This window comes from Schistocerca nitens, chromosome 8 (genome assembly GCF_023898315.1).
Source record: "Schistocerca nitens isolate TAMUIC-IGC-003100 chromosome 8, iqSchNite1.1, whole genome shotgun sequence".
NCBI lineage: Eukaryota > Metazoa > Arthropoda > Insecta > Orthoptera > Acrididae > Schistocerca > Schistocerca nitens.
Window position 1 is genome coordinate 623,518,419 of NC_064621.1, and position 111,834 is coordinate 623,630,252.

A 111,834-nucleotide genomic window follows, 5' to 3' on the forward strand; every position below is an offset into this window, starting at 1 on the left:
GAGCAAAGGAAAAGAAGGCGCTGTACGCATTGGACTGAGGAGCGCAAGCACCCACAAAGAATGCGGGAAATCTGAGCTTCAAAGAAAGCAGAGTTCACTGTTAAATGTAAAAGGACTTCACTATGTCCTAGAAGGCCCCAATGAAATAATAATAATAATAATAATAATAATAATAATAATAATAATAATAATAATAATTCCCGTGGAGGCCCGGGAAAAGAATAGGCCTCCGGTATGTTCTGCCAGTCGTAAAAGGCGACGAAAAGAACAAACCACTAATAGGGCTAACCCCCCTTTAGTGTGATTTGTTGGTTCAGGACAGAACTAAAGAAGCCTCGGACAAGCGCCGTCATGGTCGGGGACGACGCTTGAACCCTATGCCCGCCCACAATGGTAACGACACTGCTAGCCAACTGGAAAATGATTTAAATCCAAATAGAGGTGTTTTGCAGGATATGCTTCCTGCAACCACCCTAGAAGGAAAACAAAGACAGAGGATGAGATGGTCAGATGAAGTTAATCGACACCTCATGTTCTGTTATTACCAAGCAACAAACCTAGGAACCAACACAACTGGATACAGATCACAAGTATACACAACATTTATTACCAGATACCCAGAATTAAAATTTTTAACAGAACAACGACTAGCTGATCAGATCCGTGTAATAATCAAAAATAACAGGATACCCCAGTCAGAATTAGAAAACATCAAACAACAAGTACAACAAATACTGGAACAAAATAATGTGCAATCAGAAGAAGAAGAAAATACAGTAATGGACTCAAACATCCCAGAGCAAACAAACAAAGAACAACACGCACCAATTAAACAATCAGAGGAAAACGAAATCTTAAGACAGCCACCAGAACAAGCACAAATAGAACACGAAGTGACACACATGTTAGATATAGAAGAAAAATTTCAGCTGACATATATAGAATACAAAGACACAAATACAGACATAAGACCATTCTTGCATAGACCACCAAATAACCCACAAGTCGAAACAACAATAAAAACTATCAACACAATCATACACAACAAAATAAATGAAAACACAACTATGGAAGAGTTACAACTACTGGTTTATATAGGAGCACTCACTACACTAAATATACACACTAGACAGAGATCAGAACCAACCAACACACAGAAGAAACCCACAAAACCAGCATGGCAACACAGGCTACAGATCAGAATAGAAAAACTGAGAAAAGACATCGGACAGCTAACACAATTTATAAGAAATGAAATCTCGGAAAAAAAACGAAAAAGGTTAGGTAAAATCTCACAACAAGAAGCGACAGAGCAATTAGACGAAAAGAAGCAGAAATTACAAGCATTAGCCAAACGACTCAGAAGATACAAAAAAAGTGAAAATAGAAGGAAACAAAACCAAACATTCAACACAAACCAAAAGAAATTTTACCAGACAATAGATAACACACACATTAAAATAAACAATCCACCAAACATAACAGACATGGAACACTTCTGGAGCAACATATGGTCTAACCCGGTACAACATAACAGGAATGCACGGTGGATACAAGCAGAAACAGACACATACAAGATGATACCACAAATGTCTGAAGTGATAATTTTGCAACATGAAGTCACCCAAGCAATTAATTCTACTCACAATTGGAAAGCCGCTGGAAATGATAAAATAGCAAATTTCTGGTTAAAGAAGTTCACCTCAACACATTCACATCTAACTAAATTATTTAGCAGTTACATTGCAGACCCATACACATTCCCTGATACACTTACACATGGAATAACTTATCTGAAACCTAAAGATCAAGCAGACACAGCGAACCCAGCTAAATATCGCCCCATAACATGCCTACCAACAATATACAAAATATTAACTTCAATCATTAAACAGAAATTAATGACACATACAACACAGAACAAAATTATAAATGAAGAACAAAAAGGCTGTTGCAAAGGAGCACGAGGATGTAAAGAGCAACTGATAATAGATGCAGAGGTGACATATCAAGCTAAAACTAAACAAAGGTCGCTACACTACGCATACATTGATTACCAAAAAGCTTTTGATAGTGTACCCCACTCATGGTTACTACAAATATTGGAAATATACAAAGTAGATCCTAAATTGATACAGTTCCTAAACATAGTAATGAAAAATTGGAAAACCACACTTAATATCCAAACAAATTCAAATAATATCACATCACAGCCAATACAGATTAAGCGTGGAATATACCAAGGAGACTCATGAAGTCCTTTCTGGTTCTGCCTTGCTCTGAACCCACTATCCAACATGCTAAATAATACAAATTATGGATACAATATTACTGGAACATACCCACACAAAATCACACATTTGCTATACATGGATGATCTAAAACTACTGGCAGCAACAAATCAACAACTCAACCAATTACTAAAGATAACAGAAGTATTCAGCAATGATATAAGTATGGCTTTTGGAACAGACAAATGTAAGAAAAATAGCATAGTCAAGGGAAAACACACTAAACAAGAAGATTACATATTGGATAACCACAGCGACTGCATAGAAGCGATGGAAAAAACGGATGCCTATAAATATCTAGGATACAGACAAAAAATAGGAATAGATAATACAAATATTAAAGAAGAACTAAAAGAAAAATATAGACAAAGACTAACAAAAATACTGAAAACAGAATTGACAGCAAGAAACAAGACCAAAGCTATAAATACTTATGCCATACCAATATTGACCTACTCATTTGGAGTAGTGAAATGGAGTAACACAGACCTAGAAGCACTCAATACACTTACACGATCACAATGCCATAAATATAGAATACATCACATACATTCAGCAACAGAAAGATTCACATTAAGCAGAAAGGAAGGAGGAAGGGGATTTATCGATATAAAAAACCTACATTATGGACAGGTAGACAATTTAAGAAAATTCTTTATAGAACGAGCAGAAACTAGCAAAATACACAAAGCAATCACTCATATAAATACATCGGCTACACCACTACAATTTCATAACCACCTCTACAACCCTTTAGACCACATAACATCAACAGATACGAAGAAAGTAAATTGGAAAAAGAAAACACTTCATGGCAAGCACCCGTATCATCTAACACAGCCACACATCGATCAAGACGCATCCAACACATGGCTAAGAAAAGGCAATATATACAGTGAGACAGAAGGATTCATGATTGCAATACAGGATCAAACAATAAACACCAGGTATTACAGCAAGCATATTATTAAAGATCCCAATACCACAACAGATAAATGCAGACTTTGTAAACAACAAATAGAAACAGTAGATCACATCACAAGCGGATGTACAATACTAGCAAATACAGAATACCCCAGAAGACATGACAATGTCGCAAAAATAATACATCAACAGCTTGCCTTACAACATAAACTTTTAAAACAACAAGTTCCTACATACAAGTATGCACCACAAAATGTACTGGAGAATGATGAATACAAATTATACTGGAACAGAACCATTATAACAGATAAAACAACGCCACATAACAAACCTGACATCATACTCACCAATAAAAAGAAGAAATTAACACAACTAATCGAAATATCCATACCCAATACAACAAATATACAAAAGAAAACAGGAGAAAAAATTGAAAAATACATCCAACTGGCTGAGGAAGTCAAAGACATGTGGCATCAGGATAAAGTTGACATCATACCAATTATACTATCAACTACAGGAGTCATACCACACAATATCCACCAGTACATCAATGCAATACAGCTACATCCAAACATATATATACAACTACAGAAATCCGTAATTATTGATACATGTTCAATTACCCGAAAGTTCCTAAATGCAATATAACACATACCGTACAGTTAATAGGAAGTGACGCTTGATCAAGGTCCGCGTCACTTTCCATTCTCAACCAGACTTAACGTCTGAGAAAGTAAAGAAATAATAATAATAACTAGGTGAATCCATTCGGGAAAATAGAATTGAAACAAAAGAAAGCTAAATTAGATAAGGTGTAAACTGCATACCGACTTACCCAAATATCTACAACAAGAAATACATCTCCAAACAGACAAATCTAAGCTATTACAATGCAAAAATTAAACCAGAATGCCTTTATCGATCAGAAACACTAATTCCAAACAGGAAAACAGGCATTGGTAACACTGGAAGAAACGAAAATCGTAAGAAAAATTTTAAACCGAAAACTAATCTGATACTGGCAGGAATTACTCCAGATGTCCAGAACGACGAAATCTTCTGGTCCAAAATTCACAAATGGCAACTCGACCAAGAAGGAAAACCAAAGAAGAGTGCAATAACATTGTTTGAAGAAAGTAACGAAGCTCACACAAAGACACTGACGAAATACACTGTGTTTGAAGAAAGTAACGAAGCTCACACAAAGACACTGACGAAATACACTGAAGCGCCAAAGAAACTGGTTGTTGTGTACATAGTTCCGCGTAGTCAGCGCGTACACAACTTTCCCACTAGAGCGCGCCCCGCTAAGCACAACAGCGCTGGCGCAGCGCTCGTCCGTCTCCGCACTACGAGATGGCGCTGCCTTAGAGACGGACCAAATTCTGCTTCCGCCGATCCGCGTATTAATATGTAACGCAGTCAATGAGATTGCTGCTAACGTAGAACCTTTTCTCCTCGCGGATCACACTCGCACAGTGATACCTGAACGCGCGAGGTATTATAACGAGTGTACAGACCTCCGATTAGTCAGTCTGCATTAGTCTGTAGTCAAGTTTCAGTCTGCGCCTAATAAGATTATCATATTCCTGTACATAGCCATGAAGATAAATGTATAGACACTATGTCAAGTATCAGAGATATGTGAGAATAAGACTAACGTACCAAGACCAAATGAACTCCAGATTGTCAATTGTAAATAGCATCCAGTGTCAATTGTAAATAGCATCCAGAATCAAGTTAAGTAAGGTTTATGATTGTTATTATTTTAATAAATGTGTGTGAAAATTAATCAAGTTCTGTTTAAAGTTGGTCACCGTCAATCTGCTACTCTAAGTGTGCAAGTAGCATTTCTATCGTCTGACCTAACGGCAGAAGATAAACACGCCACGATAAGACCACGAGACATATTGCTGACACTCGCCTACTTCGTTAGAGCGACAAGTCAAATAATCTGATAGTGTGTGTACCGAAGGTCTTACAGTACGCACACCACACTGGTATATCTGCCTAGTATCGTATAGGGCCCCCGCGAGCACGCAGAAGTGCCGCAACACGACGTGTCACGGACACTGTAGCAATTCTCGAAGTGTCGGGTGTCGCATTGTCCTGCTGGAATTGCCCAAGTCCGTCGGAATGCACAATGGACATGAATGGATGCAGGTCATCAGACAGGATGCTTACGTACGTGTCATCTGACAGAGTCGTATCTAGACATAGCAGGGGTCCCATATCACTCCAACTGCATACGCCCCGTACCATTAAAGAGCCTCCACCAGCTCGAACAGACCTCTGCTAACATGTAGGCTCCACAGATTCATGATGTTGTCTCCGTACCCGTACACGTCGATCCGCTCGATACAATTTGAAACGAGACTCGTCTGGCGAGACAACAGGTTTCCCGTCATCAACAGTCCAATGTCGGTGTTGACGATCCCAGGCGAGGCGTAAAGCTTTGTGTCGTGCAGTCATCAAGGACACACGAGTCGGCCTTCAGCTCTGAAAGCCCATATCAATTGTGTTTCGTTGAATGGTTCGCACGCTGACACTTGAAGGCCCAGCACTGAAATCTGCAGCAATCTGCGTAAGGGTTGCACTTCTGTCACAAACGATTCTCTTCAGTCGTCGTCGGTTCGGTTCTTACAGGATCTTTTTCCGGCAGCAGCGATGTCGTAGATTTGATGTTTTACCAGATTCCTGATATTCACGGTACACTCGTGAAATGGTCGTACGGGAAAATCCCCACTTCATCGGTATATCGGAGATGCTCTGTCCCATCGCTCGTGCGCCGACTGTAGCACCACGTTCAAACTCACTTAAGTCTTGATAACCTGCCATTTTAGCAACAGTAAACGATCTATTGGGCCAGACACTTGTTATATTGGTGTTGTCGACCGCAGCGCCGTATTCTGCCTGTTAATTTCTCCGTATTTGAATGTGCATCGCTTCAGTGTATTGTATGAACGCCTGGTGTCTATTCTTTCGGACATGCCCGAAAGAGCGGACACCATGCATTCGTATAACTGATTCCCCTCGATGGGCAATGAATCCACCACCTTCAGTGCAGAAGCACAGTAACTTTCGACCTCCTCAGGGAATCACAAAAGTAGTAAACATGGCGGACATGGACAGCGACCGCAGGTTGGCGGCGAGAGGTGGGAATGTGGGCCCGCCGAGAAGCGTGTCAAGATAACCCGCACGGCTGGAAAAAACACTGTGTCTGGCTGGCGTAGTGGTTAACGTATCTGCCTAGTAAGCAGGAAAGTCCCGATTCAGCTGACGTCAATAATGCCTTTCCTTTGTCTCCCTCCTCCTTCAGTTAACATGATATGAAAGGAATATTGTCACAAAGGAAAGCAAATCCCCCCCCCCCCCTACCTCTAAGTATTTTGTGTAGTCCTAATCGTAAAGAAGTTTTACCTTAGTTACCTGAACATATCACTGCCAGGCAGATACAACTGCTTCGCAGGTTTCCATACAATTTTACTAATTGTGTTTACTGATGTTGCATAGCCGGCCGCGGTGGTCTCGCGGTTCTAGGCGCGCAGTCCGGAACCGTGCGACTGCTACGGTCGCAGGTTCGAATCCTGCCTCCGGCATGGATGTGTGTGATGTCCGTAGGTTAGTTAGGTTTAAGTAGTTCTAAGTTCTAGGGGACTGATGACCACAGCAGTTGAGTCCCATAGTGCTCAGAGCCATTTTTTTTTTTTTTTTTTTTGATGTTGTATAACTAAACTTCTAGCACTCTAATGACCTGCCTGTCGCAAGAAATCTAAAGGTAGCTCCCAATCTGTCGTCGGCAGTGACTGATCCTTTATTAACGTACTCTTGTATCTATTTTATTACAGAGGCCTATAGACATTAATAATTTGTCGTACGATTCAGAATAGGTACAAAAATAGTTCATGAAATCTTTCGGAAAAGTGATTCTGATTTCAGTCAGTGAATTAACATGCGACAAATCGTTCCTCTTCTTCAGCCATTTTCTGACCAATTTCCTCTTTTTCGTTGTTTTATGTTGTTACAGCTAATGTAACTGCGGCAGTCGCTTTCTTTTAGCTGTTCAACATCTTAACAGTGTAAAATTTCGTTACCGACTTGAAAGTTATCCATTTAAATTTATTTTAGTGAAAGTGGATCTGTAATTGAATGAAATAACAAGTTTTACTGGTACCAGTCACTGTTTATTTATATCCACAACGCGTTTCGATGGTTTAAATCTCCTTCAGGTGGATTTACGTGTGTTAGTATGAAATGTGTGTGTTGTTTTACGATTTTGGGGTAACTTGAGGTACTGTCTAGCGGGTTACCCCAAAATCGTAACACAATACACAATTATGTCGTACTAACACATGTAAGTCCACCTGATGATGGAGGTTTAAGCCTTCAAAAAGCGTTGTGGATGTAAATAAACACTGACGTGTAACAGTAAAATTAGTTGTTTCATTTGATATCAGTAACAGTCATGGTAAGGTCCAATCTAAAATGTTCGCATTTAAAGTTGGATCTGTAACGTTGATTACTTTTTTAATGTTAAACTGTCTTTCGGCTTACTGTTTCGAACGGTGCTTTTACCAGACCTTAAAGCTGACAGCTTGCGAAACGCTGTTACTGCGAGAATACGTACAGAAATCTAACTGCGAGAATTCTAAGAAAATGATACCCTGTCTGAAACTTATGGCTATCACAAAATGTGAAGATGAACTTTGATGAAAAACTGTTTACTTTGAAACTAAAGTTGGTCCCTGTAAAACCTAATTTTAAAAAATCTGTTTTCTACACTATTTGGTTTACCTGGATCGCACTGGATGACGCCGCGCTAGCTGCTCTCATAGCTATAGAGCGTCCCGATAACAGAGCTGCAAAATCTAACTACCGAGATACGCAAGGATGTAAAGCGTCTCGATAAACATTGCTATCATTTTTGAATAGGGTTTTGAATAAATTGAAGATTAATTCAGCTTTGGGACGTGGACAATGACTCTGGGTTAAATGAACTCTTATCATATGGTTTAATAACATTAAAAGGAACTTCAATAATGATTGAGTTTTCTCTGAAATCACGCAATTGTAATCCAAGAATTACAAAAATTAAACTTAACGTGCATAATCTTTTCTTAAACAAAATTCCAAAATCTAATTCTTAAATCCGTTTCTCTGACAGTAATCGATAAATCCTAACGAAAGAAATGAAAAACAAAAAGATTCCTGCTCTGGATGTCTGACGAGCCAAGAATTGTCAAACACCTGCCGCAAATAAAAGAAACTTAATCGTTACATGTAAACCATTCTTCACAAAGGGTATAATCGTACCAATGTAAAAATTAATTCGTCTTCTCTCCACAATAAATCTTCCATTAATCCACAATATAATTCCCATAAATTTCCATTGTTTTCTGCTTATCGCTACTAACGCAAAACTCGACTGTTCACATCTGACTCCAAAGCTCAACTGTCTCCTTCCGCGATCAAAAGATAAATCTGGCGCGTATCTTCACAGAGCAAAGATAACCTCTGTGCAGCGCAGATTCTTTGCCGAGGCTGCGCGCGCATGTCTAAACAATCGAGACTTTACGAGCGTGATTCCTGACATCCAGAACAAGAAAAATGCCGACGGAAATTTACACAAAAGCCTTTCAAACTGACAATGTTGACAATAATATTGATGTGTGTGGGTTGCTTCAGCATACAGAAGGTTTGAAAAACTGGTGTTGTCAACAAATACTGAACGCGTGCAGGCCCCCTACGGAGCCGACGGGGCCTGTGTAGTGTAGGCCGTGACTCGCGACCACGCCAGGGCAGACAGCCAGCGGGCCGCGCGTCCTTGGGGCTGCGTTCCAGAGCCGTGGGACTCAGGTAGACGTAGACTCGTTAACGGTGGCACTCGGAGAGCGAGCTCTGTTAGCCTGGGTGGGCGGGCACAGCCTCCACACCCCAAGGCGCCGTCTGCCGTGGTGCTGCAGCCAAACGCCCATCCACACCACACAGACGTCACGTCAAAACATCCCACTATCACCACCTTTATAAGCCACACTACTCGTGAAAGCCGAACATCAACTAGCTGTTTTATTCGAACGGTGTGCCCTTTCCGTCAGCACAATGAAGTGGGGTGTCCCATTTACCTTGACCAAACGTAATACCGTGTTGCCCGGAAGAAAAATTAAAAATGTACCGAGCAAATATTATATATCTACCAGGGTGACATTAACTTTTAATTGTTGACATGCTGCCCGACAGATCCCCAGCACATTTAGTGTATCGTCACTTTTTTCTGTTTTCCGTCTTTCCTTAGTTGTTATAATTCGTGGAAGTATGTTCCGTCTATGCAACTTCAAAATGTTCAAATGTGTGTGAACTCTTATTGGACTTAACTGCTAAGGTCATCAGTCCCTAAGCTTACACACTACGTAACCTAAATTATCCTAAGGACAAACACACACACCCATGCCCGAGTGAGGACTCGAACCTCCGCCGGGATCAGCCGCACAGTCCATGACTGCATCGCCTCTAGACCGCTCGGCTAATCCCGTGCGGCGACTATGCAACTAATTGAAGGCAGTTTGTTTATTGCCATAAGCGTTTCGCTTCTTTTCTTTGTGAAGCATCTTCAGTGGCCTGTAATATATGTTTCTTTTTATACATACAATAAACGTATTATCTGGTAGATACAATATGTTATGTTACATTTTGTCGTGTTTTGCTCTTGTGTTTTAGGTTAGAATTAACTTTTGTAGCACAAATTTCGTAATGTGAAATTATCGTTCGGTGTTACTTAAGATTTCCAGCGCTGTTAACTCATGGAAACTAACGAATACATCTCCAGGACTACACACCTGAGTTAACATCACTGGAAATCGTAAGTAACACCGAACGATAATTTCACATTATGAAATTTGTGCTACAAAAGTTGAGTCTAACCTAAAAAAAAGCAAGAGCAAATCACGACAAAATGAAACATAACATATTGTATCTACGACATAATACGTTTATTATATGTATAAAAAGAAACATGTATTACGGGTCACTGAAGATGCTTCACAAATAAAAGAAGCGAAACGCGTATGGCAATAACAAACTGCCTTCAATTATTTGCATAGACGGAACATACCTCCACGACATTTGGTTTAGTTAAATTTATATTAACAAAGTTGGCAACACTCCCTGCGGTCTACCAATCGTCTCTCAAATTTATTTCCGGTCTCCAGTTTTTCATTCTTATGCTGCCCATACTTAGTAGCGTTTGACGGTTATGTAGAGGCTGGGACGCTCCTAGGCCCCCACATTAACACTTTCGATACAAGATAGTGCAGAAGGAGATGGTCTAAATTCTCATACTAATGCTTAAAGTGGCAAGGAAGGGTTTTCTTTGGGAAATTTGATTCCGCTCGGTGCAATACCAGCTAAAGAAGAGGGCAATATTGGATTGCTTATGCCTGAGAAATTCGCCAACGCGCAGCAAAATGAGTGGATCAACATCTGCTGTTAATGACAAACCAGCACAAGTAGAAGTGCCAGCTGCGGAAAGCAGGGGCACCATCTGGTCTAGAAATAAGGATGTGAAAACTCGATTTACTTGTCATCAGTGTGGAAAACGAACGTACATGAAACATTTCCTTACAGTCTGTGATCGGTGTCTAAATGGTAATTGTAATGAGTCATCAGAAGAAGACTGTTGAATCACTGAATATTCATTTTATATTGTGTAAACATAACTGTAGGTATTATCTTTTATCTAATGTAATAAAATGCATTTGTTCTTCAAATAACCATTAATTGATTCAATTTTACAATTTATATATTGGCCTCTACATTAATTTGTATTAAATAACCTTTTTATTAGTATTATACGTATGTAGCCACATTAACGTATCATGTGGATCCACTGGACCCCACCTTATCACTTGTGTAAAATAATGCCACGTTAACAATAGAAGGTTAAACAGCATGATTACCTTTCTTGTATCTTTGTTTACTACCAAGGTTCGAACAGCAGTACGCTTTTTTGTTGTTGTTATTATTAGGTTCGATTGAACCCTATCGGGTCCCGCAAAGCTATTATGTTTCAGTTTTCGGAGTTTCCAAACAGCTCATTTTTTCCTCTCATTTTCTTTCTTCAGTTCAGTTTGTCCCTGGTCTGGAGGTGACTTAATTCTATGGCATTAGCTCGCTTCTCATTCGCTAATCTTTTTTTTTCTCTTTCTCGTGAAAATGTATGAGGTTCTTATACGAGGCTTTTCTAGATCCTTTTCGATCTGTTCGATCCAGGGTATGGTTTTGAGCTGTACTGTGTATGTCGCAATTTTTTGAGCGAGCCTTGTTGTCGGGAGTGAATGGACATGCCCATAAAATTTCAATATTTTTTTGTGATGTCTGCCTTTGGATCGATAATTTTTCGAGATAGTGGTCACTATCCACCTTCTGTTCTTTTAGGAACGACTATCTATCTTAGAATTTTCTTTTTTTCTTCTACAATATTTTCCAGGTCACTTTTTATGTGGAGTGTAAGTGTTTCGCTAGCGTGCAAGACTTTAGGCTTGATAATGTGTTACTGTGCATGATTTTCGTGTGTAACGACATCCTTTTTTTTCCCTGTAGATGTTACAGATTTTACCGTAAGCTCTCCTAAGTTTTTGAAACTGTATTTTCTGTGCCATTTTCTCTCTCCCTGTAGGTTGAAGGATTTCGCCTAAATACGGGGTGTTTCAGGAAGAATATAAAAATTACAAATTATTATATTGTCGAAACTATCGATCGCTGCTCCACGGTTCGGTTACTGGAGAAACGAATACACTGTCTAGTTTATACTAATTACCGCTATATGTCGATTGACTTGTATTCGTTTGGTTACAGTCGCATGTTGCAAATTGGCTACGAGGCAGCAAAAATCTTTTTGCGTTCTCGAGCTTACGACGTGTAGTTCCGTGATTACATCGGAAAGACGTTACAAGCTGAGGTTCCAAAGTGATCCTCTGAACTGATGAACACTCACAGATAGCATCGACAGTCTGTAGCCACAGGGTGTGCATGTAAAAAGTCTTGGTCGCCCCAGTGTTTCCGAAGAAAAGTCTCGCGAATTCGAGCCGCTTTCCAACGTAGGCCTACAAAATTAACTCACCATGATGAGAGTTACAGCTTCCTACAGCAAGAAGTTGGCGTGTTTTGAGACATCGGCTGATTATGAAGCTGTAAAAGTTACAGCTGTTACAGGCTCTACGTCATGACAACAATCGCAAACATGTGCCATATTCTGGAGAGCTTCAGAATGCTATTTATAATGATAAGACTTTCGCACAAAGCACCGTGTTCAATGCTGAAGCGACTTTCCAACTTAGTGGGATAGAAAACAAACACAACGTTCGAATTTGGGCCTACAGATTCCACATGCACAAACTGAAATTGTACTAGATTCACCCATGGTGAATGTGTTTTGTGCGATTTCACATTCTTCTGTTTACGACCCCTCCTTCTTTGATGGAAACACGGTTAACGGTCAGCAGTACCTTGCTATGATACAAAACCGCCTGGTTCCGAGGCTGAACGGGGACAACTTCATTTTACAAGAAGGGGCACCCCCTCACTGGAGTCAACAAGTGCGTAAGTATCCTAATGAAACTCTACCGAACCGTTGGGTTGGTCGTCAAACAGCCGGCGACACAGCACATCTGAGCTGTCCTCCACGGTCACCAGATTTGACGCCTTGTGACTTCTTCCTGTGCGGTTTAATTGAGAACGACGTTTATGCACCAACACTACCATGGAACAAAAGAAGAGTTGAAGAACAGGATGCATACTGCCATAACATCAGAGACGATGAACATGCTTATCCGAGTATGGGAGGAATTCGACTATCGATGTGATACTGTTCGTGTCGCTGCCGGAATACCTGTTGCCTCGGGCATGGATGTGTGTGATGTCCTTAGGTTAGTTAGGTTTAAGTAGTTCTAAGTTCTAGGGGACTGATGACCACAGATGTTAAGTCCCATAGTGCTCAGAGCCATTTGCAACATTTTTTTTAACTTGAAGAATGCAACTCTCTCAAATTGTCGATATATTGTGGCCACTTTTTGAGCCAGATGTTTTCTGAAGAAGTACCTGGTTTTTTGGATGAATATTCCTTTTTGGAAGAACATTCCTTGAGACTTTCTGTCTGTGTTATTGCTATTGTCTCGTCGTCTGCGGGTATTGCCTGATCATCTGCGAAAGCTAGGCAAGAAAAGTGATTGACTTTTTTTTAAATAGAGATTTATATTTTTTAATTCGATATTCAATTTCTCCTGAAGGCCCGTTCAAAAGCGTATTAGTGCATACCACTCACGTAACCATGACGTTATTGACCGTAGATTACTAACCCCTCATAAAATTTGCGATTGCAGTAGGTTATAAAACGGCATTTTTGTACTTAATTTGATATGTAACATACCATTCGATATCTAATAATGGTAATTAACTAATGGATAACCTATGCATTATGACTACCTTTGAATAAAATGTTGAGTAATAGACTTTACAATGGTTTAGTGGCAATGTAACATTTCCCCACTTTAGTGTTCTAGGGCTAAAAACGCAACTCAAAATTGATTTTGACTGTCTCGCACATGTCTAAAGTATAGGTATCTGCGGTGACGTACCTCGCACGTTTGCTGGAGTTAACAGTACATAACCGGAAACACAATTACTATTCAGTTAATGTGTATTCTCGACTGATGAGTAGCATATCCACCATCTGCTTTTGGTGTGCACAGTACTCATACAGACCTTCAACTGAATAACCGGTGTGGATTTTCTTTGTGCATCCATTTGTTTAGTACGCACCACAGATACCTGCTCTGAGTGCCATTATAGGAAAGTCAGTTTTGTGCTAAGTTTTTCATAAGCGTCATTTCTACGTAAATGGTAAATTGTGAGAAGTTTTTTAACAACTCTTCAGGAGAGGATGTGGATTAACAAATAAATAAATATAGAATGCTATTTAAAAAATTAATACTGCTGTTCATATGTTCGTATGATTAGCTGTTATCAAAAGACAAGACGAAGAAAACAGTCAGCTCACCGTCGCAAAGCAAGGAAGTGGCATTTTTCATCGCTTTAGAGTAGAACCGAATAATATTTGTGTAAATTAAGTTGTGTGTGAACTTATATTAGTGACGGAAGGGTAGCTTCACTGACACCGTTTGTTTGACAACAATGGACCTCCAACTGTTGCTAGTAAAATGGCTCTAAGAGTGATGTTTTCAAGATTTGACGTATTTCCGACGCCGCATCCCAAGGTTGCTAAAAACGGTGTGTATGAGGGTGGTTTGAAAAGTTCTCGGAACGGAATAGAAAACATGTACTTACATCACTGAAACTTTTTTCATTTCTCAATGTAGTCGCCTTGTCGATTAATGTCCAACGATGTTGCAGTACTTTGATCCCATCTCGAAAAACTAGTTTCCTCCAGGCGTGCAAAACAGTTGTCAACTACGGCTATCAATTCTTCGTTTGAAGTGAATCTTCGGCCACCAAGAAAAATTTTCAGTTTTGGGAAGAGATGGAGGTCTGAAGGAGCCATATCATGTGAATATGGCGGGTGTGGCAACAATTCATACCTTCGTGTAATTTTGCCATGGCGTCGGCAAATGTGTGCGGGCGCGCATTGTCTTCATGGAAGATGACTTTCTTCCTTGCTAAACCTGGCGTTTTTTCACGCACCTTTTGTTGCAATTTGTCCAGGAGGTTAGCACAGTATTATCCAGTAATTGTTTGTGCAGTGAGGAAGTAATTTACAAACAGAATCCCCTTCGCTTCCCAGAACACTGATGCCATGATCTTTCCCACCGAAGGAATTGTTTTCGCTTTCTTTGGTGGCAGAGAATAGGCATATTTCCATCGCTTTGACTCTTGTTTTGTCTCTGGGGTATAGTAGTGTACCCAAGTTTCATCTGTGGTCGCAAACCGGCGCAAAAAATCTTGCCCGTTTCTCCTGAAACGGGCCAAACATTGTTCCGATATGTCCATTCTCTTGCGTTTTTGATCCAGCGTCAAGAGCCGCGTAACCCATCTTGCACACAATTTCTTTCATTTCTAATTATTTAGTTAAAATGTGATATACCCTTTCAGACACCTGACAAGCGTGAGTAGTTTGAAGCACATTCAATCGGCGATGCTCCATGACCATTTTGTGCACTTTTGCAGTGATTTCAGGAGTAGTGACGCGTCTTGGCCGACCTCTGCGCGGATCATCATCTAAGCTCTCCCGACCAAACTTAAATTCATTTGTCCACTTGGCAAGAGTTGAATACGAAGGAGCAGAGTCCCCCAGTGTATTCTGGAAATCGGCATGAATATCCTTTGCTTTCATACCGTTCTTTACGAAATACTTAATCAAGGCTCGAATCTCGATTTTTTCCATTTTCGCAAATCACTGCGCGGGAACAACAACAGAACCACGTCACCGCCACAGCTCTCTTCCAAGAGCACTGACGTGGCGCGTGTTTACAGGCAACAGTCCAATGAATGTCACGTGAGCAACTCATTGCGCTAGTGCTGACGTCTGGTGGTGATTCCGAGAACTTTTCAACCACCCTCGTACGCAAGTGAACTCGATTACGTTTCCCGTAAATAGCAAATTGCAACGTTCTTAAGTTCTTGTGATAATCTCTTTTATATGGGTGAATTTCAACAACTGGGATCAACATTCTTCACTCACTTTGATAAAATATTCAAAATGCATTGATGTGACCAAAAGTATGAAGGTGGTTGCGGCAGTTAGATTAGCTAATACAGATGCTTTCTAGAATGAAAGTACTGGAACCGACGGTGAATTTTAAACTTGTGGTGTTTACAAAATAAAAATTACGTTGTCTCCATTTTCTCATTAAAACGTTTTCGGAAGCAACTAACAAAACTGCTTGATCGTTTCCAACTTTAACACAAACCTGTAAAAACAGACTATATTTTGAAGTTTCTTAGCTCTGTACGTGCTTCGACGTGATAGTTACTTGCATTTTATTTGAGTCGCAGTGTCTGTTTAAAAGCTGAACAAGTTAGATAGCATAGCAGTGAAGTTCTAGTGGTAGCAGAATAGGAATTTATATCTCGTTATTTCTGGAGAAACTAAAGCATTCCACTAATGTATCGCGTAAATGCTGCGGTCCGCACGTTGCACCACTGGTCCCGCCACAGCATCAGCCAATAGCCGCGCAGAATGCTTGCAACCGAGCTTAACTTTTTCTCCGGAGCTTGGGTTTCCGCATCGCCACGGTCAGAATGCGTCACACACGGTCGAAGGCAGCGGGTACGGACTCCGCCGCAAGCGGGAACAGCAGGGGGTGGGCAGTTGCAGCCGAGTGCTGGCAGCCCGGGGTCGAGGTAACAGCCGGGGCCCCGAGACACGGCCGAGACACCTCGCAGCCGGCCACGGCCGTCCTGCTTTCGCTTGCGGTTACTCGGCGCCAGCCACCGTTCCGTCACTTATCATAGGCCGGTCGGTGAAGGGTTGCCAACTTATACAACAGTCCAGGGTAGTATCGTAGCCTGTTGATAGGGTGCAGCCGGCTATTCGTCTCATTTCAACTGTAAGCCGTATGTAATATTACACAAAACGTTAAAAAAAAGTCAATGTGATGCAATGTGGCAATTTAATTGCGAATTCATTCCAGTATACAAAAGGTGGAAATTCTTGTACAAGAGCAAAATACACTCCTGGAAATGGCAAAAAGACCACATTGACACCGGTGTGTCAGACCCACCATACTTGCTCCGGACACTGCGAGACGGCTGTACAAGCAATGATCACACGCACGGCACAGCGGACACACCAGGACCCGCGGTGTTGGCCGTCGAATGGCGCTAGCTGCGCAGCATTTGTGCACCGCCTCCGTCAGTGTCAGCCAGTTTGCCGTGGCATACGGAGCTCCATCGCAGTCATTAACACTGGTAGCATGCCGCTACAGCGTGGACGTGAACCGTATGTGCAGTTGACGGACTTTGAGCGAGGGCGTATAGTGGGCATGCGGGAGGCCGGGTGGACGTACCGCCGAATTGCTCAACACGTGGGGCGTGAGGTCTCCACAGTACTTCGATGTTGTCGCCAGTGGTCGGCGGAAGGCGCACGTGCCCGTCGACCTGGGACCGGACCGCAGCGACGCACGGATGCACGCCAAGACCGTAGGATCCTACGCAGTGCCGTAGGGGACCGCACCGCCACTTCCCAGCAAATTAGGGACACTGTTGCTCCTGGGGTATCGGCGAGGACCATTCGCAACCGTCTCCATGAAGCTGGGCTACGGTCCCGCACACCGTTAGGCCGTCTTCCGCTCACGCCCCAACATCGTGCAGCCCGCCTCCAGTGGTGTCGCGACAGGCGTGAATGGAGGGACGAATGGAGACGTGTCGTCTTCAGCGATGAGAGTCCCTTCTGCCTTGGTGCCAATGATGGTCGTATGCGTGTTTGGCGCCGTGCAGGTGAGCGCCACAATCAGGACTGCATACGACCGAGGCACACAGGGCCAACACCCGGCATCATGGTGTGGGGAGCGATCTCCTACACTGGCCGTACACCACTGGTGATCGTCGAGGGGATACTGAATAGTGCACGGTACATCCAAACCGTCATCGAACCCATCGTTCTACCATTCCTAGACCGGCAAGGGAACTTGCTGTTCCAACAGGACAATGCACGTCCGCATGTATCCCGTGCCACCCAACGTGCTCTAGAAGGTGTAAGTCAACTACCCTGGCCAGCAAGATCTCCGGATCTGTCCCCCATTGAGCATGTTTGGGACTGGATGAAGCGTCGTCTCACGCGGTCTGCACGTCCAGCACGAACGCTGGTCCAACTGAGGCGCCAGGTGGAAATGGCATGGCAAGCCGTTCCACAGGACTACATCCAGCATCTCTACGATCGTCTCCATGGGAGAATAGCAGCCTGCATTGCTGCGAAAGGTGGATATACACTGTACTAGTGCCGACATTGTGCATGCTCTGTTGCCTGTGTCTATGTGCCTGTGGTTCTGTCAGTGTGATCATGTGATGTATCTGACCCCAGGAATGTGTCAATAAAGTTTCCCCTTCCTGGGACAATGAATTCACGGTGTTCTTATTTCAATTTCCAGGAGTGTACTAAACAATCATATGAAGAAGGCAGGGATTACAATACATCAAAATGGTGGGGCTATTCCGCCCAGCATATTTCAGTGTCCAAATCACAAGCATTTACCGTAAAAATCATTTTTTGTCCCTTGGCACGTACCCACACACACTTCGTGAAACCATGTAGCACATTGCTGGCACTGTATCCAGTGTGCGTTTTTGACCTCTTCTAACGAGTAATGTTTCAGACAGCAAAAGCCACAATGGGTGTTCTCTTGATCGTCTTCAAGTGCAATTGGCTGTAAGTCATCATCCGACTCACTCAGTTGACGACGATGTTTCTTACGTGCATCACCGTTGCTTTTCTTCTTCATCTTTAGTCTGCGTTTAAGCCTTTGTCGCTTCATAGTTCGTGTCTGAAGTCAAATGCCTTGGTACTGTCCCTATCTTTTTTGACGTCCTGTGAGATATTCTTTTTGTTGGGCTAGAAATGATAGCATTGAAAGGAGAAGTCTTCTCATGATCGGATGAAGAGGGTCCCGGCAAAGGGGGCTCAAGTCGCATCTGGGAACATTGAGGAGTCTCCGGAAGGGGACATGATGGCTCACTGGAAAAGTCTACCTGTAAATGAATTGTGGGCAGAAATTTGTCTTCGGAAATAGCTAACGCATTCAAAGGGAACAATCTAGCACATTTAAATCTTTGAACACCATTTCCAGCGCTTTATTGCAAGCTCCGGAAAACAGTTCTCCGACGTTAAATCTGTTGATTGCACTTCCTGGTGTCGAGTGCTTGTTATTTTTGCAGCATGATGGTAGAAAACTTTCAGCCGTTTGAATATCGATCTGTCCAGAGGCTGAAGGAGATGTATTATGTGAAGTGGAAGGCAGAGCGTCTCTGTCATTCTGACAAGATTCATCCAGACACTGCAGAGAACAGGGAGAGCTATGGCCATCCAAAATTAGAAGACACTTTCCAGTTGAGCGGTACTTCTGACAGTATTCTAACCACTTTAGAAAACATCTTCGTTCACATACCCCGAATAAGACGTGGTGGCTTCTGAACCCACTGGTAGGGGATGTATGTACACCTCTCTAAATCGAACACCTTTGAAGACAGAAAAGGGAAGAATAAAAACTGCACTATCACTACAGCAAGGAATAATAGTGACATTTCCCCCCTCTCCAGGTTTATTATATTCACTACTTCCTTGGTACCTTTTGCTGTCACTAGTTTAGGTGGGGAATTATTAAGGGGCAAACCCGTCTCGTCAACATTGAAGATGAAATGAGGCTTACCACAAACTGCAGTCTGCTCAGACAAATTCGGACACACATCGAAAAATGCAGTCACGGTCTGCTTGTTCATCCACTTCGCTCTGGCTTTTGACAAGCCTTGTGGTTTTCGAATCCTGCCTCGGGCATGGATATGTGTGATGTCCTTAGGTTAGTTAGGTTTAAGTAGTTCTAAGTCTAGGGGACTGGTGACTTCAGACGTTAAGTCCCATAGTGCTCAGAGCCATTTGAACCATTTTTTTGTGGTTTTCGGAGCGATAAATCACTGTGCCTCTTCATAAACGCAGTAAACCAGTCTTTACTTGCAGTCATGTGTGTCATGTCCCAGGCATGGTTAATGTTATTCGTCGTTGCGTAAGTGAAGCTGCTCTTCGAATTTTTTCAGGAGTGCAGCCAAAATCCATTGCCCCTAAGTCGTTCAACCAAGAAATTAAATCATCGTCTTCTTCTGGGCTGAATACAGTCTGATGATCAACTGATCTATGCGGTTTGCTTTCTCCCATTTCCGAATCACGTTCTGAAATAGTTAACCGATCTTTAAGTGTCGAATAAGGCATTTTAAACAAGGCAGCAGCTCGCCTCATACTCACGTGCCACCAATAACACTCGTCACTGCGTGTTTCATTTCTACTTCGGACCATGAAGCGCTTAGTCTTTTCCTTTTGTGCATATGGACCATATGAAAAGAAACCAAGAAAACATATTCTCTGGAATTTCGCATTAAACGTCGATTAAACTAATAATTTGACCGAGCGGAAATAGCATCCAGGCGTAGAGGACGAAATAGCCCCATGTGCAGACTATTCGAGAGACGCGCCAAATCAAACCTTAGTGGAAAAACTCAGCAATGTTTGTCGTCTCTCTCTCTCTCTCTCTCTCTCTCTCTCTCACACACACACACACACACACACACACACACACACACACACACACACCTGTATCCCTATACAAATAACATAGAGAGTTTAAAATTACACGTCATTGTGCATGGTATATGGTATACCTTAATTTGTTAAACTGTATTCTTTAGCTATGGCAATAATCCATCAAATGCACTTACCTCTACCAAGTCTGGTCTTCTGTCCTGTCAAAAGTGTAACAGAAAACAGCCTTGCTAGAAGCACATGGCGAGCGGCGCTTTGAACTTTTCCACCAGGGAAGAATCTCCAGCTCGCAGACCAATGAGGACGGCCAAGACAGTGATATAAGCGGCGGGCAGCTGGCCACAGACTTCTAGTTCAAGGTTACTTCTAGTTGCTAGTTGGCGCCGAACGTTACCCCGAGTCGTCCACAGCTTGCTCTACCGGCAAACGTTCAGTGTTGATGGAGCACAGCGACTGTCTCTGTCCTCTCCTTCTAGTCAGCTGCGTTTGCCACCAGTTGTCAACAGTGTAGCAGTTGAAACTTCCTGGCAGATTAAAACTGTGTGCCCGACCGAGACTCGAACTCGGGACCTTTGCCTTTCGCGGGCAAGTGCTCTACCATCTGAACTACCCAAGCACGACTCACGCCCCGTCCTCACAGCTTTACTTCCGCCAGTACCTCGTCTCCTACTTTCCAAACTTCACAGAAGCTCTCCTGCGAACCTTGCATAACTAGCACTCCTGGGAGAAAGGATATTGCGGAGACATGGCTTAGCCACAGTCTGGGGGATGTTTCCAGAATGAGATTATCACTCTGCGGCGGAGTGTGCGCTGATATGAAACTTCCTGGCAGATTAAAACTGTGTGTAGGACCGATACTCTAACTCGGCACCTTTGCCTTTTTGTGAAGTTTGGAAATTAGGAGACGAGGTACTGGCAGAACTAAAGCTGTGAGGACAGGGCGTGAGTCGTGCTTGGGTAGCTCAGATGGTAGAGCACTTGCCCGCGTAAGGCAAAGGTCCCGAGCTCGATTCTCGGTCCGGCACACAGTTTTAATCTTCCAGGAAGTTTCATATCAGCGCACACCACTGCAGAGTGAAAATCTCATTCTAGTGTAGCAGTTCTTTCGCACAAGCTGAGTAAATTATGCAGCGTGTTCGGAAATTCCCTTAACAAATTTCTAGGACTTGTAGGAGGCATTGAGTACATAATATTTGGAATGGGAACTTATGCTACAGACGTTGGAAAACGTGTTTGCTAGGAAGGTGTGCAACCGGGTAGTTATATTGGCCGATGGCTACGTCGGATCAGCTGGTGTCATTTGATGTCCATCCTACCTCACTCACGTCTCTGTGAGTGTTAAAGCAACATAGTTGAGTACACACTTGCAGAATACACCGACATGATCCTTCTGTATCGCGAAGCTCACAGTAGAACTGCTCGTCGATTTTACAACGGTCGTTATCCACAACTCATGACGCCATCGCAACCCTTTTCGCCACAATTACGCAATGGCTTCGAGGAAGGGTACCTCCGCCGACAGCAGACGTGGCTGTGGAGCTCCAAAGAGACGCCGCACACCCGAACTGGAGGCGATCGTAATGCATCACTTTGAAGAGAACCCGTCAACGGGCACACGAGCAATTTCTTTGGCTATTAATGAATGGAACTGTTATAACAAATGATGTAGTGGGTCACGCCTAATTAGTTACTTGTAAACGTGGTCGGGTCACCAACATGTTTTCAAATGGTTGCTGCACAAAAACAGTACGTTTCCGGACATGCGCTCCAATTCAGAATATTATCTACTCACTCCCCCTTACAAGCGCTAGAAGTTGTTAGAAGTTTCTAACGGGAATTCCCGAACACCCTGTATTTATTTAAAGCGGACCTGTGTCGACTAAGTTTTTGCTTCCCTATCCAGGTTCCTACGGCGACAGATCCCTTTGCCACCTTCCACCCATTTACCTCGAAGAAAACGGACTATTGACACACAGTCAATACGGATTTATAAAACATCTTTCTTGTGAAACACAACTAGCTCTTTACTCGCATCAACTGTTAAGTGCTGTTGACAAGGAATTTCAAAGTGATTCCGTATTTCTCGATTTCCGGAAGGCTTTTGACACTGTACCATACAACCGGCTTGTAGTGAAGTTGCGTGCTTATGGAATATCGTCTCAGCTATGTGACTCGATTCGTGATTTCCTGTCGGAGAGGTCACAGTTCGTAGTAACTGACGGAAAGTCTTAAAGTGAGACAGAAGTGATTTCTGGCGTTCCCCGAGGTGGTGTTATAGACCCTTTGCTGTTCCTTATCTGTTGTTGTTTTTTGTGGTCTTCAGTCCTGAAACTGGTTTGATGCAGCTCTCCATGCTACTCTATCCTGTGCAAGCTTCTTCATCTCCCAGTACCTACTCCAACCTACATCCTTCTGAATCTGCTTAGTGTATTGATCTCTTGGTCTCCCTCTACGATTTTTACCCTCCACGCTGCCCTCCAATGCTAAATTTGTGATCCCTTGATGCCTCAAAACATGTCCTACCAACCGATCCCTTCTTCTAGTCAAGTTGTGCCACAAACTTCTCTTCTCCCCAATCCTATTCAATACCTCCTCATTAGTTACGTGATCTACCCACCTTATCTTCAGCATTCTTCTGTAGCACCACATTTCGAAAGCTTCTATTCTCTTCTTGTCCAAACTGGTTATCGTCCATGTTTCACTTCCATACATGGCTACACTCCATACAAATACTTTCAGAAACGACTTCCTGACACTTAAATCTATACCCGATGTTAACAAATTTCTCTTCTTCAGAAAAGATTTCCTTGCCATTGCCAGTCTACATTTTATATCCTCTCTACTTCGACCATCATCAGTTATTTTACTCCCTAAATAGCAAAACTCCTTTACTACTTTAAGTGTCTCATTTCCTAATCTAATCCCCTCAGCATCACCCGATTTAATTTGACTACATTCCATTATCCTTGTTTTGCTTTTGTTGATGTTCATCTTATATCCTCCTTTCAAGACACTGTCCATTCCGTTCAACAGCTCTTCCAAGTCCTTTGCTGTCTCTGACAGAATTACAATGTCATCGGCGAACCTCAAAGTTTTTACTTCTTCTCCATGAATTTTAATACCTCCTCCGAATTTTTCTTTTGTTTCCTTTACTGCTTGCTCAATATACAGATTGAATAACATCGGGGAGAGGCTACAACCCTGTCTCACTCCTTTCCCAACCACTGCTTCCCTTTCATGCCCCTCGACTCTTATAACTGCCATCTGGTTTCTGTACAAATTGTAAATAGCCTTTCGCTCCCTGTATTTTACCCCTGCCACCTTCAGAATTTGAAAGAGAGTATTCCAGTTAACGTTGTCAAAAGCTTTCTCTAAGTCTACAAATGCTAGAAACGTAGGTTTGCCTTTTCTTAATCTTTCTTCTAAGATAAGTCGTAATGTTAGTATTGCCTCACGTGTTCCAACATTTCTACGGAATCCAAACTGATCTTCCCCGAGGTCCGCTTCTACCAGTTTTTCCATTCGTCTGTAAAGAATTCGCGTTATTATTTTGCAGCTGTGGCTTATTAAACTGATAGTTCGGTAATTTTCACATCTGTCAACACCTGCTTTCTTTGGGATTGGAATTATTATATTCTTCTTGAAGTCTGTGGGTATTTCGCCTGTCTCATACATCTTGCTCACCAGATGGTAGAGTTTTGTCATGACTGGCTCTCCCAAGGCCATCAGTAGTTCTAACGGAATGTTGTCTACTCCCGGGGCCTTGTTTCGACTCAGGTCCTTCAGTGCTCTGTCAAACTCTTCACGCAGTATCTTATCTCCCATTTCATCTTCATCTACATCCTCTTCCATTTCCATAATATTGTCCTCAAGTACATCGCCCTTGTATAAACCCTCTATATACTCCTTCCACCTTTCTGCCTTCCCTTCTTTGCTTAGAACTGGGTTGCCATCTGAGCTCTTGATATTCATACAAGTGGTTCTCTTCTCTCCAAAGGTCTCTTTAATTTTCCTGTAAGCAGTATCTATCTTACCCCTAGTGAGACAAGCCTCTACATCCTTACATTTGTCCTCTAGCCATCCCTGCTTAGCCATTTTGCACTTCCTGTCGATCTCATTTTTGAGACGTTTGTATTCCTTTTTGCCTGCTTCATTTACTGCATTTTTATATTTTCTCCTTTCATCAATTAAATTCAATATTTCTTCTGTTACCCAAGGATTTCTATTAGCCCTCGTCTTTTTACCTACTTGATTCTCTGCTGCCTTCACTACTTCATCCCTCAGAGCTACCCATTCTTCTTCTACTGTATTTCTTTCCCCAATTCCTGTCAATTGTTCCCTTATGCTCTCCCTGAAACTCTCTACAACCTCTGGTTCTTTCAGTTTATCCAGGTCCCATCTCCTTAAAATCCCACCTTTTTGCAGTTTCTTCAGTTTCAATCTGCAGTTCATAACCAATAGATTGTGGTCAGAATCCACATCTGCCCCTGGAAATGTCTTACAATTTAAAACCTGGTTCCTAAATCTCTGTCTTACCATTATATAATCTATCTGATACCTTTTAGTATATCCAGGATTCTTCCAGGTATACAACCTTCTTTTATGATTCTTGAACCAAGTGTTAGCTATGATTAAGTTATGCTCTGTGCAAAATTCTACAAGGCGGCTTCCTCTTTCATTTCTTCCCCCCAATCCATATTCACCTACTATGTTTCCTTCTCTCCCTTTTCCTAGTGACGAATTCCAGTCACCCATGACTATTAAATTTTCGTCTCCCTTCACTACCTGAATAATTTCTTTTATCTCGTCATACATTTCATCAATTTCTTCATCATCTGCAGAGCTAGTTGGCATATAAACTTGTACTACTGTAGTAGGCATGGGCTTCGTGTCTATCTTGGCCACAATAATGCGTTCTCTATGCTGTTTGTAGTAGCTAACCCGCACTCCTATTATTTTATTCATTATTAAACCTACTCCGGCATTACCCCTATTTGATTTTGTATTTATAACCCTGTAATCACCTGACCAAAAGTCTTGTTCCTCCTGCCACCGAACTTCACTAATTCCCACTATATCTAACTTTAACCTATCCATTTCCCTTTTTAAATTTTCTAACCTTCCTGCCCGATTAAGGGATCTGACATTCCACGCTCCGATCCGTAGAATGCCAGTTTTCTTTCTCCTGATAGCGACATCCTCTTGAGTAGTCCCCGCCCGGAGATCCGAATGGGGGACTATTTTACCTCCGGAATATTTTACCCAAGAGGACGCCATCATCATTTAATCATACAGTAAAGCTGCATGTCCTCGGGAAAAATTACGGCTGTAGTTTTCCCTTGCTTTCAGCCGTTCGCAGTACCAGCACAGCAAGGCCGTTTTGGTTAATGCTACAAGGCCAGATCAGTCAATCATCCAGACTGTTGCCCCTGTAACTACTGAAAAGGCTGCTGCCCCTCTTCAGGAACCACATGTTTGTCTGGCCTCTCAACAGATACCCCTCCGTTGTGGTTGCACCTACGGTACGGCCATCTGTATCGCTGAGGCACGCAAGCCTCCCCACCAACGGCAAGGTCCACGGTTCATGGGGGGGGGGGGGGGGGGCGCGCCCGATTTGAGACACAATCTGAGCAGCCGTCTTAGGTTGTCTTCTGCAGATGACGCTGTCGTTTATAGACTAGTAAAGTTATAAGAAGACCAAAACAAACTGCAAAACGATTTAGAAAAGATGACTGAATAGTACGAAAATTGGCAGTTGACTCTAAATAACGAAAAGTGTGAGGTCATCCACATGAGTGCTAAAAGGAATCCGTTAAACTTCGGTTACACGATAAATCAGTCAAATCTAAAGGCCGTAAATTCAACTAAATACCTAGGAATTACAATTACGAACAACTTAAATTGTTAGGAACACACAGAAAATGTTGTGAGGAAGGCTAACCAAAGACTGCGTTTTGTTGGTAGGACACTTAGGAAATGTAACAGATCCACTAAGGATACTGCCTACACAACGCTTGTCCATCCTCTTTTAGAATACTACAACGCGGTGTGGGATCCTTACCAGATAGAACTGACGGAGTGCGTCGAAAAAGTTCAGAGTAGGGCAGCGCGTTTTGTATTATCGCAAAATAGGGGAGAGAGTGTCACTGAAATCATACAGGATCTGGGATGGACATCATTAAAAGAAAGGCGTTTTTCGTTGCGGCGGAATCTTCTCACGAAATTCCAATCACCAACTTTCTCCTACGAATACGAAAATATTTTGTTGACACCGACCTAGATAGGGAGGAACGATCACCACGATAAAATAAGGGAAATTAGAGCTTGTACGGAAAGATATAGGTGTTCATTCTTTCCGCGCGCTGTACGAGATTAGAATAATAGAGAATTGTGAAGGTGGTTCGATGAACCCTCTGCCAGGCACTTAAATGTGATTTGCAGAGTATCCATGTAGATGTAGGTGTAGAAGCAGCGAGGACGTAACATCCTCGAAACATAATGATTACCGACTCGAATCGTAAAATCTAGTACAGGCCACCAATTGTAATTTTGTTTACCTTACATTGTTTGCAGATGAGGGTGTTGTTTACCATCTTGCATGGACATCAGATGATCAAACCCAATTGCAAAATGATTTGGGCAAGACAGCTATATGGCGAGAAAAGTGGCAATTGAATCTAAATAATAATGAAAAGTGTGAGGTCATCCACGTGAATACTAAAAGAAATCCACTAAATTTCGGTTACAAGATAAATCACACAAATCTAAAGGCTGTGAGTTCAAATAAGTACTTAGGGAATACAATAACTTAAATTGGAACTTTACGATCCAATGGGGCCGCAACGTTGAAGATACCTATTAGAGACATTATGTATTAAAATCCTGATTGCTGCTATAGGAGTTACTGTTATGTTTCTACTGTGATGGATTCATTTCAACGAGACTGCGATCTTCCGGCCAATCTGCAAAATGTACGTAATATTTTTTCTTTTATTGTAGTGTCAGTTAACTGTATTTTCGTAGATACAAATTTGGTACCATTAAAATGAACAAACGGACATAAAACATAAGCATTTCATACAAAATTTTGTTCAATTGCTAGCCAAAGGTAACCGATAGACAAAAATCCATATACCGTTTACAAATATCATACATACAGCCAAAAATGATAACATCAACATACCCTAGCAGCCGGCCGCTGTGGATGAGAGGTTCTAGGCGCTTCAGTCCGGAACCGCGCTGCTGCTGCTGCTGCGGTCGCAGTTTCGAATCCTGCCTCGGGCATGGATGTGTGTGATGTCCTTAGGTTAGTTAGGTTTAAGTAGTTCTGAGTCTAGGGGAGTGATGAGCTCAGATGCTAAGTCCCATAGTGCTTAGAGCCATTAGAACTATATCATAGCAACTGTAACCACATTTGACAGGCTGCCATCTTAGGCAATTGCTACAAATGGCAGCCTGTCAGATCTGATGATAAAACGTGAAATTATAATAGTTACTAGAAAGGACGATTAACGACAAACCACAAAACAGCTAAAAGCATATGATTCCTAAGTCTACAGCGTGTCGTAGTACAATACAAAGTGACAGAGACTACATAAATTAAATTCGAACGAACACATAGAAAATCTTGTGGGGGATGCAAATGAAAAAACACTTAGAGAATGTAACAGCTCCTCTAAACGTTCTGCTTACACTACACTTGTCCACCGTCCGAATACTGCTGTGTGGCGTGGGATCTACACAAGATAGGATAAATGGATGAAATCAAAAAAGTTCAAAGAAGGGCAGCGCGTTTAGTATTATCGCAAAATAGGCGAGAGAGTGCCATGGATATGATACGCTAATTGGGCTTTTTTCATTGAGCAGGATCTCGTCATGAAATTTCAATCACCAACTTTCTCCTCAAAGTGCGAAAATATTTTGTTGACGCCGACCTACATTGGGAGAAATGATCATAAGAGAAATCAGAGCTTTCACGGAGAGATTTAAGCGTTCGTTTTTTCCCGCGCGCTTTTCGATAGTTTAACTGTAGAGAAATAGCTTGAAGCTGGTTCGATGAGCTCTCTGCCAGGCACTTAATTGTGAATTCCAGAGTAATCGCGCAGATGCAGCTAACTTCTACTATCTTTCTTGTAGGCGGGTGTGACCTGCGCTTTCTACCAACCATCGGGCTTGGTTTTTCGTTCGAGGGATCTACAGTATGTTGTGAAAGATTAAAAGGCGGGCTAACTCAGCTGCCAGTTCGATACAGAATATGACAGGCATTCTACCAAGCTGTGGACTTTATTTTTATCGAGATCTGCTGTTTCTCAACACCAACGGCATTAGCATCTATTTCACTCATCTTTCAAGTGGTGCAAGAATTGAATTCAGCATTATAACTGGATTTTTGTTTGTAAAGGAACGTTTGAAAACGGAGTTAAGCGTTTCTGCTTTTGCTTTGCTTCCCTCAGTTTCAGTTCCAGTCTCGTCCTTGAGTGTTTTGACACTTTGCCTGTGACGCTATTTGGATCTTTCGATAATATTCTGCTACAGCAGTATTTGAAGACTTCACGCATTGTCTGCTTAACCCTAGCACCATTAGGGGGGGGGGGGGGCAAAAATTGCCCGCAGTATTTGTTGGAGTGAAAAAGCAAGAATTTATGTAGTTGTAGAAAAACATCTAGAGTATGTACTGTCATGGTTTTATAACTTTTGTGAATTATTTTAATCAGCCTATTATATTTAAGTACGGGCAGTCCCTCCCGCCCCCCCCCCCTCCGCCCTCCTCTTTAGACATCGGTGAGACAACTTTTGTCATTAAAATATTTCTCAATATGGCAGAAAGAAATGCAGTTTCTGACTGTTGGTACCACTATGTTGAGTTGCCATTGTTGTTTTGAAATAAATCTCTTTTGTTGTTCGAACGAGCAGTTGTACATTAATCGCAGTTCTAATAAAATGTATCGTCAGTATCAGAGGTTTCTCACAGATGAAGAGGTGTCAGCAGTAATAAATGAAGCAAGTGAAGGTGATGAAAGTGATCCAGAAGATGATGATACAGTTGTGACATACGATAGTGACACAGCAATTGAAAATGAGTCAAGTTTATAGAGTTCATCCCATAATGAACAGCATGCAGCTGCTTTCAGCATCATTGTTAAGCACAAAGCGGTAGGGAGTATATTACTGCGCCTCCAAGGCAAGTACGCAGGTCAGTACAAAATATAGTGAACTTTCGTGAAGGTTTGACTCATGAAGGCTTGACCCCGAAAGAATGAAGATTATCGTGGACTATACAAACCAAGAGCTCGTAATAAGAACTTACAGCCATAGAAGAAATGTACGCCTTTATTGGTATTGGTATGGGCACAAAAAATGACGCTAGACTGCCTCTTGAGGACTTACGGAGGAAAGTACTGGGAAAGAATATGTACATAGCTGCAATGAGTTGTATTTGATGTGGAGAACTTGTGTCCCTGATTAGATTTGATGATAAGGAAACAAGAACGGAAAGACGAAATCAGGATACGTTTTGCCCCCTTCGTGAAGTTTTCGACAAAATTGACGAAATGCTTGTGAAATACTACATACCAAGTACACATTCTACGACCGATGAAATTCTCTCCGTATGGAGGAAGATGTCCTCTTAAGGTCTTTATGAAAGACAAGCCTGGGAAGTATGGCATATTGATTAGGATGTTATCAGACGCACACACCCGGTATGTTCTAAAAATGGAGGTCTATGCAGGGATGGATGAAAGAGCTGCCGAGCAACGGAGTGCAAAGGCAGTTGTAAGACGCTCAGTGAATCCGCTGGCAGGAGGTGGAAGAAATATTACAACAGATCGTTATTGTACATCCATAGACCTAGCCGAGGAGCTTTACGAGGATGACAAGTTAACATTGGTGGGAACATTGAAGAGTAACAGAAAACACATACCAGAACAGCTAAAGAAGACGCAGTGTCGAGAGCTATATTCCTCTAACATCTTATTCATAGATCCGAAAACAAGTAACGCACCAGTGACCTTGGTTTCATACATCTCCAAATTGAAGCCTACTAAGAACCTCCTACCTCTTTCCACACAACACAATGATAGCAAGGTGGACGAGTCGACAGAGGAAAAAAAAGACAAACACCAATCTCTACTACAATGAAACCAAAGGCGGCACAGACAGCACTGATCAAGTGACGCGACAACATTCAGTAAAACGACGGAAGAGAAGGTGGCCATTAACTCTCTTTTTCACCTTGATAGCGATTGCCTGTCTCAATGCTGGAACAATTTTCATGATACACAACCCAAACTGGAATAAGAAGCATACTGTAAGAAGGCTACATCTGCTAAAATTATGTCAACAGCTCGTTAGGCCAGCTGTTGAAGAGAGAGCAAAGACTATCATGGGTTTACAAAAGCCTGTCATCTCTACAATGGGAAGTGTTCTAGGGAAAACGCTGCCCAGCATTACTGCCACTGTTCAATCTGTTGAATTTTATTCAAGAGGAAGATGTCACATGTGTTTGAAGAGTAAAAACTCTAAAAAGGAAAAGACAAGATGACACAAGTGTCTATAGCTTTTTGCAGGTTTTCCAAGTATGTGTTCCACTCATTCTGCAAAAACAATCATATGCAAAGGTCGTGAAACTGAAAGTGAGTAAGAAGGAAAAACTCAACTGTAATTTCTGACTTTGATTTTCTGTTTTCTTATTTGTGGTTTGCTATTGTACGTTCTTTTATGATTTATTAATATAAGTCTGATGTATATGAAAGTGTTAGTTTCATGATAAAAATATAATAATATTTCTCATATTCATTACTTTATTTATTGTGTTTGTATATGTTATAATGTTCCTGATAACTATGGAAAGTGTGTTGCAACCTAGTAAAGAAATTACTAGTTCACTAAATAATAAAAACATAACAAACAGCCGGCCGGTGTGGCCGTGCGGTTAAAGGCGCTTCAGTCTGGAACCGCGTGACCGCCACGGTCGCAGGTTGGAATCCTGCCTCGGACATGGATGTGTGTGATGTCCTTAGGTTGTTGTTGTTGTGGTCTTCAGTCCTGAGACTGGTTTGATGCAGCTCTCCATGCTACTCTATCCTATGCAAGCTTCTTCATCTCCCAGTACCTACTGCAACCTACATCCTTCGGAATCTGCTTAGTGTATTCATCTCTTGGTCTCCCTCTACGATTTTTACCCTCCCCGCTGCCCTCCAATGCTAAATCTGTGATTCCTTGATGCCTCAAAACATGTCCTACCAACCGATCCCTTCTTCTCGTCAAGTTGTGCCACAAACTTCTCTTCTCCCCAATCCTATTCAATACCTCCTCATTAGTTATGTGATCTACCCATCTAATCTTCAGCATTCTTCTGTAGCACCACATTTCGAAAGCTTCTATTCTCTTCTTGTCCAAACTAGTTATCGTCCATGTTTCACTTCCATACATGGCTACACTCCATACAAATACTTTCAGAAACGACTTCCTGACACTTAAATCTATACCCGATGTTAACAAATTTCTCTTCTTCAGAAACGATTTCCTTGCCATTGCCAGTCTACATTTTATATCCTCTCTACTTCGACCATCATCAGTTATTTTACTCCCTAAATAGCAAAATTCCTTTACTACTTCAAGTGTCTCATTTCCTAATCTAATTCCCTCAGCATCACCCGATTTAATTTGACTACATTCCATTATCCTCGTTTTGCTTTTGTTGATGTTCATCTTATATCCTCCTTTCAAGACACTGTCCATTCCGTCAACTGCTCTTCCAAGTCCTTTGCTGTCTCTGACAGAATTACAAAGTTTTTACTTCTTCTCCATGAATTTTAATACCCACTCCGAATTTTTCTTTTGTTTCCTTTACTGCTTGCTCAATATACAGATTGAATAACATCGGGGAGAGGCTACAACCCTGTCTCACTCTTTTCCCAACCACTGCTTCCCTTTCATGCCCCTCGACTCTTATAACTGCCATCTGGTTTCTGTACAAATTGTAAATAGCCTTTCGCTCCCTGTATTTTACCCCTGCCACCTTCAGAATTTGAAAGAGAGTATTCCAGTTAACATTGTCAAAAGCTTTCTCTAAGTCTACAAATGCTAGAAACGTAGGTTTGCCTTTTCTTAATCTTTCTTCTAAGATAAGTCGTAAGGTTAGTATTGCCTCACGTGTTCCAACATTCCTACGGAATCCAAACTGATCTTCCCCGAGGTCCGCTTCTACCAGTTTTTCCATTCGTCTGTAAAGAATTCGCGTTAGTATTTTGCAGCTGTGACTTATTAAACTGATAGTTCGGTAATTTTCACATCTGTCAACACCTGCTTTCTTTGGGATTGGAATTATTATACTCTTCTTGAAGTCTGAGGGTATTTCGCCTGTCTCATACATCTTGCTCACCAGATGGTAGAGTTTTGTCATGACTGGCTCTCCCAAGGCCATCAGTAGATCTAATGGAATGTTGTCTACTCCCGGGGCCTTGTTTCGACTCAGGTCTTTCAGTGCTCTGTCAAACTCTTCACGCAGTATCTTATCTCCCATTTCGTCTTCGTCTACATCCTCTTCCATTTCCATAATATTGTCCTCAAGTACATCGCCCTTGTATAAACCCTCTATATACTCCTTCCACCTTTCTGCCTTCCCTTCTTTGCTTAGAATTGGGTTGCCATCTGAGCTCTTGATATTCATACAAGTGGTTCTCTCCTCCCCAAAGGTCTCTTTAATTTTCGTGTAGGCAGTATCTATCTTACCCCTAGTGAGACAAGCCTCTATATCCTTACATTTGTCCTCTAGCCATCCCTGCTTAGCCATTTTGCACTTTCTGTCGATCTCATTTTTGAGACGTTTGTATTCCTTTTTGCCTGCTTCATTCACTGCATTTTTATATTTTCTCCTTTCATCAATTAAATTCAATATTTCTTCTGTTACCCAAGGATTTCTATTAGCCCACGCCTTTTTACCTACTTGATCGTCTGCTGCCTTCACTACTTCATCCCTCAGAGCTACCCATTCTTCTTCTTCTGTATTTCTTTCCCCCATTCCTGTCAATTGTTCCCTTATGCTCTCCCTGAAACTCTCTACAACCTCTGGTTCTTTCAATTTATCCAGGTCCCATCTCCTTAAATTCCCACCTTTTTGCAGTTTCTTCAGTTTGAATCTGCAGTTCATAACAATAGATTGTGGTCAGAATCCACATCTGCCCCTGGAAATGTCTTACAATTTAAAACCTGTTTTCTAAATCTCTGTCTTACCATTATATAATCTATCTGATACCTTTTAGTATCTCCAGGATTCTTCCAGGTATACAACCTTCTTTTATGACTCTTGAACCAAGTGTTAGCTATGATTAAGTTATGCTCTGTGCAAAATTCTACAAGGCGGCTTCCTCTTCCATTTCTTCCCCCCCAATCCATATTCACCTACTATGTTTCCTTCTCTCCCTTTTCCTACTGACGAATTCCAGTCACGCATGGCTATTAAATTTTCGTCTCCCTTCACTACCTGAATAATTTCTTTTATCTCGTCATACATTTCTTCAATTTCTTCATCATCTGCAGAGCTAGTTGGCATATAAACTTGTACTACTGTAGTAGGCATGGGCTTTGTGTCTATCTTGGCCACAATAATGCGTTCACTATGCTGCTTGTAGTAGCTAACCCGCACTCCTATTTTTTTATTCATTATGAAACCTACTCCTGCATTACCCCTATTTGATTTTGTTTTCACCTGACCAAAAGTCTTCTTCCTCCTGCCACCGAACTTCACTAATTCCCACTATATCTAACTTTAACCTATCCATTTTCCTTTTTAAATTTTCTAACCTACCTGCCCGATTAAGGGATCTGACATTCCACGCTCCGATCCGTAGAACGCCAGTTTTCTTTCTCCTGATAATGACGTCCCCTTGAGTAGTCCCCGCCCGGAGATTCGAATAGCGGACTATTTTACCTCCGTAATATTTTACCCAAGAGGACACCATCATCATTTAATCATACAGTAAAGCTGCATGTCCTCGGGAAAAATTACGGCTGCAGTTTCGCCTTGCTTTCAGCCGTTCGCAGTACCAGCACAGCAAGGCCGTTTTAGTTAATGTTACAAGGCCAGATCAGTCAATCATCCAGACTGTTGCCCCTGCAACTACTGAAAAGGCTGCTGCCCCTCTTCAGGAACCACATGTTTGTCTGGCCTCTCAACAGATACCCCTCCGTTGTGGTTGCACCTACGGTACGGCCATCTGTATCGCTGAGGCACGCAAGCCTCCCCACCGACGGCAAGGTCCGTGGTTCATGGGGGGAGGGGGGGGGGTCCTTAGGTTAGTTAGGTTTAATTAGTTCTAAGTTCTAGGCGACTGATGACCTCAGAAGTTAAGTCGCATAGTGCTCAGAGCCAGCCATAACAAACACACAAACAAACAAACAAAATGTTAAAAAGTGAAAAGAATGTGAGGGCAATTTTTGCGTCCCCCCCCCCCCTCCCTTAGACATCACCGGAAGGTGTGGCCGTGCGGTTCTAGGCGCTTCAGTCTGGAACCGCGTGACCGCTACGGTCGCAGGTTCGAATCCTACCTCGGGCATGGATGTGTGTGATATCCTTAGGTTAGTTAGGTTTAAGTAATTCTAAGTTCTAGGGGACTGATGACCACAGATGTTGAGTCCCATAGTGCTCAGAGCCATTTGAACCATTTTGAACCTTAGACATGCATGTGATAGATCTGAGCTTGGTGGTGCTAGGGTTAAGTCTCAAACGTGTGTCAATCAGCATCTCCAAATAGTATAGTAGTCTTTGTTTTTTACGGTGACTGTATATCATGGGAGTCTCTTCCTTTATAAACTGTTATACTGGGTACGTAATTACATATCTATCAAGTGAATGGTTAACTGCTTTTTTATGCTCGAGCCACAGTGTTCTACATACTCCTGCCCAGAGTTTCAAATTGTTCATTGAGATAAGACACTACAGCGTCGTTATCTAGCTTGCTGAACATATGAATCTTTCTACTTGTTTTAGTTAGCAATTGTGCTATAGTAATCATTGTTGCTGCAACTGTCTCATGCTCGGTAATTCCAGGTTGAATGTGGACATCCTTAAATCAGTCAGATCTATTTGTTGCCATTGTATCCAGCATATTTCCTGCGTGAATGGAAGTTTCGAAGTATTTGCCACAGGTAGTACATAGAGAAGGCATTTAGTGATGTTTTGCAGGATGTCTTATCACGTCCACCACTTATAAAACTGTAATTTTTTCCAGTCAGTTGTTGGATGATTAAAACATTTGTTCTACAAGGAGGTTCCAACGCAGTGGAGACCGTGAGAAAGTGAATTACCGCTGCGTGTAAGGCGATCACTTCAGATGTGTTGACAGCAGCGATGAAGAGCGAACCAAAGTGTCATGAAGCAATTTCTTCTCTGTTAGAACATAGGTAGTCTCTAAAAAAAAATTCACCAACAGAAATGGATTGAAAAATAATATTGTCGTTCTTTTTTCTTGTTTACAATATTTCGTTTCACTTATTTCTTATATTAGTTTAATGTTCGATTTTTTGCTGCCGCTGTGTAACTGACACAGCATATGTAAAGAAGGGAAGAAATAGTTAAATGTTCATTGAAAATCATAAATTTTCTCCTAAAAATTCTCTCGGTTTCGTCAGTAACAAAAATTCATTTGCGAGGAGGATAAGATGTCCTCATGAACACCTGACCATTTCTTGAACATTGTTGGAGGTAAAAAAGTTAATTGTCTGACTTTAATGCTAGCTGAATGACTTTTCAGTGGCGTGACAGTTTCTTTGGTACGAAACCTGTTTAAACCTTTGTAAATTCTAACACACAAATCTGACAATTCGACTTAAGACAGCGGCGCAAAATGGCGGACCACCCAACGGTTGCAACAACAGTACCCTTCAGTGCGTTTTTATTCCGTGCTTTCTTGATAGATGTACAAAATAGTTATAGTGCAGAATTTGTCTCCACGAGATCTACTATTCTAAGGGTAATAAATATCATACTTCCATTTTTTAAAAAAGTTGATGGATGTATCTCGGTTGTTAACGAAGTTACGAGAACGCTTTGCAGTTTGTTTCGTAAGTCATTGGTCGCTGTTCTTCTATGTGAAAACAGATTACAAATGTCTTTAACGGGTGAATAGTAATCTGAGGTGACATGGTTAAGCACCTTACTCTACATAATAAGTTGATAGTGGGAATAGAACAGTATACTATGGCATCCTAATCAGACAGAAATCTACTCCTTGTTTGTTGGCGCAGAATAGAGTTTAGCTTCCTTGAAATGAACCCACCATGAGTTGCTTCTGAGAATTTTATAAGGCTTCAAGTCGTGTAGAGGCGTGACATGGCTAACAGAATACTGTGAGAGCCTTCTGTACTTTTTTCTCCCGTTGCGTCGGAGGACTAACCTTCGATTACCTAGTACGGTGAAATCATTGTTCCACTAATGGTGTGGAAGGTCAACATGACCCCAGTTTTTTATTTCAAAAATAGGGAAATGAAAAAACCTCTTATAATTAATTGAATCTTAACCGTTATTGACATTTTATGGTGAATGTACTTTTAAAGATATGAATTACAATTAACTGATACATCATCTTGCGAAATAAATATTTTAAAGTAATGAAAAGTTAGCGTACAAAAAACTGGTGTGTTTTAGCACACAAAATAGTTGACATTCAGAAAATACTAAAGGATTATAGCAATACGAACCCTAGCAACAAAACAATGTAAATCGTAAACTACGTGACCCATGAAGTAAACAATACACGTTCAGATTTATACACATTCGTTACAAACAATCGCTGCATACTGGTGGGTTACAACTAATACAGCAAACTTTCGTTTTCGTATCTTTTTATCTAGTTGTATCTAAAATCTCTTCATTTAGCACCTCATTTTCATTTTGTTCTTCCTCACTTACCTCTGAATCGTCAGTCGCGGTGGCCGAGCGGTTCTAGGCGCTTCAGTCTGGAACTGCGCGACTGCTACGGTCGCAGGATCGAATCCTGCCTCGGGCATGGATGTGTGTGATGTCCTTCGGTTAGTTAGGTTTAAGTAGTTCTAAGTTCTAGGGGACTGATGACCTCAGATGTTATGTCCCATAGTGCTCAGAGCCATTTGAACCATGTAACTCTGAATCGCTGTTATATTTACTTCTATAATCTGGATCAAGATCTGAGTCGTAATTGCAGCTGATCTCCCTTTCTACTTTGTAGAGGATTAACCGCGCGAAAAACTGCGATTGCCGGAATCGTTCCTTTAGAAAGACCTCATGCACAGCATCCTGGGGTCAGCCTCACCCCAAACGAAAGAAACCTGGTGTTTGGTCACAAACTTACCTGCTTGGATACATAACCACCCTCTTCAACAGCTCAGACAAGAGCACACTGTCTGAAAGGTACTGAGATTGCAACGCTACAGTGTTACATACATTCAAACTAAACAAGAAAACAAAACAAAAAAATAACAAAAAATGACACGACCGTACGAGTTACGGGCTAAACTAACTTCGTGAATGATGTTTCAGCTAGTCGAACGACTGGCGCCATTCGCAGCTCAGTCGCAGATCTTCCTCGAGCGCCACCTGTTCTCTGTGTTGCTATTTTTTAGGGTCTGTACCTCAATCGGTAAAAACGGAACCCTTATACGGTCACTTTGTTGTACGTCTGTCAGTCTGTTCGACCGCTAAAAGCTCTTTCTCCAGGAACGGGTAAGCGTACCAAGTTCAGATTTATATCACCTACTAAAGTCTACGGTCTCTTGGCGGTGTAAGAAATTGAAACTTGATAAGCCATTATAATTAAAAGATACGGCCATTTATATCACACATTTTGGTGCTCAAAAACTCCTCAAAACCAACAGGATTCTTCCCCTTTACTTATAATCTTTCAATTCGGCAAGAAGAAAGGTTTCACAGTAAAAGTAAATGAACAAAAAATCCGAAAACTGTTAATTTTTTTATTACATCACACGAAGAAATACTTATTGTCCGACTGTCTGTCTGTGCGTCCTACTATTAAAAATCCTTTTTCTCAGGAACGGGTAGAGCCATCAAGTTGAAATTTGTGTCACATTCTAAGGTCTATGAACCCTCGGATGTCTAATAAAGTTAAGCTCCTAAGTCGATGCAATCAAAAGAAAAGGCCACTTACGTCACATATTTTGATCCTTGCAAACCGAGTCATTAAAATCTGAAAGGTCCTTCCCGTTGAGCTAGAATCATGAAATTTGACAGCAAGCAAAGCTTCACTGTACAAGCAAAGTAAAAAAATCGGAAAATTGTTAATGTGTAACTGTTGTTGTGGTCTTCAGTCCTGAGACTGGTTTGCTGCAGCTCTCCATGCTATTCTATCCTGTACAAGGTTCTTCATCTCCCAGTACCTACTGCAACCTACATCCTTCTGAATCTGCTTGGTGTATTCATCTCTTGGTCTCCCTCTACGATTTTTACCCTCCACGCTGCCCTCCAATACTAAATGGGTGATCCCTTGATGCCTCAGAACATGTCCTACCAACCGATCCCTTCGTCTAGTAAAGTTGTGCCACAAACTTCTCTTCTCCCCAATCCTATTCAGTACCTCCTCATTAGTTATGTGATCTACCCATATAACCTTCAGCATTCTTCTGTAGCACCACATTTCGAAAGCGTCTATTCTCTTCTTGTCCAAACTATTTATATGTTTCACTATTTATATGTTTCACTTCCATACATGGCTACACTCCATACAAATACTTTCAGAAACGACTTCCTGACACGTACATCTATACTCGATGTTAACAAATTTCTCTTCTTCAGAAACGCTTTCCTTGCCATTGCCAGTCTACATTTTATATCTTCTCTACTTCGACCATCATCAGTTATTTTGCTCCCCAAATAGCAAAATTCTTTTACTGCTTTAAGCGTCTCATTTCCTAATCTAATTTCCTCGGCATCAGCCGATTTAATTCGACTACATTCCATTATCCTCGTTTTGTTTTTATTGATGTTCATCTTATGTCCTCCTTTCAAGACACTGTCAATTCCGTTCAACTGCTCTTCCAGGTCCTTTGCTGTCTCTGACAGAATTACAATGTCATCGGCGAACCTCAAAGTTTTTATTTCTTCTCCATGGATTGAAATACCTTCTCCAAATTTTTCTTTTGTTTCCTTTACTGCTTGCTCAATATACAGAGTGAAAACATCGGGGAGAGGCTACAACCCTGTCTCACTCCCTTCCCAACCACTGCTTCCCTTTCATGTCCCTTGACTCTTATAACTGCCATCTGGTTTCTGTACAAATTGTAAATAGCCTTTCGCTCCCTGTATTTTACCCCTGCCACCTTCAGAATTTGAAAGAGAGTATTTCAGTCAACATTGTCAAAAGCTTTCTCTAAGTCTACAAATGCTAGAATCGTAGGTTTGCCTTTCCTTAATCTAGCGTCTAAGATAAGTCGTAGGGTCAGTATTGCCTCAAGTGTTCCAATATTTCTACGGAATCCAAACTGATCTTCCCCGAGGTTGGCTTCTACTAGTTTTTACATTCGTCTGTAAAGAATTCGAGTTAGTATTTTGCAGCTGTGGCTTATTAAACTGATTGCTCGGTAATTTTCACATCTGTCAACACCTGCTTTCTTTGGGATTTGAATTATTATATTCTTCTTGAAGTCTGAGGTTATTTCACCTGTCTTATACATGTTCCTCACCAGATGGTAGAGTTTTGTCAGGACTGGCTCTCCCAAGGCTGTCAGTATTTCTAATGGAATGTTGTCTAATCCCGGGGCCTTGTTTCGATTCAGGTCTTTCAGTGCTCTGTCAAACTCTTCACGCAGTATCATATCTCCCATTTCATCTTCATCTACATCCTCTCCTATTTCCATGATATTGTCCTCAAGTACATCGCCCTTGTATAGACCCTCTATATACTCCTTCCACCTTTCTGCTTTCCCTTCTTTGCTTAGAACTGGGTTTCCATCTGAGCTCTTGATATTCATACAAGTGGTTCTCTTTTCTCAAAAGATCTCTTTAATTTTCCTGTAGGCAGTATCTGTCTTACCCCTAGTGAGATAAGCCTCTACATCCTTACATTTGTCCTAGCCATTTTGCACTTTCTGTCGATCTCATTTTTGAGACGTTTGTATTCATTTTTGCCTGTTTCATTTACTGCATTTTTATATTTTCTCCTTTCATCAATTAAATTCAATATTTCTTCTGTTACCCAAGGATTTCTATTAGCCCTCGTCTTTTTACTTACTTGATCCTCTGCTGCATTCACTACTTCATCCCTCAAAGTTACCCATTCTTCTTCTACTGTATTTCTTTCCCCCATTCTTGTCAATTGTTCCCTTATGCTCTCCCTGAAACTCTGTACAACCTCTGGTTTAGTCAGTTTATCCAGGTCCCATCTCCTTAAATTCCTACGTTTTTGCAGTTTCTTCAGTTTTAGTCTACAGTTCATAACCAATAGATTGTGGTCAGACAAACAATCTCTCTTTTGTCATTTGTTATCCCACTTCAAATTTAAATTAAAGCAATAATTTATCCATTTTACTGGCTGTTGAGCTCCGTGGTTGTGGATTATTTTAATATATGCAGCAACCAGTAGACACTTTATTTTTGTTCAAACTAATATGCATTTCGGGCTTTCACCCATCTTCTATTAACGTAATACATATACGTGTCTTCTTCATTCAGTGCACAGTTACAACATCGACAGCAAACTGGATGTTGCAGCTGCCTTTCTACCCTGCTTCTGATTCTCGCTTCCACAACAAAATGGCTCTAAGCACTATGGGATTTAACTTCTGAGGTCATCAAGTCCCCTAGACTTAGAACTACTGAAACCTAATTAACCTAAGGCCGTCACACACATCCATGCCCGAGACAGTATTCGAACCTGCGACCTAGCAACAGCGCGGTTCCGGACTGAAGCGCCAAGAACCGCTCGGCCACAGCGGCCGGCGCTTACACAACAAAGTAGCTCGTTGCTGTTATTTCATCATCATCATCATCATCATCAGCCAATTCAATCATTAAATGATGTGGCCTCTTCGAGTTGTGGATTCAAGAAGGCTTTCAGCAGTCTTCTCCAAGTGGGACGGTCTTGGGCAGTTCTCTGCCAGGTGTTACCAGCGATCTTCTTGATGTCTTTGTCCCATCTGTCTGGTGGTCTTCCTCTAGGCCTCCGGTGCTCTCTCGGACTCCACTCCAGTACTTGCTTCGTCCATCTGTTGTCTTTTCTTCTTGCGACGTGGCCAGCCCACTGCCATTTCAAGGAACCTACTGTCTCTAAGATGTCGTTAGCCTTCGTCACAGACCGGATGTCATCTGCCCTTTTCCTATCCTTTCTTGTATAGCCCAGCATTGATCTCTCCACGGCTCTCTGTGCTGTCCTAAGTTTCCCTTTTGTAAATGAGTTCAGTGTCCATGTCTCGCAACCATACGTCATCACAGGAAGAATTCATTGATCAAATACTGCTTTCTTCAGATTTACTGGCAATTTTGATCTGAATACTGTTGAATTCTTCTGAATTCTAACGGTGTGTGGCGTAGGGCACTTTACGTGCCACTGTCATTACCTCCCTTTTCTGTTCCAGTCGCGTATGGTTCGCGGGAAGAACGACTGTCTGAAAGCCTCCGTGCGCGCTCGAATCTCTCTAATTTTACATTCGTGATCTCCTCGGGAGGTTTAAGTAGGGGGAAGCAATATATTCGATACCTCATCCAGAAACGCACCCTCTGGAAACCTGGCGAGCAAGCTACACCGCGATGCAGAGCGCCTCTCTTGCAGAGTATGCCACTTGAGTTTGCTAAACATCCCCTTAACGCTATCACGGTTACCAAATAACCCTGTGACGAAACGCGCCGCTCTTCTTTGGATCTTCTCTATCTCCTCCGTCAACCCGATCTGATACGGATCCCACACTGATGAGCAATACTTAAGTATAGGTCGAACGAGTGTTTTGTAAGCCACATCCTTTGTTGATGGACTACATTTTCTAAGGACTCTCCCAATGAATCTCAACCTGGTACCCACCTTACCAACAATTAATTTTATATGATCATTCCACTTCAAATCGTTCCGCACGCATACTCCCAGATATTTTACAGAAGTCACTGCTACCAGTGTTTGTTCCGCTATCATATAATCATACAATAAAGGATCCTTCTTTCTATGTATTTGCAATTCATTACATTTGTCTATGTTAAGGGTCAGTTGCCACTGTCTGCACCAAGTGCCTATCCGTTGCAGATCTTCCTGCATTTCGCTACAATTTTCTAATGCTGCAGCTTCTCTGTAAACTACAGCATCATACGCGAAAAGCCGCATGGAACTTCCGACACTATCTACTAGGTCATTTATATATATTGTGAAAATATATTCTCGGAAGTCTTGGAATTCCCGGGACGGATGTCTTGCCAATGTCAGTGTCGGTAACAGGCAAAATTCGCCGAGGTCCTCGATTCCCAGGATGGATGATCTGTCTGAATATACACATAATAAAGTTTTTACGAAACCCTCGGAGTGAGAGTCTTGCTCGCTGCTGGCCAGTTTTCCGTACATGTAAAAAGCCTTGTCTCGAATGGCTTGTTGCAGGCCGGGAAGACCGCTCCCCATCAACCTGCCGCTGCAATCAGTCTATCATACTTGTCTTATTCGGGCTGTAGTGATGCAGCACGTAGTCGCGCAGCCCGAAACGGCGTCAGCCAAGTGTGACGTCAGCAGAAGCGACAGCGGCAGACGGTGCAAACGCTGGGCGAAGTAAAAGCGGTCACTGGCCGCTACTTTCTAACGGCCTTCGGTGAGGCGCGCCCTACATAGCCACAAGCTCTGGCTGTGCCTGACAGACACGACGCCACATTCTGGGGGCCTCAGTCAGTTGTTACTACGTACGACGTGGACACAGTGTGCGGCCATACGAATGTCCAACGTCCACTACTTTACTACAAGATAGTCGCCTGTCTCAGCTTCAGTCTTGTCCTTCGTTGTTGACCTGCAACTACATCAATGTCTTTCAAAATTCAGTGAAGTGCATGGTAGAGGGTACTTATTGTACCGTATACGAGTCTTTCTCTCCGCTCCGCTCCGCTCAAGTACGGAGTAGAGATGGGCAAACTCGTTCATCCTTGGGAACTAGTTCACTGCTGATCGTTCTTTTTTGGGAACCGTCCATTTTTACTCGTTCACCGTTCATTTGTGCTTGGTATGTGGTTCTTATGAAAAACTGAAAACTAATAGTGTAGGTGACTGAAGGATGGAGGGCACCAAGAGGGGCACTTGCCTCCACCCCCCCCCCCTGGATTATAGAGTTTTTATTCATTACAGAATTCTTATACACTTTTAGGAGTAATTTCTGTGATTCTGCAGAACCTCTCGTTTAGCCAACGGTAGCCTTGTGTGGCTGATCGCAGGGAAATAATATAGGGTGGCGCACGGAAAACCGGCCCCGAGTACAGACTGCTCGCCAATTACGGACGATGTGTTGCCCGTTACGAGCAGATACAACAAACAGACAAACATGTAATAATTAGGCAGTGAAGAAATAACAAGCTAATGCAAGCAACAATTGCGAAACAATCGATGACGACGTGTAGAGAACTGGAGAAGAGAACATGAAAATCTCACGCGACGCGCATGGGCTATAGCTCATGTAGTCTTGTAAACCTGTTGGTGGCTGTTTCCCAACTTAATAGACCACAAGTGTCTTGTATAAAATTCTTCGTTTCGACTTCCACTACACAGCTATGCTACGTTGTAAACAATGATCGTTTACACCCTATATATACTTCACGTTGTCTCTGAGTTAGTAGGCGAAGTAGAGACTTTATGGAAGCATAAAATAAAATTTGGTTTTCTCATACTTGCGTCACACGCTTAGTAAAAATTAGGTTTTTATGTTGCATTGCTAAAGTTAATGCAGCAATAATAATAATAATAATAATAATAATAATTAAGTTCGCAGTAATAAAGTTTTTGGTTTGAAAGCTCCTTCTGAACAAATGTTTTTGAGATAATAAGTAAATACGATTTTATGGCAATCTATGTCTTTTCAAATGGAGAGGCACCGCTTTTCATACTGAGCCAAAATGACCCACAACCCACTTTTTTTCCCCAAAGAAACCAAACTAGCAGGTAATGCAAATAGGAAAGAACCAAACTTATAAATAATTAGAGCCTTCCTAAATGTAATGTTTTGTATATGAAAGATACACGAAAATCGTTTTATATGAGTTTTCTTACACTAAAAATTAAGCAAATTATTGAAAGTTAGCTGTTAAATCAAGTCGATGAAACCAAAAAATTTATGAATAACAAAAAAAACTTGTCTTGTTATAAGTATGTCTTCTGCTGTTCATCGATATAATGAAGTGAGCTGATATGCCCTTTTGTTACCTGAAAGGACGTACCTATTACATACAATGTAATTTTTATGTAATTTACGTAACTATAAAACACTTTTTGATTACCGGTCGTGGACGCTGAATAGCTAGAACCAAATGCAAGAACAGTTTGGAACACATGTAAAATAGGCGAGCGCAGTGAATGAAACGAACAACTGGATACTGAACTAACTAGGAGCAGTCGGCAGTGGAACTGAGACAGGTGGTCATGCGAAGAACGACGAGTGCGGCCGACGGAGACCGAGACTGAGACGAGCACGCGACCGAGGCTGGAACGAGAACTGCCGAAGTGACCGCCGCGACCAAAGTGAACTAGTGAACTATGAAACGATCGTTCCACGCTCCCGGGAACTATAAGCAGACCGCCGCGACCGAAGTGAACTATGAACCGATCGTTCCTCGTTCCCGGGAACTATAAGTAGACTGACGCGACCGAAGTGAACTATGAACCGATCGTTCCTTGGAATTCGTTCCTCGGTCCTTTCGTTCATCTTGGTGAACCGTTCCTTTACACCCGTTCGTTCGCGAACTACCCATCTCTAGTACGGAGCCCGGGAAAAATGACTGTTTAACTGCCACTGTGTGTGTTTGTGTGCTGTAATTAGTCGAATCTTGTCGTCGCCACCCATACGGAAGCGATACTACATAGGAGACTGCAGCACGTTCCTAGATCTCATATAATATTGGTTCCTCATACGAGTGTGGCATAGTGTCTCCATTTAATTTTGTAAGGCTGGTTGAACTTTTCGTTCCATCGGTCCCGGGTTGTGGACATTATGGTATGAAGGACAATGTCAGGTGGCTCTTCGTCGCATTTTACTGCAGATGTGCACACAGCTTATTTTCCCGCTGTATATACATCTTCTGTGCACAGTAAATGTAACTCCATGTTGTGATTATGGAGACATTGGACAGTCGTAGCGGCTAGTCGACGAAGTGTACAAACGGTATTCCAGCAATCGTTATTTTTGTAGCTTTTACTTTGGGCTACTAGTTTCGACTCCTCAATAGAGTCATCTTCAGGTCCTATACAGTAAAAATTGTAAGATATCAAAGCCATAATAAGATGTCATGCATAATATTATATAATGGAAACGAAAGATACATATTAATATGTATAAGTAAAAGGAAACGGTAAAGTAATAAATTCAGGGTACAATGAAAGATATACTTCTTCTTTTCTTCTTCTTCTGCGTGATCAGGCCCAGTGGACCACTGTATTCTGTCCATTGCTGCTATCCGCCATCCGTCCAAATCTATTGATGCTTGGTTTAAATCTTCATGGAGGCCATCCCTCCAACGCTTCTTGGGTCTCCCTGGCGGTCTCTTTCCTGTAGGTGTGAAATCCAGAAGCTTCCGAGACCATCTGTGATGCTCCATCCGGGCCACATGGCCGGCCCACTGCATTCGTTTGACTTTGACAGTTCCTGCTATGTTGGGCTGCTGGTATAGTTCCTCAAACTCTTGATTGTATCTGATCCTCCATTCCCCTGTGTCTGCATCCAGAACCGTACCGAAAATCTTGCACAGCACTCTTCTCTCAAAAACGAGAAGCTTATGGCAGTCCTGTTCCCGGATGCTCCATGTCTTACAGCCTATAGAACAACAGGCTGGATCAGAGTTTTGTACAGTCGAGTCTTGAACTGTCTGGAGAGATATCTGGACCGAAGCAGTTGTGCTAGGCCGTGGTAAGATCGGTTTCCTGCTTGTATTCTGGAATTGATTTCTGCTTCACATGACGAGTTCTCAGTGGAAAGTGCCCCTAGGTATTTGAATTAATGCACTCTCTTGTAGGACTGGTCTCCCACCTGCAGTGATTGTAGATGTCCAGCAGTCTGACTTTGACCACGCGTCATGACGAGGTACTCTGTCTTGGCTTCGTTTATGTTTAGCTCAAATTTGCTGGCAGCCTCCTTTAGTGCTCTCGTCATTTGCTCCAACTCCTCTTCAGACCTAGAGAGTAAACAGATGTCGTCTGCATAGGCTAAGTATGCGAGTCTCTTTCCCTAGATTTCAATTCCTTCGTTCTCTTGAAAGATATCGCGTACGATCTTCTCGAGGGCAAAGTTGAACACGATAGGGGACAACCCATCTCCTTGCCTGAGTCCTGTCACAATTTCAAATTCCTCAGTTACGCGATTTCCCATTTTCACCTTTGAACGTGTTTCGACCAGACATCTTTATCATATTGATGAGTTTCTCTGCCGTGCCAAACTCCCTTAAACAGCTGAGCAGGCTCTTCCGATGTATACAATCATAGGCCTTCTTAAAATCAACGAATAAAATATGCAAATCTTTACTATATTCACCCAGTTTCTCAGTGAGCTGCCGGAGACTGAAGATGTGATCTACTGTTGACCGTCCTGGCCGGAAACCTCCCTGGTACTCCCCAATCACCGATCCTGCCACTGGCTGAGTTCTATGTATGAGGCAATTGGACAAGATCTTATAGCAGACGTTAAGCAGGGCGATTCCTCGATAGTTGTCACATTTCAGTTTGTCGCCCTTCTTATGTATTGGCAAATCAGAGCTGTTTCCCATTCTGTTGGTAGTTCTTTGGTCCATATTGCCTGCATCAGTCGGTGCATTCTTTCTGCAAGTTTCTCTCCTCCTGCCAGGATCATTTCAGCCTGTATTCCATCTACACCTGGACTCATATTCTGCTTAAGATGTCTGATTCTGGTTTTTATCTCATCCAGGGTAGGTGGGGGATAACATTCATCGGCTGTAATTGGGTACTAGAAATCAAAACGCAGTTCGGATTCATCACAATTTAACAGTTGTCGAAAGTACTCATTCCATCTCTCAGCTATGTCCCTATCCTTCGTCAGGATATTATCATGGAAATCTTTGACAAATTTCTGCTTCGCCTGGTGACCTTTGCAGAGGTACTTCACCTTCAGAAACATCTCCCTAGTATTTTGTCCTCTGAAGTCTGTTTCTGCTTCAGTTATGATATCCCTTATACACTGCTGGCCACCGTAAATGCAACACCAAGAAAGACAAGAGGTAGCACAACAAAATTTATTTTGTAGATAACATGTTGACCAAGTATCAAATGATTACGTTTACAGAAGTCTGTGACATGTGGTTCCTGCCAGAATCAGTAGCCAGAGTAGCCACCATTGTTGGAGATCACCGCTGCCACACGTCTCGGCATTGAGTCAAAGAGACGTTGGATGTGTTCCTGGGGTACAGCAGCCCAAGCAGCTTACACACGCTGCCAAAGATCATCTGGTGTGGCAGCTGGGGATGTAATCTGGGTCACTCGTCGAGCAACCATGGACCACATGTTTTCTATCGACGAAAGATCCGGAGAGCGAGCCGGCCAGGGAAGCAATTCAATCTGGTTATTGACGAAGAACCTTTGGACAATGCGTGCCACGTGTGGTCGCGCATTATCCTGTTGAAATATGGCTGTGGCCGAGCCCTGAAGGTAAGGAAGGACAACTGGCTCCAGCACTTCGGATATGTAGCGCCGGCTATTTAAAGTACCGGCAATGCGTACTAGAGGCGTGCGAGAGTAATATCCAATACCGCCCCATACCATAATACCCGGTGCAAGACCAGTGTGGCGGTGCATAATGCAGCTGTCCAGCATCCTCTCTCCACGGTGTCTCCACACTCGAATCCGACCATCGTGGTGCTGCAGACAGAAGCGTGCCTCGTCAGTAAAGACAACGTCATTCCATTCTGCCGTCCACATCCGTCTGTCATCACACCATTGGCGACGGAGACGTCTGTGGTTCTGCGTCAATGGTAGACGAAGCAATGGACGTCTTGCGGACAGACCACTCTGCTGTAAACGGCGTCGAATGGTACGCGCAGACACTGGATGATGCGTTACAGACGCAATGTGCTGTGCTGTGGTTCGGGATGTCACTGAGCGATCCGTCACTCCCATGCGCACAATTTGCCTATCAGCACGTGCAGTGGTGCACCGAGGTGAATGCGATCGACCACGTCGGTCCGTCGTACCCTCCTGCATCCAACGGTCACATATCCGCATTACAGTTGTTTGGTTTCGTCCAACACGACTAGCGATTTCTCTGTATGATAATCCACAATCTCGGTAAGCCACTATCCTTCCTCTGTCTAACTCGGATACTTGATCAAACGATGTTCGCTGTTGTCTACGAGGCATAACTGATCGTCTTGTGAAACAACCACAAGGTAAACACACGTGCCGAACGTACACTCGTCGAAATCGCCAAGCCTTAAATGACGCTATGAGGTGGCGCCACAGGCGCGCGTGATGTGCGTCTGCGCTGAAATTCTAATCAGTTGCATATCTCATCGCTGCAAACTCATGGTGTAAATTTCACTTGATTCGGATGCTTCCTTCAGGGTGTTGCATTTACGGTGGCCAGCAGTGTATATTTATTCCTGCTCTTCTCAGAGTTCCTTGTGTTGTCTTTCGGACCTCCTCAAATTGTGCTTTGCCCTGTGCGAGATTTCTCCCTTTCACCCACTTGCTCCTAGCTTCCTTCCTCCTTTCCAGGACATATGCACATTCCTTTCCAAACCAGATCTTCTTGCCCACTGTGTTTCCCATAAGTGTTTCCTTTGCCGTATCCCTAACTGAGCTCTGGATGTTTCCCCACATTAGTTCAAGGTCCTGATTCACGCCCATTTCACTGAGTGGTTCAAAGCGGTAACTAAGTTGCACCTGCTGTTCGGTCTTCGTTTAGTCTTCGGTTAGTTTCACCACATGGTACCTTTCAACTCTTTTTAACTTAGGCGCCGTTCTTCCTTTACACTGTACGAGTAAAAGGCCTCTGACCAGGAAAAGATGACTCCCACCTTCGGCACCTCGAGCTGTCTTAACGTCTAACATCCATCTCTTGGCTCTTAGATCAATGGCAAAATGGTCTATTTGATTTATAGTTCTCCCATCTGGTGACACCCAAGTTCCCTTATGTATGTTTTTCCGCTGGAAGTTTGTGCTGGAAATGGACAACCCTGATGATGTAGCGGAACTGATGAACTTCACCTCATGATCATTGCTTAGATCGTGTAGACTGTGCCTTCCTGTTGTCTCTTGGAACACTTGTTCTTTCCCAACTCTAGCATTTATATTCCCGCCCACTGTTAGAACAGATATTCTTGAGTAGACTGACACGAACTATGAAACATTAGTGGCCGAAGTCTTACTGGCGCAGAAACCAGTGCCTAACAGATGTCCATGTTCACAGGCTTCATATAAAATAGTACAGTTTTCAACATCCATGCTGCCAGCATCCTCCCACCCGATTTCTTGCAGTGCAACTAGGTGTAGTTCGTACCTCTGAATATCTCTGACAACACTGATTGCAGCTCCTGTCTTGTACAGACTCCTTGCATTCCACGTTCCAAATCGTATGAAAGACATGCTATGAATATATAATATAGTTTGCACGCATAGTGCAAGACACAAGTCACCTATCAGAAATAACCCCTAAAAACGGTGTTATTGCAATGCAAATATTAATCCTGTGCGTTCATTGACCAATAATACATCAAGATATAAGCGGCAAGTACCCTATTTTTTATTTTATTTTATTTTTATATTTTATTAACTTTTTAATGGAATAACTGGAAGAATAGCCTCAGACAACTAAGGCACAATTGTAAGAAACCATAAAAGTGTAAAAAATAACGTAAACCAATAAATAGTCGTATTGGAAAACGACTATGCTAATTACCCAACGAACGTCATGACTCAAAGGTGTCAGTACCACTTAATCTGAGTAATTCAGTAAAATAGGCATTCGTGTCATTAACCATCAGAGTAGTGTCGGAGCAAAGAGTATAATAAACGTGATCCAAACACCAATGAAAGACAAGCAGGTCGGGTATCGAGGAGGTAGATATTTTCTGACCACTAGGTGAATCAACAGAAAACAAAACACGCGAGGACAACCCGATGCATTATCCTAACTGTAATAGTGACAGCATAGGAAAGCGTCAAGAAAATATCCTTACCCACTTGCTACCGGACGAGCGTCAATGAAACAAGAAGGTCAAACATCATAGACGAAAATACGAATAACGACAGACAGGAAACTTGTGTTTGGAAAAGTATATCACGCAACTAGATCGGGAAGGAGGCCAAGAAACTAACGCAGTAGGCTACCAGGTCGTCCATGAACTGAAGGCAGCATAACGAAGTACCACGAAATTACGTAAAGCCGAGCTAGCATATTATAAGAAGCGAAGAGTGTTACTACACATAGCGGTAGTCTTCACTGGTGAATATTCTTAAAAGATGAAATAAATGAGGTTGGTTCAAATGGCTCTGAGCACTATGGGAGTTAACATCTGAGGTCATCAGCCCCTTAGAACTTAGAACTACTTAAACCTAACTAACCTAAGGACAGCACGCACATCCATACCCGAGACAGGATTCGAACCTGCGACCGTAAATAAATAATCAATGATAGTGAGTGACATCAAGATAATACCAAAGCCGTAAGCACCGAATTATGAGAATAAACGAAAACACTTCATGGAAAAACAGCATGGCAGAGAATATAGAAGGCCCAATTTATTAGTTAAAATCATAATGTCCTAAGACTATTTAAGAAGGACGCACATATAACCAAAGTGCGAAAGTGAGAGAATGTGCTGATGGTGCAGCGATCAACTGTGAAGTGTATCGCGTTACCCTCAGGAAACTGAAGAAACGACTTTAGCGTGTTCGTCGCCATAAAAAATGCAAATGAGCTTCTCCTTCTCCATGACGATGCAACGCCTCGCATAAGTCAGCGCCCCCTAGAGGAGCTCACAAAACTTCGCTGGAGTGTTTTTCTTCATCCAGCCTAGAGGCCGCACCTTCCGCCTTCCAGCTGTTTCGCGCAATGAAAGATGCACTCCACGGGAAGCAGTAAGTGGGCCATGGGGAGGTTATTGATGCAGGAAGGCGTCGGCTACGCACTCAACCAGTACGATGGTAGCATGCGGGCATACATGCCCTTCCAGTAAGAAGACTGTCTCATTGAACGGAGATTGTGTTGAAAAATAGGCTTTTGTAGTCTGATGTAAGGAAATATTATTATTATTATTATTATTATTTAAGCATCAGATTGAGAAGGGGAATCAACATATACTTGCGTGGCTCCCTTTCCCGGTTAGAAAGTGCCACGTACCATTGTGGAACAGTGGGGCTTTGTGCGAGCGATGTGCGATTAGAGAAGTAAAGTTTGGTAAGAAATTCCCGGGCGTCACTCGCACTGAAAATGTATCCAAGGGCCAGTTTTCAACAGAGTTTGAAGAATATTACTGGGGGGGGGGGGGGGGGCGAGAGGGGAATAAAAGTAATATGTTAACGTCGGCCTCGACTGTTCTGTCCACACAATGACACGTCGGACACGGTCGGCTCTGTGAAAAAACCTTGGCACATAGAAAGTAAATGATTAAGGTTGTCAAACAACTAAACCAAACACAAATTTAGAGTAACTGACGCTATAATTACGAGCTCCGACTTGAAACACACATAACATATTAACACTTACGTCAATAACAATGACAGAACCTGCGTGGTTTGTTATGTCCATAAAAGTTTATAGATCGCGTAGAAATGTCCATTCATTAACCACTCTGTGTTTTTAACACATACTAGTCTCACACGCAACAAAATAACAGTATTTATGAATAGATTTAAACGAATTACAAATCTTATAATGACGCTTATGTAATGGTGCGTCCGTTTTATGCAGGACATAAAAAGAGAGAGATATCGTCCGGAAGTGGACGATGGGTTGTGCGCTTGTTTTTTGTAATATTCAAATGTTTCCAGAGTCTGTCTTTAATATCGATGTTTTTACATGCTCACTGAATTAGTCTATAGTCTCTTAGGCGCGTCAGAGACGCTGGATTCATTTCTCCTTGTAAATCGTCAAAATACTTCATTACAATGCGTAGTTAAATATTATACATTGGCAAATAAATGGCTCGTAGCTTCTTTCGTTACTCAAATCATTGTTTTATGTGACGAGATGTGGCGGTGTGAAAATACAACATTTCAGTAGTCAAATGAGTAGGGGATAATATGGTGTATTGGAATCGTGAATAGAACCAACACGTTCTCAGAAATAAAAGTACTGCATTACTTACTGAACAGCCCTCGTATAAACGCGAAGAAACGTTCGCGCTGCTCGCACCGCCGCGTTGTAGTGTGTCCAGAAAAGCCACGCTCGCAAATTCAAGTCGCCGCAACTTACGAGTCTTATCGTAACATCTGGAAATGTTGACTCTGCCTGTTGCCCTTCAACTGTGGTACGCAGGGTACCATGCGAGAAAAGGGCAAGCTGAGGTTCTTACGAGCGATGGTTTCTAGATATGTACTCATTTGTGGAGGGAAGCTCCCTTGCCTGAAGGAAATACAGGGCGTGTCAAAAAGAATCGTCCATTTTTTTAAAAAAATTGTAACTATTATGGTATTTGAGATATGTGCGTGAACAACGTACTGTTGGAAAGGGCAAACTCCGAGTTTTACATGGTTTCCGTTAGGTAGCAGCAGTGTGCGCGCAGTTCAGTTCCAGTAAAAATGGTATTGGACAACAGAAATCGTTTTGTGTTCTACGTTTTGCGCGGTGCGCGTCAGTAATAACTTTTCACCGTTGCTTTCGCACTAGGTATGGTGTGCATCCTCGTACAGCACAGAGCATCAGACGATGGCATGAACAATTGCGAGGAACGGGTTGTTTGTGTTAAGGCAAATCGCCGGGCCGTTCCCGAGTGTCTGACGCAAACGTCGAATTCATCCGCCACAGTTTCGCAAGGAGTCCGCAGAAATCCGTTCGCCGTGCAGCTCGAAAACTCAAAATACCCCCAATGTCCGTCCGGCGTGTGTTGTGTCGACGTTTACACATGAAACCGTACAAAATTCAGCTACTGCCAGCTCTTCGTGTGGGTGACAAACAAGAACGTGTGGAGTTCTGTAATTTCGTTCTTCGCAAGATGGAGGATGACAGTTTTCGTCCACGCTTAGTGTTTAATGATGGGGCAACATTCCATTTAAATGGAAAGATGAACCGTCAAAATGTGAGAATGTGGGGTACGGAACAACCACATGAAGTTGTACAACCTGAGAGGGACTCTCCAAAATTTAATGAGTTTTTTGCAGTTTCACGGGAAAAGGTGTGTGGTCCGTTTTTCTTTATCGAGAACACTGTTACAGGAAGCACATATCTCGCTGTGCTTGAAAACATTCTTTTCCCACAGTTGGAGACAGATTCGAACGACTTCATTTACCAGCAGGATTGGGCACTACCACCGAGAAGTGCGGGAAAATTTAAATCAAACGGTTACTGAACGATGGATCGGTCGCACTGGACCATATGATTCAGCCTACATTACTGGCCTGCAAGGCCATCAGACCTGACTGTGTGTGATTATTTCTTGTGGGGGTTTGTAGAAGACTCTGTTTATGTGCCTCCGTTGCGAACACAATGAATGAACTGAGACATAGCACAACATCAGCTATGTAAGCTGTAACTGAAGGCATGCTCGCTACAGCGTGGGAACAATTTGAATACCGCATTGACATATGCTGTGCATCTCAAGGGGGGGCATATTGAACACCTATGAAAAGATGTGAAAAAAAAAATTGAGTTTCCCGTCCATCAAAACACAAAAGTCATTGTATATGTTTGTGTTGTATCGGATGATTCTTTTTGATACATCCTGTATATTGTATTCGAACTTTGAATACGTTCAAGAATCCTCCAGCAACCCCAATGTGCGGAGTATCCCTTTGCTGCGCTAAGCACCTTCACCCAGATGACAATGGTCTTCTTATTTAGATGGGGAAGCTGCTGACCTACACTACTGGCCATTAAATTTGCTACACCACGAAGATGACGTGCTACAGACGCGAAATTTAACCGACTGGAAGAAGATGCTGTGATATGCAAATGATTAGCTTTTCAGAGCATTCACACAAGGTTGGCGCCGGTGGCGACACCCACAACGTGCTGATATGAGGAAAGTTTCCAACCGATTTCTCATACACAAACAGCACTTTACTGGCGTTGCCTGGAGAAACGTTGTTGTGATACCTAGTGTAAGGATGAGAAATGCGTACCATCACGTTTCCGACTTTGATAAAGGTCGGATTGTAGCCTATCGAGATTGCGGTTTATCGTATCGCGACATTGCCGCTCGCGTTGGTCAAGATCCAATCACTGTTAGCAGAAAATGAAATCGATGGGTTCGGGAGGGTAATACGGAACGCCGTGCTGGATCTCAACGGCCTCGTATCACTAGCAGTCGAGATGACAGGCATCTTATCCGCATGGCTGTAACGGATCGTGCAGCCACGTCTCGATCCCTGAGTCAACAGATGGGGACGTTTGCAAGACAACAACCATCTGCACGAACAGTACGACGACGTTTGCAGCAGCATGGACTATCAGCTCGAGGATCATGGCTGCTGTTACCCTTGACGCTGCATCACAGACAGGAGCGCCTGCAATGGTTTAGTCAACGACGAACCTGGGTCCAAGAATGGCAAAACGTCATTTTTTCGGATGAATCCAGGTTCTGTTTACAGCATCATGATGGTCGCATTCGTTTTTGGCGACATAGCGGTGAACGCACATTGGAAGCGTGTGTTCGTCATCGCCATACTGGCGTATCACCCGGCGTGATGTTATGGGGTGCCATTGGTTACACGTCTCGGTCACCTCTTGTTCGCATTGACGGCACTTTGAACAGTGGACGTTACATTTCAGATGTGTTATGACCTGTGGCTCTACCCTTCGTCGATCCCTGGGAAACCTTACATTTCAGCAGGATAATGCACGACCGCATGTTGCAGGTCCTGTACGGGCCTCTCTGGATACAGAAAATGTTCGACTGCTGCCTTGGCCAGCACATTCTCCAGATCTCTCATCAATTGAAAACGTCTGGTCAATGGTGGCCGAGCAACTGGCTCGTCACAATACGCCAGTCACTACTCTCGATGAACTGTGGTATCGTGTTGAAGCTGCATGGGCAGCTGTACCTATACACGCCATCCAAGCTCTGTTTGACTCAATGCCCAGGCGTATCAAGGCCGTTATTACGGCCAGAGGTGGTTGTTCTGGGCACTGATTTCTCAAGATCTATGCACCCAAATTGCGTGAAAATGTAATCACATGCCAGTTCCTTTATAATATATTTGTCCAATGAATACCCGTTTATCATCTGCATTTCTACTTGGTGTATCAATTTTAATGGCCAGTAGTGTATTTCTATGTGATATTTTTCGGTGTCAGTGACATGGTAGCATTTCAACAGAGGGCGTGTTTCCGCTGTGCAGTTCGCGCCGCGGCGGGCGCCTGACTCTGAGTCGGAGGACTGCCTGTTCCTGAACGTGTTCGCGCCCGCGCCGGCTCCTGAGGATGAGGACGCGGAGCAGAAACCGCGCGCCGTGCTCGTGTGGCTGCCCGGCGAGGGCCTCGGGATGGCCGACGCGTCGCGCTACGACGCCACGCTGCTCGCCGACAGGGCAGGCATCGTCGTCGTCACCGTCAACTACCGAGTGGGTGAGTACCGCGCACAACGGGAGCGGCCCAGAATTCGGCTCGCGAGTCGTGCCCTGGGAGTGCTATTCCCTATCGCTCGGACCGACGCGGTGCGGTAGGTTAGCCTCAGTAATGACGTGATTTTCGGTTCGTTAGCCTTGCGGCGGCGCGGTTCCTTCCGTCCCTTTGTAGCGAACCTGCACCTACCTGTTAACATTGTCTCGGCAGATCATCAGTAGGGAACCCGAGCGAAACCTACCGTACTTCGACGTGAACCAGGCTGCAATTAAAGTCACTAATCTTCGTTTCGGGAGAAAGTTTTCACAAGAAATGAAAGGTTAGAAATTTTGTCCTTCATTAATATATTCTGAAAATTAGGTGAACAAGTATCACTGCCAAGCCCGTGCTAGTCTTAACACACTCACTCACAATCCCTTTCACTCACGTTAGCAAGTTTACGGAGTTGCATTTCCCGAAAACGTAATAGCTACAGAAATACGGATTGTTTTTTATTGATAATGCTCGCCAAATATTAAGTCTGTCGGTACCTAATGCAGTCACAGTTTTAACCCACCGACCTGCTCAATACGCCACATGGAATTTGTCTTTTCTCGCCACAAAATTCCCTTAAAAATTCCGAAATTTCTACACACCCATCGGAATAATTATGCCGTCACTTTACAACACTTTTGATGTATGAAACACTGCTAGATCCGGCAACTTATCATTTCCATCGGAACTACTACTACACACATCCGAACTGTTTCATGGCTAGGCTCCGACTCCTCTCTAGAATACTCTGTCTTCTCTACCAGCAGAGAAAGGCGCGCGAAGAATATTGCTTTATAATTGGTCATTTTACTCAACAGCCAATAGAAAAACAACATTCTCCTACGTCAATCCGCGCTTTTCATCAATAACCAATCGCAAAATAGTAAACCTAACGACTGCAGTTTTTACCGTCGTTATCATCGAATATGCTGAAGTTTTGTCAATGCATAAAGTTATTTACTATTGTTATTTATACCTGAATTAACTTTCTCTTTACTATAAACTTACTTTACAAATCTAGTCTACAAAAATCCCCTTTGTCCACATCCATATTTCTTCGAAATGTTCCCACACTAAATCCCACCACATAACTCGTTAATTATCTTCATATTAACCTTAAACCACACTCACGCATCATTCATACTGCTAAAACACATTTATAACATTTTACATACACAAAAAGACATGATAACACTTTATGAAAATACTAGAACAGTTTATGAAAAACATTCTATTACTTTAGTACACTCTAGTGGGTACAATCGAAACTAAATCACAGTCCCCTATCCAATACTGTCCTCTATCGGCTGATACATAAACTACGTGCGCGTCCAGTCCCGCGTCACCATCTGTCACTATCCAACTCTGAGACATATCTCCCACTTGACCGCCTCCAAGGCAGGATCGGTATACGGCGCTACGCCTCAGCCTGAGTTGATATTCTGCTAGCTTCTGAGGCCTGTTTCCGATCTGTCCGCCCGCCGATTTTTCGAGATTTGTACCGATAATGTTTCGGTATGGTCACTCGCTCAGTTCGGTGCGATTAGTTTACAGCTAGAATTTGTTGTTTTAGAAATATTTAATGATTATGTTTTACTGGAGAATCACCAGGACGCATCCGAGTGCAAAGTGAGTATGTCGGAAATATGGTCTGTATTTTTGTTACTATGAATGATTATAACGTCAAAAGAGACATTTTAGGTCAATATTCTCACAACATACCTGGTATTGACAGTTTAAAAATCATTAAATTTCAAGATGTTAGCTCTGCTTACATATATTAGATGAGTGTTAGTCGAAATTACCAATGACTTTACGTACTTTTTCCTGCAATGGTTCAGTTAGTAATTATCAAAACGCGTTTACAACTTTAAACTGACAATAGAAAGGAATTTTGTGAAACCTGATAGAAAAACATTCCAAAATTTCACGCACTTATGGCTTACGCCCGCATTAAATTCAGCAGAAATAGAGGGTGCACTGCATGATGTTTGTTGTGGCCAAGTGGTTAAGGCAAGTGAAGGTTGTAGGTTCACGTCCCACAGCGTATAATTTTTGTTTTTCCTCTTCATCTTTATACCTCATTCCAAGACTTTGTTATTCATGAAAGTTAAATATTTTTCCTTATTTATATGTAAGAGCACGCTTTCTCAGTAATATCTTTAATTTCGTGATTCCTGTACGTTTAAAAAATTAAAGATGAAATTGGTACACATGAAATTTCTGTGCATGAAACACCCGCAGTGACACTTATATTTTTTTCTTGTCACAAATAATTCAATTTTTTTCCGAATACGTAGTGATGTCTGAGTGTATAGTTAGACAGGAATATAAGAGTGCAACTTAAATTACTCAGAATGAAAACGGCAACAATCATCTTTACACTCTTGCTTGTCAGAAGTATTTATCTGTGATTGCATCCTTATCAACAATATACTGAGATGAAAGACCTCCATAATACTTTTAGACTATGCCACCACACATGAAACATTTTTATTCATCAAATGCATGTTATAAACTTCCAAGAACTTCAGTAGCTGCATTCGCCACACGCTTTCGAAAAGACGTCTTTTTAAATTTTGTTTTGAATACCCAAATCGTTGATGGATCGTATTGGGAAGTAGGCTATTGCATTATTTGGACCTCTAGGACCGAGTTACAACCATATTTTTATGCATCTTCTTATTCTTTGATACTCTCTGGAAGAATTTGTCATATGTTTTTATAGATGAACTGTTCAATGTGATACTACAGACCATTCATAATTCATTTTTGGGGGAAATGTAAAATCCAAAACAAGATGTCAATTTGAATGAGAGTAGAATGACATAATATGACAATTTCCAGAACACAATCAGATACCCTATCGTCATTATGCACATATAGAAAGACGTGGTCAGAGAAATTTGGGTTATACTATGTACTTTAAACACACTGTTAGGTACTATGAGGAATAGCGTGCCTGTGTTGGCAGTTCGTGGCGCTGTGCGCACTGCAGTATGCGTGTGCAGACTTGCAGTTGCTCGCTTTTGATTGGTTGTTGCGAGGAGAACTGACAACAACGCCTCATTTTGGTAGAACTGTGTGGCATCGCTTCCAAAATCCTTACGGAATAACGTGCAGGCTGCTCAGTGTGCTCGCCTACCGAACCGATCAGCAGAGTGGCTGAAAGATGCAGAACAGGGCCCCTGGGAGAAATGCCATAGCGCTTAGCCTCGCTTCACACTTCCCCCACCAACACACCACGCTGAGCACGACGAGGGGGAAGAGGCAAAACTGCAAATGACAGTGTAGTCGCATTGCATACCGCTTGGTTTTATATTTCACATTCGCCAGCAACGTAAATCACAAAAGAAACCAATTTTTGCTATTATTTGTAGCTGTGAGGATGGGTCATGAGTCATACTTGGCTAGCTCACAGACCTCCACTGGCAGGGGGCCTGGGGTCGACTCACGCCCACAACCGTGTGGCATTGTACCTACGGACGACGCGGCTCGCATGGACCGCGGCCAGCAGCTTGACGGGGACGCTGCTACAGATCGCCGCGCCGCGAGATCTTCGTCCACCGGTCGCCGTGGGCCACATAGCTCCGTCTCTTGCCCACATCCGCGATTTCCTGGTCGAGCTGAGTTACACGACCGAGGATGTACCGGCGACGAGGACGCCGGGCACGAGAGATTACTACCGCATCTATGAGGCACGACAACCCCGTAACAACGTCCAACAACAACATCCAACCATCCGTTGGACCAGGGTGTGGCGAGCCGTCCACACCCCATACCTGCCCACGTGCGCTCGTTCCCAGTGGTATGTGGTGGTGAACGGCAAATTAGCCACACGCAAGCGCCTCCATTCCATCCATCTCACCGACGACCCTTTGTGTCCGCACTGTGCCGTCTTCCATTCGGATGCACACTGCCTGACATGTGCTGTGACAGGCAGATGCGGGGATCTTATACAACGTATGCTGGCGCTCCTGTTGCAACGACAACCAGAGTCTGTCACGCCAGGCGAACTCCTACACCCAGATATCGTTTACTTTCCCACTACAAGAACGAACGCCAACTGGCTGAAGAGCATGGCGCTGTATTACATTTTGCAAGCCGCTCTGGACTTGTGGGTCCACCTGACAACGATTCATGATGCGTTCCACCACTTGCATTGTACCGCACACGACTATCAAACTATTTAGGCGCATTATTCGAGGATCCTCCTGCCCATTGGGGCGTTCCGAGTACTAGAAGGCACACTTAAAAATGATTCACGGTACACGATTGATCGTCAGAGCAAACGGTTTAGAGGGAGTCTCCCTTACATTAATTACGCGGAGACGACTCAGAAGCTTCTGGTAGCGGTAGCAGGATCCCCTTATATAAATAAAACTAAATAAATACATGGGAAATGTAATAAATAAGTGAGTTGTAGACGCTTGTGAGAAGCGACACTTGTGAGAAACTGGAATGTTGCGACACTTGTGAGAAATCCGGGATGCTGAGGGATCGGCACAGGGTGTGTCGCAAATGCTGCGCCACTACCTGCTCGGCCACTACCTGCTGCCGCTTGGTGTGACTGAGCGCTCGGCTTGTGCCGGCCTGGGCAGCTGCCGAGGGACATTCATACTCCACCAGTGCAGACAGGTTACATTCTTTCAGAATGGTTTTGGGCAAGGAGGAGTGGCCTTAGTCAGATTAGAAATCGGAGTTGATTTTGCCCCCACGATATCATGTCAACCATTGGTTGCAGCACAGGCATGAGTAAGACCTTTTTCATTGGAATTCTTGTTCTCATGAATCTTACATAGGGCATAATTTTCGCTCAACCTCATACTTAACGATGTATTTTACAGAAACTATAGAAACCGAAAATGTTTTCAATCTTTCAACCCCTCACCCAAGATTTGATATGATAGGAGTGGCAACCCTTTACCATATATTAAAAGGAGCCAACTAAAAAATTTGGTTCTCGGTAGAAACTATTTCTTTAGTTATTTCGAAATAAACCTCAATTTTTCCCTACCACGCAGGGAAGTGTACTGAGGTCTAATTTGAGACCGGCTATCAATTAGCGTTAAGGAATGCAATTTATGTATTGAAACAAGATGTGTTCATCGTCCACTCAAACAGCCACTGTTTCTAAAATTCTCTACACAAAATTGCTGGTTGTGATTGTTAGAAAAGCTATGACTCTTCAGACTTCATTAGTAAATCTTTTACAATTTGCAAGAGACATTTAGCCCACTTTATGTCGTTTCCAGGGAACACCACGAGGAGGTAGTCTATCTTCGTCCCGCATTATATTTATTTACAATATTTACAGGATGATTATTTATTTACAATTTTTACAGTAGGGCTCTCGGCGTGAACTGAACTCCTTTTCAATATTTACAAGTGTTGCTGTAGCTTCAGCCATTTCCTTGTCATTGTAATTTCTGTGCATAAGCCACGCAAGTAAGAAATGATTTTATATTGCCGTCAACTTGGAGTCTTGTAAGGGTCTTAGAAACTATTTCATCTGTCTTAATTGAGGACTTCTTTCTTCTTTTCCCACCTAGATTTAAAACTACTCGGTGCCCATGATATTCTGCGTCTTCTCTGAGAATTTTTACTAAGGAGTAAAAATTTGGATGAACCTTCGAAATGAATGTATTTATCCTCAGATTCCATCCTTCTGAAACATTGTTGGTGCGGTGACGCCTTCCTGCGCAGTTCCATATATCTCTTGCCATGTCTCCATTATCCAGCCATTGTTCAACAAAATAGTCGTAAAAATCCTGCAGTTTTTCATTATCTGGCGTGCTCTTCTGAATGCATAGCCCACCCATCATCTAACATGTCCAGGGGAATGTGAGCCAAAGCGGAACACAATCTTATGTGAAAACGAATTTCTTCGTTTTCCTTGTAGGCAGCAACAAGGCCGCAATTCTGCACTTGCCTCCACAAGCACTGATTGAAATGGTAGTTGCAGCCATTAATCTTTGCATCAGGAAACAAATGTGTTACTGATTGGACGATTGCAGCTTCAAAATCCATCATGATAGCTGTAGGATTCCATCCAGGTACGTTGCTCTCGACAGCTGTGAAAAAGCGATCGTACGTTTCTCGCTTTTTATTGGGTAGCAAGGCGTACACGGCTGCAACTGTGTTTGTTTCCTCCTCAGAACTAGAAATATCGGCATGAACAATAAATAACTGTCCAAACTGCTTGCTGGAGCTTTTGAACGTTCCATCGACAAAGAACGAATTGTAGTCTGTTAAACAGGATTTTCCCCTTTCGCTGGCGAACACCAATATCCTATCATTTGGTCCTCTGTCGTCATCTGCAAGTAAAAATTTGCTCTCATCATTCATTAGCAAATGATGTCCTTGCAGAAATATTCCTGCAGCATCGGTCGGATCTTGTGTAGATCCCATGCTTTTTGCCTGATGCGTTGCAGCGATCGTTGTGCCCTCCTGTGTGACGGCAGGGATGTGGCGATGCAGTGCTGAACTGCAATGTGCTACCTGTTTGGTGTCCCTGTAGACTAGAGATGGGGGATCCGCTCTTGAACTAATTCATAGAGTTCAATCTTTCAAAGGAGTGAACAATCAGTGATTCAGAAAAAAAGAACGGTAGCTCCAAACGTTTCCCTCACGGCAGAGAGAGAGAGACGGAGCATATCAGCGGCGCCTCTGCTGGTCAGAGCACAGTGCACGCCACACAACACAGCCAGCGCCGGCCTCTGCCCTGCTTCTACCTTGGCTGCCTGCATTGTGCAGTGCCCCATTGGATTTTGTGTTTCACATATGCCGTGCCGTCTCTGTGCGTCGTCTGCCGCAGCTTAACTTCGCATCGCACTCTGTCGGCGATCGTTTCAGTCGCACATCCTGCCCTCTGGGCAGTTGATGCGAGCAACAGGACAGAGAGCCACCTAGCGGATAACATAGGAACTACTTGCAACAACCTGCTCGCAAGGGAACGGACGATTTGGCTCGGAGCGGGTGAGCTCACCGCTCCCCCCCACCCTCGGAACTCGCCCGCTCAACGCTCGCCCCACCGTCTCGACTCTAGCCAGAGCGTCGAGCAAAGCGACTCAGGTGTCACACTGGTCTCTGCGGTCTCAGCTCACAGTAATACAGCTCGCGGCTCGACCTGCTCGACTCAGCGCCTCTGCATCGGAGTTCGTCTCTACTGGATATTGTTCTTCGTAGTAATACCGCTATGTATATTACATTATTATGTTATGTATACATCAATTGTTTTTATTTTATTTTTATTTGTTTAAACTGATTAGATTAGGTTCCTGATGACTCCTCTTACTATAGGATTTTTATTATGGACACTCGAATTTACGCTTTAATTACGAGCGAACCGATAAACGTATCGCAAAATGTGATACACCAATATTTTCCTTGTTTTATTCTGCGTAAGGCTACATGCAGCACTTTCGTTTTACAGTCAAATTTATATATTTTTTTCTTATTCTGGTACGGATTTTGCGATTTTAGGCGTCTTCAGAAGGAAACGTTCACTTTAAAAATATATGGCTTGCGATGTATTTGTATGAGGTTAGTGAAATTTTAATACATTATAGCCAAATATATTGTTAATGTAAATCTCAAGTTACAACATTTTCCGATAACCCAAAAATCCACGATAGTGCAAAATAAATCAATAATCAAAAACTTTGTCATATCGTGGAAATTTCAATAAACAATACAAAATTCTTACTCATTATCTGTGTTACTTCAAAATAGGATCAAATAAGATCAAAATACAGGTATAGTACTGGAATAAACCAAGTTTAAAGGGCAATGTGCCTTCCATTTATTTTCTATTGTAAATGAGTGGTGAGTCATGAAAAAGAGCTAATTCATTTCAAGGAGTGAACAGTTCTGATCCAATCTCTGAAAAGAACAGTTTTGCCCATCTCTACTGTAGACCGCCAGCTACTTGTTCGGCCGTCTCCTCACAACTGTCGCTCCTCACAAGTGTCGCAACCCCAAGTAAGTGAATTTGATCCAGTGAAGTTCTCTAGATCCTATCGAACCCCTTTCCTTTCCTTGGCGCTGGGAGGGTGGGAACGGGACATTGAGGTGAGGCCTCGGAAGACAACCCCTGCCCTCTTTGCTCCCGACCCTTCTCTCAAGCTCTTATGGAAAAAAAGTCGGTAGAGCACTTGCCCACGAAAGGCAAAGTCCTCGAGTTCGAGTTTCGGTCCGGCACACAGTTTTAATCTGCTGGGGAGTTTCATATCAGTGCACACTCTGCTAAAGAGTGAAAATTTTGTTCTGGATTGTTTAATTATTTTTGACACGCTGAAGACATAACAATATTTTTATCTGATACAGTGTGTCGGCATACTGACATTTTCACTCTCAGGTTGCCACTTAATCGTGACTTATTTAGTTTCATAACGGAGAAAAGGTCTTTCATACACATATCTTGATCAAAATATTGTAGCACATTTGCAACCTTACTGTGCAGATGTGAAAACTGAAGAAAGCAACTTAGATGACCTGGACAGTTTCAACGTAAAATGATTTGTCTTTAAAACGGGAATTACACTGCAGATTAGCCAGTTATATCTGCACATGCAGAGGGGTGCTGTCACCCGAAACAGTCTCAAAAACAGCTCGAAAACAAATGTAAGATTGGCAGAGTCCTCAACAGGTTTAGAAAACTACCATTGTAATTATTTTAAGGACAGTTATTTTAGGGAACTGGAATGCGTTTGTCAGAATATGTCCATTCTGTGACACGATTTTCTGTTTAAGTGGATTCGCTTCAAATCAGAAAGAAGTTGTTTCTCACCTTGCAGTGTCTTACTGTGGGCAGTATGCAGAAAAGTTCACATAAAATGCGAGGTCTGCAATCCATTCTGGATGTTCTAATTTTCGTTCCTGCACGCCTTTTTCCTTCATAAATTCAACAACAGCGAGTTTTAAATCGAAAAATCGTTCCAGAGATAGCCCTTGATTTAACCAACGTACTTTACCGTAATACATAAATTCTTTATATGCTTCGTTGAATCCCATCAAAAACTGTTGCAAGTGACATTGGAATAATGCGCGCTACTTCAGAAATTTTACTATTTGTACTACCAATTTGTTCACAAGCTGCACGCCTGCCAATTTAGCACAAAGAGCTTCTTCATGTATAGGACAATGAATCTCGTCTGTCAACTGTTGTACTTTTTCATTTTAATTGTCAATAAAATCTTTAAACTCCTTGTGCATGGTATTTTAATGTTGTTTCATAGCAAATTTGCATTCCCCATTGCTCACGCAGCTGGAAAATGTATGTTGAGAATTTTCATCCCGCTCTTCCGTCATTCTCATTCAATTTTCAAAGGCTTGCGACGATACATCGCCAGAGGGCCTCTTTTTGTACAAACACACATTAGACCTGTGAACTTCCTTCACGCCACGAACAAATAGGGAAAGATAAACAGCGATGACGTCACAGTTCTGCCGAACTGAAAAGAGTTGTGCCGACCGGAAAACATCACCCGCAGCACTAAATGAAATTATATAGATTGAAGGTAGAGGGGGAGAATGGAAAGGAAAGAAACTGTTGATGTCAGCTGCACGGGGACTTCAAACGGAATCAGCGGCGACGAGTGAAAAGGTGTGCCTCTCCTCTCTCTCTCTCTCTCTCTCTCTCTCTCTCTCTCACCACCACTTCAGTTTACATAATATGTATCACAGCCGCGGATTCCGCGTATCTGTACTTTGGGACATGTCCTTCAGAATAGACACCACACAAAATAAAGGAAATAAGAGCTACTACCTCTATTGGCGTTCAAAGTGAACAACATTAGCAACAACACACTTCTGACATCGCTTGTAAACTGTCATCAAACGTTTGTTGTTGAATAGCTCGCGCCGCCGTGGTTGCGCGTCATTGGATATTCGCATCATCACAAAGAATGAGACCTGCTGCTACAGTACGATCCAGAGACCAAGCGACAATCAATGGCATCGTGTTTATCGTCCTCCCCGCCTCCCTAGCGTAGAAATCGGTAAGTGAAGAAGCCCTTGCTGTCGAAAAAGGCGATCAACATCGTCTTAAACTCGGATTTTGTCAGCGGACATTTCTTGGGAGGCGGGTTAGGTCGGTGAACGCCTTACCACTGACTATGGCTTGGTCTCCAGATCGTATTGGTAGCAGCGGCTCTCATCTCCTGTAATGATGTCAATACGCAACAGTTTGTGATCACAGTGCTTCGAGCGAGTCCACGAGAAGCGTTCGCGCACAGTTCTCAGCAGCTTCACAACCGATATCAGAAGCGTGTTATAACTGTGATGGTGATTGCTTTGAAGGCCAGTAGAGGTATTTTTTTTCTAACACTGATTTCTTTTGTTTTTTGAGTCAATTCACCAAACTTCACAGATGCTCCTTGTGTATTACCGAGGTGCTTACCCGTTTCGTAGTTCATGATTCACGATACTAGTTGCAGGTTGCCTATTAATGCCTTCCTGGGACAAAAAAAATTTCACTTTCAGTGTTCCATATACATACTGACCGATTTTATAAATTTAAAATACTACAATTATCTGCTGCTTAAGATTTATAATCTTACATAAAGAGTTTCACACAATAAGAGAAGTGTAGAAGATAGAAGCTGCGTGTTTGTCTTGAGGCAGTGTAGTTCATTACGCGCAAATTTGTTTGTTTTATTTCATTTTTTAATTGATTGAATAATTTTTTTGAGTCGTCATTCTTACTGACTGGTTCGATGCTACCCGCCACGAATGTCTCCCCTGCGCCAACATCTTCATCTCATAGTTGTACTTGCAACCTACTTCCTCAATTATTTGCTGGATGTATTCCAACTTCTTTGTTCCCCTACAGTTTTTACCCTCTACCATTCCTTGTAGTACCGTGGACCTAACATCCTGTCGCTTCTTCATGCCAGTGTTGTCCATATGTTCCTATCTTCGCCGATTCTGCGGAGAACGTCCTCATTCTTTAACTTATCATTCCACCTGATTTTCAACATTCTTTTGTGGCACCACACCTCAAACACTGCTTCGATTCTTCTCTTTTCCGTTTTTCCCACTATCCATGATGGGATACCATACAATGCTATGCTCCAAAAGTACATTCTCAGAAATTTCTTCCTCAGATTAGGGTAGCAGACTTTTCTTGGTCAGGAAAGCCCTTTCTGCCTGTGCTAATCTTCTTTTTCTGTCCTCCTTGCCTCGTCCGTCATTGGTTATTTCGCTTGCAAGGTAGCAGAATTCCTTAATTTCCTCTACTTAGTGATCACCAGTTTTGTTATTAAGTTTTTCGCTATTCTCATTTCTGCTGCTTCTAATTACTTTTGTCTCTTTTCGGTTTACACTCATGCAATTTCTGTACTCATTAGACTGCTCATTCCATTCAACGCATCCTGTAATTCTTCTTCACCTACACTGAGGATAGCAATGTCATCACTGAATCTTATCATTCATACCCTTTCACCCTATTCTCCATCCCAATCTCGAACTTTCCTTTTATTTCCGCCATTGCTTCTTCGACGTTGTGGAATGAACAGTATGCATGAAATACTGCATCCCTGTCTTATACCCTTTTTAATCCCAGCATTATGTTTGTTTTTCTCAGAATTTCGAACATCTTGGACCATTTCATATTGTCAAACGCTTTATCAAGTTCGACAAATCCTACGAATCTTTCTTGTTTACTTCCATTATCAAGCGCAACTTCAGAACTGCCTCTCCCGTGCCTTTATCTTTCCTAAAGCCAAACTGACCGTCAACTAAAAATCCTAAGTTTTCTTTCTCATTATTCTTATTTTCTTGAATGCATGGACTATTAAGCTGATCAAGCGAAAGTTCTCGCCCCTATCTGCCCTTGCTATCTTCGAAATGGCGTGCATGATATTTTTCCGAAAGTCTGATGGTACATCGCCTATCTCATAGATTCTCCACACCAACTTGAATAGTCATTTCGTTGCCATTTCCCCCAACGATTTTAGAAATTCTGATACAGTGTTACCTATCCCTTCTGTCTTATTTCATCTCAAGCTTTCCAGAGCTCTTCTAAATTCGGACTCTAATACTGGATCCCCTATGACGTCCTTATTGACTCCAATTTCTTCTTCTATTGAGTCACCATGGAGGTTCTCTCCCTCATAGAGGCCCTGACCTACTTTTTCCACCTATCCGCTCTCTCCTCTGCATTTCACAGCGGAACTCCCGTTGCACTCTTAATGTTGTCACCTTCGTTTTTAAATTCACGGAAGATTGTTGGACTTTTCTATATGCTGAGCCTGTCCTGAAGACGATCATTTCTTTTCCGATTTCTTCGCGTTTTTCTTGCAGTTTTAGCTGCCATGCAAATCCTATTTATTTCATTCGCAAGTGATTTATATGACAGTATTCATGTCTTTCCCCAAACGTTTTTGTGATTCCTTTTCTCGTCGATCACTTGAAGTATTTTTTCTGTTACCGGAGGTTTGTTCGGAGTTACCTTTCTTGTACCTATGTGTGACTATCCTGTTTCTGTGATTGCCCATTTTAGAGATGTCCACTCCTCTTCAAGTGAATTGCCTGCGGGGTTTTTCCTTATCGCAGTATCCACATCCCAACAGAACTTCAACCTTGTCTCATCCTTCCTCAGTACTTCAGCATCCCACTTCCTTCCATACTGATTCTTTCCGACGATTCTCTTAAATTTCATTATACTCATCATCACTCTAAATTGTGATCTGAGTCTATATCTGCACCTAGGTACGCCTTACAACCCAATATCTGATTTCGTAATCTAACCATGATGTAATCCAGATGTAGCCTACCCCTTTCTCCCGGTATTTTCCAAATATACCCCGTTCTCTTGTGATTCTTGAACAGAGTATTCGCTATTACCACCCGAAATTTATTGCTGAAATCGGTTAATCTTTGCCCTCTCTCATTCACACTGGCAAGACCATATTAATCCGTAACATTCCCCTGTACTCATTCAGCTACAACCGCGTTCCGGTCTCCCTTGATTGTCAGACTTTTATCTTCCTTTACAAACTGAATTACCCATTGAATATCCTTATATACGTTCTCCACCTCTTCAGCTTCTACTTATGACGTTGGCATGTACACCTGAACTAACGTTCTCGGCGTTGATTTGCTGTCGAATCTGATGGTAACAACCCTATTACTAAACTGTTCGCAGTAGCTCACTTTCTGCCCTACTTTCCTATTCATAACGAATTGTACGCCGGCCGGTGTGGCCGAGCGGTTCTAGACACTCCAGTCTGGAACCGCGCGACCGCTATGGTCGCAGGTTCGAATCCTGCCACGGGCATGGATGTGTGTGATGTCCTTAGGTTAGTTAGGTTTAAGTAGTTCTAAGTTCTAGGTGACTACTGACCTCCGATGTTAAGTCCCATAGTGCTCAGAGCCATTTGAACCATTTGAACGAATTGTACTACCATTGTACCATTTTCTGCTGCTGTTGATATTAGATCCATATTCGGCGGACCAGAAATCCTTATCTTCCTTCCATTTCATTTCGCTGACCCCCACGGGGTAGCCGCGTGGTCTTAGTCGTCTTGTCACGGTTCGCGCGGCTTCCCCCGTCGGAGGTTCGAGTCCTCACTCGGACATGGTTGTGTGTGTTCTCCTTAGCGTAAGCTAGTTCAAGTTAGATTAAATAATGTGTAAGCTTAGGGACCGATGACCTCAGCAGTTTGGTCCCGTAACACCTTACCACAAATTTCCAAATTTCCTTTGCAATTCCTTTTTCAGATTGTCTACCTTTCCTACATGTTCAAACTTCTGACATTCCATGTACCTACTCGTAGAATGTTATCCCGTCGTTGGTTATTCCATCTTTTTCTCGTGGTCAACTCCCTCTTGCAAGTCCTCTCTTGGGGTACTACCTGGAATCTTTTGCCAATGGAGAGGTATCATGACGCTTTCAATTGCCGGCCACAAATCCTGTGGATACACATTGTGTGTCTTAAATGCATTGGTTTCCATTTCTGCATCCTTATGCTGTTAATCATTGTTGATTTTTCCTGCTTTGGGTATAGTTACCCACCTCAAGGACAAGAGGTGCCCGGGACCTCTGTCCGCTCCTCCGCCATCTTTGCAAAGGCCGTTAGCAGAACGAGGGTGATTTATACTGGATTTCGGCCGCCATTGCTGATGATTTATATTCAAAATTTAAGAAAATTTCTCCGACTGTATTCCTTCAGATTAAACGTAATTTCAAACCTTTTATGAAATTTTTCTCGCTTACACGCACGAGGTCAAATATTTCACACATTACCCCATTTGTAAAGTAATCAGATGTATGAAGCTGTTTTATACAAGGGAGTTAAATTCTTTAAAAAATCGGGGTTTTCGTGGTTCGTTACTGAGCAACGAGTATTCGACGAGACTCGGAGTGCCATTCCATTACTACCCGAAACATTTCATTGCTTGAATGTTTGCTGGTAGAATCTAGTTTCACGCGAATCTTATTGGGGAAGTGGAGTCAAAATGATTTGTAATCCTCCAACATATTTATCGACTGCTATTCTGTTTCGTTGTCACGACGAATTTTACGTAAGGTGCGTGACTGATTCTTCGGAAAATGTGACATATTCCGGGGGAAAAGGAGCCAAATATTTGAGACGAGTAAGAATGTACTTGCCAGTAGTGCTCATTTCACTCTCAGCAACTGGATGATTCATTCTTTAATCAGACTGAGGTCGAAAAATAGAAGAGATTCGCTCCCCAGAGAGAGCGCTCTTACATCAGAATAACGTCGAATATCGCTCAACAAACTTCTGTTAAATTAATTAGAAAATCCTGTAATCTTTAGCGTAAACTGAAGAAGTTTGATGAACCTCATTCTCCCTGCATGCGTGTTCAGTGCCTTAAAGAATGCGTCATTTCGCTGAGTTCTGTTTTCAGTCGTCTTTCACCATAGCGGTACACTTTCGCAATAAAATACACTGGTTTGCAAAACTTAAAGGAGGAAAGTAACTTTCGCATGATTTGCCACTGACAAGTTACACAACCCGATGAAACTTGGACCACACGTAGAAAAACCTGCTGCAGTATAGTACAGAAGGGGACTGAAGGAAATAAGCAACGAGACGAACAGAAACAACACTTGTCCTCAAAGACAATAATTACACTGAAGTCAAATTCAAAAATGGCTCTGAGCACTATGGGACTTAACTTCTGAGGTCATCAGTCCCCTAGAACTTAGAACTAGTTAAACATAACTAACCTAAGGATATCACAAACATCCATGCCCGAGGCAGGATTGGAACCTGCGACCGTAGCGGTCGCGCGGCTCCAGACTGTAGGGCCTAGAGCCGCTCGGCCACTCTAGCCGGCACACTGAAGTCACCGCCATTTATGATGATACACTAGACATTACAGAAGGTGGGCCATGGTTCTTAATAGGATACGGGATTACCTCGGACAGCAATGCATACTCTGCAATGTGCTTACATGCTAGCCACCACGTTAGTGATAAATTCTTGTGGCACGGCGTTCCACCAATTAAACAGCACGGTTGACAACTGTTAAGCCGTCGTCACACGGACCGTGCTGTCGAACGTCAACGTCGAGCGTGCCAAGTTCAACGTGCTGCTGAACGCTCAGGAACGATGCTACTCTTGCATACGGTACGTGGGCCCCAACGTGGTGTTCAAAATGGTTCAAATGGCTCTGAGCACTATGGGACTTAACAGCTATGGTCATCAGTCCCCTAGAACTTAGAACTACTTAAACCTAACTAACTTAAGGACAGCACACAACACCCAGCCATCACGAGGCAGAGAAAATCCCTGACCCCGCCGGGAATCGAACCCGGGAACCCGGGCGTGGGAAGCGAGAACGCTACCGCACGACCACGAGATGCGGGCCCCAACGTGGTGTACACAATCGCAACGCACTCCAGCGGCAGTTGAGGGATGTTTCTAGTTCGTAAATCACACTGTTTACTCAACGGGCGCGCGTAAAATTCCCACTTTAGCTCTATTAAAACCGCACATTCCCTCCGTCGCCCACGAAAATGAAAGTACCATGCCCAATCAATAAGAACACAGGCTTGTAAAAGTTCCATTACAAACAGTGCGGTACAAATTTGGAATACCTGTCTGCATAAGATAAACATTATTTTATCATTCCCACATTTTAGTAAAACCCTAAGGTCAGTCTTACTTGATCACTGTTCCTACCAAGTAGCAGAATCTTTGCAACATGTGAATTACGAAGCGTAAAAGAAAAAGGAGCAAAATATCTTTATACAAGTAGCGCAAGCTGTCCTGTAGATTAAGCCTATCGAACAGTCACCCCTCAAAAAATGGTTTACATAACATCAAATATTATAGTATGTACTTATATTAAACTACTAATAAAGTATCAGAACCTAATAAAAACTCGAATGTTAAGAAAAAAAATTGGAAGCATGAAGACGCGAACCACCGCCCCAACAAACAACTCCATACAGGACAGTGACACTACTCACTACGCAATTTTCTTCTTTTTCTTCTTTTTTCCATTGTGTTTGGTCGTTGCGGACGTCACTTGACATTCGTGCAGGTTCCTTTGATGATCCTTCCACTCAGTTTTTTAATTACAGAGGCCAACCAGCTCTCTGACCGAATACGCTGAGCTACCATGCCGTCGTTCAAACAGCCTACTCCCATAACATGCAACTTAAAATAATTCGTTTCCTTTAATTTACGTCTGTGGTTTTTATGAGACGGATCTGATGATGGTCATTAAAGACCGAAACCGGTAATCTGTTAAACAGAAAATATTGTGACCATAGACGTAAATTAAAGGAAACTTATTACATATACCGGTCTGTGATTTTTCGCGACGATGTCGCAGCCTGTTAAAATAATTCTTTAGCCACGAGTATGATGTTTCTCATTATTTTATTGGAACGAATCACACAGTTAACAACGGGTTTTCCAGTGATTCTCAATTTGCTGGTGCTCAGAAACGGCACATATACATATAGGCTTGAAATGAATGCCAATATGGCGCCTCACAACTCTGTACTGAAGGGAGACGGCGTGCGTGTGACGTACGTGGCGTGGTGCCATCTCATTGGTCGACGCTCAGAATATCTGACATGCCAGATATTGCTCTGCACGTTCGGAAAGACTCCCGAACGTGCTATTCCACGCTTTGACGTCAGAAACTCGGCAACCTCAACGTTTGGATGCTCTGTCCGTGTGCCGACGGCTTTAGATGGTCGTTGGTCACGTGGGCATACTGCGTTACTTCTCACCAACGCATCCGCTAACTTCTCAATGGGATTTAAATCAGGGTTCTGGACAATCCAGAAAATATCCTCTCTTTTCAAGAGCTGGGGCAACGGCCTTGCCGCAGTGGATACAGCGGTTCCCGTGAGGTCACCGCAGTGCTGTTGGGCGTGGCCGGCACTTGGATGGGTGACCATCCAGCCGCCATGCGCTGTTGCCATGTTTCAGGGTGCACTCAGCCTCGTGATGCCAATTGAGGAGCTACTCGACCGAATAGTAGCGGCTTCGGACAAGAATACCATCATAACGACCGGGAGAACGGTTTGCTGACCCCATGCCCCTCCTATCTGCATCCTCCACTGAGGATGACACGGCGGTCGGATGGTCCCGGTAGGCCACTCGTGGCCTGACGACGGAGTGCTTCCAAGAGCTGCTTCACTTGCGCTGTTCGATGCGGTACCGCTTTGCCATCCATTAAAATGAAGTCAGTGCAGAAAGCATTTTGAAAAGACGCACATTGGGGAAAAGTACAGTGTCACGATAACGTCGATCGGTGAGTACACCGTGTTCAAACATTTGGAAGTCAGTGTGGCCACACAACATTATGCCTCCCGACACCATAAGATCAGGGCCACACAAATGATCGTGTTGGACAAGGTTCCTGGATTCATTACGTGTTTCCTCCTCTTGCCGTATGAGGGGTACGTCCAGAATTACAACTCAGACTGAACCTGCTCTCCTCCGTGTAGGCACGTGACCCCATTCCTTGTTGGTCCAGTCACTATGCTCTTTGGCACCGTCGCGTAAGGCGCCACTACTGTGCGGGTCTCCACAGAACACACCATACGAGACTTCGGGCAAAGAGTCCACCTCCGTACAATCGCCGTGGCACTGCGTAGGCCGAGATCCAGTGCCTTGCAGTTCTGTTATATGTGGCTGCATTTGCACTCGCTGTTTGATGAGGATCCGTTTCTGCTTGTTACACAGTTTAGGCCCAGCAGTCATCTGCTGCAGCTCACCGTGGTGGACCATCCCCACTCCTTTCGACAGTCGCGCCCGTGGTTCGGAGCGCTTCCCACGCACGTGAAACAGTGCTGTGAGCAGTACCCGACTCCTGGACTACACTCGTCACACTTCGTTCTTCTTCCACTTTCCCGATAACTCTACCCTGTGTGAAGTCATCCAAATGTTGTCTCCGGGACATGTTGTAATGAGGAACACCATCACAGTGCACCGTAACTGCTCAGTCATTGACACACATTGTCTTTTTCCATTATCTCGTGTTATGGGGCCAGCCCCATTTCGTGCTATACTCTGTCAGACCTCACTTCAACGAGTTGTGTATATGTCACATTACTTTACTTATCTCGGCCTTAGGTTTTCCCGAAAATGATCGTTTTGTTGGTCCAGGTAGTGTGCTGTGGGGAGGCATCGTATTGCACGAGCGTACTGACCTCCAAACCTTTGAACAGGTGCAGTTAACAGGCAACGTTATTGTGACGCTGTTCTTCTTCCCAATGTGCGTCTTGTCAGGGATGCATTCGTGTTTGTGGAAGACTGACTGCATTGAACAGCGAGGATGGAGGAGCTCTTGGTACGAGGGGACATTCGGCGAATAGCCTGCCCTCCCCCCCCCCCCCCTACTTAAATCCCATTGAGCACTTGTGGGATACGTTGGAGTGTCCACCTGCACCAAGATTCATCCAGCAGTTGTTGAACTGCGCTGGTGGAGGAAAGGGACGCCCTAGCAAACTTGAGGCCAGCATGGGAGCACGTTGGACAGCATGCGTTGGAGATCACACACCCTATGTAGATCCACGTCCCTCCTTCTGTAATGTCCAGGCAACCGTCATGAACTGCAGCTACTTCAGAGTAATTGTTGTCTTTGAATACAAGTGTCATATATATTCGTGTCATTGTGTATTTTTTTCTTTTACCTTGTGTTTTAAATCCTGCAAGAAATTGTCGTAACTACTGAAACATTCTTCTTAGTGTCGCGGGAATGTTACAGCTGTCAACACATCGACCTGCTCTGTTGCCGAACGTCTCTATTTTGCCATTGTTCCTCATCCTCTTCTATTCCTCTTCTCTCCGTCGCTTCTCGGATACCCCTTGGACACCCTTTTCATGGTCTTCCTCTTATTTTGCAGGACTATCTGAATTAGATTACACATTTATGGGATTGAGAAATAATTATGTACTTTTTTACTCTGATTTAAAAACGTGGTATATTAGGAAACTGATTTTCATCGTCACAGTCATATCCAGTTTTGGTTTAGGCCTTCTTGCCTGTTCCAACTTCAAGTGGATTGCAGGTGATCTTTCCATCTCTTCTTAGGACACCCAGCATTTATTTTCCCTTGACATGTATATTTGTATATTAATTTAGGTACTCATTCATCCAACATTTTCTGAATCTGTTTACGCCATTTCTTTCTGCACGTCTCTATTTTTTGAAGAATGCTTTAGACGCCCAGTTCATTCCCGATTTCGTTATTTTGTATCCAATGTACGAGTTTGTAACCAGCCAGTCTCCTTAGAAGACTCATCTCCTCTGCTTCAATTCTTCTCGTTCAACTGGCAGGTAGAGTCCAAGTCTGTGTCCCTTACATTAGTGCGGAACCGCCATCTCATTATAGAATTGTAGTACTGTCTCTTTCTTAGAATTTTTGGGGAGAGGACGATAAATAGTACTTGAAAACCGTTGGAGTTTTTGCAACGTGTTCTTGATCATTGGATGTAATATACACCGATGATCTAAAACATTATGGCCACCAGTTGCGTGTTGTTCCACTTTTCAAACACAATACATCAGAGATTCTGCTTGGCATCGATGCTGCAAGTCCTTGACAGGATTCCAGAAGTACGCGGCACCAGACGTCTATGCACAGGTCAAGCAGATCCCACAAATTACAGGTTGGTAGTTCATGGGCACGCAGCTGGCGCCCAGTAATGTTCGAGAGGGTACAGATCAGCACATTTGCTGGACAAGACATCAATGCCAGTTCACTATAATGACCCTCAAACCACTGTAGCACGATTCTTACCTCGCAGCACGAAGGGTTATCCTGCTGAAAGATGTTGTCGCCGTAGGGGGAGACTTCAAGCATGTAGTGGTGCAGGTGGTCCACAATAATGTTGTCATGATGCCTTCGATTATCACCAAAGTTACCATGCAAGCCCAAACCAGTGGGTCCCATAGCCTGATTCTGTCCAAACTGGCCTGCCTTTATGGTGCAGTGCATTTATGTTGCAGCCATTCGCCTGGATGACAGCCTGATCCATCCATTGACAAGGTCTAACAAGATTCATTCGAGAGGCAACACGTTTCTATCAATCCACAGTGAAAACTCAGTGACGCTGTGCCAATGTAGCCTTAACTGACGATGTTATTGTTCAACCATGTAGGGGTCGTGTGATGTGGAGCTCCATGTTCAACAGTGTGTTCCGGAACACTCGAGCCTTCAGCAGCATTGTACTCTGTCGTCAGATCTGCCACAGATCGCTGCCTATCTTGGATTACGCAGTGGGGAATCCTCGGACCTCTGCGTTTTGTGATGAGACGTGGTCCTCCAATACCATACGGCCTACTCGTTATTTCACCATCCTTCAACCACTTCCCATAGGTGACGAGCTTCTCCGTTTCAGAGATTCCCGTTTGCAGACGCAGCACCTCAACAATGTGCCCTTTGGCAAACCTGCTTGTATCAGTGGATTTCCGTATTTGCGGCCGGTATATTCACTATAATGGCCGGCCGGAGTGGCCGTGCGGTTCTAGGCGCTACAGTCTGGAACCGCGAGGCCGCTACGGTCGCACGTTCGAATCCTGCCTCGGGCATGGATGTGTGTGATGTCCTTAGGTTAATGTAGGTTAATTCTTACAGAGAAGAAAACAGCAACCAGCCACTATTAATTCTGCTATTTATTTAGGTAAATAGCACAGTTACCGGTTTCGAACTGGCAAGTTCATCATCAGACGGCTGTTCACATGATTTTCAAGATTTTCGATTTTTATTATACAGCGAAGTGTTTTTGGTGTGTTGTTGCCCTACGGTAGGAAAATAGTGTTAGAAGCGCCCTATGTAAAAATAATTAACCTCCAAACGATGAAATACAGCGTAAATAAATATGTGAGGTTAAGTGGTTATCGTACTTACGTCGAAAATTCCGCGCGATTTTGTTGCGAAGTTGCAGGATTGTATTTTTCGCATATTCCTAAATATATCCAGCACTTATGTAACTTGTATATCACCATATTGTGCAAAGCACCACACACACACACACACACACACACACACACACACACACACACACACACACACACACACACACCAAAAAGAATTTGCCACATGTGAATTTATCACAGAGATTACAGATTTACAAACTCAACGGTGTCAGAGACGTTCTCTCTCAGAGACATCACAATATGCAGGTTACTTTTATTTCACAGAATGACTGTTTTTAAAGAATGACATAACTTAATGAAAATTAAATCACAAAGATAAACCTTACATTATGAGCGTATAGTATTACAAATGAAGTTGACAGATGTAGCAACCAGCTTGTGTGAATGCTACTTATATGGTATTATGTAAATACTGTGCTATATACAAGGAGCAAAATAGAGGTGAGATAAAATGAATAATATGGCAGTAACAATTGCATTAACATCTATCTATGGTGCACTGAAATTTTGAATCAAGTATGGTAGCAGTGATTTTTTAAGAACCAAGGCAGCATTGCGAGTACATTAGAAGTATTTATATTACAAAGAATACCATATTCAGTGAGCATTAATTACAAATAAATTGGGAAAATGTGATGGGCAGTTGTATGAATGTTACTTATATGGTATTGTGTAAATACAGTGCAACAAACAGATGACAACATATACACGAGATACATGAATAATGTGACAGTAGTAACAATATAAATCTAGTATGTCATACCACTTTTATTTTTAAAACAATTTTACAGTTGCAGTAATGTGCGATTGGGCAGGCAGCTATATTCTTAGGTTAGTTAGGTTTACGTAGTTCTGAGTTCTAGGGGACTGATGACCTCAGAAGTTGAGTCCCGTGGTGCTCAGAGCCATTATTCCACTATAGTGACTGCCTGTTCGCCTCTCTTGCGCTTACATTTTTTCCTTACAACCTCGTGTGCCTGCAGCAACACAAGGAGGTATTCAACCTCGCAGTGGACAGTGGCCGTAATGTTGTGGCTCATCAGTGTATGGGCTGGAGTTACGATGAGAAGTACCAGTAGGAAATGGTTGCAATCGTATAAATTCATACATGAAAGACTGACGCAGGAAATAGATTTGTATGTAAATGACTTCCTTTACAAAATCCACGCGGCCGCCTGAAGCAGCAGGGTTCGGTCGGCAGGCGTGCTGGGCTTCCTGAGCACGGGCACCTCGGCGGCGGCGGGCAACTGGGGGGCGCTGGACGTGCTGGAGGCGCTGCGCTGGGTGCGCCGCAACGCCCCCGCGGTGGGCGGCGACCCCGCCAGGGTGACGCTGGCCGGCCGCGCCGAGGGGGCGGCGCTGGCGTCGCTGCTGCTGACGGCGCCCGCCGCCGGGGAACCCCCGCTGGCGCTGCGCTTCGTCCTGCAGAGCGGCGTCGCCTCCGCCTGGTACCACATCGACGCAGACCCCGCCAACGCCACCGCCGCGCTGGCCAGCAGCCTAGGCTGCTCCGGGACCGCCACCAAGGTAAACACGCGGCCTCGCTGCAATGACCGGCTCACTATTTCTCATTCTAGCCGGCTTACTACCTCAAACAGTAGACGACATTCCATTAGAACTACTGACGGCCTTGGGAGAGCCAGTCCTGACAAAACTCTACCATTTGGTGAGCAAGATCTATGAGACAGGCGAAATACCATTAGACCTCAAGAAGAATATAATAATTCCAATCCCAAAGAAAGGAGGTGTTGACAGATGAGAGAATTACCGAACTATCAGTTTAATAAGTCACAGCTGCAAAATACTAACGCGAATTCTTTACAGACGAATGGAAAAACTGGTAGAAGCCGACCTCAGCGAAGATCAGTTTGGATTACGTAGAGATATTGGAACGTGTGAGGCAATACTGACCTTACGACTTATCTTAGAAGGCAAACCTACGTTTCTAGCGTTTGTAGACTTAGAGAAAGCTTTTGACAATGTTGACTGGAATACTCTCTTTCAAATTCTAAAGGTGGCAGGGGTAAAATACAGGAAGCGAAAGGCTATTTACAATTTGTATAGAAACCAGATAGCAGTTATAAGAGTCGAGGGGTATGAAAGGGAAGCAGTGGTTGGGAAGGGAGTGAGACAGGGTTGTAGCCTCTCCCCGATGTTATTCAATCTGTATATTGAGCAAGCAGTAAAGGAAACAAAAGAAAAATTTGGAGTAAGTATTAAAATCCATGGAGGAGAAATAAAAACTTTGAGGTTCGCCAATGACATTGTAATTCTGTCAGAGACAGCAAAGGACTTGGAAGAGCAGTTGAACGGAATGGACAGTGTCTTGAAAGGAGGATATAAGATGAACATCAACAAAAGCAAAACGAGGATAATGGAATATAGTCAAATTAAGTCGGGTGATGCTGAGGGAATTAGATTAGGAAATGAGACACTTAAAGTAGTAAAGGAGTTTTGCTATTTGGGGAGCAAAATAACTGATGATGCTCAAAGTAGAGAAGATATAAAATGTAGACTGGCAATGGCAAGGAAAGCGTTTCTGAAGAAGAGAAATTTGTTAACATCGAGTATAAATGTGTCAGGAAGTCGTTTCTGAAAGTATTTGTATGGAGTGTAGCCATGTATGGAAGTGAAACATGGACGGTAAATAGTTTAGACAAGAAGAGAATAGAAGCTTTCGAAATGTGGTGCTACAGAAGAATGCTGAAGAGTAGATGGGTAGATCACATAACTAATGAGGAGGTATGGAACAGAATTGGTGAGAAGAGGAGTTTGTGGCACAACTTGACAAGAAGAAGGGACCGGTTGGTTGGACATGTCCTGAGACATCATGGAATCACAAATTTAGCATTGCAGGGCAGCGTGGAGGGTAAAAATCGTAGAGGGAGACCAAGAGATGAATACACTAAGCAGATTCAGATGCAGTAAGTACAGGGAGATGAAGAAACTTGCACAGGATAGTGCAGCATGGAGAGCTACATCAAACCAGTCTCAGGACTGAAGACCACAACAAGAACAACAATCTCGAAAGAACCCACTTCACACGTTCATTATTTCCCTTTCTTTTCTGAATTGGATAAAAAGTGCAGTTAAGGCCAATTCACACTGCAGTCCGATCCACGAACGGTGGCGGTTCGCCCGTGTCGAGGCACTGACGAGAGTGGCATTGTTGCCGGTTACGAGCGACAGTTGCAGTATGCGCATGCGCGTGCTACGGAACAGCCTCACTGGCACTGTAGCGAGAAGGACGTGCTTCTCCGGGCGGTATCACTAGCCTGGTGTCTCGCTGCTTCGGTTAAGTCCCTCGTCGCGCTCAGTCGCCAGGTTCCACGTAGGTGGTGATCCTGCTGGAGTGGAGTGTTTAGGGATGCCCATTGTTAATTGTCAACAACGTTTTAACTATACTAGTTTCAATACAGAAATTGCTTAGTCACACACGTCACAGAATCAGCATCTGCAATATGGCGGCTCTGGACTAGGCCGTTATTCGACCCTTTACACACATTAACACAGTTTTCTGACTTTACATAATGAGAGACACTGCCCACGACACGTGGCGTTCTGATAACTAATAACTTCACTTTATATCTTATTTAACATCTGAAATATGCACTCGCGACCGTTCTTTTAGAGCCGCCCCGGTTTTCGACCGGCGTTTTGAGTGGCTTCTCGCGACTAACTCTCCCTGTCTTCCCGAAGGACAAGAGAGACCACCCCACCTTTCTCTCTCAGCCAATGAGGACACTTCTCTCGTTTCCTACATACGAGGGCAGTTCAATAAGTAATGCAACACATTTTTTTCTGAAACAGGGGTTGTTTTATTCAGCATTGAAATACACCAGGTTATTCCCCAATCTTTTTTTCAACGTAATCTCCATTCAATGCTACGGCCTTACGCCACCTTGAAATGAGGGCCTGTATGCCTGCACGGTACCATTCCACTGGTCGATGTCGGAGCCAACGTCGTACTGCATCAATAACTTCTTCATCATCCGCGTAGTGCGTCCCACGGATTGCGTCCTTCATTGGGCCAAACATATGGAAATCCGACGGTGCGAGATCGGGGCTGTAGGGTGCATGAGGAAGAACAGTCCACTGAAGTTTTGTGAGCTCCTCTCTGGTGCGAAGACTTGTGTGAGGTCTTGCGTTGTCATGAAGAAGGAGAAGTTCGTTCTGATTTTTGTGCCTACGAACACGCTGAAGTCGTTTCTTCAATTTCTGAAGAGTAGCACAATACACTTCAGAGTTGATCGTTTGACCATGGGGAAGGACATCGAACAGAATAACCCCTTCAGCGTCCCAGAAGACTGTAACCATGACTGTACCGGCTGAGGGTATGGCTTTAAACTTTTTCTTGGTAGGGGAGTGGGTGTGGCGCCACTCCATTGATTGCCGTTTTGTTTCAGGTTCGAAGTGATTAGCCCATGTTTCATCGCCTGTAACAATCTTTGACAAGAAATTGTCACCCTCAGCCACATGACGAGCAAGCAATTCCGCACAGATGGTTCTCCTTTGCTCTTTATGGTGTTCGGTTAGACAACGAGGGACCCAGCGGGAACAAACTTTTGAATATCCCAACTGGTGAACAATTGTGACAGCACTACCAACAGAGATGTCAAGTTGAGCACTGAGTTGTTTGGTGGTGATCCGTCGATCATCTCGATCGAGTGTGTTCGCACGCTCCGCCATTGCAGGAGTCACAGCTGTGCACGGCCGGCCCGCACGCGGGAGATCAGACAGTCTTGCTTGACCTTGCGGCGATGATGACACACGCTTTGCCCAACGACTCACCGTGCTTTTGTCCACTGCCAGATCACCGTAGACATTCTGCAAGCGCCTATGAATATCTGAGATGCCCTGGTTTTCCGCCAAAAGAAACTCGATCACTGCCCGTTGTTTGCAACGCACATCCGTTACAGACGCCATTTTAACAGCTCCCTACAGCGTTGCCACCTGTCGGAAGTCAATGAAACTATACGAGACGAAGCGGGAATGTTTGAAAATATTCCACAAGAAATTTCCGGTTTTTTCAACCAAAATTGGCCGAGGAAAAAAATGTGTTGCATTACTTATTGAACTGCCCTCGTACAATGGGCGTTCAGGTCGCTGTTGATAGGCGGATTTGACGTCACGTTTGCGGACATTGTGACGGAAGTTTGTCTCGGAACACTGTCTCAGATTGTAAGATCCTACTCCCGAATAGTCGTATCCTGTCCCTACTAAGGCTGCACAACATTGCCTCCTATGACTTCATCTCTAATGTTCCTTGCTGACGCTTCCTTGTTAAATGTACATGTAGCCTGGCTGCTACTGAGCATTCCCGATCGCATGAATATGCGTAATACTTGGCTTAAACAAGTGAAGGGAATGCTCATATGCATTACAGTGCTTTCCGCTTGACGGAAGCGTTTATTCTGCAAATTATGTCTCTCGCTTGCTTATGCAGAATTTATCACTTACCACCACCATCAGCAATGACAGCTCGCAATAAATGAAACAATTCACTAAACAATTCGCTTTGCCGGCCGCGGTGGTCTCGCGGTTCTAGGCACGCAGTCCGGAACCGTGCGACTGCTACGGTCGCAGGTTCGAATCCTGCCTCGGGCATGGATGTGTGTGATGTCCTTAGGTTAGTTAGGTTTAATTAGTTCTAAGTTCTAGGGGACATATGACCACAGCAGTTGAGTCCCATAGTGCTCAGAGCCATTTGAGCCAATTCGCTTCGACAGCTCGCAATAAATGAAACAATTCACTAAACAATATCGCTACTATCACGTTTAATGCTCGCATTAACTACGGCATTCAAAGCACGCGCTCAAGAGACTAGTGAACGCTCATTGACTGTCGGCGTATGCGTGACGTAGGTGCGCGGAACAGGCCTAAAGTCGACCGCTATTGTTCGTAACTCCAACTATGGACGTCAAGGGGATAGAAAAGCTCGCCAGGTGAAGTCGTCATCAAATGGAGTAGGGATCACGCCGGAGGCGGAACGTCGACAGTTCGGGAGGACGACGGTTCAAATCCGTGTTCGACTATCCTGATCTAGGTTTCCCATGATTCACCTAAATCGCTTAAGGCGAATGCGTGGATGGTTCCTTCGAAAGGGCACAGCCCATTTCCTTCTCCATCCTCCCGTAATCCGAGCTTGAGCTCCGTCTCTTACGACCTTTTTGTCGAAGGCACGTTAAACAAAATTGTTCAAATGGCTCTGAGCACTATGGGACTTAACTTCTGAGGTCATCAGTCCCCTAGCACTTAGAACTACTGAAACTTAACTAACCTAAGGGCATCACACAAATCCATGCCCGAGACAGGATTCGAACCTGCGACCGTAGCGGTCGCGCGGTACCAGACTGTAGCGCCTAGAACCGCTCGGCCACTCAAGCCGGCGCACATTAAACACTAATCTCCTCTTCCTCCTCGGAACATTAGAAAGACACCAATTCATTTAGCCCAGTGTGAAAGTGGCGTTATGAGGTACTATTCGTGAAGTCAGAGTATATACTATCGGAATTAAGGACCTAGCAATGATACAATAGGAATTTAAGAAGCATAAGTGATTATTAATGGCCAGAGCAAACGTGTCAGTAGACAAAGAAACTCTTACAAGTGACACGGACTGGTGCTGCAGGAAACTGATACCATGAATCCTGCAGGGCTGTCCATAGATCCGTAAGACTACCAGCTGGTGGAGATCTCTTCTGAAAGCACGTTGCAAGGCATCCCAGATATGCTCAATAATGTTGATGTCTGGGAAGTTTGATGGCCAGCAGGAGTGTTTCTCGACCCAATTTGTAGCAGTTCTGAACGTGTGCGACGTCGCATTGTCCTGCTGAATTTGCCCAAATCCGTCGGAATGCATAATGGACACGAATGGATGCAAGTGATCAGACAGGATGCTTACGTACGTATCACTTGTCAGAGTCGTACCTAGACGTATCAGGGGCCCCGTATCATTCCAGCTGCAAACGCCCCATACCATTACAGACACTCCACCAGCTTGCACAGCCCCCTGCTGATATGATGGGCTCAGGGATTCAGGAGGTTGTCTCCATACCTGTACACGTCCATCCTCTCGATACCATTTGAAACGAGACTCGTCAGATCAGGCAACAGTTTCCAGTCATCAACAGTCCAACGTCGGCGTTGACGGGTCCAGGCGAGGCGTGAAGCTTTGTGTCGTGCTGTCATCAAGGGTACACGATTGTTCCTTCGGCTCCGACAGCCCATATCGATGATGTTTCGTTGAATGGTTCGCACCCTGACACTTGCAGATGGCCCAGCACTGAAATCTGCAGTAATTAGCGGATGGGTAGAACTCCTGTCACGTTGAACGATTCTCTTCAGTCGTCGTCGGCCCCGTTCTTGCAGGACCTCTTTCTGGCCGCAGCGAAATCGGAGGTTTGATGTTTTACCGGATTCCTAATATTAACTGTACACACGTGAAACGGTGGTACGGGAAAATCCCCGCTTCATCGCTACCTCGGAGATGCTGTGTCTCATCGCTCGTGCGCCTGTAACCTCCCCCTCACTTATCGACCTTAATGACAGTGAAAAATTAAACCGCGTGTACCTAATGGAAATTTGGGAAAAGCAATCGTCACCGAGGTTAATCTGTCGGTAAAGAGGGAGGAAAGCGTTACATCTAAATGAAAGGAAAAATGCACATGAAACTGGTGGAAATTAATTTTGAAATGGGGTAAAGTTAATAAAGAAAGTAAATGTGCGGCCGTTACGTTAACAATTAACTAGCGGTAATTAGATATTTGAGATTTGGGGAAAATTACGGTCGCCAGTCCTATGGACAATTACTATAATAACTGAAAAAGAAAGGTTATTGCACATATAATTAGCACTAAAAGCGTGGCAACTGAAGGTTGACACGTGTTGTGTGAAAACTGAATGTTTGTCTGAGGTAATAAATTTCGCTACACCCTGACTTAATATAGCAAAAGAATTAATAAAACTGGAAAATTGAAAGTTAGTTTAGTGACTGAAATTAATAGTGAACTTTGTTTCTGAAGCATATCGAAATTCAGTAAAATACAGTTAGTCTTGGGCTACCTCAACAATCATTTCAAAAGCTACTTGAATCTACGCAATTTAGAAATAAGAGATTTAACTTCGAACTTGAATTAAATGATTCTGAACAATTAACAATAGTAAAATTTAGTACGTACCAAGCTGAGCTGCAGTCACAGGTAAGCTAAAATATGCTAACAAAACTCGTACTCTTAATTTGTGCTCGTGTAATGTAAATATTGTAGCCAGCTATGAATACTTTAACTGAACTTTGAAATTGAAGCAGTGAAATCGAATTATATTATTTTAATGCTGGCGTTTGAATTTCAACGACACTCAGGTTCATTTCGGAAAAGGAAGGGACCCTGCTTGGCAATGCAATTGGGACAATGAGCAACAAAGCTTCATGCTAAGTTGCTGTAATTTTGTGATGCAACAATTTTAAAAGCTGAGGTCTGCCATACAGTTCTGAAACTTTACGTGCTTTGTCTTCCTTGTTGGTTGATTGAAGGTTTGAAGTCGTCGATCGAGGAGGTGGCGACAGTCCCTCATTGTCGGCCGTCGCTGTTGCAGAAGCTGGATGCTGGCGCGCCTTCTCGACACGGTCACCAGGCGAAACGGGCTCTTGATGTGTGCCAGCTAATGCTTCCCGTCCGCGACACCGTGCTAGAAACTACTATAGCCAGTCGAGCGCAATTACATGCTGCCCAACCCCTAACGCGCGGCAACTCGCGGGAGCGTCACACAACACACCTGCTCAACCGCACTACTCCGGCCAGACCCTCTCTGGAGCCCGCGCTCCACGCGGCAGAGTTCACACTACCAAAGATCCTAAACACTTTCGTTCTCCACACGACCTATCGATGTATTCGTTCGATAGCATAGTTTTCCCTAGGCCAGACCCAGCGTATAAATACAAATAATATTCGCAAAACAAACCAATTATAAATCGACATAAATGCATATATATACAAATAGTAAAACAATTACAACATACAAAGACACAGAAATGTTATATCTTCAGGTAACAAATTAAGGAAAAAAAATGTGCAGTGCAATAGATGGAAATAGGAGGATATGCATTTCCGGCGTTACACGCCGAGGATGGCACCACGTTCAAACTCACGTAAAACTTCATAACATGCCACTGTAGCAGCAGTAACCGATCTTACAAATGCGCCAGACACTTGTTGTCTTATACAGGCGTTGCCGACTGCAGCGCCGTATTCTACATGTTTATATAAATCTGTATTTGAATACACATACCTGTACCAGTTTCTTTGGCGCTTGGTATTCATCCACCTCTCTTTCACTGCGACTTTCTCTCTCCCACCATCACTGTCTCATCTCCCTTTCTCACCTACTGGCACTGTCTCCTCTCTCTTCCACTCTCACTGTCTTTCAGCACAAAATAGAGCAAATATGTTTGCGTGCCAAAATTTTAGGTGAGAAAGTCGGAATGAGGATTAAGGTAGCTGGTTCCCCACTTTTTTGTCAGAGCCTTTTAAACAGAAGCATATTTGCCGTTTTGTGCTCCAACAGGAGCATTTTTCGCTAGCTCCCTTTGTATTTTACTGGTCATGCTTGTTGATTCTTCCATCTCATATTCGGACCTTCCTTATCGCACAAAATCAGACTCGCGACTGGGGCCGGAATTCACACTCTTGGCAATGTGTAGCAAAGAGAAATTAAGCGAATTTAATCGGAACTCTTCATTGGTGGACCCAGATTAATCCTCTGCTTTATTAAACGAGAGTTGTCAGCCTCGCTTTGACCCACGAGACAGGATTAAGCTTGTTTTTGTGTATGTTCTGCCTTGAGCAAACACAATTTTTCCTCTTTTTTACCCAGATTTGTTTCGCTGAAGTTGCAGTATCTTCAATGGTTTTTTGTTGTTTGCTTTTAAGCAGGTAACAGAAAAAAACTGCTTTTCATGTTCTGTACACGCAGAATTTCAGTTTTAAGTAAAGTATTCCCAAATTGTTGTTTTATACCTTATTAATAAATGCTGTGAGCGACGTTTCGTAATAATTTTAATTGATACTCGAACCACTTGGGGAAAAGGAGCTTTTTTTCTAACTTCTAAATATTGTTTGACGTGTTTGTGAATATATATTTTCATGAACAGATAAATGTAGATATTTTGAAATGTTTAGATGACACGTTTCCTTTTCTCTGTTCTCGGGAATGTGGAGAATTTACCATACGACTTTTGCCTCAAGAACATCCACAATGAATTTTGCTTTGGTCATCAATAAAGTCTATTGTTACTTCTTGTGCTTTAATTTATTAATACATTTAGATATTTTTCGTAAGGCGGATGATCCCTCATACACTCACTTTCACCGTCCAGGTACCAAACTGCACAGCAAACACCTCTCAATACCTGCAGTTTTTATGCTGGTGAGAGAACGTACGCGACCACACTTGACAGGCTAGACTAAATTGTAACATGCCTGGGGGATTAAATAAGTAAAGTAACTGGTATTTCTAACTTCGAATACTGGCAGAAGTGCCGGCCGCTGTGGCCGAGCGGTTCAAGGCTTTTCGGTCCGGAACCGCGCTGCTGATGCGGTCGCAGTTTCGAATCCTGCCTCGGGCATGGATGTGTGTGTTGTCCTTAGGTTAGTTAGGTTAAGTAGTTTTAAGTCTAGGGTACTGATGACCTCAGATGTTAAGTCCCATAGTGCTTAGAGCCATTTGAACCATTTCTGAACTGGCAGAAGTCACGTAAACCCAGGGACAAGGGGTAGATATTTAACGACCACGTGCCTACGCCCTATGTGCCTGGATTCCCCACAGTGGCTGTCTCCTTGCTTCTGCCACTGCCAGCTGAAAGAGGAATTCTGTAATGTTTATCATTTAACAGGTTGTAGGATACATTCAGACAATGAGTTACAAGATTATTTGACAAGATACAAATATGTTATGATTATCAAACACATTAAATTTCGGGTTACACTGTTCACACTTATATATCAAATGACCGATGTAATCATTCCGCCACGTAGTCAGTTGAAGTGTACCAAAGTCTATTGTTGACACATTAATCACTTAGTTCAAATGCCTGGAGCACAAACACATTCAGTCCACTGGTCAAATATTCTGTTGCAGGTTTAGACTAGTGGCATAGTTCTTGCAGTTGGTATTAATCAGCTCTAGTGGCGTAACAGATTATTTTTACGAGCGTACGCGTGACCGATCTCGCTGTTTGATGATTTAGCGGCACGACATCTGAACGAAAAGGATCTATGCTCGTGATATTGTTCACAACACGTCACATGTTCCGTAACGGTCACGACGTGATTGATTGTTGTTCTCGCTACACGATGTACGATTTCAGAATTATCATTCTCTTATAGATCCCAATATTGAGCCGTCAATACTGGTAAGAAATACACAACTTCCGTGACAAGAATTTTAATTACCTTGACCAAATTACTGTAAATTGCGTTCTGCAACCGCAGTATCGACATTGCGTGACACACACCACGGAAGCTAAGCTCACAACTTTTATACAGTAGCGTTCTGCGTTCGTTGAGGCAAAAAAAGAAGGGATGTGTGATCACGTCACAAACTTGAAGCCGATGACCGCTATCTTAATTAGCCCAAAATATCAGATTCAGCGTGTTCATACCTCCACAGTTCACCGCAGTGTACTTCCTTGCGACCAGTTTCGACAGTGTTGGGTGCTTTGATTGTGTGGCAGGGTTTTGATATCCAGACAGCGCGATTCTCGTACCAACCTCATTAAATTCTCGTATTTTAGTAAAAATTCTCGTACGTTTTGAAAATATTTTATTTGTAATATATATATATATATATATATATATATATATATATATATATATATATATATATACAAATGAATGAAACTATGAACAAGAATTTGTAATTATGAAACAAATTCGATGTCTACATCTTCTTCTTCCTGTTTCGTTTTATAAAGTGTGTCCGACGTCATTTTCTCGTACATTTCGTGTGTTGGCTCAAACGTTACACATGTTCCGTTGTTTCCTGGTCGTTCTTTAACGCATTCACAGGCAAGAAGTGCTCCATTCAGTGTACTGGTTTGGAGTCTGTTCCTAATTTTGGTTTTCATAAGGTTTACCTGAAGTTGAACATGAAACTTCAATAACCTGACAAGTATGAAATCATATTATTAACTAGTTATTAGCTTCATTGCTTTACATACCTTAGAAAAAAACTCTTTCGCAGTCTGCATTTGAATGAGGTAAACTCAAAATTGAGAGAGCGAAAACGCTCAATTCCTTAAATTCTTCAGATTCGTTATTTAATATATTCCACATTTTATCCGGTGATTGTTCCTTTTGTAGTGAGTCTGGGAGACAAGCCAAAACCAGAGGGAGACGTCTCCACTGGTCATCTGTAGTTTGTGCTAAATCGAGATCTGAGGGAGGAATTGTACGTGGCAACGGTTCCATTAAAGGCATGAGTGAAGGTGGTGTATCTCGGAAACTTTGTATCAGGGCATTTGTAGGTTTGAGTGCCTCTAGTTTGGACAGCACTTTATCTTCCACATCATACCTTAATTTGATCTGGCACGAAGCTGTCTGTAATATTTGAGAATTAATAGCTCTCATTAGGTATGCCACACATAAACACACAAATGTATAGAAAACAATAAAACACAAATTATATATGATTTCAGACAAACGAGGTGTACTCACCAGAAGAAAGTTCCTGCATCGATGACAAAAATCCTTGATAAGATGTGGGTGATTCTTTATCTCTGGTGTGCCAACGTTTTTCAGCATTTTCACACCCAAATACAGTTTTGAATCTTCCAGATGATTAGCTGCATTTTTTGGGTCAACATCACTGAGATTTTTTCCCATGACATAAGTGCGTTTCACGAAATACAGAAGTATTTCTGTATAGAGAGCTCTAATCTTGTCATGAAGGTCAACAATTACTACTGCTCCAGACTGGAAATACTCGTTGAAAGTAGTAAATTTTGGTAGAATCCACTCTAAGAACATATAACACATTTTTGCAAAGGAGTCATGTAAACAGTTGAAAACTTGTTCAGCACTTAGAACTCGCTCAGAAAGCCATTTTTGGTTAAAAAAACAGCATTAGAGTATCCCAGTTTTCCAGCACTGTCCTAACAACCGCCAACGTGTAGTAATTTGTGTGGTTCCAAGTTTAAAAATACCTGGAATAAAACATAATGTTTAGCCTATTTCCACACGATCGGACGTAAAATGAAGTCTATGAGATATAAAATGCTACAATACCTGAAATTCCTTGAACTCTGCCTGCCTCTTCGCACTGAGTTTGAAAAAACCATAAATATTCCTCGCGAGGTCCTCACAAGGTCTTGGAAGGTTCTTGCACGCCTCGCTTGCGCATATATGCACCGAATGACAAACACACTTCATTACAAAAATTCCCGGGCAGCTATCTCGGAATCTGCTTGCTACAGAATTACGATCTCCCATCGTAGTATTGCAACCATCTGCTCCAAAGCCAATAATATTGGCAAATGAATGTTATGCTGTTGAAACGTTTTTACACCATTGTAGAGATTTTCTGTAGCAGAAGCTTTCTCAACATTTAAGTCTCCATCTTCATAAACTTTATATAGTTCCCAAAACTTACTTTCAATACAACCTGTAAAAACCGAGCGAGGTGGCGCAGTGGTTAGCACATTGGACTCGCATTCGGGAGCACGACGGTTCAATCCCGTCTCCAGCCATCCTGATTTAGGTTTTCCGTGATTTCCCTAAATCGTTTCAGGAAAATGCTGGGATGGTTCCTTTGAAAGGGCACGGCCGATTTCCTTCCCCATCCTTCCCTAACACGAGCTTGTGCTCCGTCTCTAATGACCTCGTTGTCGACGGGACGTTAAAAAACGCTAACCTAACCTAACCAACCTGTAAAAGGAGAAGTGATACAAAGTGGTAACTTAACAGGAAAATTTATTTTAGAATTAATTTGGTTATTATTTTAAAAAATAGCTCTTATTATTACTCACCTGAATCTTTGTCATAAAAGCGGATCGCCACGCAGGAATTTTTCACAGTTTCGATATCGGTGGACTCGTCCGTCATTATGCTACATTTGGCGTGTTGTAGTTTTTTCGCCAACACTTCTTTGTGTGACGTCCCAATAACATTAGAAACAATGGCACGTGCTTTGTGCCGTTTAAGAGTCATTGCCCTTGCAATATCCGAGTTTGGAAAATATCTTTCAACAAACCGGATAAATGGCCAGCAGCTAAAAATGCCACATTATGTTCTGCTAAGAATGCTGACAATTTGATTTCAGCTTTAGCAACCTTCATCTTAACTGGTTGTGCATTTGTGACAAATTGAGCAACTGAAGGCTGTCGCACGGTAGCAGACTGCTACATGTTAAGGTGCTTCTTACTTCTGGAATGGTTTTTAATATTCTGGATTTCGGAAGCCATGCTGGTATTGCAATATCTGCATCGCGCCCTGGGAGGATCACCATCGCGCACCAGCCAATTACGTAAACCTGGCATATGTAGCCACTCATCAATTAACTGTGCTATTATTGCTTAAAAGTCCTTCGTTCGTACAGTTACTTACTGGGTATAAGTGACGTTTTCCAAGTGGCGTAACTAATAAAAATATTACCACTCCGAAAAGGCAATAGGAAAGGAAATTAGAGTAAATTAGCCTAACTGATCGCTGCACAAATTTTATAAACTTCAGCGAAAATTTAATTTTTAAGGTCAAAGGTGAACTGCGGCCACTTTGGGAGAACGTTATGTTCGATCGAGGGTTCAAAGTTCTGTATAGACACTGCTGTCAGCAATTAACGTGCTAAAACAGCGACTGTAAAACAGAGAATATTTAGTATAAGAAATTAATACGATTAAAACAGAAAACCGTACCCACCACATGGACGCTTTTTTCTCCGCCTATATTTTATAAAACTAAAAAGAATGCGCGCTGATAGCACTCTGAAGTTGCAGTAAGCAATCAACGAATATGTGCGGCTTTCTGTATCACGCTAACGGCTCGGAATAAGTGAATGGGGAGCGGAGTTTCGTCAGTCAAATGCACCAGCCAGGAATCCACGGGGTTCCCCGTACGTGAACAGGCTTCTGCTTAATACGAGTAATATATCCATTGGGGATGTTCCTTCGCAAGTAAGAATACCTGCCGTTGTTAATGTGGTTCCAGCATAGAGAGGTTTCGTATTTTCATTCGAACAGTCAGATATTCATTGCACTCTTAGGAGAGGATTAAATAATTGTGTGACGCAGATATGGAGACATTGAAACGAATCCGATCAAAGCGATTTGGTTGAATTTGCCGCCCCCAGGCGGCCCTGTGGAGAAGTAATTGTTTCATCAACAATACCAGCTTGCGTTGTTTATGGGTATACTAATCGATCCGACCGTAATTTAAAGTTTAAACGAATCTCGTCCCATTCGTTAAGTGAAGCAATTAAAGCAATATTTTCCTTTGTATTCACGAATTATTGTTGTACTGTTTACTTTTATTGTAACCGTTTTATTTTTATCATTTGACTTTAGATTTCCTTTACTTAGTGTCCGTTCTTTCTCTTCTTTCCTGTGTTTTCCACTGCCTTCCCAGTCAGAACGCTCCGATTTTTCGAGCCACACTGAGCAACGGTCTCCCACCCGCACAACACACGGCTACGTAAATGTGCTGATTGTTGGGCAGCATCTGATGCCCTAAATTTCTCTCGCCGATAACTATTATTCATTGTTGACATTTCCTCTCCTTATAAAAAGAATTCTGGCTATAACAAACGCAGACAGCGGTCATGCGTGCGTGTGTACGTATACGTGTGCGCGCGCGCTTTCTGAACAAGGCTTTGGCTGAAAATTTGTGAACAATCTTTTCGTCGTGCCTCTCTTGTGCTCGGCGTGTGAGCAGCAATCTATCCGTTCCACAGTATAGTTACTTCCTCATGAAGTTTGTTGTACATAATCCACTGGAACTCAACAGGAACAATGATGTACCTACATAACTACAATGTTGTTGTTGTTGTGGTCTTCAGTCCTGAGACTGGTTTGAAGCAGCTCTCTATGCTACTCTATCCTGTGCAAGCTTCTTCATCTCCCAGTACGTACTTCAGCCTACATCCTTCCGAATCTGCTTAGTGTATTCATCTCTTGGTCTCCCTCTACGATTTTTACCCTCCAAGCTGCCCTCCAATACTAAATTCATGATCCTTGCCTCAAAACATGTCCTACCTACCGATCCCTTCTTCTAGTCAAGTTGTGGCAGAGATTTCTCTTCTCCCAAATTCTGTTCAGTACCTCCTCATTAGTTATGTGATCTACCCATGTAATCTTCAGCATTCTTCTGTAGCACCACATTTCGAAAGCTTCTATTCTCTTCTTGTCCAAACTATTTATCGTCCATGTTTCACTTCCATACATGCCTACACTCCATACAAATACTCTCAGAAACTACTTCCTGACACTTAAATCTATACTCGATGTTAACAAATTTCTCTTCTTCAGAAACGGTTTTCTTGCCATTGCCAGTCTACATTTTATATCCTCTCTACTTCGACCATCATCAGTTATTTTGCTCCCCAAATAACAAAACTCATTTACTATTTTAAGTGTCTCATTTCCTAATCTAGTTCCCTCAGTGTCACCCGGCTTAACTCGACTACATTTCATTATCCTCGTTTTGCTTTTGTTGATGTTCATCTTATATCCTCCTTTCAAGACACTGCCCATTCCGTTCAACTACTCTTCCAGGTCTTTTGCTGTGTTTGATAGAATTACAATGTCATCGGCGAACCTCAAAGTTTTTACTTCTTCTCCATGAATTTTAATTCCTACTCCGAACTTTTCTTTTGTTTCCTTCACTGCTTGCTCAATATACAGATTGAATAACATCGGGGAGAGGCTACAACCCTGTCTCACTCCCTTCCCAACTGCTGCTTCCCTTTCATGTCCCGCGACTCTTATAACTGTCGTCTGGTTTCTCCACAAATTGTAAATAGCCTTTCGCTCCCTGTATTTTACCCCTGCCACTTTTAGAATTTGAAAGAGAGTATTCCAGTAAACACTGTCAAAAACTTTATCTAACTCTACAAATGCTAGAAACGTAGGTTTGCCTTTTCTTAATCTTTCTTCTAAGATAAGTCGTAAGGTCAGTATTGCCTCACGTGTTCCAATATTTCTACGGAATCCAAACTGATCTTCCCCGAGGTCGGCTTCTACCAGTTTTTCAATTTGTGTGTAAAGAATTCTTCTTGAAGTCTGAGGGTATTTCGCCTGTCTCATACATCTTGCTCACCAGATGGTAGAGTTTTGTCAGGACTGGCTCTCGCAAGGCTGTCAGTAGTTCTAATGGAATGTTGTCTACTCCCGGGGCCTTGTTTCGACTCAGGTCTTTGAGTGCTCTGTCAATCTCTTCACGCAGTATCATATCCCCATTTCATCTCCATCTACAACCTCTTCCATATTGTTGTCCTCAAGTACCTCGCCCTTGTATAGACCCTCTATATACTCCTTCCACCTTTCTGCCTTCCCTTCTTTTCTTAGAACTGGGTTTCCATCTGAGCTCCTGATATTCATACAAGTGGTTCTCCTTTCTCCAAAGGTCTCTTTAATTTTCCTGTAGGCAGTATCTATCTTAACCCTAGTGAGATAAGCCTCTACATCCTTACATTTGTCCTCTAGCCATGCCTGCTTAGCCATTTTGCCCTTTCTGTCGATCTCATTTTTGAGAAGATAACTACAATATCAGAAGAAAAAAAAAGTCATTCATTACGCCACATTAAGGTTGTCTAGCGCAAACAGGGGCTCAAAATGCTGAAACCAAAAGTTTTGATCACTTACAGGGTGTTTCAAAAATGACCGGTATATTTGAAACGGCAATAAAAACTAAACGAGTAGCGGTAGAAATACACTGTTTGTTGCAATATGCTTGGGACAACAGTACATTTTCAGGCAGACAAACTTTCGAAATTACAGTAGTTACAATTTTCAACAACAGATGGCGCTGCGGTCTGGGAAACTCTATAGTACGATATTTTCCACATATCCACCATGCGTAGCAATAATATGGCGTAGTCTCTGAATGAAATTACCCGAAATCTTTGACAACGTGTCTGGCGGAATGGCTTCACATACAGATGAGATGTACTGCTTCAGCTGTTCAATTGTTTCTGGATTCTGGCGGTACACCTGGTCTTTCAAGTGTCCCCACAGAAGAAAGTCACAGGGGTTCATGTCTGGCGAATAGGGAGGCCAATCCACGCCGCCTCCTGTATGTTTCGGATAGCCCAAAGCAATCACACGATCATCGAAATATTCATTCAGGAAATTAAAGACGTCGGCCGTGCGATGTGGCCGGGCACCATCTTGCATAAACCACGAGGTGTTCGCAGTGTCGTCTAAGGCAGTTTGTACCGCCACAAATTCACGATGAATGTCCAGATAGCGTGATGCAGTAATCGTTTCGGATCTGAAAAATGGGCCAATGATTCCTTTGGAAGAAATGGCGGCCCAGACCAGTATGTTTTGAGGATGCAGGGACGATGGGACTGCAACATGGGGCTTTTCGGTTCCCCATATGCGCCAGTTCTGTTTATTGACGAAGCCGTCCAGGTAAAAATAAGCTTCGTCAGTAAACCAAATGCTGCCCACATGCATATCGCCGTCATCAATCCTGTGCACTATATCGTTAGCCAATGTCTCTCGTGCAGCAATGGTAGCGGCGCTGAGGGGTTGCCGCGTTTGAATTTTGTATGGATAGAGGTGTAAACTCTGGCGCATGAGGCGATACGTGGACGTTGGCGTCATTTGGACCGCAGCTGCAACACGGCGAACGGAAACCCGAGGCCGCTGTTGTATCACCTGCTGCACTAGCTGCGCGTTGCCCTCTGTGGTTGCCGTACGCGGTCGCCCTACCTTTCCAGCACGTTCATCCGTCACGTTCCCAGTCCGTTGAAATTTTTCAAACTGATCCTTTATTGTATCGCTTTTCGGTCCTTTGGTTACATTAAACCTCCGCTGAAAACTTCGTCTTGTTGCAACAACACTGTGTTCTAGGCGGTGGAATTCCAACACCAGAAAAATCCTCTGTTCTAAGGAATAAACCATGTTGTCTACAGCACACTTGCACGTTGTGAACAGCACACGCTTACAGCAGAAAGACGACGTACAGAATGGCGCACCCACAGACTGCGTTGTCTTCTATATATTTCACATCACTTGCAGCGCCATCTGTTGTTGAAAATTGTAACTACTGTAATTTCGAAAGTTTGTCCGCCTGAAAATGTACTGTTGTCCCAAGCATATTGCAACAAACGGTGTATTTCTATCGGTGCTCGTTTAGTTTTTATTGCCGTTTCAAATATACGGGTCATTTTTGAAACACCCTGTACATATTGATATAAAACGCCTGACGGCAAAGTAAAATTTGAAACTAAACTGAAAACGTTTCTCTTTGATAACTCCTCCTATACCTCAGAAGACTCGGGAATGGAAATGACTGTATGGTGTCAGTGGCCGGGAGTTCCCAGGCGGGAAGTCAGGCCGCCAAGTGCAAGTCTTGTTGAGTGCGACGCCACACTGGGCGACTTGCGCGTCGACAGTGGGGATGGACTGATGATGAGAACAGCACAACACCCAGTCCCTGAGGGGAGAAAATCTCCCACCCCAGCCGGGAATCGAACCCGGGCCCCCGTGTGTCATGTGTAATTGGTGATGGGTAGGAATTACTGACTAACATCTATCCGTCTGCAATTAAAAAACGTAAAAGCTAATAAATGATCAGCATGGAGGCATATTTACAAAAAAAGTTGAATTTAAAAAATAATAATGTATAATGACTCATTCCATATTACTACGATTTATCGCACAAATGATACATGAAACTAACTACTGATACATCACAAAGCAAGATATAGACTCACACTTTGAAAGCCTCAAAATGAAATTGAAAAGTAAAATCAAGCAGATATTAAGAGTAGACGTACATTCCAATTGTGCTATGTTTGTTTATTCCTGAAAAACTGACAGATTTACTGACGGGAAATGTTACAGGGAAAGAAGAAAATACGCCTGCTGTTGGAAAGGTAAGCTTACCTCTTACACAGGTTAGGCTACCATTACTAAAACATTACTCCCATACATGGTTTCTAGGGTTCCATCCGGTCTTCTGAAGCACAACTTGGGTGGTTGATTGTAGAAGTTTCTTGTATTGTTGTTCTTCGTGAAGTCCGATTCGATCTCCGTCAGTCGCCGTTTATCATTCTGTCGTTTTTCACTGCGAATCATTTTGCTTGATTGTTTCTGTGTTTTCAGGAAGTTCATCCAATTCTCTTGGGATTTATGGCTACTAAATTTTTTCCATGCACTGATTCGTTGCTCAATAGCTTGGTCACGTGTGTGGTTCCACCAACGGTGTTTCCGTGTGCGTGGTGCTTGTGCTAGTTTCATGGCCTCTCGGATTCTTCCTGAAAGTTGTGTCCAGTCTGTCGTTTCCTCCATTTTAATTTTGTCTAATATTTGTGTCTGGTTTAAAGTAAGGTACTCTGGATCTGGTCTAACAAGTTTGTTCTTGTGGAGCTTTTTCTTGGGCAAAAGACGAATCCTGATCTGTAGTAGGTGGTGGTCTGAGTCGAAGTAGCCTTTACGTGTGTCTATGTTCAAAATTTCTTTTTGTGAGTCTTTCTGGACTATTACGTGGTCGATTTGTAGTTCTTGATTTCCGCTGGGGAATTTCCATGTGGTAAGTTTCCGTGTTGGTTTGTTGAATTTTGTTGACATAATGGCGAGGTCGTGACTTTTGCAAAAGTCTATCACGTGTTTTCCATTTTTGTTTGTGTCCTTGTGTGGAGTGTGTTTTCCTGTGGTATGCCTGTATATCGTTTCTTTTCCAAGTTTAGCGTTGAAGTCTCCCAGTATTATTTTGACTCTATGTGCAGGAATTTTCCTGATAGTTTCTTCCATTGTCGTCCATAAGTCATCAATTTCGTCCGGGTTTTTCCTGTTGTAGTCATTAGTCGGTGCATGTGCGTTGATTATTGTGTAGGATTTGTTGGCCGATTTCACTGTGATGGTGCTGATTCTTTCGTTTGGTGACGAAAAGTCGATTAAGCTGTCCGCGATGGACCTGTGTACTGCAAATCCTGTGCCAATAAGCCTTAGGTTTTTCAGGTGCCTCGATGGTTTTCTTTTGTATATTCTGAAGTTCTCCGTGTTGAAATGGTCTTCGTCTGTGAATCCTGTTTCTTGCAGTGCACATATTTTTATTTCAAATTTTTCGAGAGTGTCTGTCAGTTGATTCATCTTTCCTGTCTTCGTCAGTGTGTTCACGTTGAGTGTGCCGATGTAGTGTTTTTGTTTGGTCTTGAGGGAGTTTGAGAAGCTCCGATTCTTCTCACGATGTCCGTGAGCCCCCGGAATCCGATGCTCACAACGATCCCAGTCTATTGACTGGTGCCCGGGGTAATGAGATTTGTCTCGTCGTACCATCATGACGTTTAGTAGTTGGATATATGGCACGCTGCCGAGTACAACCTGACTTTGCAGATCGGGAGGTTGGTTGAGGCCGCCACTGACTCGTGGAGCAGACGCCTTCTGTAGCCGCCCACTGAGGGAACAGACGCTACTAGTAGTTTTGGTCCGCCCCGAGTATTTCATTTCCTCGGTACCACCTATATCTAGGAGGCATTCCCCTATCCACCACCTGGGGAGGCGCTCGGTTGCGGTTCTACTAACCTTAGGAAACCTACAGATTAAATGCCTGGCTTTTGCAGACGATTTGGCGATTGTCACGAAAGGTATAAACGAAACAAAAGACGCTATTGAAAAATTACACGAAATCGCTTCCAAAACTGGACTAAAGATCTCTTACGAAAAGACACAGTTTATGAGCTCAAAGAAACACTCATCTCTGAATACAAAGTACGGCACGATTTACAAAACAGCAAACTTCAAATACCTCGGTGAAACAGTACAAATGAGTGGACATGAAAGAGACTCAAACGAAGAAAGAAAAACTAAACTAGACAAGGCATACAAAGTAGTGTGGAATCATTACAACAAGAAGTCTATCTCACAAAAAGCCAAATTACGCCACTACGACACGATGGTGTTCCCCGAGGCACTATATGCAGCAGAGACCACACTAATCCTAGGGCATACACATATCAGACAACTAGAAAAAGTAGAATGGAAAATACTTAGGAAAATATTTGGCCGGCCGGTATGGCCGTGCGGTTCTAGGCGCTTCAGTCTGGAACCGCGTGACCGCTACGGTCCAGGTTCGAATCCTGCCTCGGGCATGGATGTGTGTGATGTCCTTAGGTTTGTCAGGTTTAAGTAGTTCTACGATCTAGGGGACTGATGACCACAGATGTTAAGACCCATAGTGCTCAGAGCCATTTGAACCATTTTGAAAATATTTGGCGCAACTAACAACAATGGAATATGGATCAAGAAACCTACGGAGGAACTATACAAACATACAGAGACAATCACAGAAAAGATTAGAAAACGCAGACTACAATTCTATGGACACCTATACAGAATGCCATCACACAGACTGACCAAACAGACTGGATAACCACTAGAAACAACAAATGGGTGGCAGAGGTAAAAGACGACCTGAACCAAATTAACATAACAGCAGACACAATAAACTACAGAATAAAATTCAGAAACATCATTAAGAAAAGTAAACTACATGAGATACACTGTGACAAACGAACAGGCATAAAGTGGACCAAAGAACACAAGCGAGATCACATCCGGAAGGTGAAAGAAATATGGGCAACCAAAAAGGCAATCAAGATGAAGCTGAAGAAACAAAGCCGACAAGAAGGATGGACAGAGGACTGGAAACAGAAACACATTGAACGAATGAGGGAAGTTTGGGCAGCAAAAGGAACTGGCCATGTAGTTTAGTCCAACTGCGCTCTTTAAGGGCAAAACACCAATAATATATATAACCCTGTAAGTTGCTACTATTGGCCTCACACTGAAATGGCGGAAAGTTAAAATTCCATCAGGACAATGCAGTACATCATGGCTACCTCTACTAACCTAAGAAAATGGCGGAGAAAAATGTCGCTTGGGCTATCTCCACTAACCTAAGTCACCCGACCACCACCTCTTCCTAGGAATTGGCGGGAAAAGGACTCATCCTTTGCTGTAGAAGATGGATGTAAGTCTTTATTTTCAGCCTTTATTTAAACAATTTGAAGCAGGACCTCATTCCAGTGTGTTCACCACGATTTCAGGTGTCCAACTGACCTAGTACACAGTACTGCCACCAGAGGGCATTGTCATCCCTCCCATGGTGTAATCCAAGATGGCGGTCTGGAAGGGGAAAAATGGCAGGAAAAGGACAGCCTGTTCTAGGCTGCTGGAGAGAGAAAGGAGTATACTTTATTTTGCAGGCAGTCTTTATTTAAACAGTTAGAGGCACTAGATCCAGTCTGTCCGCCATGAGGTCCGGAGTCCAATTGACCTAGTACACAGTACTACCACCAGAGGGTGCTGTCCTCCCTTCTGCGATGTGATCAAAGATGGCAGTCTCGAGGGAGAAAAATGGGGAAAAGGACTCAGGCTGTGCTGAGCTGCTGGAGAGAAGTGTACTTTATTTATTTTGGAACAATTTATTTATGGATGGATTTCATGTAGTTTATTTGTTGCACTGATACAAAACACATGCTCTGACATGCTTGGGTTTGCAATTCACAGCCTACAGACCTGCAAACTACTCGTAAATCACTGAAATAATGCCGTACACTGATGTGCATACACACGAACAACTCGTAAATTACTGAAATCAGTACACATTATACAGAAGTGCAAGCAACTCATAAATTGTCAAAAAATAATGCATGTGTACCGCTATGTAAACACGCTCGCAATGCATAAACAGCCACTCAGTGCTTGAAAAAAAATGCGACATCACAGAACTCCAACATGCACACACACTGCCCGACACCCCCTGTCCACTGGACTGCACAGCATGTTACCGCACACACTCCCAGCAGTCGGGATGCACCAGCAGCCCCCGCAAAGTGACAATGCGGCTGTCAGCTGCTGAGCCACTGACAGGTGTACGTTTGGGTCCCGCAAGCGTGAGGCGGCGGCGTCCCTTTCATAATTGCCACCTGAGAAATTCCCATTGAAATAAGTGTTCACCTAGGCAGCGTTGCTGATGTGATGATGCTTAGCTGTGGTGTAGGTCCAGCACCAAGAGTCATGTTTGCATAGCAGCTAAAAGGTTTGCAATGTTATACTGACGTCACAGGTCACGCAATAGAAATCTGTTCCAGAATAACATCAACTGCTTTCTCTACCTCGCAATTCTAATGGGACATGCGAGACACATTTAGACTGCGAGTGGGAAACCTGTGGATACTGACGTCATAGGTTCTGCTATAGAAATCTTTTCCAATGCTTCCCAGAATAGCACTGAGTGCATTGTACCTAGCAATCCTAATGGGACATTCGAGCTGTGTCTAGCCATACATGCATGCTTACCTGTCCAGTGTGGCTGATACATAACCACAAAATGTTTGTCCTGTTGCCAACGTACATCTCAGAAACGTTAAACATTCTCACTGCTAAAAGCCTTCATCATGACTGTGCACGTTCGCGAAAACACTGTTAATCATAAAAGCATTCTTGTTGTTTGGAAAGAGAGCACTGTCTAAGCACAGACAGGGGGGGGGGGGAATCAGAACAATTATGCAAACATGATTTGAAACACTGTCTTACAGAAGAGAAAAACGGCGGGAATTTTCGGTATCCTACAGTTACTGGTCTGTAGATGTCCTGATGCCACAGTGGCAGATGAGTGATGACATCCCTGCCAGAGATGGATGGTCTGCCTCAACTTCTCTTTGAACACTTGCTTTCTCAGAACTTTGGCAATGGCCTTGCCGCAGTGGCTACACCGGTTCCCGAGACATCACCAATGTTAAGTGCTGTCGGGCGTGGTCGGCACTTAGATGGGTGACCATCCAGGCCACCGTGCGCTGTTGCCATTTTTTGGGGTGCACTCAGCCTCGTGATGCCAATTAAGGGGCTACTCGACCGAATAGTAGTGGCTTCGGTCAAGAACACCATCGTATCGGCTGGGAGAGCGGTGTGCTGACCCCACGCCCCTCCTATCCGCATCCTCCCTGAGGATGACACAGCGGTCGGATAGTTCCGGTAGGCCACTCGTGGCCTGAAGACAGAGTGCTTTTTTCTCAGAACTTTCCGTAGATACCTTGCCTCCGTCTTATGAGTGAATGGAGCATTATGATTGGCTCTTATTGAATTTACCCGCCGAATTACTAATACCGCCGGTGTTGAAGCACTGTCCACCTTCTTTTTCTTTAGTTAGTGGAGATAGCCCAAGTGACCTTTTTTCCCGCCATTTTCTTAGGTTAGTAGTGGAAGCTGTGATGTGTTGCATAGTCCTGGCTTAATTTGAACTTCCCACGATTTTCTGGGGGGAGTAGTGGTTAATTAATTGATCAATTTAATTAAGTAGTCAATCAAATTGATAAGAGTGAATGGGGCTATTCCAATAACTCAGACCTGAAAGTGTACTTGTAGCAGTGTGGGGAGTAGGGGGGGGGGGTTCCTGAGAGGTGTGGGGATTGGGGGAGAGGGAACAATAGGTTAAGTGCCTGTCAATCAAAAGGAAGGATCCTTTTAGCAGAACAATAGGTTAAGTACCTGCCAATCAAAGGAGAACAATAGGTTTGCCCCTGAGTGCATACCCTCCCCTGATGTAGGCAACCTGCACTAACAAGGGACTGGCACCCTTGTTGCTGTACTACTGTTATCAACGTTAATTTTACAAACACAGCTCACCTGATTAATTACTTACTCACGAATTATATCGAAAAGTATTGAAGATCACAAAAATAAATAACAATAAAGTGAAAGGTTTGTCTGAAATAAATTACTATCGCAGTTTATGCGATCAAGAAAAGCAAGAGAACCTTCAATCGTATTATGGTATAGCTTGTCGTAAAGTCATAGTATTGTAAAATAACGTTGATTTCCAATAACAATAACGTGACTACTGCGGAAAAGTGGAGGCTGTGGGCGGGGAGAAACTAAAATATAACACAACAACGGAAAATGAAATAAATAATAACATATATGATACACAACAACAGCAGCAGCATGAAATGAGGAGCAATCCTAAAAGAACAGGCAGTAGGGCCTACACAAGTAAAGAAAATTCACAAAAAGTAACATGTTGGAATGGGTAACTAGAATTCCGCTATATACTGTATGTCAGTTCTATTTACCAATTCCAGTCATTTCATGGTTCATTATTTAGATCTTTTTCAATAAAGTTTGTGCACTGAAATGTAATAAGGTTTCAGCATTTGTAATTGCTCTCTGAACTACTGCGAAAAGGTAACGAATGTTGGAAACAGTAACTAGGATTGTCCTTTATAGATTAATTCTAGCTACCGATTCCCACCATTCCAGGTTCGTTATTTAGACAATATTTGCAAGAAGTGTGTGCACTGCAGTGTTAAGGATTCCTATGTTTGGTATTCCACTCTTCGATATAGTGAAAAAGGAAAAACAACTTGGAATCGCTATCTATAATATTTGTTACTTTTTCGCAGTGGTTCAGAGATCAATAAGAACTCTAGAAATTTACTGCTAACACGTCCAACATTATGAACCCTCGTATGGTTGGAAACGGTAAATAGAAAAGGCCTCCTATACAGGTCAGTTCTAGTTACCGATTCCAACTATTCCTTGGTTCATTATTTGGGTGGTTTTTACGGCAGGTGTGTACACTGAAATGTAATAAGATTTCTGCACTTGTAACAGCTCTGTGAACTACAGCGAAAAAGTAACTGATATGGGCTCGGTACTTAGAATTAACGTATATATGTATATCAATTCTGGCTATCGATTCCAATATTTTTTAATTTTTGTGAGTTTTCGTTATTTGTCTAATTTTTTTAGGATTTATGTGCCAGTTTTTCAATATTTTATGCTATTGTTTCAGATGCGTTATCATTTATTTAATTTTCGCGTTGGTGGGTTAGATTGCAGTTTCTCCCCGCACAAAACCCCCCACTTCCCCGCGGCAGTGCCTTAGATTCAATAATAATTATTATAATAAATTAATGCTGTACTTCAGAGGAATGTAAAGGTTATCTATGCTTTTCTTACATAACTTACGGCAATAATTTTTTTCACACGCACATGTATACGGCATGTTTCCCTTTTGTTTTGTTCTTATTTACTTCCGTTATCTTCTGTTTGTTTTGGTATAATTCGTGGCTCAATAAATAAAACACGTGGATTGTGATCATAATTTTATTGTTTGCTGCATTCGTTTGTTTACGAATATCATCCGCTGCTTTCGAAGATTGCCTCTGTGTAAATCCCTTGCTCAAAAATTGTTCAAATGGCTCTGAGCACTATGGCACTTAACATATGCGGTCATCAGTCCCCTAGAGCTTAGAACTACTTAAACCTAACTAACCTAAGGACAGCACACACATCCATGCCCGAGGCAGGATTCTATCCTGTGACCGTAGCAATCCCGCGGTTCCGGACTGAAGCGCCTAGAACCGCGCGGTCATAACGGCCGGCTCTTGCTCAAAGCCGACGACTGGAATTGGACACTAGAATTTATCCGTAGTTGCTCCGGATGTAAAGATGGCCATGTGTTTACGAGACAATTACTAGATAGATTTGCAAATGTACTTGAGTGATGTGCGAGTCACTGTATACATACTGGTGCTATGTTCATATGGACATAAAATTTATACATGACAGTCTGATTAATTTCTACCAATTATGCAGGATCTCAACCCCTTTTGTGTATCTAAATATTCTTGTATGAGGCAGTTTTGCATACAGTGTCTTTTAGCATAATTAACTAGAACAGAGATCCGACACTATGAGTAAGTACAATAGAAAAAAAAATAATGTTTCTGGCTGTCATTTCTTAACACGTTACCGAAAAAACGTAAATAAAGTGGAATCTGAGCTACGTGTGTGTGGCAAAAAAGCACAGTACCATTACTCTTCACACCTTTAAGCGAACTTCACTTCCCGGTATAAAATTGTTAAGACATCTGTAACACGCATATACAAAGTTTCGCAGTGCTTCTGAAGGTGACTTATCTGTAGCAGCGAGGTAACACTCAAAATACGCTAAGCGCTACGCGGATCGCATTCGGGAGGACGACGGTTCAATCCCGCGCCCGGCCATCCTGATTTAGGTTTTCCGTGATTTCCCTAAATCGCTTCAGGCAAATGCCGGGATGGTTCTTTAGAAAGGGCACGGCCGATTTCCTTCCCCATCCTTCCCTAATCCGAGCTTGTGCTCCGTCTCTAATGACCTCTTTGTCGACGGGACGTTAAACAGTAATCTCCTCCGCTACGCGGACAAAAATAAGAAGTTTCAAAATCACGTGATTCGAGCTGGAGGAGAAGCTGGGGCCGGAATTCTCGTTCTGTGCTTCCTAATGCTCACTCCGTAGATATATATTTTATTATTTTATTGGCATCTACCATAGAAACTTTTTCGCCATCACAATTTAAACGTATTAGTGCACGGTAACATTTGTTCTTCTTAATCCGTGTATGTCTTCAGATCGAGGTTGTTGGACTTACATTAGAAAGACACAGTTGACAGCTAACCACTTAGTTGATAATTCTTCAGATTCAACGGTCACAATTCCGTTTAAATTTTTGTCCTCTTTAGCTATAAATCTGGATATGGCGTCGTAGGTGCTCTTGGTTGTGTGTCCGAGAAGAACTGGGATCGTGCGGCTGGCAGCTACCAAGTTCTGAAAGCTCCCTTAAAAAAGTTGACTCTGCCTTTCTCATAGCGTCTACATTGAAATAATATGTGGTTTATATTGCCAAACGTTTGCTCCTCACACTGACAGTAGAGTGTCTCCAATACGCCGAGTCTCTGTAAATGGTCAGGGAAAGATCCGTGATTTAGACGCAATGGATGTTATAATTTTCCTTGAATGTCATGTCTGTATATGTCCGTAACTTTTATCTCCCGTTTATTGACTATCATTCCATTCTTGCTGTCACGGGAGAAGCGCTTGTTCTTGCACTATCAGCTTCATATTTAGTAATTACATACAACTGCTCGCTCACAGAAAGATCCGTATGTAAAGACTAGAAAATTGCTGAAGTCGCACCAATACCCAAAAAGGGAAATAGGAGTTCAAATGGTTCAAATGGCTCTGAGCACTATGGGACTTAACTTCTGAGGTCAACCTAACTAAGGACATCACACACAGCCATGCCCGAGGCAGGATTCGAACCTGCGACCGTAGCGGTCGCGCGGTTCCAGACTGTAGCGCCTAGAAATAGGAATAATCCGCTGAATTACAGGCCCATATCACTAACGTCGATTTGCAGTAGGATTTTGGAACATAAACTGTGTTCGAACGTTAGGAGTTAACTCGAAGCAAACGACACGTAGTCAGCACGGATTCAGAAAATATCGTTCTTGTGAAACACAACTAGCTCTTTATACTCATCAAGTAATGAGTGCTATCGATAGGGGATGTCAAATTGATTCCATATTTTTAGATTTCCAGAAGGCTTTCGACACCGTTCCTCACAAGCCTATGGAATATCGCCTCAGATGTGCGACTGGATTCGTGATTTCCTGTCAGTTCATTGTAATAGACGGAAAGTCACCGAGTAAAACAGAAGTAATATCTGGCGTTCCCCAAGGAAGCGTTATAGGCCCTATATTGTTCCTGATCTACACTCATGCTCATAAATTAAGGATTATTGAAGAATATGGTGCCACACAACTTGGCACTACACAAAAATGGCGCTGATAGCATAGGCACATGGGAACACACACGACACATATTTGTAAGTCCACGGTATTGGTGATAAATTGAGAAAACCGTTCCGAAACACATGTGCTACAAAACGCCACTGTTTCCTGCGCATGTACCCCGACATCAATATGGGATATGATCACCGTGCACATGTACACAGGGTGCGCAACGGGTTGGCGTACTCTGGATCAGGTGGTCGAGCAGCTGCTGGGGTATAGCCTCCCATTCTTGGACCAGTGCCTGTCGGAGCTCCTGGAGGTTCGCAGGGGTTTGAAGACGTGCAGCGATACGTCGACCGAGAGCATTCCAGACGTGCTCTATGGGGTTTGAGTCGGGAGAACAGGCAATCCACTCCAATCCCCTGATATGTTTCAAGGTACTCCTCCACGATGGCAGCTCGGTGGGGCCATGCGTTATCATCCATCAGGGGGAAGGTGGGACCCACTGCATCCCTGAAAAGGCGGACATACTGGTGCAAAATGACGTCCCGTTACACCTGACCTGTTACAGTTCCTCTGTCAAAGACATGCATGGGTGTACGTGCACCAATCATAATCCCACCCCACACCATCAAACCACGACCTTCATACAGATCCCTTTCAAGGACATTGAGGGGTTGGTATCTGGTTCCTGGTTCACGCCAGATGAAAACCCGGCGAGAATCACTGTTCAGACTATACCTGGACTCTTCCGTGGGACCACTGTTCCAATGATCATGCACTGTGTTCTTGACACCAGGCTATACAAGCTCTCCTGTGACCAGGGGTCAGTGGAATGCACCTTGCAGGTCTCCGTCGAATAAACCATGTCTGTTCAGTCGTCTGTAGACTGTGTGTCTGGAGACAAGTGTTCCAGTGACAGCAGTAAGGTCCCAAGCAAGGCTACCTGCAGTTTGCGGGCACTGATGGTGAGATATCGGTCTTCTTGTGGTGTTGTACACTGTGCAAGTACCGTACTGTAGCGCCTGGACACGTTTCCTGTCTGCTGGAATCGTTGCCATAATCGTGAGATCACACTTTGGGGCACACGAAGGGCCCGTGCTACGATCTTCTGAGTTGACCAGCCTTCAGCCGCTCTAGTATTCTACCCCTCATAACGTCATCAATATGTGTTCTCTGAGCCATTTTCAACACACAGTCACCATTAGCACATCTGAAAACGTCTGCACACTTAACTCGCTGCACCGCACTCCGACATGCACCAACACACCTCTGCGTATGTGGACTGCTGCCAGCGCAGCACCACCGTGCGACGACCGCAGGTCAGATGCACCACATGATCATACCACGAGATGATTTAAACCCGCAAACCGCCCGCCAGAGCGTTGTTTCACCATGTATCAGCAGTATCCCTAATTTATGAGCATGAGTGTATATTAACGACATAGGAGACAATTTGAGTAGCCATCTTAGATTGTGTGCAGATGATGCTGTCATTTACCGTCTTGTAAAGTCATCAGATTGTCAAAACGAATTACAAAATGATTTAGATGACATATCTGTATAGTGCGAAAAGTGGCAATTGGCCTTGAGTAAAAAGATGCGTGAAGTTATTTGCATGAGTACTAAAAGAAATCTGCTAAATTTTAATTACGCGATAAGTCACACAAACCTGAAGGCTGTAAATTCAACTAAATACTTACGGATTACAATTACAAATAACCTACATTGAAACGATCGCATAGATAATGTTGTGGGTAGGGCAAACCAAAGACTGCGATTCACTGGCAGAACACCTAAAAGGTGCAACAGATCTCCATATTCTGGAGTATTGCAGTGCGATGTGGGATCCGCATCACGTGGGACTGACGGATGACATCGAAAAAGTTTAAAGAAGGGCAGCTCGTTTTGTATTATCGCGAAATAGGGGAGATAGTGCCACAGACATGATACTTGAATTGGAGTGGCAATCATTAAAACAAATGCGTTTTTCGTTGTGACAGGATCTGTTCATGAAGTTTCAATCACCAGTTTTCTCCGCCGATTGCGAAAACATTGTTGGCACCCAGTTACACAAGGAGAAATGATCATCACGATAAAATAAGAGATATCAGGGCTCGCACAGAAAAATTTAATTGCTCGTTTTTCCTGCGCGCCGTTCGAGAGTGGAACGGTAGACATACAGCTTGAAAAGGTTCCTTCAACCCTCTGCCACGCACTTTATTGTGAATAGCAGAGTAATCACGTAGAGGCAGATGTAGAGGTATTTTGTGTATGGGAGTTTGACGTCCATAAATCTTCCACTGCTAATCGCATCTCACGCAAGTTCACCGGCTTCATCATTGTATACAATGCAAGAATGTGATTTGACCCATACAAATTCAATAATTTGACCAGTCTTCTTAGCTTCGTGATAATGATCCACTATGTCGAGAGTGTATTTACTAGCTCTTTTGTCCCAGTTTCTGTAACTAATTGTTGTCAGAATGCTTGGAGAATCGGTGGTTATTACGCCCTTGGGTATTTTGAGAGATCTTGCGTACTTGATTGCTTCAATAATAGCGAAAGTTTCAGCTAGTAGCATGGAAGCGTCGCATGTTAGTTGAAAGTTTCTCTTTTGTAGATTCTGAACAGAAGGAAGCGCATCCGGTTATGATATTACGTCCCCATTTTTGAGCCATCTGTACGAAGTTGATATTTGTATTCTGTGCTGGTCACCAGAGAGACGATTATCGATATCAGCATGCGGGATAGGCAGCGATATTATAATATGCTTACACAACACAGCAATAGAACGCCAGTGGCGCTGCAACAGACTCACTTGCAACGGGAAGAAAGAGTATTCGATTGAGACAAGAAAGTCACTTGTATAAAAGGGGTTTCTGTTATGCCATTACATAGGCTGACTATGGGGTTTGTTGTTGAGTTTTTCTAAAAACAGACTCGTCAGTCTGGTACGAGGTAATATCACAGTCGAACATAAGTCGCGACACTCACTGCTGTAAAAGTTGTTACCATTTGACAGATGGAGCGACAGTAGCGCTCCAAGCGGCGAGTAAGGTGAACATCAGGAGCGTCGTAAGCATAATGTTTATTTTGCATCAATTTCCTACGTAATATACGAAATATTTGAGTTATTTTCTTGCCTCCAAGGGTTTGTGTAGTATCAGAAGGCATATATGTTTGTAAAAATGATTCTAAAACAAGCACAAGTATGGACAAAAACCATGAATCGAGTGGCAAGCTACAACACATTCGTGAAGACACACTGGTGGCGTTGGATAGAATTGCCGCTTACCTCGTTGATATCAAAAGAATATAAACACACAGATTCACACGTGAGAAGCACAGACATGTACTTCTACATGCAAAAGCGATCGACAGTTCATTTATCGTTCTGTAGGCCTACTGTGTTTGTCATTGTCGCCTGTTGCCACAAGTACGACCTTCATCTTTATGTTATTCTAAGTGGGTCAAGCAACTGCCAAATAGTGGGTGAAATATGTTGAAAACATTATAATTAGCTAATTACATTACATTACATTACATTACATGCAAAACCAAATATTTGAGTAATTTTGAAACAATCTGTCAGTGAACAAGGTGCTAACAAAATGTCGTCACACGAAGGAAGCAAGGAAAATTATGTGACTAACAACAGAAGTGAATGAAATAGATACCAAACATTACGATTTTGTAAGACACGGATAACTGCACTTAATCTGACCACTTCATCGTCAAAGCAGGTCTGTGTTGACTATTCACACCAATCTGGCACTGATACATGGAGAGCTGAACTGGCTACTTCTGTGTCATAGGGCTGTTTTACAGCTGTAGATGGATTGTCGAATCTTTGTGGCAGTTTCCTCTTCATCGTCAGTTGAGGTGGCTTATTTGGGATGTCAAAAACAGTGTGGGTACTGCATTCCACACGAGTTTATTTTTATCTGGGTTCATGAACTGGTTTTGTTCGAAATGTAGCAAACAAAACCTAATATTATTATACGGGTAAACTGGGTCTTTTTTCATAAGGTCTTCTCGTCTGCTATTAACTAGCCATTTTCTGCTCCTAAAACGAAACATTAATCATTAATACACATGTAGTTTGTAAGTGAATCCAGACGATACAGTTTAGTAACATGATAGTATATACCTCTCAGGATCCTTAGGAAACCTAAAGAAGACAGCTGTGGTGTCTTCTTCCTATTGTTGCTGCAATTTATTGCGCTACAAAAGCTCCCGCCTGTAAAAACCGTTGTAGAAATCAAAATAAACAACCACTATTCGCTTT

General features: G+C 43.0%; 1 protein-coding gene across 1 annotated transcript; it reads left to right on the forward strand.

The window, feature by feature from the left end:
• The first annotated feature begins 29,409 nt into the window (after positions 1-29,409).
• LOC126199703 (carboxylesterase 4A-like) lies at positions 29,410-90,514 on the forward strand. Its single transcript, XM_049936630.1, has 4 exons — positions 29,410-29,511; positions 56,124-56,349; positions 78,965-79,290; positions 90,458-90,514. The coding sequence occupies exons 1-4, from the start codon at positions 29,410-29,412 to the stop codon at positions 90,512-90,514; spliced, it is 711 nt and encodes a 236-aa protein (XP_049792587.1).
• Positions 90,515-111,834: the final 21,320 nt, after the last annotated feature.

What these genes read in the sequence shown, in the direction of transcription:
- LOC126199703 (XM_049936630.1), top strand. Translation starts at nt 29,410, where the DNA reads ATGTATCGTCAGTATCAGAGGTTTCTCACAGATGAAGAGGTGTCAGCA. An exon ending in ATCCAGAAGATGATGATACA is followed by an intron (nt 29,512 to 56,123) that starts GTTGTGACATAC and finishes TCCGCTGTGCAG; the next exon opens with TTCGCGCCGCGGCGGGCGCC. An exon ending in GCTCCGGGACCGCCACCAAG is followed by an intron (nt 79,291 to 90,457) that starts GTAAACACGCGG and finishes ATATGATTTCAG; the next exon opens with ACAAACGAGGTGTACTCACC.